Here is a 121,896-nt window from a genome sequence, read left to right as displayed (position 1 = left end):
CTCTGCAAGTCTCTCTTGGCATATTTCCAGATACAGACTGATAACCGTTTGAACATTGCTGGACAACAGTTTCAGAGAATTGTTTCAGGCAGAGGACTCTTAACTTCCTCTACAGTGACCTATCATGTCTTTTGTTTCCATCAAGAAAAGCAGTGCATATAAAGTAGATGGGATCATGTTAATTAGTAAGGACTTGATACCTCAGCTGCTGCCCAAGGCTCAACAATAGGGTTATTCAGATGTGTGAGGGCTCTAGGAGCAAGTCCAAAAATAATTTTAAATGTACCTAAATTATAAGGAACAGGATAATGGAGGACTGTAGGTTCTGGCCCAACTTTAGCTACAGGAAAAAAACCCTCGTCCGGTCCCTAAACAGATCTTTGAATACCCTATCTTGAACTCAGTGATGGAAAGTATTCATAGCTTTTAAACTGTAGTTTTCATGTAACACATAGCAAGATGAGATACTGGATTAAAGACTACCTGTGAGTGACCATTAATAGGCAATACTGTTTTTTCTTATATTTTTGATGGAATGGGTGGTGAAAGATCCAAGTAGATGGCTCTGGGGTTTTGTGGGTTTTTTGGAGTTCTGTTTGTTTGCTTTTGTAATTCTGTAATTTTGCTAATTATTCTATAAAATCACTTAGAAGCAGATATGTCAGGATAGCAAATATGAATACATTTAAACCTCAGGCTTCTAAAAGTGAGAAAGAGATCTGACAGATTTGTATTTGTTTTGTCAGTGACTGAATCAGAGATCTGGACCAATGCAGACTGCAGGTGGCAGCATCCAGTAACCCAGCTGCAGGGTGAGCTGAGCCCAGATCAAAGTCAGTATAAGGTTTGTTGGGTTTGAATCCATGTCCTATACTGCAAGTGCTTTGGTATCTGTACAATTTCAGTCTGACTTTTCCATTTTAATACAATATCGATTCTACTAATTAATGTATCATTAATCTGTATTTTAATTTTTGACCTTTTTGACTTTGCTTTCTACATATTATTGTCACATTCTCATATAACTGTAGTTGCATACTTCACAGGTAACTTGCATAAATTACTCTTTGACCAATGTCATCTTCATCAACACAGCAGCCACAGAGAAAACCTGTTTTGTCCTTCCTGCCAAGTACAGAGGTACAGGGAATGCTGTTCTCCCTAAGTGGAACCTCTTTTCTGGCAGATTTTTGTTAAATGCTCCGGAAGCTCAATCAAGTGAAAGGCTAAAAAAAGATGCAATCATCTACTGTAAAAAAGGAATATATGTTCTCTTATACAATGTCATTCTCTACTTACGGAGCCGTTGAAGTAATCTTCCAAGAAAACCTCAGCATAGGAATTTCAAGAATGCTTAGCATTTCCACCAGTTAATGGATCGGGATTTGTATCTTTGATTATGTTAGTAGTTCAGCCATAAACCAACCACAGTTAATAGCTGTGCTGAGCTCTCTCCATCTTTTCTCTTTTAGATATGATGCTCTAACATAACACTTCTTTCAAGTGAAGAAATTGAAGGAAGAGCCAGGAGTTCAAGATTTAAAGTTATATTATTCTCTTGGAAAGAAAAAAAAAAAAATCAGTTTCAGATCATTTTGTTCGCTTCCAGAAGCTGAAACCATTAGTATTATAAAATATCTCAAGTTGGAAGGGACCCATAAGGATCATCGAATCCAAATCCCTGCTCCTCACAGGACTACCTAAAACTAAACTTATGAAACACGAGTCTAAAAAAAAAACAAAACAAAACACCACCAAAAAAACCCAGATCCACACATGGTCAAAATTAACAAAAGGATGCATTAGTCAGTGCAGCGCCCCACACTGGGACTAAGGTTAATTACTGTCCCAGTTAATTAGGGGACTCAGTCTCTGGGAGCCTCCTCCAGGCAGGCACTGGACCCTGCAAGCACCTCCTTTACCCTCGGACTCCCCCTGGCTGCAGGGACCTGAAGGCCCTCTTCATGAGAGGCAGCAGGCAATGGGATTCTGCGTCTTTGTGCCTTTCACGTCCTTTTCCTTTGTGGTACCAGATCGGTGCACACTGACCTTTTTGTGTATGGCAGGGTCCGCTGGGGGGGTAGCAACCTCTAAAATATTATGATTGCATCCACAACTAGTCTTTGCAAAGCCTGTGCAAAGTCAGCATAGCCTTTGCAAAAGAACAGATATTTTTGGCCTATTTAAACTACATTAAATCTCCTTTCCACATTGTCCACTTTTATAATTAAAACAAAGTGGAATTCTAAGGACAACTGAAAATCTGAGATACTTACTCTCCTGACTGCACCAAAGTTCATAATTAGACAGTAATTCTGTCATCTGACCACATAGTCTTTCTTACATCAGAAACCTCCCTGGCTTGCAAGCCAGCCCTAGCAATCAGCTCTTCCCAGCATCTCAGCCCTTACCATTGAAGTTAATTACTTGGCTGTGGATAACGAACTTTCCAAAATGACCCTGAGGTCTAATGGTCCAGTCCTCTTCCTTCTGAGGCCAGTATGATGATCTATAAGGTGGTTTTGTCATATGCATCACATAGATGGATATCCTGTTGATTCCCATTGTCTAGAAAAGTCAGAAAGCCCATTAATTCAAGCAGAAAATTTTACAACTCTTGGACATGCCAAACACAGCCCAACTGTATAATCACCAGTGTCAGTACCATGGTCATGGCAGCAGAATGGGCTTTGTCCTCTCTGCATGAAATTTCTCAGTTCTGTATTTTTTCCAGTCTACTCCTTCGTGGTTCTGGCTCTAGCAGTTGTTAAGGTGTGATAATAACCAGTAGATGCAATTTCATTCTTATAGCAAGATTTCTCTGTTGTAGTGTTTCATGCTGTGGTCCATTACTTCAAGGCATGAAGGACTCAGTAGTAATCTCGCAGCTCCCAGCTGACTTCCTGGAGCCTTGCCTGCCTTCTCCAAGCCAAACTGTGTTGTGCCAGGTTGGAAGTACAAATATTACTGTTGGTAGCAGGGATGTATTAGCATGAAAGTAGAATTTGTTGTGAATGTGAGGACTTGGCTTCTCAGCTAACAAAACAGAGTATCCCCTTGAAAACCATTAACAGCCAAGCTGGTCAAAAGGAGCAAAAATTAACAACATATTTTAAATAACTTCTCCATCAACGTTAAAATGTTCTCACTGACTTGTTCCATGTACTGTTTCAAAAATATGATTTTCAACTACTAAGTAAGGATTGTGGATATTTTTCAACATCCAACATAAAAAAGGAAACAATAAAACATTTTTCATAAAGGTATTCCTTGCAAACCAAGACAAATGTTTGCTAATTTTCCTTTGATTCAATTATTAACTTTGAATTAAACTGTTAAGCTGTTTCTGCCTCACATCATCAATAAGTAAGACTATGTGAATGCTACAACCATCTTTCTGACACCAGGCTCAGAGCTTTTAGAACTGTTATATTAAAAGGACCAAAAAAAAAAAAAAAAAAAAAGAAAGGAAAATTATTACTTCTGTGCTACTAACAAAACTAAGTAATGGTCCCCACTGTGGGTAGGCACACAATCCAGCTATAGCAGGCTGGGGTTTCAAATCAGATTAGTCGCAGAGTGTACAATGATTTTTCAGATTCCTGCATGGCATGTGGCTGGTTCTCTTTTCTACATCTTATTTCAATAGGCAAATTACTAAAAAAAGCCTATGTATAAGTTTTCATATTGGAGATTATTTTTCATTTGGAAACCCCTGCATATAAGTGGTTTCTGCTTTGTTTTGAGCTATGTGCCACGTGTCACCCAAATATTTACTTTGCATATTAAAGTAACACATCTCTAGATCTTATCTGGAAAGAATGATGTTTCATGCTTGAGTCACTCTTATCCTTCTTGTGTAATCAGTGTTCTAAGAAATACGTTGCATTCAGATACCGAACAGGACAGGCAAGTTCTCAGTCAATAGGATATACGCTTAGCTATACTAAATTGGCATTTTAATTGGGAGAGGCTTTTTTTTTCTACCTGTGCTATATTTATGGTAGACAATAGCAGGGATATTCACAGACATTGGGATTTCTTGAATTACAAAACACTTCCAGCTCCAGATACCATTGACTACAAACAAATACCTGCTGGTGTAAGCAGAAGAGGAATTGTGTGTACAAGGTCTCTGCTTTTTATAACTGGAAAGATGGTTCAGATTTTTCTCCAAGCTTTATTAGGAAAGAACCTTTATTCATTGTTAGTTTTCCAATAGCAGAGAAACTATATCAAAACATGGGTTATCTGTAATAAGACCTCAATTCAACTTTGGTTTTGTCATGCTTTAAAAAGGTTTCAGTCAGCTGGGCTAGACCCTGAACACAAAACAGCAAGAAAGAGACAATCGTGCTTCAAAGAACATATGAACTATTTAAAAGGGAGCAAAGGGAGGAACACATCTCACAATTTCATCCACCTACAAGTTAGGAGCACAGTGTGAGCCAATTGGCTGAGGCCCCCCCTAAAGTCAATGGAGAGATACAGAAAACTCCACTTTGCTCCATTCTACCCTCATACGTGGCGTGAACAAGGCCTGGCCAAGGAGGAGAGCTGCCCTGCCCTAGTAGGGGCTCGCTGTGTTGCTGTGTGCTCTGTCCTGTGTGCATCCTCGGGATGCTCTCAGTCCTGGGCCAGACTCCTCCCAGAGATTTCACTGGGGCAGCTTCCCCATGATGCTGCCTTACATATGGGCCTGTGTAGGGCTCAATATCCAGAGGTGCTCTGGCTCCACCAGCAGCTATGCAGGAACCCCCAGGTTAGGTTTTACAGCCTTTATCATACACAATGATCCTTCTGATCTTAACTCCATGGTTACAACATCCACAGGCAGAACTAGGGCTATCAACTACACACGGGGGGGGGGGGGGGGGGGAATCTTGAATCCAGTTGTTCCATCATATGAGAGACTGTAGGCAAAAAATATGAGAGAAGCCCCAAATAATTGTCAATGTAGCTCCTACGTGCAACAAGAGGCTATCTTTTGTGACAATAGGAAAAGCAATCAGCTCTTGATTGACTCATTTATAATGATTATTACACCCTTGTTTGTCTCTGATAGCATACATCATATTTGGGGGACTGATATAATGACTCAAGGGGACTGATATAATCTTTCTCTTTGCTAAGTATCACACTGTTTCTCTTAGAGCAAACAGCGTAATTAAGATTGCAAAAGAAAGCCAGTGATACACATGGAAGCAGAAGTTTAAAATCACTCACTTCCCCCACAGGCTGAAGAATCACGATGAGGTTGGTGAGTGGCCACAGCAGGGAAAAAAGCATGTATGGCAGGAGACGAGAGGATCTTTGCGTCCTCTCATCTCACTTATAATAAACGCTAAGAATGTGAGAACGTGTGCATGCCCAGTGCCACATGGAACAGGTGAAACAGAGCTGGGTCTCAAGTGAGTGCCTGCCTCCTGTACGCCTGTAAACAGCCCTAACAGCTTCAACGACTTCAGGTTCTTTCATGAGTGTCAACTTGGCAGTGTGTTAAGCATACTAAAGCTGTTCTAAATATTTAAGTACTTAAACCACCCTACACCACAGTAAGAATTTCTTGTGCATGAGCACTTTTGGATGCACTCATGGTTTCATCGCTTCTTTTCCTCTACTCTTTAGAGGAAAAAAAAGACATGAGCCTCCCCAAAGAAATGGGCCCTTTCTCCCACAGATTCATTTCCTGCTTAATGGTAGTGTCTCTGCAATGTTACAGTCACTGAAAAGCAAGGAGTGAAAGATTTCAGGACTAGTGATTACCATCTTCACAACATAAACACTAAGAATACAGGTAATTACTAAATTAACATTTTTATATGTCAACATGGAAGAGGGGAACTGTGGCCTATGGCTGAGTCTAAACTGTGTGCCCTGCAGAAGACCCAGTATACGTTCAGAAAAAAAAAGATTCATAGAAAAATATACAGTCTCACAATATCCTGCCACAAAGAAAAATTAATTTGATGTGCAACCACAGCCACCCTAAAATCTATCTTTAACCTACCTTATCAAATGTTTCCATAAACAAAAGAAAATCCAGTCTGTGCCAAGTATCTACCTGCTTCCCCACAGAGCTGGGCAGGAGCAGGAAGGCGAAAGAGGCAATCCTGCGTAGACAGCCCCCATGGCACACATCTTGGCAGCCATTCCTCTTCCCCAGTCTCACATGCTGTGGACACTTGAAAACAGAGAGAAACACATGCACTTTTTGGTATCCATGGCTTTTTTTCCCCATAGACATATACGTGCTCACAAACCTATTGCTGAGGTTCAGATCACAGGGGACCATCTCACAAGCATCATTTAACAGATATTTAGCTTTTATATATATATATATAAAAATAATAGAAATATAAAGGGACTATCCTTGACTCCATTTTGTTCTACAGATTGTTACTGTTTTGACACTTCTCTCTTTTCTTTCTTCAATACAGAACGTTTTCAGTAGACCCTAAAACACCTCTCTGAAGAATGGTATGTTGCAGTATGTACACGCGGTGACTAAACCTGATCCAGCCTCTGTCTATACTGACAGGTAAGTTCTAGTATGGAACACCTAAAAAGTTAAGAGCACATTATGTGCTTCTCTAGCGCCAGCAGAACATTCACCAGCACAGATAAGAATACCCAGAGATGTATTCTGCCATATGTTCTCTATATCCTCTTACGTTCTGTGGTTTCGTCTGAGTTCTGGGTTCATTCACAATATGTCAGTCTCAGAAGGCTCACTACCCTTTCCATTTTCATTCATTTTATTATTCTGTTCATCAATATCATTCCTTCATTCTTGATTTTCACCAGTGCAAAGCATGTCATGAACATGAATAAGATATTTCTAAGAAAAACTTACAAACGTCTCTAATGTGCTAGTAGAGGGTCAGATTTTTACAGATGGGTTTGTTGTTGAAGAATTTGAGGCAACTGTTGACTGAAAAACTTATGATGATGTTTGTATCTCACAGGAACCATGAGTTGTTAATGACTGCATCTGCAAGGAACAGAATGAGTAAAGACACACATAGAGTGAGAGTTTGTGGTGGGTTAACCTTTGCTAAAAGCCAACTGCCCACCCAGCCACTTTCTCGCTGCATGACAGGGAGAGAAAATAGGAATAACAGGAATGAGAAAGCTCATGGCTCAAGATAACAACAGGGGGATCACTTACCAGTTACCATCATGGGCAAAACAGACTTAACATGGGGAAAATTAACTTAATTTATTGCCAGTTAAAATAAATAATTTCAGGTAGTGGGAAACAAAAAGACAAACATTAACACAACACCTTTCCTCCCCCTCTCCCAGGCTCTGATTCACTCCTTCACTCCTGACTCCTCCACCTACCCTGAGCGGTGCAGGGGGAACTGGGGGCTGTGGTCAGTCCATAGCAGCTCCTGTCTGCCGTTCCTTCCTCCTCACACTCTCCAATACAGTCTCATTCCTTTTATTTATCCCATATTTCAGTCTCTTCAACACCCTCTTACTACCTGTTGTATTTATACATTATAGGTATACCTCCTGACATCAAACATTCTCAATACCTTACCGTATTTAGCCATACACGCAGAAGTAATCATCTTTTTCCACCAGAAATGACCACTGAACCCTGAGAAATAAAACCTTTCCTGAGAAAGTGTTGTCAAAATAACGTATCTCCCCAAAGCATTTCAGTTTCAATAAAGCAGCATTTTAACATCTCTATTAAAATTAAGTTGTGTAATAATATTATGATCAGTCTATTATCCCCTTTACAAGGAGAGAATGCAGAGGAGTGAATAACTTGCCCAATATCATACAGGAAACCTGTGAAAGAGCAAAGATTTGAAATGCAAAAATAGGATTAGCCTTGGTTACTGTCAGCCATCTTTTCATATTTTTAGTTTAGCCTGGAGATGTGGCTCTTGTCAGGGGAGTCTACAACTACTGTGATGGTAGCTGAATGTAAATCTTAGCACGTGTGTAGTGTACAAAGTGCTGAGCATCCATTCTTGCCAGTGAGGCAAATCTGAGCAAGTGCTCTGTACTTGGTCCTTCAAGTCCAGATGAGAGGCAGGTGATGTGCTTTCACCATTAACACCATTCATTAACAACAAAAATCTCTGTTTCAAAGACTTTCCAAGTTTTGGTGACAAAAGGGGTATGAAAACTCAGCTGTTCACTCTCTTCTTCCTTTACCCACTGGCATTGTCTCAGCTGTACCTTAATATTTTGCTAATTATTTTGCAATTCTGACCTCTCAAGGTCAGGGGCTTCCTGCACTGCTGCAGCCCTTTCTTGAGTAAGACTTTGTTTGCCCAGGAGCCGACTGAACAGCATGTTTTGGACCACAAGGTGGGTACCCCAGGCAAACCCAATGCATCATGCTCTCTCCTTGTCGGGAGCGCTGCAGACGGGCTCCTATTGTGGAGAACAGTCTTTGCACAAAACAGTTTTGCAGTGGGTTTGGATGAAGTAGGAACAATCCTTACTAAGAAGTTCATGTGGCCACCATTATACTTGGAGATGCCAAATCTATGGCATCTGGAGGAGCGTTTTAGGTTTTGTCTTTGTTTCTCCCCATCCAAATATATTTTAATTGGTAATAAATTAATTTTCCCCAAGTCGAGTCTGTTTTGCCTGTGATAGTAATTGGTAAGTGACCTCTCTGTCTCTACCTCAACCAAAGAACACTTCCATCTTATTTTCATCCCCTGTACGGCTGAGGAGGAGAGTGAGAATGTCTGGGTGGGTGTCTGGCAGCTGGCCAAGGTCAACCCACCACAGAGACAAAGCATCTATTTAAATAAAAGTCCAGTTCAGCTACAAACCTAGTTACCAAGGATATCCCAGTTATAATGTCAATGGTTACCAACCCACGCAGGTATCTTTCCTGATCTAAGCACAAATGCTTAATTGGTCAGGAAGCTGAAGTGATCATTGACTTTGATAGCAAAATATCAGAGACCCATACAGAACTGTATCTAGTTTTTTCATCTGTGATGGTTTGTATAGAAGCATAATAGGTTAAGATATATGCTTTTCTCTCCATTGTCCTCACGTTATTCCCATGCTTCTTCTAATTGTCTTCATCTAGCTTTCAGGTTTGCATGAAGTAAAATTTCTGGGATATTAGAAAACTATCCATGAAAAAACTCTGGTGTAAGCCTGTCACACAACATTCCTTTTGCTGCAGAGCAGGTGTGAGCGGTAGGCTGGGACAGCTGGTGAACTGAGGTAATTATACACTGTATACCAACCCAACTCGTTCACATCTTCAACTGGATACGCTACTGAGGCATGACGGCTGGTCATGTCACTGATCATGTGTGCTGCTTTATTTCCTAGACACAGCCGCATTGCAAACACATGGATGAAGTGATCAACTTTTGAAGTGTTTTTGCTCCCCATATTTGCCAGATCTACCAAAAGGTAAGAGCTTTCAAATTACTTGGGATCAATACTATGTTTACTCCTTAGGAAGTAAAGAAAGGGAGGTGGCAAGGACTAAAAAAAGACAGTGAGCTCAAGGAGCATGACAGGTCTGGCTCACTGTTGTAAATGTTAACTCTATGATTAAATTGTCGAGCTTTCAAAATCTGCAAACTCTCTCTCATGTTCCTAAAATCTGGAGGCAAAGATTTTTCTCAGGATATTTTAACTTTCGCCTAGAACAGATCAGAGATGGAAAAGAGGAAAACGAGCTTTCTGAGAGGGTGAAGATGAGAACAGTAATAAGAATGGAAAGTCAAACTAATGCACCAGAGGAAAGGGCTTAGCTCACACAAAAGCAGGGCACACACCTGCTTTCTTCAAATGAATGTTTATTCATAATAACCTTGTAAGAGCTGCTAAACCAGGTCCAGATGCTATGTGACACATTACTTGAGCTGTTCTATCAGTTTTCAATTGAAGGACAAGTTATGGACATTATTTTTACATAGGTATAAATGAAATGCTGGCTACCCATGATTCAATGCTGTCAGTAAGGGAATGTTAATCCATAGAAGAATTAAATCAAAAGATGGCAAACATTAAACTTTAAGGTAATGATGAAGTGCTGGAAACAACTGTGTAAAGCTGCCCTCAATTCCAACAGCCAGAAGGGAATGTGAAAGACAAAATTGTGTCAATGGAGGACAAAGGCTGAATCTAAACTCAGTATTTCCTATCTTCTGTTGTTTGCTCAAGTTTTAAGACGAGCCATAGCCAAATGCGGACCATGTCACTGCAGTATGGTCACAGTGTCTCCCCAATACAGTGTTTCCGTATACAACAGAGCTAAGCAAAACCAAGACTAATTCATTTGCTCATCGTCCCTGTTGCAGAACAGGAACTGAGCCCATCTTTTTTTCCACCCCCAGTCCAGGTTAATGCACAAACCACTGGACAATACTTCCTTTTAGTGGTTAGTACTCTATTTTTGGAACGGTAATTAGGGATGGACAAGTTCTAATGCAATCCCAGGGCCCAGTTGTGCTCATCCTTCAGAATAAGGGCCCTTGAAATGTGAGTGAAGTTGGTCATCTGAAGGAAGCAAGGGATTATACCTTGAACAGTAAATTAAGGAACAAGATTTAAGAGATAGATCTGGTTTGCATCAAAGGTTAACACAGAAACCAGTGATGGATCTTATTCAGTATTTTAATTAATAATCTTGACAGAAATATAGGAGTGGCTAATAAAATGTATGAATGAAGAAACAAATTATGGAAGCAGAAAATCTATTACACAGAATGAGAAAACATAGAGAACTGCTGTGACAGAATTCATATGTATTATAATGCTACAAAGCAGTGCATTTAGAAAATTACATCAGGAATTTCAGCTACAAGCTGGGAGTTCATTAGTACAAAATGACACTGGAGGAGAAAGACCTACTGCTGGTTAATGACAGCATAAATACAAACCATTAGCACGATGTGGCTGTGGAAAAGTGCTACTGGATTATTCTAAAGACAGCATTTCCATTAAATACAAGATGACATCCATACCATTGTATAGGCTGAGGACAGAGCTCATTGGCCACTCATGGCCAAGAAGGATGAATTCACTGTACCGAATCAAGAAGGACTCAAAAGCTTGCTTAGCCCTATGAACGAAAGGCTGCAGAGAGACAGGAGCATTCTCTCTGTCTCGAGAGAAAAAGGTTTTTCTATAAAAGCATGCTGCTACCACAATAACAAACAGGAATAAACTACCATGAATAATTCTAGGCTACAAGGTTTGTGAAAGTTTACAGTATTTTGAACAGCTTTAGAGGTGAGAGCAACAGGAGCAGTAAATGTACTAAATTATAGACTGGAGCTCCCTTCATTAAGGAATAACCTAACATGAACGTCTGACCTGGGACAGGACTGGAAAATCCAGTGAGACCCTGCCTATCCAGCAGCCTTGTGAGTCCACATAGGCAGAGCCAGGCTGTTGATCTGCATGCACAAGTGCTGCAGCTGCCTGCACAAGCCCAGTAACCAGGCGACCAGCCCTCCAGGCACACATCACAGCAAATGAACACTGGGTTGCACTTTTGAAACAAAACAAAACAAACCCCCCAAACCTTCCAAATCTCTTTTCATTTGTGTCACCATTTACAGTACCATGAAGGAGAAAAGTTTTTTTCCAAAATGGAAAAAGCAAAGAGGTCTTTCTTTCTCAGTGGAGCCCACTTCACCAACATTTTACTCTTCAGTATATGCTTCCTCCTGATTTTGTGAACAATGGTTATGCTCATTTTACTCTAAACTTCCATGTAAGCCATGGGGACTTGGATTACACATAAATATCTCCCTTTCCACATGAGAGGAGAAGCGGTATCTACACAGCGACTTTCTGGGTTCTGCCTAGCTTCCTGGCTCAATGACAAAAACATCCAGATTACTTCAACAGATGAACAACCAACTTCTTCCACTGACCACTTCAAGCAGTGACCTTACATATTGGCTAGTGAGTCAACGCAGTCAACAGACAAGTCAAGGGAACCAGGTGGAGAGTTGGCAACAAGAAATACAGTTCATATTCAATTGAATCCCCCATAGCTACATCCTCTCCATTTGGGAAGGGAAGCTGGTAGCCTGATACAGGCTTAAAAACCAGAATAACTGTAGGATTAAAAATGAAATTCAGGAGTAAAGAACAGGGAATTGGCAGAGCATCCTTCATGTCACTGAAAAGGTTGTCTATTTCAGACATCCTGAATACTTCCTAATGTCCAACTTCTAATTTGCTGCCAGCAGTCATCTCTTTTAGCTTCTATTTTAAGAATCAGAATAAACAAATACCTGAATGCTGCTCCCCAACTCTTTGTTTATCTGTAATAGAGCTGGAACTATTCCTTCCTGAACATCTGAAAAGCCTCAGCACATTGTGAATCTTACCATAAACAATGAACTCAGGGCTTAAGGGAAAAAAGATCTCTCCACTGAGGAATTCAGTATTTCATTGCTAGCTGAAAACTAGAATTAACTGCTTCAATAAAGTAAAACAGAGGCACTCGATATTGTTCAAGCTACAGATGCAATTGCACGCCAGCAATGGCATTTTATGGTCACTCTTTAAAATAGCAGAAATTGAAACTGTCTCATAAACACAGCTGGAAGGGCTAAATGCCCAAGAAAACATTAAACTAGCGATGACAGGAGAGTAAGAATGCATTACAGCAAAATGAAAGCCTTTGGACTAGTATCCTACAAGCCAACAGATCACTGGTGAAAACTGCTATACCTCCATGTGTCCATGAAATCTGAAGATCACTTACTATAACGTTTTAACATTAATCTTGCAAAATACAAAACTTCTGAATGCATTACCTTATCTTCTTCGAATATCTTAATCACTTAATGTTTTCTCCCAAATTCCATGTTCCATTTTTTCTGTCTCGGAACCCATTCTTGCTGAAGTCAATGGCAAATCCCACACTGACATCAGCTGGAGCTGGAATGGAGATTAAACACTTTTCTTACAAAGTCACTGCTTCCTCTCCTGCCTAAGATTCTGGATGCCATCCTGGTACATGATGTGATAGTCAAATATGATAACCTCCTGCCAAATGACATGATATTGATCCAGCCGTTATTGCCAGCTGTAGTACAGACAGGGCACAGAGACAGCCCTTTGCAACTTTAGTCCCTCTTTCACATATCCAAGCTGTCCCTACATCTTCTCCACTCCCAGAACTGCTAGGTATTTTGTGCTGTTACATCCATGTCTGGGTCCTGGGAGCAGCTCCACTGCTTCAACTGGAATAGAGATAGGCCAGTGCCAAGCACTTTTGAAAACTTTTTATAAACTTCACTTGGAGTCTGCAGTACGAGACCAACAATTAATGTTCTTGCTAAAACGAGCTTCAGTTAAATAAAAAAACCCAAACAAACACGTAAACCTTCATCAGCTTTCACAGAAGTACCACATCATTTTTTTAACTAGCTCAATCTACTTCTTAGGAAGAACCACAACAGAACAGAATACTGAGGTAAGGGAAATGTTACCTGGACTCTGATACACATGTCCCTGCCAAATCCCATCTGCCTCCTCTCCTTTTCAGACTATAATTTTTGAATTTGAATGGAGAAGAATTAGTACTGTGGTGAACTTCAATTTTCAAATGAAATCGTAAATACTTCATTGGCACAGGCTCATAAGACTAAAACAAAGATGCATCAGCACTCAGGTAATGAGATTTCTGAAATGTCTGTCAAGTAGTTCCCAGTTTGTGTTCTGCTGAGCTATATGTAGGTCAAACCAGACACAAATCCCACAGAATTCTCCAGGCTCATGAATGCTTCCATTTCAAATACCATAACATCACCTTTGAAGAAGTGTTTGTGGGAAAAGCATATCTCCAATGAACTTGAAATCAGCCTGGAAAAAGTATTTCTGAAAGGTGAAAAATGATTTGCATAGACGGGACTGTCTCTCTGCCCATCACTGCAAACATGCAGCACCCAAAAGGAGGAAAGTCATCCTTCTCTTTGCAACTATTTGAAACATACATGGGAGGCCAAATGACAACTCTGTCAAGACTCCTGAAAAGATTGTCCTCCATGTGTCTCAGTTTCCCCTTTACAAAGCACAAATGACAGTGGCTGTGCCTCTTTGCAGGTACACGTTGAACTAGTCTCATCTGTGGGATTATTTAGCTGTCAGGGACATTCAGGAGGGAACGTGCAGAGGTGCGGGTGAGAGCCAGAAAGCAGGGCCCTGCCGTGGAATTTTCCAGTTCAGCAGCTTTGCTTGGCTGCATGATGACTGCTCTTCACACCAGAACACAAGTGCCTGGAGAAAATCCAGAGGAAGATGATGGAAACTGCCATTGCCCATTCTCCCCTAGGATATGTCCTTCCTGGAACATAAAGGCTTTGTCATTTCCACCTTCCTTTCCCTGAATTGGCTCTTTGTGTGTATGCCTCAGGGTGTGATTAGCTTTTTTTTTTTTTTTTTAAATACTAATTTCCACAGGACTTGAAGTGAACTTTATTTTCCAGTGCAAACTGATTATACCCATATGTAGAAGAGACTGCGACTTCAGAGGAGGGAAGGCGCAGACTTGTTTCAGTGTCCCCAGGACTATACATTTCTGCCTGCAAATCAAGCAGTTTGCAGTTGCTTCAGTCATTCTTGAGTGCTTCAGATAAACCAAGCCCCCACTTCAGGAGTGCACAAGGGTCTGCCCTGCCCTTGCAGAGAACTCTGCTCAGTGTGACTGCAAAGAAGACAACTTACGTCACCTCCCTATCTATTAAGCGTGGGCCTCCTAAATGTTACTGGTTTCTGGAGGGAAGTTTATAGGACATTTTCCCATTCTTCAGGAACTGCTGCCTGATATTTCTCCTTACGACTTTTTCCTGTAGGGCTACTAACACTGTCTGTTCTCTCCCATACCTTCCTCTCCAGCAGATGATCACATCTGAGAGAGGAGAGGAAAGTCTCCAGCAGATGATCGCATCTGAGAGAGGAGAGGAAAGTCTCTAGCTCTAATCTATGGCAATAACACTTTGCAGGTTTGGGGGTCACAGCCCCAAATAGCTCTCAGGCATCACAGGCATGGTTGCAACCAAGAACTGAGAGTAACCACTTATGCCAAATGAAAGGGTCTACTGCATTGCAAAAAACACCCTAGAGAATGCCTTTCCTGGACTTCTGGACTTGCAGCATTCAGGCACAGGTGTCTAACCCCCCCAGTACTTTCTCCTAGATAGGCTGAAGAAGCTTGTGCAGAAGCTGAGGCCCAGCTGCCCACCCAGTTCTCCCAGCTCATCTGCTCTGGGACAGGTCCTCCATCAGAACACACAGAGCTACTAGCAGCACCATTAGAAGTGCATAACGACACTGAAAATGAGCAAATTCAGGGCACCAATTTTATCAACAGCCTATGGCCCACAGCTTCTTTGCTTGACAGCTCTAGGAGATCAAACACAAACCTGTCATCCAGTGGGACTTCCGCACTATTCCTGGTTCTGCTACTGATTCACTTCTCCATCTCTTGTCCTATACGTTTAACTGGTGATATTATACTAATACCTCGCTGGGTGGAGCAAGCATTAGTCAGTGTTTGCTTGCATTCAGCTGTTAACTTGCAACGCTCTCACTATGTCAACCATTATTATTCCCTCCTACTCTGTGCCTCATGACAGGCCTTTTCCCTAGGCCTATAGTCACTGGATGAAATTCAAAAGCCCTTTCCTCTTTTTCCTATTTAACAGTGAGAGAGATGAATTCAGCAGAAACGTCACCCCAACTGACACCACCCAGTATTTAATGTATGGTGTTTAAGCACCAAGATAGTAATAAGTCAAAAACTTGAAGAGACTCCCTATAATTTTGCTCACTTATCCTTGTCCCAAGGAAACAGCCCTTGGTCAGCACTGGCTAATGCACTATCGTCTATCATCACACTCCTGAACCCACAGTTACTATTGACACGCTGTCTTCACTGTAGATCATTACTCTCCCTTGGCTCTCATAGCTTCATCTTACCCAAGTCCTCTTGATCCTCAGCTATTCTTTTTTCTTCTCAGTGGGATCTTCACAAAGTTTCAACAATGGCCTATTAATACCTCTGACATTCCTAATCACCTGTTTTAGCTTCTTTATAACAAGCATACTGAGATGCACCTTTCCCTATCCCTCCTCTCCAATCCATATATTAGCAATTTTCTCCAGCATCTTTGGCCTTAACATGTATTTCTGATTTTTTCTCCACACCATCCTACCTATTCCTTTTATTATTCATTCTGCTACCACTTTCTGTATCACTTCCCATTCATCCAGATTTGTGAAAATTACATCACTTCTTCCCTAGTGATATTTTCAAATTCCTCCTTTTCTTCCTCCCTAAAAGGACTGATGCTTTATCTCAGCACTACTAATCCCCCCTTTTTTGGCCTCCCCCATACATATTGCCATCCAACACACCTTGAAAACAGACCTGTTGAGACCATCTTGCCTTGTTCAGCAATTTCTATCCTACTCCAGTTTGACTTCACATACTCAGGCAGCTTGTGCCGACTTGCCAAATGTTACATTTCTCAGTCTCTATTAGCTTATCCAAGTGTCTCTTAACAATAAAACCCCTCACTTTTGCATCACCAGTGAGCAGGTGAGACGGGCACAGTCCTGATGCAAACCAGGGAAGCGTCTGCACAGCAACACAGGACATTTAGCTGGACTGCAAGGAGCTATGTGGAGTTACATGAGCAGCCAGTAAACCTGCATCAGACTCATGCAGCAGCTTCCCACAAACATCTTTGCTCCTTTTTCCCCCCAGAACTGCCCTTTCTTGCTGACCTGCGCAAAAGGCTGTAACTTACTTCTGCAAAAGACTCCTACAGTTAACATTAGTAGGAAATCAACCAGTTAATACTGGTTCAAGAGACAGCTAGGAATAATTAACACCATTCCATTTACAGTAATACAAACACACGTCTCCAGCTGTGTCCTCTTCCTCCCACTCTCCATTATTGCAAGGACCAGTTCCTGCTAACACCTGCAAAACACGCGTATTTTGTGGTCTGATCTTGTTCAGAGCCTGAGGCAGCGCAGTCATACTTAATAATAATGATCTTGTCCAACAAAAGCCTGTCACACTAGTAATGAGACAATAGTTTCACAGTACAAAACCGGTCACAGTAATGAAGATGATAAGGTTGCACAACAACCCGACGAAAGACAGATCCAAATTGCCACTGGTTGCACTGTTGCAGGCTCTGACTTAATGACACATGAAGGTTTTTCACAGGTGCTCCAAAGTGTGCTCTTCTCCTCCTTGATTATTTTGACAATCCATAGAAAAAAATTAGGTTAGCTTTTCTGCAAAGGTGACACTCTCAGTCACGAGTTTACACACTTCAAATAGTGTGTTTTCTGGGGGAACATTTTTAGCTTTCCACCACAAAGAAATATGTAAAGATGGTATTTTCTGCTCTTCCTTCCCATCTTCCTCATCACAAAGTGTAACAGGAACTGATTGCACTTCAGTCTATTAAAAAAACCAGAATATGAGAACTGCTAATTTTCCTTTAAGTAAAATCTGAGTGTGAGAACTAGGAATTACAGAATCAGGCATTGACAAATACAGGGCACTGAAAGTCACTTACAGCAGATTTTATTTTGCACTACTTTTGGCAGGTGAACTGCAGAGATGCCTAGTGAGAAGGCACATGTGGAAATTCCTATGATTATGTACGAACCGCACCATGAACCCTACGCGCAAGAACCCTCTGCACCAACGTACTGCAGCCAAGAAGGTAAGCAGGCTTCACCAGGAGGGTTTTAGAAAGAGCACCCTCTTGGTGGTTGTGTGGCAAACATTGATAGTTGGTTTCCAGAGTGTAACTGAGCCAGCTCATAAGGGGCGCAGCTTTGCCAAGACCTGATGGGTTTAGAAAGCGCCTGTGCCAGGGCTTATAAAACCCAGGGTTGTGATAGGCAAGCTGGTAGGATATCCTAACAGAAACATCACTTAAAATGACAAAAAATATTTTTGTTGGTTTAGTTAATAATTTTTCAAACAACACATGCTTTTATTGGAAAAGGAATTGCAGTTGTATCTCTACTATAATTTCATATTCCTAACAAGAAAACATTCAGCCAGCAAACTTTGTACATGGACGGGCTATGTCTTGCTTAAATTGTAATGTAGTTTTCCAGAGGATTTGCCTTATCCCAAACGCTCCTGCTGTCCAGAGCTGCCCTCCCTAGATGAACCAGTTCTGCAGCCAGGTTCTATAGGGACGAAAGACCTCTCCCCATTGCTGTCTCATGGGGAAACATCATGACTGAAGTGCTGACAATTCAGCTCAATGACTAGAAGCCGGCACCGACAGCTGCTGCTCTGCTGGGTTAGCTTTTCCCTCTGAAACTAGGCATTGCTTTCACACCTACATGAGTATCTCACAACACTCCTTTGTCTTCTGCCTGTTCAAGCCCACGCTCATTGAAAGACAAACCGAGGTATCAGTGATTTTACCTTTGTTACCTTCCTGCTATTGAGGAAATTGCCATTCAACAGACAGGACTGGAGCAAAAAATCAGACTGGGAGGTCAGAAGGTGACCAATAAGGCTTGATGTGTCAGTACTGGGCCTCTAAACTTGACTCATTTTTAGAGCATTTTACTCTGATCAGCTATCTCTAAATATTTTTGTCTTCAAAGCCCTCTCTGGCCTCTTTCTAAACTCAGAAGAGCTTGCAAGAGGTTGGGGAGAAAAAGTCTCACTTGTGAGCTACTCAACCAAGGGATAGACACTCAACACATCTAACACCTAGTTGCAGTGTCTTGTCCTTGCGCACGAAGCGGGTCCTTCACAAAAACACATCGAGTGATAACTCATGCATAGTAAGCACATTCCTCTTCTAGATTGGAAGGAAATTCTTTACATTTTAATTTTTTACAAATTTGTTTTTCCACTAATAACACCCCCTCCAAAAAAAAAAACCAAAGCCAAAACCTAAACACCCCATGACCACCATTAAACCCAAATGCCATTGCAAATCTCTACCACTTCTGGCAAGCCATTCTAGGAAACATTGCTAACATTTTTTCAACTTTGCTATTGTATTTTGTCTCACTCTGGAATATTCCAGTTTTGTATCCCATTCTGTATCCCTGTGGGCTTATTCCCTGGTTGGACTTACATTGTTTCTGAAAGGTTCAACGGTGCAAGCTGGACTCCTATGTCAGGGCTGCTCTGCTTGGGGGTGAGGGCTTCTCTGACACTGTGCAGGCTTGACTTCTCGTAGGGACTGTCCTCCTGCTGCAGACCAGTCTCGTAGTTTGATACCACATCCATGCTAGCTGGCTGTAAAGTTTTATACATGAATTTATTTTGAATGTATTCATGAATGTATTTTTTTATACATTCATTTATTTCATGCTCAGGTAGGCTGATTACATTCTTAATTTGTAAGATTAGTAAAAGAACTAAAAAAGCATGAGGTGTCTTAGTCACCAGCTTCCCTTCTCCACAACAAAAGGGAAAAGATCTTTAACTTTTTTCTAGAACAAAGGGGATGATGAAATTACTTGGCTGGAAGCTGAGGACAGATAAAATTCAAACTAGAAAAAAGGCTCTACATACTAATAGTAAGGGTAGTAATCACTAGTTCGAGATACTGTGGATTCTTTATCAATATAGTCCTTAAATTAAGACCAAGTATTATTCCAATGTTATGCTGGAATAGCTGCAGTTACTGCCTTTGTGTTGAAAAAACAATTTGGTTTCTCGGTTTATGTTATATAGAAAGCGAGACTAGCTAGTCACTGTGGGCTCTTTTGGCATTAAAAATGCAGCAATCAATTCAGTAGCGTTTTTCACCTGTCCTTTACTTCATTGAGCCATGTCAGGCCTCCCCTGCAAGGCGCCTCCCCTGCAAGGCACCTCCCCATGCAGCTTCTTGTCAGACTCCAAACAGGGCTTCCAGGAGGCATAAGCTGTATGCATTTTTATGTTTTGCCCTGTTTTCTTTGCATAGGGGGTTATGAGTATCCTTCTCCCCCACCTTATTCCTGTCGAGAAACAGCCACCCTTGAGCAACCAGGTAAGTGCCAGGGGACTGTGTTTCTGACAATGTTTGTGGTTCTACATGCTAACAAAAGTGAAATGTTTTCAGTTTTAAAATCAACAGAGAAGACAGAGTTTTGTCACCCAATAGCAATCTAAGACGCTGGAAAATTTCCCTAGAAATGCTGGAAGATAAACAAAGATGAGAGACTCAGACTTGTTTTTACAGCATTAGCCGATCTACAGAAGCACCCATTTTTTTTTAAAACCAGCTAGGAGCTAGGACTTTCAGAACAAATCATTTTAAGTCCAGTTTATTTCGTTGCTCCTGTTCTAGTCACCTTTATGGAAGCAGAGAGCTCAAAGGAGACACTGAGGAAAGGCTTCAAAGAACAGTCAGATAACAACTCTTACAGGAGTGGAGACACACATTTTTAAAAATCCCTAAGACCAGCAGGCAATTAAACTCAGATATGCTATATCCTATCTATCTAACAGACAATACCTTCCTATTCCTGAAGTTTTGCTTCAGGCTACAGTGTGAATGTACCCTAAACCTATTCTAGGGTGCTTAAAATTGTATTTTTCACTGAAAACACTTCTGAAAAACTACCCTTCATGTACCTACGAGGGGCGTGCCCCGCAAGGAGTATGACAGAGTCAGGTCCAGACTGAAAAAAACACAAGGGAAGCTACAGACTTACTAATTGGGGACAGCACCAGCATCTGACTGATGACATTTGTATGTTAGAATGACTATTTTGATTAATTTCTTGTAACTACTGAAAAGTTGATCCAGAAAGCTCCTCTATATCCTTCAAATATCTTCTTCAGCAAGAACATGCATTTTCATATTATTTTAAATATCAGAAGTTAAATTCTCAATATCAGAGTACATCTGCTAGCAGGTAGTAGAGACTGCCTGACTATGGGGGGATTATCCCATAGGCAATTCCCTGTATATGTGCTTATCCGAGTAAATACTGGCTGCTGGTAGAAGCAACATATTGGGATACACAGAACAAGCAGTACAGTGGTTCTTATAAATATATTTGAAATAAATAATAGTAACATAGGCACCTCTAGATCAGCCACATTAAGAACCCACATTCTCCAATTAGGACTTTACAACTTGTAAAATATTTCCTGTGCTTCTAATTTTGCTGCTTCTCATTTCCTCTTGAACTCAGTTTACTTGGTGTCTCAGCCTCCAATCATCGTAGCAGGAATCTTCTCAAGCAAACCAACATCCACAATATGCCCTTCCTGCCGCCAGCACATCACCACACAGGTCACCTACAGACTGGGCAAACTGTCTTACCTTCTGTGCACCAGCTTGTGTATGGTTGGGTAAGCTTTCATGTATACTTTGAAGATTCTTCATAGCAGAAGGTTAAAAAAGAATCATTAAAAAATAAAAAGTTCTAGCTAGTGCTTATATAGACAGTTTGCCCTTCTTTACTTGATAAGAAGTCATTCCGTCCATTCTAGATGCAGTCATCATGGCTACAGGAGACGCAAACATGCTAAATTTAACCAAGTATGTTATTACTTTTCATAAGACAAACAAAAATTAGTACAAGATTGTCCAATTCCCTCCTGTAATTCAGAATCAGGCTCAGAATCAGACTAATGCATAAGATGTTAGCAGTGAAGACGATTAATTTTTTGGAAGATACTTTAAACATTAAGAGACTTGGGAAAGAAGTGGATTGATGCAGTGAAAAGGCAGACAGAATAAGGCAGAGAAAAAGCACAGATGTAGCCAGCAGAAAGAAAAGTCAGTAAACCATTCCATGTGTGTCCATCTCTGGCTGTAGGTGCTGTTTTGGATGCTGCTTCATACCTTTCTTCGTGAGGATCTTCAAGGACGCAGACCATTACTGCCCATGCTGCCAATTTCATATTTATAGATACAAAAGACTATAGAGACAAAGTTTACGCAACCAGATGATGTCAAATCTCTGTTTCCTAATAGCTTAAAATTCTACACATAAAACTACTGCTAAGAAACATATATGAGTAGGCTTAGGTTCTGCAGCTCCCTTGCTAGTGAATCCATCTGGAGTTTACCATCATGTGGTTGGACTGACTTTAATACAAAAAGCCTTGAAGACTAATTTACAGTGTCACTTGAATTTATGCTCTATTTGAATCATCATTCTGAGCTGTGAAGTGACCAGCTAGTGAGTACTTCAGCGCTACTCCTCCTCCTCTCAAATCTCCAACCCAGCTGGGACACAGACTCTTCTGGAATTTTCAACCCACCAGTAACAGAGACGTTTGGACATGGACATTTTAGAGAAGCACTTACCTTCTATGCACTGGAACTGACTGGTCGGGATTTCATTTCTCTCTGTTCTTCTTCCTATGGGACCCACCCCTGCAGGGCTGTGGGCGGTACAGTGTAGCTGATTATTTATACGAAACACTAAGTTATGAGACTATCTTTACTGTGTTATATGTGAGGTTAAAAAAATAAACCTGTTATTGTTAATACTGGCAAAACATCTCCTGTCTGCACTGTTTCCTTCCCACTACAGTGTGTCATCTACCAGACAAGGACTTACTAGGCTTTATGCTTTACAGAGAACTTTCACAGTTCTCATCCAAAATCACTTATCTGGTAAAATCAGATCTCTGTAATTATCTCCCCAGGAGGTGCGAAGACCCTGCTCAACACTGACAGCAGCAGCGACCGCTGCTGGTTTTGGTGGCTGGAACAATAAAGAGAAGAAAATGCTGTATTTCAGTGTTTTAAGATCACACATGTTTTCACGTTAGTACCACAATTACCGTAGGCAACTCAGGCTGCTCCCCTACCACTGCATTTCGTTATGACTGAGGGATCCTGCCCACACTCTGAAGCTTCTGTAAATACCAGGTCGTTAAAAGAACTTTAAAACTTCCCACTTAGCCTGGCATTAAGTTTGCTCTAGCTCTGTGTTTTAGCTATTTGGTCAATTTAAGCCATGAAAAGAAGAGCGCCCCCCTGAACAGCTATTTCCCAATAGCGACTCCGGACTCCTGGAGATCCTCCCAGGCCAGGCCTATTTGCCGCGGGAGAGGTTTGCCGGTTCCCCGTACCCCGCGGCGGCTGCCGCACAAGGACCTTCCTCACCGGGCACTACGGGAAGAGGCCAGAGGACCGGGCGGGCTCTCCCGGTTGCGCAGCCGGCTGGGGACCGCCCGCGCTGCTCTCGGAAGGGCCCCGGAGAGGAAAGGTCCGACCGCGGGGAGCGGCAGGCAGCCCAGAGCCCTGACTACTTCATCTTCTGAAGCGCCACGCCACTCCCGGGTACCCTTTCCTGCAGTTTTTAGACAAAAGTCACGGCCGATCGCGATTTCCCGCAGCGAAACGGACCGAGCCCCTCCCGGCGGCGGCGGCACCTTCCCCTCAGGGCGGCTGAGGGACGGAGCGCGCGGGGAGGGGGGGGGAGCGCGTGCCGCCCTTCCCTTCCCGCCCCTTGGCGGGGCACAGGGCGCGCTCCCGCCCCGCCCGCGCTGGGTCTCGCGGCGGCGGCGGGCGCGTCCCGCCGCGGGAGGGCAGCGCTGCGAACGCGGCTCCGCGGAGGGAGGGAGGGAGGGAGGGAGGCGGGCGGCGTTGTACCGCGTTCCGGGGATGGCGTTCCCCACTGACCGGTCATCTTACAGCACCCGGGGCGCGCCTGTGTCACGGACACGTTTTAACTGCGATGACAAAGCACGTTTCGCCACTAACGCACGCTAGGACGCGTGCGTGGTCTTTTGCTTCAAGAAGTACAAGAACTGCGGTCTTTGGACTGCAAGACACGTGGGAAAAAGTAAAAGCCGTTAAGCAACCGTTTTCCAGGCAAATCAAAGCAATGCACAGAGCCAGCTCGCATTCGTGCCGGAGCGGAGGCTGACCTTCCAGCCTGGTGGACACCACAAACTGAAAAAGACACGCTGCCCGACTGAGGAAGATGAGAACAGCAAAACCAAGTGATACTGTTGGAGAAAACTGTTGCCAGTAGCCAAGCAGAAACCGTTTTTAGAGCAAGCGCAGTGGGATTTAGCATTCCACATGTCTTCAGCTGTAAGGGCCAAATTGATGCTGATCAGCATCACCGAGCCCGAAACGAGACTTTGTGCCAGAAGGATCCCAGGCAGCAAACCCTTCCGCGGGCTTTTTCCTCAGGGCTTTGGCACAGGAGGTAGCCAAAGCAAGCCGCTTGGAGACAAACTGCCCGTCATCTGTGTTTGAATTATTTTTAAATTCTATACATTTAGAATCTCACAACCTCTAAGAGGAGTACAGGCTTGGCAGTGCAATTTCTCAGGTGAGGTATTTCTATAAAGGAGCTTTTACCATGACTCCACGGCCCTGCATGAAGCCCGGAGCCAACACCTCCCAGCCTTCTCAGCCCAGGGAGCGGTGCAACGACTGCAGTTCCAAGAGCGACTGCCCCAGCTTTCACTTGGGACTAAGGCCAGTAACTCCCCAACCGACTCTGACCTAATGGGAAATAATACCACAACGATTAAATCCACAAGCAGCCATGCAGATGTCACCCCAACAGGTTTTGTACCCTTTCACACGTTTTTTTTAAAGTGTTAAGATTTTTCTTCATTTTAAAATCTGGCTGTGAAACAGCAAACTTTGCTGTTAAGTAGTGGCAAGTAACACATCAAGCCGGTAACATTTAGGAGGAAAGGTGCAAAAACCAGAAACACATGAATATATACATAGCCAAGAAATTATATATATGATTTACCGTATGCAGGAGACATTTAACAGAGGTAGTCAGAACATTTTTACACCAGTGTTTGAAGGCACAATAGTTTAAACCAGTATTTCATAGAAAAAAGGGGCTTCCAGCTACAGCCTGGTGGTTGCCAAATTTAACTTCTGCCATGTTTGGTACACTGCTAACTTCAACATCACCTGGGACAGAAATTAAGTTGAGCACAGATTTGAAGGCAGATTCGGGTATATCACACGTGAACATATTTTCCCCTTTTCCTGGCCCTAAAGACCAGGCTGGTTTAAAAACCAACGATAAATGACACCACATCGCTCTCACACCGAACACCGACACTCTTCACCTCAATATCCAAATGCTTGTTTAGTTCCCCTGAGAAAAAACAAGAGTTCAAAGCCTGGGAATTGCCACCGAAGTCACCATTTACCTTCTGGCCAGCTCTCCCTACACTATGAATGTCATTCTTGACACACAGTTTGGCTGAATTTTCCAAAATTTATCTCTTTGATCTAAGCAAAACCACCCTAACGTCTGAGCAGCCTATTAACTTCTACTCCCAATCTTTTCTAAAATGAACAGACAAGACTCCAATCCAGTGTTTATCCTAGTCTATTTTATTTACAATATATACAGTTCCTACAGAAAACGATTTCTCACAAAGTTTATTAAATAGCAAAACCACAGCGTAGCTCAGCTCTGGGCACTGATGCCTGCAGCCAAGCCCAGAGCCCGCAGGACAGGCTGGTCCAAGCTCCAGTGAGATGCCAGGGCGGGATGCTGGCGTGCCAGCTCCGGAGGGGCAGCAGCTGAGGTAGATCCAGTACGCAGGAGGCACTGCACGCTCCGCGCGTCCTGCGGTACGACATCGGCCCGATCCCTCCGATGCGTCTTGTGGCAGCACAGATTTGTCCTGGTGTCGCTAAGCAAGCCTTCTGGTATAAAGGGTGGTTTTGTTGGCTGTCACTCTCTAGTCGGCAACTATGTCACTGGTGTGATTTGCTTAGATTTCACAGAATGCTTTGGACTCCTTTAGGATAAAAGGCACTATGTAAATCTACAGGAACAATGCTTGCTGTTTTCGTAGGGAGAATTCAAATGGGCCATTAACATCACGTTGCTCTGATGCTGTGTACCATGAAATGACATCCTTATTGCTTAACGCTTATATTATCAATTAACTTAATTTAATGCATTCACTGTCTATTATCCTGGTAATTCCAAAATATGAATAAGAAATGGAAAGCATGGTAATTTTGAAGGCTGCTCTTGTAAATTTTTCAGAATGAAGTAAACTAACATACTGCACCTGAGAAAACCTCCTGTCTTCCTCTTCTCTTCATAGGTGTGTGTTTCCACATTTGAGTAACAAGTTACTTGTGCTCCAAAACAAAATTTAATTAAAAAAACTTCAGTTATTGAAAACTGCATACAGAATACCTTAATATATCGTCTTTTCAAAACCAGTGTGGGAACAGCACAAATACTGAAGCACGTAAAAACTAGTCATCTAAAAATCAAAAGGCACCCAAAATTTACTTTGTTAGCAATATTTTCTTCTGAAATGTTGAAGTATTTTGATTTCTTAAGATATTCCCTAAAAGCTGCCAACATCCCATAAATTAATCTGAAAACTTAGTGACATTCAGATACAAGGTCAATTTTGTACCAGTCTACCATAACATTAAATTCACAAAATATTACTTAGTGCTTACTACTGCTGACCAGAGTCTCTGATTTTACAGAAATATTTTGAATACAAATCCTGACAGTTACTGAAAGCCTGGAGAGACGATCCCAAGTACTAGTAAAAACACCACTTGGATGGTGGTGTAATTCTCACCAGTTCAATGCAAATACAAGTCAAAGGAAAACTTTATCCACTTAAGGCATGCCATTTAAGCACTTCCCTCTACCTGTAACCTATGCACTCGGATAACAAAAAAAAGTAAACTAGTTTGCCTTGACGAAATAAGAGACTGTTAAAAGCACTGCAAGTTATAAATGAAAAAGAAATCCAAACATACCTAAAACTTGAGCAATTAATTCACTTTAAAGCTAAAAGAATGAAATAGATCTTAATATTTTATTTAAAAATACTTGCTGGTGTTTTCAGTAATCACCAGAATCCATCTCAGAAGAAAGTATAAAGGCCATCACATGTACACAACCCCTACTACATGTTTATTGATAGGTCTGAGAAAGGGAAGCTTCTAAGCACTTTCTGTTTTGGTTATGAATACAGGGAACACATTACGGTGGGAATCTATTACTCTTATTAAGAGAGCTTACCTTTAGAGACTCCAGATTTCACTTTACACCATTTATAATATTAGACTTGAGAATCTGGACCACAAAATTTTGTACAGGCAGGCAGAGTCAAGTCTACCACAAAGACTCTACTACAAGCTTTACAAACAAACTAGTAAAATAATTTTTCCATTTGTCTTATTTGTACATGGCTCCTTCCTGGAAAATCTTTTATTTGTTAAGGTCAAATGTGACTAGTTAGGAGGTAAAAAAAAACCCAAAACAAAAAAAACCCCTCCAAAACTCAAAACAATTAAACACAAAACCCCACAAATTTTCCCCAAAACAACCAATATGAGGGTTATACAATTGTCAACACTTAAGAAAAAACCCCACACCTTTAGCAAAACCTCACAAATGAAAACACTTCCCAAAACTCTATTTCCAAGGAGAGGAGAAATCTTCTTCAATGTCCATGTCATCACTCACCGAAAAAAATTTTATAGAAAATTTTATTCAACATACAACATTTTCCAGCAAAAAAAGGCAATATACAGGAAGAGTTGTTGTACACTGCGGCTACAGAAACAAAATAAAATACTGGAAAAAAATGTAAAATTAAGTGTGAATTGCTGATTCTATCTTTACTGCACTCAAAACTAGACACGCAGCTGGCATTAGCTCCAAAATAAAAGGAAGCAGTCTGGGGACTGAAATAAAACTACACACAATGAATATCAACATCAGTGAAATTCACTTGCAGACTCACCCAACAAAATTAACCTCCAAGTGTTAAATTGTACATGTTCATTCATTAAATATACAATTTCATTTTTTCTTTTTTTTTCTTTTTTCTTTTTTTTTTCCTCCTTTTTTATACAAAGTCAACAGCTTACTAAACACTAGTGAGCATGCCCTCTGTGCTAAAAGGCTATTTCTTCGTGTTTTCCCCATCTCTTCCCATGTTAACTAAATTAATGATATTTATAAACTTTTCACTTGCTTTTGCCAACTTTTGAATGTCATTCTATTTGCCAGAAGATGGCATAATAAATCACAATGGTATTTATCAATGGTTGAAAATTTAATAAAAAGACCCAAATATCTCTTTTTAGGACTTGGGGCATCCACTTGGCAAAACGGGATGCAAAGTAGTGACTAAATTAAACGAAAACTAGTTTATTAAAAAAGATTCTATGCAGCTGGAGGAGACAAAAATCCCGAATAAGTGCCAACAATGTACACAATGAAGTAGAGATTGCTATTTATTGATGATGTGAGTTTTTTGCATTTACAAATGCACAAAAATGTCATTTAAAGTATAACTGAAGGAAATAAATCTGATGTGAGTCTAAACATAAGACTTACTAGCTGCAGTGATGGTTAACACCATACCAGGAAGGGCAGCCAGCCAGCTTATGCCATCTATGAACGTACTACAGACAAATATTTTGCCAATGTCAACTGTTCTACTAAACTCTTCCCTCATTATGCTGACAATTGCCTTGCATTACGTTTACCATAAAATAACTCTCATTGGCATCCAAGCTTTATAAAAACACCTTCATTTTGCTCAAAAAGGGCAGTCAATAGATACAGAGAAGCCAAACTGAACAGCCTCAACAAAATAAAATTAACATCAGCAGCAAATCCTCTTGCTGAAGACTTCAGATATAGTGCACGTGTACCAAAGTTCTACAGTTGTTAAAAAGGTGCACACACACACTTATTTTTGTCCCTTGCCTTGACAATCTGGTTAAGTAAGTCAGTTATGGATTTTAATAGCTTTTTCAAGGTAAGTGTAGCGACTTCTCTTTGGGGCTTTATTGAAATGGTCAAGCCCTAGCCATGGCCTTGGATGAGACATGTTGCCTAGAAAAGAAAAGAGAAAAAAAATAATGAAGTTTTAAGACTAAATTGGAAAGTTTCCTTTAGAAAACTACTCCTGTGTGCCCTGTTCACAGTTTGCTAGGAATCACAGGGTACAGAAGAGGACTGCAGAACAGTCCTACAGTCGACAGCCAACAGGGCAGCTTTCCTGACCACTGCTTTCCTTCCAATAACACATTTTACAGCTGTTTCTGGATCAGGTAGCTGGTTTTCTTCCTCTTCAGTCACTTACAGGAGTTTACAGCAGTGAAGTATGTGCTAAAGCAAGAAAACTACTGTTACAATTTCTGGCCACAGGCACATCAAAGTACCAGCTTTCACCAAGCTGCTGAGCCTGTTTGAAACAGGAAGGCATCATCATATAAGTATGATAACCTATAGTATTTGATATATTGTAAGTTATCTCTGCTGTATTAAGTTATTCTTATCACCTGGTTTAAGTGGGAATATTTGTTAAATTCATGTAAAATGCAAATAATCAGTTAATTCAGAAATCATGTAACTGACCTCCTCTTATTTTCTGAGAAAAAAAATTTAGTCATATTTAGATTGTAAGGAAAACATACAGACTTTTTCACTTGTTCAACCCAATATGGTTTTATCTACCAGTAGTTTTCATGAAAAACCACAATCCACATACATCTTGCAAATGGGAGAAATTCTCTTTTAAGATGTCCTCAATGCAGAGCATCAAATGTTCTTTGAAGTGAATGATAGAGGCAGAAACTAAATAACCCCCAAGCAAGAAAAGCACACTCCTACATTCAAAGCCATCAACTTCAACCACTAAAGCATAAAACACTTGACCTTTTTGGTTGCCTGCATCTGCATTTTTGGATATATTTTCTTCAATCAAAATTATTTGTCTTTTTGTTTGACATAATGATCAATGTCAAATATAAGAGAGAAATGCCAATCTTGCTGAGATCACTTGAATGTCTTTTAAAGAAAGAAATTAAGTTCTACACCGTTAGCACCAGCACAATCATTGCTAGAGTGCATCTTTTGTAAAAGCAGAGGGAACACTATTGACATCAGCTACATCACTCAAATTAAAGAATGCCAAACCATTGGTTCAATCAGTCCAGCATGTGTTAAAATTTGGTCCTTGTAGAAAAGCATGAGCCCCACACCTTGAAATACTACTTATCTAAGAAGGCATTTAGAGTGTCATATTATCAGCCCATAGTAGAATTTCGGGGGTGGCAGGGAAATGAATTCTATCAAAGTGTATTATATCAAAGTGGTAATTTCCTGTAAACTCAAATTAAAACCCTTTAATCTCACATTCCCTACAACTCCTACAAATAGTTCAAGTTCTCCCTTTTCCAATTTCTGCCCTGTTCTGTACTTTTGACCTAGTTACCTGGCTAGTCTTTCACGTTGTTTTGGCAATACTGGCTCTGCTTTGCTCAAAGTCCGACAGTTTGTTTCAGACTACTGCCTTCCCCTTCCCACCCCCAGAAAGATGACTCGCAGAATAAAATCAGGACTCTGCCTGTTCTGAGCACACAAGAGAGAGTTTATCTGTCCATGGAGAGATGTCCACCACTGAGTTCATCACCCAGAGACCCCTCACAACTAGTGCAGAAAAAGAGGTCCCTCCAGTGACACACTTCTCTGCTCATGGATGACTTGTGCAGATGCAGGCATTCAAAGTTTTGGCAAGTCCCCTCATATTCACAGCCATGAGCCATAAACCTGGCTGTGTAACATACCAATGAGAGGAATTTTTGCTAGGTTCTTGCCAAGTACTGAAAAATAGTACTGTGGGTTTTGAAATAAATGGACAGTTACAGGATTTCTTTACAACTGTTACATAAATCCAGAACACAGCTTGAAAAAAACAGAGAAAGTTTGGCCCTAGCACAACCTGCCAACAAATACCAGAGGTCATAATTGTCAGAAAAATAGAACTGCAGAGAGCAGGTTGTCCTCAATCTCATTTCTACCAGACAGAGCAGCTCACAAAAAGGAACACTCAGCTAAGCTAGGAGAAAAAAATCCCGATGAATTCAAGGCTTTCAACACAGCCCTGACTGCAGATTCAAAGGTGCCACTCCCAACTGGAACTCTCAAAAGGTGACTGTGGTGGAACTCCTGAAGGATTAACCTGGTTTCTCCTATGTGTAAATTCCTCAGAGAACAGAGCTTTATATATTAGTCAAGTAAACAAGATTGTAGACCATCTACAGACAAATTCAGAACAGAGCTGCATTGGTAGCTTGATGAATTATCTCTTAGGAAAAGAAAATCTAAACAGCATCCTATTCAAATATGTAATATTCTTGTTAGATTCTTTAGATTCATTGAAGATGCCAAGAACAAACAAGAATTATCTTCAATGAACATGAGAATTCAAATACCTTGTTGCAGCACACTTAAAATAAGAATCTTATGAGAATGTACCTTAGTATTTTTTAGGAATAACACAAGCACATACTCCAATAACAATGTGAGAATCAAGCGTACAATGGAGCAGATGGACGATATAGATAAGGTGCAACTGACATTGTAACTCTCTTCTGTAAAGTATATTAAACTTATATTTGACCCATTTGGTCACTCAAATGCAAACTTTTAACTCACAAGGAAACAGATTATCAAGTTATTTATATGCCTATAAAATACATATTCTCAGACTAACATATACACTTAACACTGTTACGTGTGCACACAAGTGTATATAAATATTTGTTTAGTTACTACATACAATGTATTTCATGTTCGAAGAACAAACTCTTTCAGCATCCTCAGTTAAGGATAATGACATTATAACTACTAGAAGAGCAACTTCAGCAGGTCAAAAGAATAGTCAGGTTGTCTAACAACTCACCAGGTTGGGGCTCAAAATCTTTCAAGTTCACTTCATACTCATCTTCATTGAGATATTGGTGTCGGCCCATCATTACAATTGCAAATTTAAACTATGAAAAGGGAAAAACAAAAACAAAACCAAAACAAAACACAACTGGTAAGATACCACATTAAAATAAAGCCTTCAAGTCTAATTTCATAGTCTAACTTGCAGCTGGTTATAAGCAGTATTCTTCAGGGACTGATAAAGGCCAATCCTGTTTAAAATCTTCATCAACAACCTGGATAATGGAATAAAATGAATGCTCAGGAAATCATGAACCTGCATCTGGAGTACTGTGTCCAGCTTCAGGCCCTCCAGGGAAAAAGAGATGGCAACAACAAACAGCAGCAAGTGCAGCAATGAGACAGTTAGGGGGCTGGAGCCCATGGCATACAAGAAGCTAAGGGAAATGGGTTTGTTTAGCCCAGACAAGAAAAGGCTAACAAGGGGCATCTAGTATTCCACCAACTGAAGGGTGTTACACAGAAGCAGACTCTTCTCAAAGTGCTGCACAGCAAAAGGACAAGAGGTAAACTACCACAAGCTGCAAAATGAGAAAGTCTGATTACATGCAAGGGGGGTGGGGGGAAGTCTTCACAATGATAGTGGTAATGCTCTAAAATACAGTGTCCAGAATGTGGCAGAATTCCCATCCTTGGGAGTTTTCAAATTGCAGCTAGGTAAAACCCTGAGCAACCTGACTTAATTTTAAACTAGTTCTGCTCTGAGCAGGAACCTGAAGTGGGTGGCCTCTAGAGGTCCTGCACCATGTAAACTTTTCTAGGTTACTTTAAAGTTTTGCCAAATATCTCTTTTGAAGGAGGACAGAAATACTACTCTTACACACCCTACCTCATTATTCTCAGAAAAAGCACTATTTAAGTCAAGCAACTATTCTACTGATTAAAATCTACACTTATCCCAAATCTGTGGTGTTCCAGCTTCTTAAAATAAACTCATTTAGGGTCCACAATCAGCAATAAAAACTCTCCCAACTTGACATTACCTTTTCAAATTCTTTTTCTTGTATGTCCAGCATTGTCTGAATCCGCTTCATAACCTCTCTAAAGTGTTCACCCTAATAATTACAACAAGATTTTTAATGTCAAAAAAATCTAGGAAAAAAAAGGATGCTGTTAGTATTTCCTGCTTCAAGCTTCATTGAAATATGTTGCCTTAATCTCTCAGTTATTTACAGAATTACACAAGTATCAACATCATTCACTACCATACGGAATAACAACATACAACAGTTGCTATAAATTCAGCAACTTTAAGTCTTACTGATTCATCATTATGCAAACTGTCCCATAAATTGACCAAGAACTGCTAATGACATGTGCAAGTCAGGTTAAAGTTAAGAAACACAGTTAGAAGATTAGCAGCAAAATGGGCATTTGGAAAAAAAATTTTACATATCCTTTCTAAGCATATTACTTTTTAAAACCTCTACACCTGTGATGCTCCCCCTCAATTAGTAACGTTTTATAGTATGTTTCTGCATGCTGTGTATGTAAACTGCCCCCAAAAGTGATGGATACCATCAACTTAAAGATCAATAATATGTATCAACTGTCATAGACAGGGAAATGCAGTCAGTGCAAATGGTTTCCACCAGAAATCAACACACAGGTTTTACTCTACATTGGTCAAAAATATGGAAATATAGTAAAGTTCTATGGGATGCAGAGATGCAGATGTATTTCTCATTCCAAAACTTTTAGAAAAGTAGGTAGTTTTCATACAAACTAACATACATGAACCAGAAAAAGTTTAGAAGCAAATTACTAATTGCCCCCAGAAATATACTTTGATATTAAAAGAATCAGTGTGACATTCAGCTGGAGCAGCACCACATAAAAACTTAAGAATTTTAATTAAGCTTTCAAAATTAGCTTTCACTTTTGTATTAAATTCCAGCCCTAGAAGATAAAGCACATCAAATTATAGACATTATAAAATGCAAAGTTATCTTAGAAAATGTTGAAGAAAGCTAACTTGTTTTTTGTAATCATGTGTCTCAGTCAGAAGCCAAGCAACCATGGCCTAGCCACTTTTGCCAACAAGTCTGCATCGCAATTACTTAAGTGGTATTAGAAACAGGATTCTAGTTGGTTGGTTTTTTGCAGGGGTGGGCATCTGCAGGGGTTTGGGGAAGGAGGTAGTATTGCTTTGATAGCATTTCAAGTCCTTGGCTGATGCTGAATGCATACTTTCTAGATGTTGCACAGGCTCACCGAAACACTAAATGTGTATATGCAAAAGATAACTGAAACGCTAAATGATTTAACCGTAAAAAGGCATATATGGGGCAGAACCCTTTATACACAAGCAGTATTTTCCTATATACTTTTTATATTAATTTCTTTGACAGTGCTTTAAGAAAACATCATCAATATAATCCCATGGGGAGAAAAAGAGGCATACTGTACCTGGTGTATCCTCAGCAAGAATGGAATTCCAAATGTCCCAAAAACCTCTTTGTGGAAATGTGCCACTGTGATTAGCATCTCGTTTTCTTTATCTATATCTACCTGGTCCAGAGGAATTTCCTAGATCCAGACATAAAATTATGACTGCAATCAGCTAAAACTTCCCCAAAAAGCAACTTATTAAGTAACTAAAAGCATAATTGATGTACTGTTACTGATGTAAAACAGATCTATTTAAAAACAATTAAAACAACCATGCTGTTTGACAGAGTCTTTTTACAAGAGTCGCTCATCGCCGGCATGACAGCATTTCAGCTTTCCCGATTCAGTAAACACTCTCCCAGCTTCCTCAAATGGCTTTTTGGACATGAAATTTTCTATCAGCTGTAGTAGTAGCTGATAGCAGTATCACAGACCTCTTGTCATCTCCTTATTATAGTTTACACTGGAAACTTTCTTTTTTTTAAATTTCTGATCTTTGAGGCAAGTTACCAGATTTGAATGATGAAATGTTTAGGAAAAAAAAATCACCTAAGTATCAAAATTTGGATCAAGAAGCTCAAACTTAACAGGAAAAGAAAGAAAGTCTTCTAGAATACTGAAGTTTAGAGTATGAAAGTGGATTCAAAGAATAAACATTTATATCACAAGTCCTCAAACCAACCTTGGAATTATTGCTAAGGCAGCAAATGTCCTACGGACAGGCCCTTGCCAAGTCTTCCTGTATTGTTACAATAAACATACATAAAAAATTAAGGAATGACATCATTATAGGTAAGCAGGTGGAACAGAGGAAAAATTTTAGAAGTATTATCTTTAAAAGTACATATATATAATCATGTAATCTTGCTTGCTGCAAAGATCAGAGTATTCGAAAATCGGAATCCAGAAAATGAGAATTACCACTGGAGAGTTTCTTTTCTCAAAGTCAAGTTTTAAAGTTTCTTTAAGAAAGTAATATTTACCTCTATTCGAAACGTTCGACTTGTTGCAGGTGACAAACACTCTAACAGCTCATCTTCCTGATGGACACCAATTATTTTGTAACTTACAATTTCTAGCAGCCTTAAAAATAAACAAACAGGAAAAAGCATAAAAAAACTTAAACAAAAAAAAATTTAAGAAATCAATGCAGCATTTCTTTCTCTAACTTTGAGAAGAATTAGTGTAGTCAGGATGTAAACAGATGCTACTACTGTATTTGTAAAACTTTAAATTCAGTCTTTAATAAAAATTAAGCTGTAAAGTTACAAGAGGTTAAACCACTTCTGGCTCATGGCAAAAAAAGCCATTATGCGCAATTACAAGATGAAGGTTTTTAATTTAGATTGTTTCTTAAACTCTCTTTAGATGACCTCACTTTTCTTAACTCCTGAGAAGTGAACAGCATGAAATGCTTAAATTTGAAACAATTATTAAATTGTGAGTTAACAACTGCAATTCATGAAACTTACGCATCTCAAGGATGTAGCTTTATGAAATACAAAACAAATAATTTTATATAATTTATATTCATAGTTAATAAGAACTCTCTTAACAATGTGACTCTGGAAGCTTTTTACTTCTAACATAGTCTCAGACTACATTTGATAATAATGGTTTCCACAGTATTTTAAATTCTATGGATGCTTTTCTGCATAAAATTCACATGGTCACATAAAAGAAATCAAAATCTTCCAGCTTTACCTTAATTTCCCTGAACCTTTTTCAGAGAGTTCTACAACTTTTTTACATTCTTCTAACAGGTCTCGCACACAACCATGCTTATCTGGATATACTGTTATTTCCTATGGAATTTGAAACAGAAAAATTGTTAGAAAACCTGAAAATGTAAACAACCATATTAAAGCACAGAATACATGGGATTCTTCTCTTCATCAAAATTTCATTTTTAAAAGATAACAATTACCAAAGTGAACACCTATGTTATCTTCAAAATTTTTGTAAGAACTGAAACAATTCTTTTAATTTTTTGGTGGTTTGGGCTTTATTGTTGTTGTTGATTGGTTGGGTTTTTACATAAGACACAACTTTGTTCTAATTTTGTGTTATTGAGGGACAACAGTGTGAACCATCATCACAGCCATACCAGCTTTGACACAGAAATGATAGCAAGTGTGTAACAGCCAGCTTCACTCACCTCTTCCCTAAACTGGCTATTTAGCCATATGCATTTAAAACTTCTTCTGTTTTCAAAATCAGTTATTTTCATTTTGAGCTTAAGGAAGAAAAGAAAAACACTTTAGGCATACTTTGTATGGGGCCGAATTATTTTTTTAAAATTTGCACCAATAAAAACAAAAGACTCTTACCTGTTGATAGTAAAGTTTTTTAGGTTGCCTAGGCTTGAAGAACTGCAGAAGATCTCTTAAAGTACCTTCATAATTATGTCTAAGAGGATTACCAGGGCCATCCCTATAACTACAGAAGGAAAAAGAAAAACATAAGTATCTCTTTACAATCCATCACTGCTCAGTAAATCGAAGTACCAAGTACATTTTTATTCCTGGCTTCCAGTTTTACATAATTGCTAGCACAGCCTAAGCAGCATTATATTCAGTGCATTAGTGATTTTTAAAGACAGGTGAGTGTATGGGACAGAAATACCATTCACTGTGCATGTTCACTCTCTTGGATGTTTACAGGCTCACCTTTAATGCTGCAGGGTGGCAGACCTATATTCCTCTGAAACTACTAGTATAGCAGCACATGCTTTGGATTGTGAAAGGTTAATTTGTGGAGCCATATGACACAGCAAATTCCAGAATCACCACAGCACTGTAAACTATAAAGAGCTACTCAAATTACGACAGTCTCATTGATGATGGAGATACCTACAGGTTAATAAAGAGCAACCTACATTTACATGAATACAAAAAGATGGTGTAATTTGTGTGTGTGCATTATTTCTACATATAACTAATATGCTGTTTTCTGCTATAGTTTTATACAGATTCAAATCCAGTTTTACACAACTGTGCCTGAAAACAGCACTTCAACCAGAAATGTCCCTTTTAGCAGCTGTGAATTTGTTAGATCATCATCATCTTCATTAAACCTTATTTGCAGACTTTGGGGGAGGTGGGGGAAAATCAGTGAATCAACTCCTGCATTTAAACCTGTAAAAATCAGCAAAAATCCTGCTTTTATGCGCACTTGTTTCTGCTCTCCTCCATTCCAGAACTCTGCATTCACTTTAACAGCACTTGCATTAGCTTAATAATTTGTCCCATACAGTAAGGCTTTGAATTAATGATTTTGGAAATTTAAACAATGATCCTTTAAAAATGCAGCTTTTTTCAATGACACTTACTAGAACTCTTCTAAAATGTGCAATTCGTTGAGGCTTTAGAGCCAGCTGTTGCAATACTTAAAACTGTCTATGCAACTTGCTGTGCATGCCAGAATGCTAACATTTTACCGGTAAAGAATTAGTTAACAACCTGGAAAAAGCCACCAAGTAACTACTACCTATCTATACTTAGGCTAAGTATTTGGGCTAAGTATTTTAAAGAATAGTTTAGACACAGAACACTAAGGATATTCATCTTACCCTTGGGACTTGAAAAACTGTAATAGCATTGGATCCGTATTAAGTCTTTGCGCAACTGTCTTTGCAACCTGCAAATAAATTTTTTTTGTAAGTTCTGAATTATTTCAGACAATTATGACATTGCTCTACAACCATACAGTCATTCATTACACATCAAGAACATTATGCTACTGAAATTCTGAGAAACGCACTATGTCTACTTCTAAGGCAAAATAAACTAGCATCTTTAGCTTCTGAACAGTTGACAAAGAATAAGCTATGTGAGGGGAAAAAAAAAAAAAAAAGAGAGGAGACTGTCTGTTTTATTACAATAAATCACTGTCACCAAAAGGCCACAAAATCCACAATAGCTCTACTCCTTTTTTGGTTTGGTTTGGTTTTGGGGTGGGATTTTTTTGTTTGCCTTTTTGTTTGTTTTTGTTTGGGTTTTTTTGTTTGTTTTGTTTTTCATTATAGTATTAGTGGAGAAATAAGTAAGACTTGCTCTTTGAAAATTACCACTGTTCTTTAATTTACTCCAAGGAAGTTAGTTTGCTGGGTAATATCACCACATTATTCCCATCAGTATATTTCATGTCACTGCCTCACTAAAAGCATGGGGATTCCCTGTCTATTTTTCCCTCATCAAAAAAAAGAAGCCCCTATAAAAACTTACATTACAAGTAAAAATGAAATGAAAGAAAGTGAGTTGCTGAAAAACAGACAATGAGAACAGGATAGCAAAAGTCATCCATGACTTCCCCTGTGTATGCAGGTGCTCAAAGTTCCTGCCTTTGGTGACAGAAAATAAACTGTCTGGGTTTTCTGACAAAAGCAACTGCAGGAGAACTGTAGGGAGCCAAAACTACTCAGGCTCTTAATAGATCACACCAACCTTATTTTATTTTATTTTTTTTTTTAAAGTTTCACTGTCCAGTTTTCCTCTTCTAGACACCCCCAGCCACCCTTTATGAACACAACAGGTTTGATCTGTTAGGGCCACTGAGCATTAAACAGCATTGTTTGAAGAAGGCAATGAAGTTTGGTCTACAAAATGAATATAGTTGGTGATATTACAAGCAGAAAATAGGTATCACTAGATTCCCAAGGTATTTTCCTTTTAACAGCTAAATAAGTTGAGCAAGTTTTACATGTCACTTAGAAAGCAAATGTATAATTTCATTAGAATATCATTTCCCTGACTGAGCAGAATGGCATATCAAGAATCCTATTGTCAAATAACTCATTATTAATAAAACTGGGGTTTTTTAGAGTATTTTCTTCTCACAAGCATTAGTGGCTTCCTTAAATTTTTCATTACCACAATGCAAGAAGTGTGCAAGAACAGATCTACTCTTTTCTAAAAGTACGTATAACGCACTTGTGAACTAGCACAGCAGTTACTTTCAGAACAAGGAAACAAAAGCAGAGAAACAAACGGGACACACACCTGAAAGTAATTCATCCTATTGGATAAAGTAACAACAAAGCCTGGGTCATTGGGGATGGTTTTATCACAGAAAATGACATCCACACGATGATAGAGGTCTCGGAAGTATTCTTTAGCTGTTGGTAGCTCACTGTTATCATTTTCTGGGTCATCCCTACAAGAGCAAACAAATGATAATACCATTACATATCACATTGTTACATATACAAGCAGTTAGGTCTTTTGAAAACATGTTCTACAGTAAGTCAGCAACAGTTGAGAGATACAGAAATAAAGTTTAGAAACCTTTTAAAGATCCACCACTCGTACACAGTAGAACTAATACAGTCAGTAGTGACCCACACCTCAGAGTATTTCTGTGCAGTGCAAGGGCAAACACACTCGCACACTGTGCTCACTCATTTGGCAATCCGGCAATACTCTGAATCCAGTCGTTTCACAGCAGCATTCTACCAGTAGTCGTCCGTCCCTCCCTCCCACCCTGGCACATTATTGTGCGTCTGTACTAACGCTGCCACAGCTTTCCATATAGTCCTGTATTAACGGCTTTGCACAGAGGCCAGATGTAGAATAGCAATCCTTGAACCACAGAAGCAAAACAGTCAGCAGAGACGCTGGTTTGGGTCACTACTGACTGGTACCCCTATCTTCTCAGCGGAGAAATAGCACCAGGGTACAAGCTGTGCACTTACCCAGGAGTCAGCAGCCAGCCAAAGGTGCATAACACCAACTGGGTCAACAGGGAATGCGAGTTCCAAGGCATGACATGAGAAATACATTCATCTCACATAATCTGGGGTAAGAGTGCTGAAGATAGACTAGCTGGCTTCCACCCACTGTCAGCCCATGGAGAGAAACAGAGCAACACAGTTGGGTGTGACCATCAGGAGTGAGAGCATAGAAATGCTGATTTATAGCCCTGACAAGCTTAAGAAAGATCCCTTTAATGGATACAAGATGCAGGAGTTCTCCTGCCTTGGAGAAAACTCCAGTTGAAGCGCCAGTACACCTGTAAGTCGCATATGCTCAGGCAAATTGGGAGCACCTCATCACCGTAGACCAATAAGGAACTTACTGTGAGCATGAGTAAAAGGAAAAAAAGGGAAAGCAGTTTAGTTTAGTTCTAGGCTGAAAGGAGCTCCAAGCCAAGAGCCTTGTACAGTGGTAATGGTACTGAGCCCAAGATCTGAAATGTTGGTAGGCTCTTCAGTGTCTAAGTTACAGTGGCTCCAAGTAAAAAGCTGCAGAACTCACGTGCATTGCTGAACCACACTCTTTGGTAATATTAAGACCTATTTGAGGTTATTAGTTTGCTAAACTAGGATGAAACCTTCTTTTCCTTAAATAATGTGGCATGTGATAATTAAAATACTACCAATATTTTTTCATTTCCCCTTTGAATATACAAATGAGAACATGTCTACTGTTGGAAAATTGTACTTTGCTCTTGTTAGAAATGCTAAATTAAGGGAAGTTCTATTTGCAAAGTGAACCAGGTGATTTAATTGCAATGATAAGCTGGCCCCTTAAGATACATACTTCTGAAACACTATGATGTCACCATCCATGAGTTCATCAAGAGCTTTATCAAGAGATACATCATAGTCTTGAATCCTTTCTGTTAAATTGGGTTTAACTTCCTGCAATAAAGAACAAAAATTGTTGATCACAGAATCAGCAAAAGACAAAAATAAAGGTCACAATAGTGAAGACATAATCAGATAAGGTAACCTGAATATTCTTTCAACTGAAACTAGTGGATCGAGACATATATATGCAAATTAAATGTAATTTTAGCTAAGGTCCAGATACATCTAATTGCTATTGATAAAGCTGCCTGCTCATTTTTACCTTTGCAGTCTCACTCAAGTTACCTTAATTTTCAAAAGTATTTTACCATTCAGCATTATCTTGTTCGCACTGAAAATGTTCCAAAATTCAGAGATTAATTTTCTACTGATGCAGCTTCCAGGAAGCTTGAAGAACACTGATTATGCTCACTTATTTTAAAAGTGCAGAACTTTTGTAGAGCAATTAATTTGTCTTTAAAAAAAAAAACAAACCAACAAACATATTAAAAATGCATATATTATAAAATATCTATATCCGTGTTACGTATTTATTACCTGTAGAGGTAAGAGGTTGACCTCTTGGGATAAAAAGACCTGTCTAAATAAACCGGAATCAAACTGCAACCCTGACTTGCACAGATTAGGGGTACCTGACAGTTCTGCTTTTTAGGATGGAAGTGTGCATACTCCCCTAGAACCACCAGAGAGAGCAGCACAACTACTAACAAAAATTGCAATTAAAAAAAAAAAAAAATTAAAAAAAAAATCGTCGTTGTTACTACAGCAAGGACTTTGCCTTGGCAAGATCTACATCTTCATCACTCAATAAACACAGCAGTTATAAAGATTTACTATTTCTGTATTTGGGCAGAAACATGTTAGCAGACTGGAGTATTTTGTTTGCTGACTTCTAACTTGGGGAAGGAAGGAACAAGATGCAACATTTTCTCAATTCGCTGTCTAAGGGGGGCACTGAAGGTACAATGACCACTCATGTTAGCAGCATTAGCTCCTCTAACACGGCGACTCAGAGGATATGCACAGATTTAGCACAGTAACGCTGCTTATGTAGGACTTCATATAGAGATTTTTTATTTTTAAAGCCTCACACCTTTAGCTCTTTAATTTTAAATCTGTTTTGAAGTTAAATGTCTGCTGCTACTCTCTTGCAGCACTGTAGACTTCAAAGCTACAGGTCACAGGGTGCTTATGATTTAGAAATTACAATTGTTATGAGCAACCTTTTCTTAACTGAATAAAGATTCTTTTTCTCTAGTTACAGCATGTAAAAGACAAAAATGTTAAAAAATTCTATCAATCCAAACCTCATAGAGGATAAGGTTAGTTTCTTGTGGAAATCCTGCTCTCTCACACATAACTGGAAGCAAGTCACCTATTGGAAAAGGAAAGGAATGTGAAATGCGTTGCACTTTAACTGCTAGTGAGACCTCCTGCAAAAAGGAAATAACCTATTTTTCTACCCTGGATAAATAGTTTTTAAATGCCTAAGAAAGAGAGCCTTCCAGATTAAAGCTTCCCTTACTGACATTCAACCCAGTGACAGACTTTAAGGTTTCCTTCCACTTCATCTGAACAACAACAAAACTATGTGCAAGGCCACCCAAGATCAGAGGATGAAGTAATACTGTTCTTTCCCCAGAGAAAAATTTTAATCTCTTTAAAAGAAAAAAAAAGAAATTAAGACAGCTAAAATACAGAATTAGAAAGCATGTACGTAAGTCAACAAATTGAGACATTCAAAATGACAAATTGAAATATTTTTACTCAGTGGACATTTGCTGAATTCTTTAAATGGGCCCATGTGAAAACCAAGGCCTATGCCCAATTCAGTCTGAGCAGCTGCTCTTATGCTACCATAGTGAAAAGTTATAGTAGAGTTATTTTAAAAGCTATTGCAGAAATACATTTCACAAAAAAACCCTTGAAATAGAAGGAAAAAACCAAACTGGAGAGCAGTATCAAATCACAAAGCTTTACAGCAAGTCTGAAACAGCTGTTTATGTACAGCAACACCTGGCAAATACAGCAAACCTGTAACAAAAAATTAACTGACAGCCAACAGTGTATTAAGGCAACACTCTCAGCGTTGCAGAAAGTTTCACTGACACAACATGGGGAAGAAAACTATCAGGTGCTGGGAGAAATCAGAATTTCTTTCTGTGGCCTGCCTTTTATTTCAGTGATAAAACTAATATTAAAAGAAAAAGATATACAATCTATTGTCTTTTAAAAGTTTCAATTATAACAATGAAATTGAATTTCAGAACTCACGTATTTTACAGGATATAGGTGTGTAGATATGTCCACAATAATTCAAACTTCGAGTCTTCGGATCATACATCTTCAGAAACAACATTACATCGTCTACAAATTAAGAAACAAGATTTAATTTTAAGTAAGGCTTATTTGAGTATATCGGGGCGGCAGGGGGGAGATCAACTAGATGTTTTTCTTTAAACAGTAACAAAGATGTGTCTTTGGTTTATTAATTTGATTAATGCCCTTAAAATATTCTTAAATGGTGCATTTTTATAGATCAACTATATATATGTATGTATGTATATATATAAATTTGTTCAGTGATTCTAAAAACATGAAAAATGTGAAATGTTTTACACTTGGAGAGAAATGAGGGGAAAAACTGCATGAGAAGAAACTAAATTCAGCACTGTCGTTTAATGGGTACATCAGTGTCATCATTGAAAAAAGGAGCGCACAATGTTTTCTGAAATATACCCAAAATAAAGTATTTTTTATTTACTCAAGTTTTAGCATATATGCTTACGATCTTTATCAAACTTGGGTAATGTTGCTCCAGTAGCAGCCATCTCTGGATCTACTGTTTCCAAAAATATTGTCCATGGATTTTCATTGTCACTGAGCTCAATCATCTATGTAGAAAGATGTGGAAGAAGAAAAAAAGTCTCTGGAGAATATAATATAACCTGATACCTGCATTTTCATCAGATACAAGAACTTTATGACATTCTATGAGTGGGAGAATGACGGTTTTGGGTTTGGGTTTTTTTTAGTTGCATTAATGACAGGAAGTTTATGAAGTTTATTAAGAGAAACAATGACGGATACAAAAACACCAAAAAAGTTTTAATGAAGCACAAATGAGCTTTTATTTAAAATGGACCTACTTCTGTTTCATTTTAAAAATATACCTACAGCTTGCTTTATTATGGCAAGAAAATTACTTCATTTTAGAAGTAACAGGAGAGTGAAACCAGTCACTGTTTTCTGTGGTATTTAGACACAATGTTTTACATTTTAAGCAACACATTTAATTAAATCCAGAGTTTTTGCCCAAATAATGGAGGACTCAAAAAGACATTTCTGTTTGAAATATACCATAAAAATCATGATCATGCTTTTTTTCATGGAAATAAAATCGTGCACCACACTCCTCCCTCCTATCCAAATCAATCCACTAAATCTCAAGTCTTCTCAAGTATCAAACTTTACCAGATACAGGTTAGATTAAAACCTTGAAAAATCTGATGTCCCAAACTTACAGATTCTTAAGGAGAACTAAAAATCATGGGTGATGTACAGAAATAATGTCCTCTATCGAATATTTACCGTTTTATTGCCATCTGCTTCATTATCTAACATTGCAGGTCTTTTTGTTCCATTACTTCTAGCTTGCATTGGCCATAATCTGATTTGATCCTGGGGAAATCCCTACAATAAACAAAAATTGTGACAGGAAACAAAAAAAAGGCTAAGATACTTTTATTAAGCCCAAATAGATCTTCTGTTTTAAAAGGTCTGAATTATGACTGCTGCCATTACCAGGAGAAGATAAAGACTATGAAGCAACTGTAATGTAATACAATAAATACATACAGACATTCAGCTAGAGAAAACTTACCATCGTTTGAGAGAGATTTTGAACAAATTCTGTAAGAGTGGAGTTTTTTAGTACTTTGAAAACAGTGTATTTCACTTTTTCTTCATCATACATATCATTGCCTTGGTGACCACAGAACTGATCCTCTGCCACTATCTGAAAAATCACATTTAAAGGTTACTATTCGTATTAACTCAGCTGCACAACGTAATACCTTTTTATGATGCTTAACTATGCAACAACACTGGCTCTCTGGATAGTGGCACACTGCTAACACTATTTGCATTCTCACGAAGAAAATTCGCATGTATACAGATTATAATGAAATTAAAAAATGGTGATTGATAGTCAAGTCAGTGTAAGTAATTAAAATACACTAATTCTTACAAATCCCAAACAATTAAAAACCAGTTGCACTTAGATCCCAATCTTGGAAACATGTGCTCTAACAATCTTGGCACTTAAAAAAAGGCTACATAATTATTTTAGTGGTGTAATGCAAGGAGGCTGGCCTAAAATGTTTCCTGTGATCTCCCACAGCTCCCATGCATTCTTTGTTAACAAAGACAAACAGTGCAACTCTGCTAGTCCCTCCACTGAAAACAGCTCTAGTGTAAATGCAGTGTAGAATAAGCTAAACTTCACCAACATCTCTACTTATGAACACCAGAAAGAAGATGCAAGGAAACATGGAGGCAAATGGAAAACGGGTTCTATTTTCTTGTGCCAGATGGGCTCTGGAAAGAGCCATAAACAGGGTTCCTTAAGGCAATTCATAACAATCTAGTCCATCTGGCTTTTCCAAAAAGATAATTGCAAATATAAGCACTCTCCCCTTCTGCTTCTACTTGATGAGCTTCATTTGGCAGTAGTCCAGGCTTGCAGCCTATGGCTAGATACATTCTAATTTTAGAAAATAATTCCTGAAGGAGATGAAAGTGCGGTGGCAGGGCAGCCATTCAAAATAACTTGGTCCTTTTCCTTTCACCTGAACTTACTATTTCTACTTGCAAGCATGTAACTTCTAGAGAAAACAGAAATGTCTATAACATACAGAACTGTTTGTTTCTTTATGATTCGTTGCATACGTAAATATACTTACAAGCACTAAAATAATAATTTCACTTCAAACCACTACTTCCAAACACAAATTTTTAAAAAAAAAGAAAATCAAGAGTTGTCTTGGGTGGCTCAACACTCTGAATTTTAATAGTAAGGCAGTTGCAACTTGATCTGTTTCAAAAGCTGACCTGCACTTGCATATAGAGGTGAGCTTCCTGCCTCTCCTTCCTCTTCTGAGCTTCTATCCTTTTCTCTTCTTGTAGCCTTTCTACAAGTTGTTGAGGAATATCATGGTCCGTGACAGGCTGCAAAACTTCACCTACCAAAGCAGATTTTGTGATGTCATTTCAAGATTTACGTCAAACAGGGTTTTCTTTATACACACTTGACTTTCCTCTGATTTGAAGTCAAAACCGGCTTTTTTCATCTTTTAATTAAAAACATGGTTTGATATCATCATGTTCTGGCAAAAGCAGCATTTCTTATCCCAAGCCAAAACACACTACTTCCATGAAATGTGTATCATAGACTTCTGAATTAAATATTCATTTCAGGATTAAAAAAAAAAAAATTGCCAACACTCAAGTCTGGTTTTAGTATACATATACCTATATATTCATAATAAATTGGATTTAGTTTCCATCACTGAAGTTAGTTCACTAATTCTTCCATCCTATAAAACAATCAAGGCTTAAGCACTTTGCAGATACACAGTCTTGCCTTACTGTGCTAGGACAAGACGACACTAGATTAGCACATACTTTACAGAAGTGAGAGAAAGGCTGGTTGATCCCATGGAATCTATAAATTCCAACTATTAACTAACAAAGTCCCTTTGTATAGGAAGACCATCAACAATTCAAAAGTAAAATATAGCCCTAAATCCCTGTATGTAAATCTAACTTGTAACACACGCAGAGTATACATACTTAATTTTGATTCCCTGATGTAAACCAACATGTACGCATTTGTACAGTGCCGTACAGATAAGTCATCGTCATGACCTCCATAGTTGTGTTCAATCGCTTCTTCCTTTGTACATCTTGATACAACATCGTCATCAAATTTACACCACTAGGGAGAAAATTTTATATAAATATAATTTTACACACAAAAACATATTCTTGAATGATAAATTAATCCTATTTCTGGCATGCCTTTCAGCTCTTTGAAGTAACTAAAATTGCTCTTCAAGCAGCATCAGTTTAAAAAAAAAAATCTAGTTCGGTATAATTTGTGCTACCTGCTACTTGCACTCAGCCTAAGGAAGGTCATAAATACCAAACCCTTATTGAAATATTTGAACATTTTACAATGAATATCAGAAGCCCAGTAATTATTCAAAGAACTTTTTCTTAAGACAGTTACTCAAATATCTATTTGATATGAATCAGAAAATTGACCTTATTTGTTGTAAAATAAAATAAAAAGCGGTGATGCACAAGATATCTAGTAATTATTTGTACATTTAAAGTACTTTACAGCAAATTTTAAACTAAAACAATAAAGCCAAGTAAGAATAAAAGACAAATAGCAACAAATTCACAGCAAAATCTGACTTCTAATTTTACTGTGAACAGTCATGTACACAGAAAACCAGTCAACTCCAGGGAAGAGGCACCTGACCTATAAACGTCTGATCCAATCAAGTCACCTAAACCTGTAACAGTGGGACATGCAAAGATATTGAACTTCTGAGTCACGGAAACATTTTAAATGTTTGTATTTGCTTCAGCTTAAAGTCAGCCTAAAAAAAATGCTGGATAAAATCTGATTGCAGTAGAACTTCAACACGTATGCACACACAATTGAAGGGATTCCCTTAGTTCAAAGTCTTTTGCCAAAAGCCAATAGAAAAGATGAAGCTGCTCCTCTTTAGAAGGCAAGTGATTCTTTAATGCCTCCAAATGCAGGCTCCCCCCTAAAGAGCAAAAACTAGATGCGAGGGCTGCTGGTTTTGTTTTTTGTAAATACAAAGTAAGTTTCCCAAATACATTGGAATCGGTGTCAGATGAAAGAATATCAAGCTAAGAACTACATGGAGAAGTCAAATCCTTGTGTGATGAAGTAAGTGTGCCAGCAAGTTCTTCTATTAGGCAAGAAAAATTCCAAAGATTTGCCCATTATGAAAAGTGCAAGTATATATTTGCAAAACACAAATATGTTTAGGTGCTTTGCAATACTCACTTTGCCATCCCCCTTTGGATTTAGGTAAACAACGTAATGTCCACCATGGTTATCTCCACTGTGTACTAGAACTGCATGAAGAATGTAATTCGCAGGATCTTTAGGATCTGTTTTTTGTAAAAATTCATCTAGTGGCAACTGTTCAGGAAACTCAAACCTAGTTTTGAAAAGAATTAAGACAGTTGTATTTGTAATTAAGACAGACACATGCTATTATGCAAGACATCAGTGCTTACTCAAGCAATTTAAAAAAATTCAACAAATTACTGTTACAATGCCATTTCTATCCGGAATATACTGCATACAGTGGCAGATTTTATACTGTTTTAATATGGAATAAAAATAATCTTCATAAGCACCTCTGAGAAAGTATGCACTCAGTAACAAGGGTAAGAACACTTTAACTGAAATAGTGCTGGTTTGGATTCACTGTGTCAAGGGAAAAGCTCAAAACCTGTTATTTTCTAGTACACAAATACAGCTTTTCTAGCACAGGTACCACTGGACTGGAACATTATTTTGAAATGTCTTTCATCTGCTGCAGCCTCACCTTCTTGGTGAGACTGAAATTGTTGCAATACAGGTTTAGTTTACAACCAACAACATATCTCCTTGAGAAATTATCAGCCTCTTCTTACAGTGAATGGGCATGGAAATAGATGGAGGGAAAGCAGAGGACTACTTATTCATCCTACTCACTCCTGTGGCAGACTATGGGAACGTACCAACTTTCCACACATGGCACAAAGAATGTTCCACAAAGTGTTAAAAGATGCATTCACTTGTTTCATATTCAAAACAACAGCTACAAATGACTAAGTATTCAATTTGTCATTCAGAACCTTAACATTCAATCAGTGCACCTTTTGGGGACCTCCAACACTTGTGTGACTGCACAAACCTACCCCTTGGGGTTGAATCAAAAATAGGCTTTTGGCAAACTATTTTTGACAAAATACATTCACAGGTCCAAATTCTACAATGAAAAAAAACCCAACCAACCAAACTTACCTGTCATTTATCTTGATGTTTTGGTCAGTCTGAGGATCATACATAAATCTCATGAGCTGTAGGTGTAATACTGGTGGCAATGTTAGGAACTTCACACCTTTCTCTGCCTCCTAGAAATTTTGAAAAAAATAGAGGGTTGAAATGGCAAGATTTTTAGCAACTCAACATGCTTGTTTGCTGCAGACACTCTTCCTACGGACTTTCATTCTATAGGCTTGACAACACAACGTGCACCAAAGAATGGTTCAAAAATTGAATCGTGGTTAACTTATCTTAACACTGCACCAACTTTCCCATGAGCTACTCCAGTAACACTTACTAGTACTCAGTTCATTTAAATTTAGGCCATTCATACAAGCACATGTAAACACCTCACTGCATTAAGAGCAAGTTACCTGCATAAATAAAATTAAAAGAGAATATAGAAGCAAGAACTCAATTTTGATCAATTTTCATGTTCATTGTATCCAGCCAACAAATATTTGGCTACCATGCTGTACCTTCCTAAAAACAGCTAAAGAATATGTAGAACATTACTGACATTACTGGAGGCTGCAGAAGTAAGCTTTACAAAAACAAAATTTTATATAAATTATTTCAGCTTCCTACAGTGAGTGCCGCTGAAAAGCTCAGAAACACGTGCACACACATAAATGTTTAAAATTCCACAGGTTCATTTGGCGTTCTTGTTGATGATACAAAAATGACCTCTCTAAACTTACTTTTAGAGCTATGCTGCTTTTTTACTAGACACATAGAAGAACAGACTACTGTCAAAGGAAGAACTTCTCAGTCGTGAGATTAGTAGAGAAGTTAAACATTCTAGTCACTAAAACACTTAAAGGTATAAAAGTAAAACTCACTGCTAATTAGATTGTTTTAAAAACCAAGCTCCATTTTAAGAAACGTAACAGCAATTAAGAGCTGTGTAAAAGTTTGTCTAAGGAAAAAAATCGCCCAAATCAGTTGATACAACCTAGAATGGGTTTTGCAATGTTTTCTGGCTACCATAGCTTTGTATGGAAGGACAAGGACATAGAAATAAAATTTAAAACGAGATTCAAAAAAAGAAAAATACCTGCAATCCATGTTCTCCTGCATCGTACTTGTTATCACCATCCAACTGTTCCACTGCAACGTAGTCAATGAAGGACTCAAAAACTAAATGAAAAGAAGATTGGGGAATTGTAGGGAAGGAGGAAAAAAAATGTAAGTTTACTCTAGCCTGGGGGCTTAACATTGTATTAATCAATTAACATATTAAGACATGAGTGTTTCCGTTTGAATATTTCTGTCTGTCTTTAAGAAAAAAAAAAAGTTTTATATTGCTTAAGAATGTCAAGAAATGCACTAAATTGTAGGGGCATACCTAAGAATATCAACAGATTTTGAAATCACATTGTTAGAATTGTCTGCCAAATCTCCTATTCTCACTTTGCAACTATTGAGTATCAAGCTAGATTATTCTGTTTGCTGGACTCTTACATGTCCTTTTTCATGTCTTGTATGCCAAGTACTGGGTAAAGTGATGATAAGGGACCACTGATATGCTGCTCCAATTAGTTCATTCTTTTTATTTGCTTATTACCATGGTCAGGTCTAAATAAGAATCTATTTCCTCCAAGTTCATCTTCATATATAAATTATAATCTACTGTGACAACACTATTGTTATCACCATGGCACAGTATGCACTTTTATGACACCAGGAAAACTCCTAAAATTCACAGTTCTATGAAAAGATATCAGTGAGAGAATTGGGGAGGAAGGAGCAGGGAAGGGAAATTGGTGAAGGAAAAGAAGGTAACATAAGCAAAAACATTTTCTGCAGAAAATGTTTTCAATTAGGTGCCTTAAAGCAAGGATATTTCAAAGTGCTGAGCACCAACAGACCCATTGGAATTCAACAGGCACTAACGATGTCCAACATGCTGAAGTATTTGACTGGGGCATATCACAATGTATCACTTACTATTTTTCTTTCCCTTTATACTTAGCTGGATGTCATAATAATCTTCTATTCGTTCAGATCGATAGTCTACGTGTTTGCATTGGATATAAGACTGTAAACAAAAATCAAAACCACAGAATTTCAATGTATACAAGTAACAGAGTTAATTTAAATTATTTTAAAAAAAAAAATTAAATACATACCACCATCTTCCCTCTGAATAATTTAGGAATAGTTCCTTCTACGCATGTGCCTTTCATTTTGTTTTCCACATTATCAAGCAGCTGAAATAAAAATTAAGTTTTTACATAGGATAAAACTGTAGGGTTTTAATTTATTCATCACACACAGATGACTACTTCACTGATTAAAGTCCAGGTCGCTTGCATCAAAATGAAATGTTAGTCTATTCATACTGGCATGTCCTTTCTAGTCCTTTAAATCCTCCTCTTCCCCTTAAAAACTGCACTTCCCCCCAAAAACTACTCCAGCTACATGCCTTTGAGTCTGGAAAACCTCACAAATGTAACAATGCGTTTGCATCTTCAAAACTGCATTTCTCTCCATGGCTATATAAGGACCACTAGCATATGTTCCATTTATTTTCAACCTTCCCTATCCTTTACAAATTCCTCACCCACAAAAGGTCACAATCAATCCCATTCTTAAAAAGAGAGATAAAACAAGGCAAATACTCTGTGTCTTAGAGACCTAATTTAAATTAATCTGTGCCAGTATAACTAGGATTGTTACTAAATTATATTATATATACACAATATCAAGAGACAACATTATGTGTCACAGATCAGTAAGAAATAGTAAAAACATACCACTCGACATAATTCCTGGACATCATGTTGCATGAAGCTGTCTAAAGTCTCCCACCTTTGTAAGGCAAATTAATACAAATTTACTATACTATGAAGAAAAGTTACAGTTCAAAAGACATTTTTGTGATTTCTTTGCAGATCAAGAATTTAATACATAGCAAGATGTAAAGACTCTGAGATTTAGTACTGGCTGATGCACAGGTGTTTTTTTTTAGTTGTGTAGCATTTACTTGGCAGGAAGAAGGGGCAGTGGACTTGTGGGACATTTTGGCAGCTGTTCTGTGCCCACCTGCCTTCTCTCTCTGTGGATCTGGGGATGGGGACTGGGAAGGCAGCCCAAGCCAGCCAAGGAGGCCAGGGCCAGGCTGTTGCTAGCAGCAGAATTCTTCCAGTCTACAACCTAGTCTCAGTTCACATCAAAAAACTCTTAAGAAAAGGCCTGGGAGCAATTCAATGCTGTCAGAAAAGTTTCCGCGGCACGCTTCTAGCTGCCTCTCTTCTGAGGGCCCTTCAGGTGCAGTCAAGTAGCATTCAGGGATTATTTCAGCACATGAAAGGAAGTAAATGGATTCATAGGAAATACTGGCTCCTTTGTGCTCATCTAAACAGTTAATCCTGGATGCACACTAACTCCAAGGAGGCAACCAGCTTCCTGAACTGTCCATGCGCAAACACACTCATGTGAAAGGAAGGGTGAGAGCAACAGTCTCTAAATGCCTCGTAGCCAACACGGCACACTGCAACAAGGGTATTCAGCACTACTGCCTTAAATAAAAAAGCACAAAGTGGTTTTAGTTTCAGCATGAAATACTTTCTCCTATGAACTCTTTAACTTAAACTCAAGAAGGCTTTTTAAGTCTCTGACAACTCTTTTTGCAACAGTCATCACTCCTAACTGTATGAAATAAGCTATGCTTACTGTAGGCTCCAGCTTCAGCATGAAGTTCAACCCCGGCCCTTGAAGCCACAAGCACAGGGGTGATCAGGAGCACTAGTAACTTTATCTTCCCCTCCCACTCTCTTCTCAGTGACTCACTGTCACACAGCAGCATGCTACTCCCAAAAGTGTGCCAAAACAACTGGGGGTGGGGTGGGGTGGTGTCCACACTTAAACAAGCTGAATGAAGTGACCTATTGGATAATTAAGAATGGAAAATAACCTCCTGACTCCCTAGGCTTTAAACACTAGCCAGCTTAAAGGACAAAATCAAAGAAAAAGGTTACATACTAATATTAGGGTAAAAAAGGGCTCCTTCAGACAATGGTATCACTTTCTATTGAAAGAAGCCAAACTTAGAAACTCACAATACCTGGTAAAAAGTTACACTCTACACAGCATATAAGTAGGTCTCACAAGGTCAGAAACCCCTCTCTGATTTAATGGCCGGGGGAGGACCAAATCTTCAAACACATTCAAAAATTTCTTCCCAAGAATGAAGGCAGGCATGAACGTATTTCTAAAACCTTGCTCTCAGATGCAAACTTAAGCACCTGCAACCCCCTCGGGAAAGGTCTCTTCATGCTACTAGAGATGACACAGTTGGGATCTTAAGTCAAGATGAAATATTTACAGTATCAGTAAGTCTTTCCAGTGTAACAGGACAGCAGGAGCACTGATAAACTAAATATACAGCGTGCTAGTAGGAAGAGGGTATGACCAGACAAACATACAACACTGAGGTTACCCATTTAACTTTAAAATTCCCCCAGAAAGTGAAAAGGAAAGGTTACAAAGATGCAAGGTTACAAAGAGTCTTGTCAGGACAGAGCACTACTACAAGCTTTAGCAGAAGATGCGCGATGGACACTAGTACAGCTATGTGAAAAAGACGATACAAACTTCCTAACCTGTTTTTAAATTAAAAAACGCTTGTCAATATTACTACAAAAGACTAGTCTACAAATACAGTGTGACAAAGTAATGAGAAATACAATCTTTTAGAACAGTTTTTGATAAAAACCTACTCCATGCTTACATGACACGCAAAGAGAAGGCTTGTGAAGGTTATACTAGTCTTAATCCTCTGTCCTAACTTATGCTCAACTGAAACATCAAGCTAGTGTGGACACCCCCCCCCCCCCCCAAAAAAAAACAAACAAACAAAACCCAAACAACCCAACCACCCTCAAAGCAGCTATATTGTATAATTCTATGGCTAGATTTAAAATTACACCCTGTAACACCATCTCACAAGAAATACCACTAGACTGGTAAAAATACCAGACAGTGAACTAGATACTGGGCAAAAATGAAAATAAAAAGCAAGCCTTTTTGTAGATGTTTTATGGAGGAAAAGAGGGTGCTAGAATGTGGAAAATGTAAAGAGTTACTTTGTGTGTGTGCTCTGACACCTTTACTTCATGCAACAGATACTCCTCTTAAGCTTTAAATCATGAAACAGAATACAGCATTAAATGCTTCTAAATTGTGCATAGGCAAAAACACGTGCATCTTTGGTATGTCATAAGAAAATGTTACAACAGTCATCAACACAGAACTAACAATATGGAAATGCAAATTACTGCTATTTCTCTAAATTTAAAACAGATTTAAATTTTAAAAAAGACATTAGCAATACATGAACTGCAATGTTTCAACAACATATTTTGTCCTGAATTTTACTCAAGTCAAATGTATCACACAATTTTAAGATAACAGGTAAATTATAACCCTACTACTAACATCTGTGTCTGACCATGTACCACTGCCCTCCCCACAAAAATGTGACTTTTAGATCAGCTGCCTTTAATACTGACTATAAATAAAAACCTATCCAAGTAAACTGAGAAAAGTTAGCAGTTAACATAATACTATATTAACACTTCTCTGTACCTCTCTAAAAATAGCCTGATTTAAATAAAACCTTTTTAAAGAAAAGCTTTATGAAGCCTGTAATAGCCCAATAAATAGTCCAAATTTCTGAAACTTACCCAAAAGATTTTGTTAACTTTTTAGTTCCAACTGGTTTGTCACTATGTTGTAGCTCATAAAACACTCTTTGCAATGCTAAAGGAACACTTTTGGATGAATCATCTCCTTCTGTGGGCATCATGTACACAGCCTGAAAAAGCATTTAGTTCAATTAGTATCTAAGGAAAAGTTTATTGCTCATATTGTTTAACGCATTCTTTCCTCTTCAGTGACTTCCTTCATATAACTCCATTTAATCATCACTCCAAAAGAGTCTGAAAAAAAATCTCATACCGTAGTGTAAAAACATTCATTGTCTGGAATGACTCTTCTTAGAGTACAGTGGTTAGAAAGATGTGAACAACAGATTCCATTCGTGGTTATTTTACCTAAACAGTTTCTGTATTCCACCCTAGAAAAGTAAATGCACTAAAGCATTTAACACCTTCAAACAACTTATCACGCCTGGTATGTCTACACAATCATCACAGCAGGACCAGATATATTAATCAATACTAGTGGCTTTTGAAAATAACTTCAGTTTTGTGCTGTAGCTTGGCTACCTGTCAATATTGTCACCTATAGTGGAAAAATAACAACCACGACCCCCACAAAAAAAACCCCAACAACAACAAAAAACCCCACCCCACCTCCCAAAAAAACCCCCAAAACAACAACAACAAAAACCAACCACACCCCCCCCCCCCCCCAAAAAACCCAAACCAAAACCAACAAAAAAACAACCACATGAAACCATAAAGGGCAACAAGTGAACAAAACCAGAAACGGTCCACATGGAGAAGTATGTCAAAGGAAGCTTTGAGATTCCCTGATAATTCACTCCTACTTAACATCGCTGTCCAGCAAATAAACAGCTTAACAATTCAATTCACTGATTATACTGATCTGGGAAGGATTGAGAACAAAGAAATCACACAAATAGATCAAACAGGGATTAGAAGAGTTCAATAGGCACTGAAATGAGATTTACTTTTTAAAAAGTGTACACCAATATATCCAGGGAAAAGCAACAGCAAAGAAAAGGTATTTACAGGGAGATGCTCATTTAGAAAGCATGAATGTAAAAAGAAAATATCATAGTCAACTCTGGAAGGAGATTAGGTAGCAACACATGAAAAAATAAAGACTCCAATATTAAGCAGCATATAAGAAAATAACCTGTTAAGAAACAGAAAAATAGCCACCTAAATTTTTGCCTCTGAAACAACAGGGAATGATACATTTCTGTGAGTGAAGTGCTGAACTGGATATGTCAGTAGTTCTCACTCACTTTCTGCACCAGCCTAGATTTCAGAGTTGTCCAGCACCTCTAACATATCCTTCAGTTCCCTATATACAGAGCAAGGTTAGTACTTCCAGTACGTAGCTGAATTGTTGAGGAAACAAATTCATTGTTATATGAAAGCTCAGTGCAGAGGTGATGGGAACCAGATGAGACAGACATTAGATAAAGAAAAAGCTGATACAAAAAAACCACAAGGGAATGACAAAAAAGAAAGGAAGAAAGAAAAAAGGCCAAAAAATGTGTTAAGAAGTTGGCAGGCCAATTTCCTAATCCAATTCTGAGTATCCACAAAATTTTTCAAAAGTACAGCAACATAAATACTCAGAAGAATAACCTAATAAGAAACTATCAGCAGAATAGCTACAGTAATAAGATGAAATAAAAGAAATTATTTTACTGAAATATCAAACAGTTTCATAAAGAAAGCAAATTCCTTATATTCAGACAGAAAAACACTGGTTAATTATGCAACTGTAAAGCAATATGATAGTTCATGTGACTTTATCTTTTAAATTTTAAGTTTAATTTCCAAAACTTAACAGGAAACAGAGATGATCTAAAGGAGAATCATGACTGAACACTAGTAACAGACTCTAAATTTTATGTTTCTACTTAGTTGCAAGCTACACTGTTAATAGTAGTACTTGTGCATATAAAAGGGAAAACATGAATAGAAATTAGCTGAAATTTATCATCAACTTTTTGTTGAAGGACAGCCAACAGAACTCTTACTTCGTTAGGGTAATTTTAAGAACAGCACAGACCCACCCTAATAGCAACAAAGGTCTTCCTTCGCTTTGCTTTAATTTTGAAATTTGCTTAAACTGCTTTTTAAAATTTCATAAATTGAAGAAAACAGCATCTTCAATTTTATTATCAGCAACAAGTTTTAACTGTTGAAACTCAATAATCCTTCATGCCATATTTTTGCTAATCCATCAGGCTAACTACCTGGCTAGCCTGGAAAAATTAAGAGAACCAAAAATAGTATTTTCTCATGTACTTGCACCAGCAACTTTTCTAATGAGCTAAGAACTGCTTTAACAGTTTAAAGTTTATAGTGATACAGTGTGGAAGAGAACTCTGTAGGTTCTGAACTCGTGTTCTTTCTCATGGAGGTGCCAAGTTCAAAGCTGAGTCCAGTTGCTCAGGGTCATATCCAGTTGAGTTCTGAGCATCTCCAGGAATGGAGATCCCATCACCTCTCCACACATCCTGCTGTAAAGCTGGACCACCCTGACTATGAAAATTCCCTCCCTAAGATCAGAACATACAATTTAAAAAAAATCTAATAAGCAAATAAAGAAAATTAATTTCAATTGCTTCTTTATTTTTATTATGCAAACGCAGAGTTACAGTTAACCATGCTGATCTGGGCAAACTCCAATTCAAATATGAATAGCTAAGATTATACCTTTGATTTTACAAGCAAATTTTATTTTTTGCTTTAAAATATGAACTTCAAAAACAAGTAAGCATCTTGCAAAGTTAACCTCTCCCTGCCCCTGGTTTATGAACCCTTTAATGAGCTGGTCTTCACTGGCTAAAAGTAGAAACAGGAAATAGTTGAATGACCAAGTCTCAAATCTTCCAAATCTCTATTATCAGCCCCTATTCATTGTTTTTATCATCTTATAAATGCTTTTTAAAAAACAAATATATAGTAAGTTACTTGCTATGGTTAAAGAAATAGAAATAAGATATGAAAATCAAGTAATGAAAAAATTCAAATATAGCCAGTGCTGATATATGTTCATAAAATAAATATTAAAATGCTAAATAATCCTCATAACAAACCAAGATGATACTGCAGGCAGGCTACAAGTCAATCTAGTGGTTGACTCTTCCATCAAAAAGGTATAAATGGGAATTCAGAATACCTTGATAATTAATCAAAATCAGATCCTTTGCATTTAGTTCCTATTTGGTTTCCTCATATACCATCTGGACAATTAATTCCTTTCCTGTATCTCTCAAGTAATATTAAAATAATCATTTATCATTTATTTATAATTGCTACATTCCAGCTGCCATTGAATAAAATCACCAGTTTTATTTCTTCTGAAATTCTAAATGTGTTACTACAAACTAAACATTTAACACATAGCCTTTCTTTGGTTCTTCATTCTGTTTGTCTATACAAGTAGTATCAAAGCCCATTTCTCAAAGCTTAAGTGTTTCTCCAAGCTAAACCAAACCATTTTTCAAACACAACCCCCTACAAACCTTTATTTTGATGCCTTACGCTCCCAAAGTCTGAAAGCTTGACCTCAAGATCAAGAAGTGAGGCACTTTGATCCATTTGAAAACAGCAGAATCTCTAATTTAACATCTGAGAAGTTCCCTCAGGAAATGAACACAAAAGAGTGACAAGGACATGTATAAGCAATGGCTGTAAGCAATAGACACAGAGATATGAGAAAAATTTTAGATATTTACATGGTAAAAGAATGCTACAGATAAGCATGAACACACTGCTCAAAGTTAAGACAATTACTTGAAGAAGAGAAGAAAACACTGTGTATGAAACTCCAAGGTAAGGCAAAATATATTGGATAACTTGAGGAGAGTCAGATCAGGGAGAAATGTACTGGACCAGTATTTATGATTTTATATAAACATTCTGCAATGTTCTCATGAATTGTAGGGAATTTTTCAAGGGAACCAGCAAAGAGTTTTAAAATGGACTGGATGCAGCCACAAGTACTGACTGGCTGGAGGTGCTAATAACAGACATCGGAAGACTGGTGCAACACGGTCCAAGATCAAACCTGCACCCATTTGATAAGTTACCACTGTCCCTCGCCTAGGTGGACTATATTTAAGCATGTGTTTACCAGTCACAGACAAATAAAGATATGCTCTGAAGAGAAGTTCCTTTGCCTTATTCCCCACTACTGAAGTCACCTTGTTGCTAATAAAGGGAGGTCTCATTTCAAACACCCAAGAACCTCCCATCTGTTGTCTGGAAACAGCAAAGAAGAAAGGACCTCTCCATCAATCCTCACCCACGCTTCCCCAGAGTCTGACTTTTCATAGGTACATGCTTGCCTTTGCTATTTTTCATTGCCTTCCTAGCTCTACTCCTGACAGCAACTTCTCTGTTAACAAAGCTCTAAATAACAGCAATAGAAATCATTATTTCTTCTACGTAAGGAGGATTAACAGAAATAATGGAATTGGTGATAAGCAAACTGAGAATGCTACACATTTTATTTTACTTGGTTTTAAGAGGAACAAGTTTGCTCAAAGTGAAAACAAAAATGTTGTAGAAATTCTTTTTTTTTTTTTCAGACAAGACAACTACCAATTCTTTCTTATCTGCAGTAATGGCAAATGAGTATTAAAACTGTCTAAAACTACCACTGTAGTCTGTTCTGTTTGTAGGAGTGCTGAAAACCTGAAGAATGAGCAAAGAATTGCGCATTTCAGCTGATGTCCAGTAACATTTCTATAAAAGAAGCTGCAGTTACCAGCTAGTAAATCAAGCTTTCTCATACGGACACTATGCAGATATTAACACTCCCTAAAAGCTGATATTTATTTGAGGGCTGGGGGAGAAGTGCAGGGGAATGCCTGAAAAGATTAGTTCAGTTGAAACAAATCTGTATCACAAAAAGAATTTCTTCTTCACAGAACAAGATTACTTCATGGTACATATTGATTTACTGACTACAAGACAGTCTTGAAAGGAACTACTCAATTGGATTAGATGTAGCTATTATAAAAACACATTTTTCTTTCAAGAGCAAAGTGAAGTTGTCCAAAAACATAAAATGCACAAACATTATGAGTGCTGAGCAAAAAGAACAGGCATTATAATGAATGATAAACCAAATGAGTAAATTATACCTCCTGTAAAAAAGAAACAGGTGGATCATGTAAAACAAGTCAAGTATTTATTTCTTGTACATGGCATTGGTAAGATCTCAGTTACAGTCTACTGGAGTTTGATGTGCTATTTTTTGCAACGCTTCAGAGTAAGCAGCACATTGCAAAAGAGAAAAAAGAAATCCCAACTGGGACACTTACAAGGCCACAGTGATATAAATAATGATAAGATGGTGGAAAAACTAAGACAGTGGAAAGTAGGTGCATTAAAAAGGGAAATTTTGGAGAAAAGAAAGCTTAATGGAAATATAACAACTAGTATACACAAGAGAAAGCCTAAGTCAGAACAGTTCATTTTCACTAAGAGAGATACAATAAGCACAGGAATGCTCAAAAGGATGAATTAGGATCAATAGGACACTCCAATAAACTAAATCGTGCCGAGTTACATTTTTTCCCAAGTATATCCCCTCTTCCAGATAGCCACCTCCAATATCAAGTCATCATTTATGTTTTGATCCCATTAAGGCTACTGCACTATTTTAAAATGATACATTATCTAATATGTTTCATCCTGGGTTTGGATGAGATATTTATTAAGCTGATATTTAAAGCAGTTCTTCCTTCCAGCAAAGAAATAGCATCTACAGTGAATAAAAAAACACATGAATGAAGCACATATAAAATTAAGTTGTTTAAAATACTGAAATTATAACATTTTCCATCACTACAAAGATGCTAACCATAATAACAGAAAATTCAGCTGCATAATATAAATTAAAAGACAGAACAAATGAACTACAAAGGTTGTACATGTTTATCTTTTGACATTGTTTATGGGCTGAGAAGTCATAATTGACTTCTCTATTTCAACTATTCCAAGAAAGTGAAATTACTTCCATCTCTCATCTGCAAGATGTAAAGTCATCCCTCTTTCCCCCCACCCTCCCAACAATTCACAGCAACATTAACACATAGTACAGTCTAAGAAACACCCCTTAAGCTCAGGTCTTCACCAGGTACTCTATCTGCTTTCACAAAAAACCAAAAGCTTATGTTCAACATACTATAAAAGGAAGCTTCCTGCACTCAGCCTCAAGTAAGATGTCCATCACCACATAAGTCACGACTTCTCTAAAAGGATGGAGGCAAAAGGAACATACAGCTCTGTTTTGAAGCATTTATAAATATAACATATTGGATATTTCAATTAGCAACCTCATTTTCTTTCACATATTAATTACCTTTCGTAGCTGATTTGTGAAAAATAAAGTCTGTAACAAACTGTTCATGTAACAAGTTGCTCCCTGGTTCTTTAAGCCAACATATCCTGTGTGCTTCTTTGAATCCCACCTAGAAAATAGTTAGTGGATAAAAACAAGATAGTTCTGTATTAACTATAATAAAAAGTATTTGTTCTAAGGTAGCGCTGCTGGTAGATATCAGCCACTCTTCATTGTTACTTAAGGTTCAAATAAACTACACTTCACTATTGCCTGCCAGTAACAACAGTCTTTGTAATTAAGCGCTTCATGATTTTTGTTAAGTTTTCTTTTTAAAGATGTTCTATACGGCAGAAAAAAACATGTATTATGAAAGTGTACTGGAACCCAGAGCTGTACATTTAAGGGCAAATCGGCATTTCAGTACAACCACTTTGTTTACAAGTGACATGAAGTAGAATGACTCAGAAGAGGCAGTTTTAAACCAACTGTAAGCCAAGGCAAGCTAGATAGAGCCACCTGACTGTGTCTGAAACCCTCATCAGCTGTAATACCAGAAATGTTGAGGCTAGATTTGCAGACGTGTTAAATCACAAATCAATTCATACAGAAGTTGAAGTTCCACAACATTATGCTGATTAATGCAAATGGAAATTTAACCTATAGAAAAATCTGTATGTGACTAATGAAAAATATTGCCATGTGAGAATTCATCAATTAAAGGTGACAAAGTGAGAATGTCTAATGAGAGCTACTAATGTTAATAACACACAATACTTGAACAATCTCAAGCAACAAAAATATTAGACTTAAGAATTTTACTTTTAAACAAAGATACTTACGCCACTCCATGTGGAGCATCTGCTTGAACATAGACTTCAAAAGTAACTTTGTCCTCTTCTATAAAGCCTTTTTCAGGATCAGTAACTTCCTGTAAAATAGGAATGACACACAACCATGAGAACTCCAGTTTGCAACATGACTGTAGTAAAGCATCCAGTTAGACATCACTTTCTAATTTCCAAGCCTGAGCTATCAATAACCATAAACTGAAAAAGAAAAACTGAAGGACACCAACAAAGCTGTTTTTCAGCTTAATATTCTTTTTTAATGTCTCAATACAGGAAACTTGTTCCTGGCTTTTAAAATTTTGCAGTACCATTTTAATTTTCTGTGGATAATAAGAGTTGGCAATCAAAGGCTCTGCTTCAGAATGACATTGACTATCACACAGTGAAAGCAAAAAACAAGCATTCAGATATGCAGAAAATATTAATGAGGGAATATTTAAAACACAACATAAGTAATAGCAATCTACAATAATTAAATACAGGAATTTATAAGAAACTGAAAAAGAATCTACAGCAATGAGAGAAAAAAAATAATAGTTTGGGGGAAAAAAACTTTTCTATAGGTATATCAGTATTCAGGAGTGCAAGTTCAACACTGTTCCTTATCTAGTAATACATTAATACATGTTCAATTACTTACACTCCAGGCCATGAAGTTGGAAAAGCCCCAGTCATTTTCCTTATGAAAAAACAAGTGACTAATACGACGACTGAATGATTTTTCATCATCCTTGTAGTTTATTATCTTGAGAACTGCTTGTGCATGACAAGACCATGACCTATAAATACAAAAGAAACATTTTAAACTCATTCAAAACCAAGCTTTTTATAGTCATTAAAACAGGGGTTTTTTTTGTTAGGGATTTTTGGTACATTACTGTCACATATAGGATTTTTTTTTCCTTACTAGATGTTAAGATTTGGTTAATTGTTATTGAGGACACGAATCCCTAGGGCTTTCACATTATTAATGTGAAGTTGGAATGGAGATTTTCTTAGGACAACAGCGTTGTTAAGAAAGTACCGTCAGGCAATTGCAGGTAACAGTGGTTTAAGAAGGTAATCTGATCTACTTCGATGCAGATGGATAGGCCAACTCAAAGTAGTCTTGGTGTTTGCAGAGAGTGATAACTTGGCCTTTGGCTAGCAAAAGGAGGAGGTTCTACCCTCCCTTCCACAGATACACTCCCCAACACTCTAATTTTCTCAGCAGCACTTCTTTATGACCGTTCCTGTTCAAATTCATCCCACTTGTGCAAGACGATCAGACTGAATATCAGTTCAGACAAGGTCTTGTCACTGCCTCATGCAGTGGTATTATTGCTTGCTTAGCTCCACCAGCTGCAACTTGGTTGATACTTTTAAAGATCACATTACCCTTTTTCTGTGACTACTTGCATGTGAACCACTTCTCCTGTGACTAGTTAATACACTTACAACTTCCTTCACCTTCTGCACTGAGCACTCACCTTTTAGATTACAAAAATAACAGAAAAGAACAACCTATTATTGAGTGAACTGCAAGTTGTGTGAGATTTGATGCAAGAATGGAGTTACCCTATTGGAAAGGATACCTATGAGCGATCTACACTCTAACTGGATAAGCTGCAGTAATACCCCAGAAATCTGTATTTATCTTTTCCATTTTCTGTATTATTTACAAAAGTGGTCAAAGATAGCCGATTTTGATTTGCATGCAGGACTCCAAGAACACGTACATGTTTACATCTCAGGTGATAAGTGATGAACTCCATTTAAGGAGATGACTACAGCTCATATACACTGCTCTGCCTCAGTTGCTAGCAGTTACCTGCTCACATGTTTTACAGGGCAGGATTTATAGCTCAGCACGGTTAAAGAAGCTCCAGTACCAATTCCATTTGAAATAAACCCAAAACTTTTCCCATGCCAAGAAAACTGTCAGTCAAAGACTTCTCCCCGGCAATCAAAAAGAAATATATCTAAATTCTACCACAAACTTGCAGCTACACAAGCTACTTTTAGCTCCTCCTAAAGAGAGGATTACTCTTATGCTTTGGAATATAGAAAGGCGGGGGGAAAGGGAGACTCAAACCCTTGCAAGAATTCTTTCCTCTTGCAAAAAGCTAGTTAAAATAATTTTTTTAGATGTTTGTATTTCTTGCAAAACAGATTAACTAGTATCAAATGAGGACTTGTACAATAGTGAAAAGGATCTTACGTGGAATCAGATTCAGCATTGCACTGAAGGAAGAATCCTACGCTTTTTTGGTGTGGTCTGTCCGGGTAGAGTCGTGGCATAACCATGATCTTCCATGGCAAATTCCGTACAAAGCAGGGAGGACTGAGAACTGACTCGCTCAATCTGTTGAAGCGTTCGACTGTGAACTGAAATGTTGCTTCTGATCGCCAACTTGTGTCTGTAACACACACACACGTACACACAAAATTATTTGAAAAACCTGATGTTCTTCACTCCAAAATGTCATTTTTCAAAAATCATGCAACATGAGCATGTTTTATGTAGTGGCACATTCGAAGCAACCAAAAAAACCCCCAGACCCTGAGAGGCACTGAACTCCTCAGCAACTGAAGTTTCAATATTTTCATTTTGAGAAACACTACAACAACATTCAGGAAAACAGAGCACTGGAAGATGCGTTCTGTTTGTACGCTGTCTTCCTAAATAATTCTTTAGCACTAGAATTTGCTACCACTCAAGTTTCTTCTAAAACAGTGGGTACAGCAAGACAGAGACATCAAATGCTTTACAACATAAATCACAGCCCACTCTAACTCATCTGGTTGTGTAGTGTCTTCACAGCCCAGTTTAAGTTAGCTCCTTGCACGAACCAAGATGTGCAAAGGATTTTCACAATCTGTTCAACTGCCCTATTGATACCAAGCCACCATTTAGTTGTTTTCTGCTTGCAACAGCATCTTTTCAAAACAGATGAATCTCATTGGTTGGTTTTGGGGTTTTTTTAAAATATCATACCAGTTTGCTGAAGAATAGCTCAAGAGTAGGCTCCTGTATTCTTTATGGTATGTGAAGATTTTAGAGATTTTTTAGTGGTCTAAAACAAAGCCAAATGAGACACTTATTTTATAGCTTATTTTGACACACACAATTAAACTAATTTTGCCTTCTTCCTACATCCCCAGCTCTTCATATACCACAATCTGTTCTGCTTCTGTTGTACACAGCTATAACAGGGTTCTGTAGACAGCGACAGCTTCAGGAAGGCACAAGGCTGGGCTCTCTTTATTGTGACATGCCTCATATTGCATGCAGGGAGGAAAAACCTGCAACTTATCCCAACAATTTTACAGGGCAGGGATGAATTACAGAGTATGCACAAGACGCTCCCCTCCTTTTCTGCGGTTCCAACTTAACACCTGTGTAACATGGAAGGATTTGCTACTGGGTGTAAGGAGGTTTGAGTAGCATAGAGGGCAGCAGACAGCACCCATGGTCAGACAGCTATTCTCACACCACCCGCGGGTGATGCAGAACTGAAGCAAGTATGTCACACGTGCACATGTGCAGTGACACCCGAAACCAAAAGCACTGAGGTACAACGACACTAAGCCAGAAATTGATCATGAAATTATGTGACAAGGCACACAGTATACAAAATGTATTATTTCTGTACATGCAAAGCAGTCATTCACTCAGAAAGCTTTGCATGGCACCAGAGTTGAATGATTTTTTTAAAAAAACACATGAGCCATGGTTGCTACCTTACTTAAAAAATGAAACTCTCTTGATTACAACATGAGACAGTACAAAGATTATACACTTCAATACAGAAAATTAACAAGTTTTGTCCATGACTGCTGGTGAGCTTTAACAGATTTCACTCTTCTCCCTTGCAAAACAGTTTTCTTTTCAAGCAGTTGTCTTACTTCTGGTCTTGATCTTGGCAACACAGTTGATCTTATTTGTGTATGGACTGACAGCCCTAAGCATTCCCAATTATCTCTTGAAACTAACAGTACTACAGCAGAAACCTGCTTCCTCTCTCCTCTACACCTGTAATGACCTTTGTGTTACCCTGTGCTGACAGCTTCCTCAGTAACGGAAGAGTTCAAAGGATTATTTTCTCCTCTTCTTCCCTACATGTAAGTGTAGCTAACCAGTAGTCTGTCACCTACTTAAAAACTGTTCCCTACCCATTTTACCTACTCACTGTCTGTTGACAGACTAGAGAGCTGGTCTTCTATGACCAAAAGCCAGACAGGCTGCAGCCAAGGAGCTGTACGCTCTCAAACTTGATTCGCAGGCAGAATCAAAAAAATCTGTAGCACAGTTCACAATTTAAAAATCAGTCTTGCATCATGTGTATCTCAAACCAGCTCGAGAATGCCTCCCTATTCATGATCAAGATCAGTATTTCTGGGCTTAGCCTAAGCTTACAAAAAATGAGCCGACCAAGTTTGCTTTCTGCCTCCTTTGATGCAGCTTTCAGAGCGCTTTTCAGTACAAGGATGCAGCAGTGCTGCTATGGTGTCAGCTAAAAAAAGCAGCCCACGCAGCATCTGCAGATGCTTCAGAGTAAAGTTTGCCTGTATTTCTTGATTTCTTTTCAGGAAAACCTACGCATGATAGCTCACCAGGGAAAGGTACTCTTCTCAGTAAAATACTTGAGCAATCACTAGCAACTACTCCACAAAAATGCAGCCTCATAACATAGTTCGACCCTAAAATAGAAGTTTCTTTAAAAATACAAACCACAACCCCCCGAAATAACAACCTTCCCTTCCTTCCAGAAAGTCCATACTTTTAGCAAGTGCAATCAATTAAAACATGCATTATATTAAAAAATGAAGTTTAAATAGTAAGTACGATAAGTATTCTGAGCACATAAATAAATAAAACCTTTCTTCACCATCACAAACATGTCCACCAGTTTCCAATAAAAGACTGCAATTGGCAGCAGAATAATTTAGTAGTGACTGGCAAGTAAGACTTCTATAAATCCCTGAACTACAAATACAACACATGATCCTGAACACAGGGTAAAAAGAACAGGCCCAGCTGACAATGCCTGGTGAAATTATGTGCAATAGATTATATTTGCTATGTGGAAAAAAAAATTTTCACTGATGAGATGAATGTCACGTTTAGCACCTTGATAGGACAGAGATCCTTCAAATCAGAGATCCAAATACAGAACATGATCCATTTTAAGACTGAAGTACATATTTAGGTGTTTATTCCTCTGAGAAAAGCAGATTTCTTTATTCTCTTAGTAAATGTTGCTACCTTTAAGGTACATTGAGGTTATTAAAATATTCTGAACCTGAATTATTAATGGAGAAACTGGCTGAATATTCTATGAATATTTTAATAATGATCCAAATACAGCATGCAATACTAGCATATGGCTAAGACTGATGCTTCTGAAAGCCTCCTAGCCTCTGCAATTCTTCACAGAAATGAGACTTCAGTAGGTAATTGCAAAGCTGTGAGTTAATGTTTAGCTAGGGACCTTCTGTTTGAACTTTAACTTCTAAGAGAATTTTTTCTGTGTGCTGTTTCAAATACTGATGCACTTGCAAACAAAATTTGATCAGAACCTTGTTTTTATTATTTTTTACTTTACTTGCAGAAGCTGCTATTCCAGCTCACAAAGCCGGTTCATTAAGTCATTCTCTGTACAAAGCATAGCACATTCCTTCAGCTGGTTCTTTTTAATTGCTAAGACATCATACATAGCAACAACAGGTTCTAGTCAAACCGCCTGGGAAAACACAGCCTTATCTGAAAGTCCTTTTGGTGGTCCACTGCCGCCCCCATTACAGTGTTCTTCACAATGCCTGTGGTTAGTTGCCTAGCAAAGGGGATGAGAGCTGTGCTTTTTTTCCCCATCTTATCAGTCATTTCTTTTTGAGCTAAGCAAGAACAAAATCACCTCAAAAGTTTCTTGAACTCAGAAATTCACCAGAAAGCTGGTCTCTATGATCCAGCTGGAAGCATCGACCTTTTATCCCACTATTCACCTCTTTCTCAGGAACCATTAAACTCATTAAGATTTTCACTGAAGAGGTATCTAAATTCTCTTCATGCATTCTTTATCAGCTCAGATTGATCCCACTTGCTATGAATAACAGCAATGGAAAACACAGCATGTTTATCAAAGAGGCCAATGTCTCCCTCCATTTTTTCCTATCTTGTGAATCTCCAAGCTGTCCTTTATACACGTACATCATGCTGCAAACTGGGATAGCAAGAGAACAAACAGCAAGAGAGCAATTGCACTGATGTGTAAATAATGCAACAGCAAGCAACTAATTTGATTTACAAGACTTGGAAAAGAGACATCATCCACTTATGTGATGCAAGTCTTCAGGAATGTTTTTGCAATTATAACATTTTGCAATAACACTGTTTTCTATCTGTCTCAATGCAGAGCTATAACAGCACCAAGATATAGCCAGACACTCCTTATTAAAATATGGTAATGAGGAACTATTAAGAGTATTGCTTAAAATGTGATTCTTAACCCTGAAAGATGTCCCACGGCAGAGTGGACCAAGGCTCCTGACCATACTTAAAGTCCACAAAGACATGAGTACCACCATAAACACAGAAGCTTTCACAAGCCTTTTGCCAAATACCTTCAGATACTACTTCTCTCTACTGTGACACTTTCATATCCAGTGGTCTGAAAGAAGTATTTGGTAAATGACAGAAGCTGTTTTACAGTAGCTTTTTGGTTAAAAGTCAATGTTATTCTGAATGGAGAGGTGTACATCTGATTACTTGCCAGCCACAACATGGCCCGGGTTTCATCAGCTGCTTCTGCAGTTTAAGCGTTTTTTGCTTAATTTGTGCACATATATACAGACCAACTTCTGGACAAATTTTTGTACTAGTTGACCAATGTGTTATCTACTGGCTGTATTGACAGAAAACACCATCAGGCTTTCTAGCTATAAACATCGCTACTGAGAACAGAAGTTCAACAGAGCTGTCCTTGCCAGCCAGTGTCAACCCACATGATCTTCTCTTGCCACCCTCCAAATACCATGGCCCAACAAAGACATTTAACACCTTTTATAACAGGTAACTTGATTTTGATAAAAACAGAAATCCCTATTTCAGTCTCAGCTAGTTACTCTGAGTCAGAAATCAAAGCCCTCTGAATGAGATCAGGCAATCAGACAAAAAAAATTCATAGGCTAAGCAGACCTCATTTTTACTTTATTGCGAGAATCTGATGATAGGAAACTTCCTCTTTGCCAATTACACAGCAGCAATCCAACCATGCGAAGCTTTTGTCCTGAATTTAAACCATATTCTCTTCATGTAACATCACTATTTTGTATCAGTATTCTATTGTATGTTCCTTGAATACATGAAAGTAAGCACTTTTTTGACCTTTAACCTCAAACTCTGACTTTTCTCAAACAAAAATCACTCAACATTTTGCACAAATCTAAATAAATGTTTAAGCCTAGTCCTGAATGTACTCTCACAAGACAGCATGAAATAAAGAATCAGAAGGGAACAAATCCCACTCATATTTTGTGTCCCTTCTCCCAATTCAATTTTATTTAGTTATTCAAAAATAAGAGCAGTCGCCCCTCACATCCTCTCCTAAAGGGGGGGGGGAATCATCGTACATTTTCCTCACTAAACATAACAACAGACTTGAGTGAATTACAAACTTATCATCTTTCTTTAAATAAGCCCAGATACATCTACTTAAAAATTATCTGATCTTCTGTAATAGAAAAAACTATACACCCTTATTTTCATTTAATAGATTAACAAAAAGATTTCAAAAAGACATGTCCCCTTTTATTAACAGGACAACAATACATAATTCTTCCTTTGCATCTGCAAGTAAAAGGGCATTGGGGGGTGGGGGGGAGGGAGGAGAATGTTCCTCAACAGAATAGTTACCACTGACTTACCATACAAAGACAAAAACTGATCACAGCTGCCACCTGACGAGAGCAGGACAGATAAGGATTCTAAATGTCCTGAAGGAATTGCATAACTGACAAAATTACTATTCAGCAAAGCACCAGCTGCAGTATGTTTAAAGAGACATATCACAGAATGTAACAATGGACAGTATCACTTTCAGCAATTTTTAAATGAGTACCTAGAGAGAGTAAGAGGAAAAAAAATCCCAAGCCCTCAGATGCCTAATCCTATTGTACAGCTATGTTAAAAGGATGCCTATACAGAAAACCAGCAGTCATAACTACAGAGGGTTTCATTTTTTTAATAAGCTGCAGTTCAGAGGACACAGGTAAGACATGGACCATTTGTCCTCAAAAAACATAAAAATAAAGAAGCCAACAAACCACATGTTTTTATCAAATATTTACTTACCATCTTCCATGTCTTCTTCAGTGTTGTTATGTCCATCAGCCATTGCTACATTCCCATTAATGACAGGATTTTGAGTAATTCTTGGAGGATCATCTGTATCTCCAGCTAACACCAAAAAAAAAAAAAAAATTAATCAGCTATATTAACATTTCTGTCTCAGGTAGCGTTTATGAGACACACAAGTGGCACACTTTCATGCAAAACAGTATCTACTTAAACTATAGCACAACAATTGTACTGGTATGTGCCGAACTAAAATTCCTCAAATAGATGAATACTTACGGATGAAGCAAAAAGTCCACATTAGCGCAGAATACAAATACAAAGAACATAAATTGATTCTGAAGTTTCCAAATGGCCTTACAGTCAGTATCTCATAATCAAGTCTCATTAAATAAAAACAAGCTTTCGAATTACTTTTTCTGGCATTCCACATTTTTATACAGATACAAGTTTCTAATAGCTGACTTTCTAAATTAACAATTTACTTTAAGACTTCTTCAGTGTTACTGCTTTTAAAAAAAACCCTAAACGTTTAATCAAATGTAACGGTAAGATTTAAATCTTACTTGGGAAAAATTAGAAAGGAAATCCTTTACCATCTCAGGAACATTTTAGAGGTAACATTTTCCAGTTTCTAGCCAACACGGCTATTAAGTTTTGCTACAGTAACTGTTCAAACACCACTAAAACAAGAGATATGAAACAACTCCATGTACTAAACCGCCACTATTTTAAAGATGCATTGCTTTGATTGAACAAGCATCCCCCTGATTTATTCAACAGCTGAACAATGCCTCCTTCCATTGCTTGCGCACCAAAAGCTGATGGATCATTTCAGCGTGATACCAGGGAAGCGGGTATATTCCTGAATAAACTGGTTTTTATCATCAAACTGTAAAACCTATAACCCCTTGCAACCATCTCAAGGACAAGCACTACTTAAAAGACACTCTTTAAAGCGTCTGGTAAGCTTCTCTTTGCTGTACCAGTCCTGCTCTTAATTTGTATATTCTACTACACCACAAAACCCTCGACGTCACCGGTTTCGGTAACTAGGAGCAGTTTTACACCCGAAAGCTACACACAAGTCACCGGCTGCGTGGGCAGCCAGGGATGCAGGTAACCTGTCCTACAGAAAGGAAAGGGCTCCCCAGGGGAACACCGCCAGCTCCGCCACCACGCTCCCCGGCAGCGCCCGCGCCCTCGCCCCGTCAGCACCCTGGACAGAGCCGCCCTCGCCTCCGGCCGCGGCGGGGGCCGAGCCCAGCTCCCACCCGCACGCGTGGGGGGGCTTGCGGAGAGGGACGCCGGGCTGTGGGCCCGATCGGCCGAGACGAGCGGAACCAGCCAGCCTAGGCGCTCGCCTCCACTCTGAACGCAGCTGAACTCCTCCCGTACAAAACGGACAAACGCGCACGACGGGAAGCGGAACGAGCTATGGCAGTCGCTGCAGGATAGTCTTAAAAGCCACGGAAGGAAGGAAGGAAGGCCAAAGCCACGGCAAGCCAGGTGAGAAGCGAAGTAGGATCAGTCACCAGTTGCTTCACAGTCCTCCCTCTCCTCAGAGCCACGCTGAGGCGTGTTCAACACGCTTTTGCAGCCTCATTCCAATTCACAGTACGCAAGAAAAGATAACTTTCACAACCGGCATTCCTACTCTGATTATTTACTCTTGTAGTAAATCCACAGAACTAATAACTTCCGCCCTGAGCATGAACAGAAACAGATCAGGTTAGAGACTTACTTCTGGATTAGAGCTACAAAGGATCATAAACTTAATGCTCAAACACGGCTTGCGGAAGCTTACTAGGATGCAGCAAATCTCACTGAGGCATGAGTGAAATGTATATGCTGAAACATACAGTATGCAGCACCCACAATAAAGCGCGCACCTTTCTCATTGTTAGTACATCATACTTGATTTCGCTTTTGTAAAGTTTTGCTTTTATTAGAAAAAGGTTTGCAGAAGATTGGCTCCTGAGCCATACAGCTGCAGGAGCCTCCTCCAGTAGCTTTCAGCACTGGCAACCCTGTAGCATGGTAGAACAGCAAGTTAAAATAAACATAACTTAATTATAACAGAATTAAGCGGGAGGACAAGTTTAAACTGCTGCAACTCAAGAACAGGAAAAGGGCCAGAGTAAGAAGGAAGGATCACTAAGTTTATTTCCACAGCTTGCTTTTGTTTGTTTGGTGTTCTTTTAAATTCTTTTTAATCTTTTAACAACAGTATGGTGAGAGTCTAACAAGGAAGCTGTCCTCTGGGTCACTTCTATCTGGAAGCATACAGCATGCCTGCAGCAATGCAACAATTGCTTACACTAAATTAATACTAGGATTTTTTAATTATTAAGTTATCAAGGCAACTTAGTATCTAGAAACAAACTGAAGCAAACACCTGAGGAATAGTCAGTTCTTCACTAAAAGCTCATCTAAAATATTCCTTTCACAAAGGATTTAAATGTTGATACCATATTTTATCAGGAAAGACCTGTCCTTAACTAAGAAAATAAAGAGCTTTCTGTGAGATACTACTCTATGTTCCCCAAAAGCACGAACTGTTAGCAGAGAGGAGAGAGAAAATGCAGAAGAGATCATAGCTAAAGCAATCAACTTAAAAGACAAACAGAGGCAGCTTCTGAGAGATACTATTTAGTGATAAGATAAACTGAGTCATGATGTATGCCACTGCTGCTTTTTCTGACATATATTGACACTTATTTTGTAACACAGCTTTCAGATATGGAACCCAGATAACATTAGTGAATGTTTTTGGCTTCTGTGAATAAAGCAAATTTTTAACTTGTAATAAAATCCAACTATTACAGTAAATACTTTGCACAAACAAAACACAGTCCTTGTTCAACAGATCTACTAGCAAGCAGTATGACAACATTTATTTTCAACTATAGCATTGAAAACCGGTAATTTACATTTTACTCTGTTGTCCTTAAGAGCTCATAGGAAAGAATTGTCAAATCATACCATGATTTAATTAAGAAACATGTTTTCCTTCGCCTCAAGCAGAACTATGCCAAAGACTTATTCAATTATGCAATACAGGATTAAGAAACAGAAAAAAATACCTGTCCACACTGGCCAGGAAAACCTTCCTACCAAACACACTACTTAATACACTGCTGTCTTTAATGCAGCTTAAACCACAGTGTGTCAACATTACCCCAGTCATGTCATCTATCAGTTCCTAGACCAAATACCCAGTTTTAATCATATCCTTGGAATAAACATGCAGTTTACTAATCAACCAAAAGCTAACATAAGCCCCATAAATGAAGATGGTATTACAACAAAGCACAAAGTGACCTTATGAATAAGGAATGTTTTTAACTCTTGAAATACAGTACTGCAAAATATTAAATAAATACAGCTTTCAACACCAGAAATTAGACACTGTCAGACTGTTTGGTGAAGAGCACTTAAGTTGTTTTCTACCTCCCCAAAATGCAACACATACAACTTTGTAGCTATTCCTTCATTACCAAAAAGAATACAAGGCAACATGAAGAACAGTGACGACAATTTCTTCTGAAACATTTAACATTTAAGGTTATATACAGTTTTCTATCTACCCATGCCACTGCATTACAAACAAACAATACAGCTTGAAGTGTTTAAAGGGGGTCTCTGCAGTTTAGAGGTTAAGACTCCTAAAAAGAGGCATCTCAGATATTGGTGAGTTTGAGCAAAACAAGAGCATTCACTTATTTACTCAAAGATGATGAATGTTGAAATGAAATCAAGTCTAAAAATTGACGTACGCAACTGGAAAGAAACTGGAGCATGACAATATAGTTTGGGAAGTTAGTAAAGAAGTGTCCATCACCTTATACAGGCAAATTACTGGATCATATATAAATGACTCCACAGGTGCACACTTCTCATTGCTCATTAACAAAGTCTGTCACTGAAGTGTTGAGATGAAAGCCTGAAAGCAAAATGGTTATTGCAATTGATGCTAAGGGAAAAGAAAAAAAAAAAAAATACAAAAAAAAAGACAAAATTCTCTGAAACTACAATCTTGCCATGGGATGCCAGACCTTACAGAAAGTATTTAAAAAAAAAAAAATCTTATTATGGACTATAAGCTCAACATTATCATACTCAAATACTCGCACTCTTAAGTAATCAGAGCAAAAATAGCACCAATGATTAAAAAAGACTGTACTCAAAAAAAGCTGTTCAGATGGATTCAGCTGGTTTAATAAGATGAACTCAATGTTACTGAAAGATACTGCTCTATTGTTCTACTGTTCACAGTAATTCAAATCTACAGGGAAGGAATCTCAAAATTTGCTATATTTTCTTCCTATTAATGAGAAAGCAGAAAAGATTTTTTTGTCAAGATCATGTTGCTTTTGGCACAACGTAAGTCCTGTTACGAGACAGGAGTACCGCAGAATTTCACCTCTCTCCAAGACGTACGATACGTTGCTCAGCAGTAAACACGTGCTTGCAGTCACATGTGGACAAAAGCTACAGAATTACTCCACTATCGCAGCCATTAAGTTACAGCAGAATATTGCTACTACTTCAACAATGATGACAGTGAACTACTAATTTCATAGGTTTCAGTCATGACTCATATCACACCAAACACTCAAATTTTGAAAGATTATCTATAGTGTTTGTCATTAGCTTGTGGATCTGGCAGCCACAGAGGAGAAACGGAAGCAGCCTTCCCCGCAGGTTATGAAAAATTTCTGTTTCCTTTTGAGATTAAAGAGACCACAGTGAAGGAGCAACAGCAATACTAAAAACTTGCTTACAATTTATCATGCACAACTGCCTCACGATGGAAATCACTAGTAACAAGTACTTTTACATGTCACTACAGGCAGTTTGCATAGGCCTCCATGCAGAACTTCCATGGCTATCCCAGAAACAAGGGAGTTGCACTATCAGTGGGGTTAGCAGGCTGAAGAGAAGTCAGTCATTCACTGCTGGCAGCAGCTTGAAGACTTTGACACTCCAAACTTCATATCCAGGGTTGTGCCTTGGACGGGATGGGGTATAAGCTGAAAACACAAGACTTTCTCCCCTACTGCTGGACTAAATGCACATTCCAGAATAAAAGCCTTCTAAAAGTTTTTTAAAGGGCTTTTAATACTTTTTAAAAAAGAAATAGAATTGTATGTACACCTATGATAAATTTGGGGCGGGGGGTGAATTCCAATGGATGAGTGAAGCTGCAGTAAACACTGAGAAAAGTGACTTACTGAGCAAAAAATATAAGGTGGTAGGAGAAAAGAATAAAGTCAGGCTATGTAAATCTCACTGAAAAATGAGCAAAGTCAGTCTTGCAGCAATCAAATTACATCAGCATCAAAGGATATCAATTGCATGCTAAACACACAATCCAGGTCCAGCTTTACACCTCAGTGTCAGAACTCACTGGACTGCTTGAAAGAGGAGGAACCTGTAACAACCCCCTGGGGCAGCCCTGCTGAGCTGCTGGTCCTCAGTGCTCACTGCGTAACTTCTCTTCAATTGTGGAACATACTATAATATAATCTCTTTAAAAAGTTTTAAAAAGAAGTATTTTTAAATACATTAAATAAACCTCTAAAAGTTTACTTCTTCAGTTCATAATTCAGAATGCCAGTCTCACATGGATAATAGCACACAAGTAAAAAAAAAATTTTTTTTCAAAAAAATCACCATTGCTAGGAATTACAATGAAAAAACATACAGTGATTTCAAGTGCTATATTAAATATCACCTCCTTTTACCACCAAATTAACCTTTGCTGTTGTAACTACTGGGCAGCATATCAAAATACATAATCGAAAAATTCCTAAAGCAAGCAGTAAATGCAGTGCTTTCTGAAGCAGTTACTGAACTGTGGTGGTAGCAAAGAGGACACCGATGAGACTGACTCAGAAAACCTTAAAGCAAGAATATTAATTCTTGAAAGCAAACAGGAAACTTAGAATAATGTGAAGATGAAAAATAAATACCTGCCTTTAACTGGAAAAAATGATGCAAACGAGTTACTTCACAACTCTCTGTAGCAAAGACTCCCCAAACCATGCCTGTAAGTGGTCTGCGGACAGTCTCTTGAACCAGTGGAACTGTTTTTTATGTCACTATACTAACAGCTCGGAAGAAAACTTGTGCGTTCCAGCGACTTGCTTCTCCAAAAGTCTGGAAACCATTGCTACAAAAACCAGATTAACAGGCATTAATCCCAGGAGGCAGGGTTTTTAAAAAACAAACAAACAAAAAAAACCCTCGCCAAAAAAACCACAACCAAACAAAAACCCAAACCAAAACAAAAACCAACCAAAGAACAGAACAACCACACACACCAAAATTTGCCAAACAAGTTCCCAACTCTATGATCTGAATGAAATTAACTTACAATAGTCAATCTTTAAACAACTAGAAGTGTTCAAAGCAAAAATTTCCCCTCACTTGCTCTGGAAGAACTCAGCCTTTCAAAAGTAAGAGAAACTATTTGGCCTCTAATCCCTACCTGCAGTTAGAATACAAACACCACTTACTGCACAAAGGGACTCAGGACAAAAGGAATTAAATGAAGTGTTCTATGCAGTTTCATTTTTTCCAAGACTGTCCTAGGTTGCTGTAATGAAAATCTAAAGAGTTATCAACCAATTTCTGTAGCGTGGCTGCCTTTCAAAAGGCATCCAAAAATAAAGCAATTCACCTAAAACATTTTAAGGATAAAACAGTAACAGAGTCAGAGATTAATTTGGCCAGTAGAACGGGAGGAGGGGAAAGGAAAGAACATAAACCCCCAAGACGCTACAGGCTGATATCAAGGGGTAGATAACTGCTGCCACAGATGTTTCCATGAGTTGTAAAACACATGTAATATGCCTTTACAGCTAAAAGTTAATTCTCACATTAGCAAAATGGTGGGCAATTTGCTTTTTTTCATTTATTATTTTTCTTCCTTCATGTTTAATTACTTTTTCATTACTTGATCCGGTGTCAAAAGGTGTATCTAGTGATGTAAACCTCTAAACAAGAAAGCTATGAAGGACAATGACTGAGTCTTAAGGGGAAAAGGCTTCTAGAGAAGTATCAGGAGGCGAGAGGCAAACTAACAGATTAAGGGAGAAAGGTGTTATGACCGTAAGAAGTGAGATGAATTGTAGCTAGAGAGACAAGGTTTAAAGGTCTTCAATGCTTTCAAAATTTGCCTTAGCAAATTCAGAAAGGAAAGAAAGAAAGAAAGTAGAAAGGTTATTTATTTACTAAAGAGCAAGTAGCCAACGTTAGATCTTAAAAAAAATAGAAACAGTATTATGCGGAAGTCTCTTGCCCTCTAATTGTCATCTGAAACAAATAATTATTGCATTATTGACTGTGAACTGCAAATCCCTCACAGAAGGAGATGATGCTACACAAGACAGTAAATGAAGATGAAAACATTACTGTGATGGGACAACTTCCTGGAAGCAGACTCATCATCTCTGCCATGCCTACAAAATATTTAGCAATGACTAGACAGACAGTAATGCTGCAGCCACCACTTATTACACTGATCAATCATTATATTGCTGTTGCCTTGTAATCCCATCATTATGTCTGCCTGTCCAAAGAGAACATTTTGACAAAACATAGGATGGCAAGACTGGTTTTAAATTGCACCAATGTACCTAATGAATTTTAAAAAAAAGAATCGTATTAATAGGTTACATGACTATTCTTACATAAAACAAAGAAGTTATTATTCTAAGAAGCTCCTGAACACTAAACAACATGCACGAAGCATACCAGTCTCTAAGGTAAATAATATCTGAAACTTCATCCTACTGAGAAATTTATCTTTATTTGAAAATATAAGGGAGGTACAATGTAACTTTGTGGACAGAAAAATAGCTGAGAACAAATAGACTACACAGAACCTGCTCTATAAACCAGGCAATTTGCTGCAGCAACTCATTTATCTGCTTATCTTTGAAGAGAGAAGCAGTCTGATGGCACTTTACAAAACAAAATTTTAAAAATGTGATTAACTTCTTATAGAAATGTATAAAGGATTTCGGGTATTATCACTGCAATTACTCAGTGGACCAAAAGCTGCCATTTAAGAAGTCACCCCGAAAAATTTACTAAAACAAACAGTGACTAAATTACTGCCTGCTTTCAGCAGTTTAACTCATTGCTTTATGAATAATTCAGTGTTAAATGAAAGACTGCATGAACCAGAGTTCAGTCTGAACACTAACATGCCTGTAATTATCCAACATATTTACAACTTTATACTCTTGCTGAAGGAGTTTGTATAGACAGCCTTCTCATTTTAAGAAATTTTTCATATGCTTTTTAAGCTCCAGGTGTTTAATAACTTGGGGTAGACAGCAGCACCAGCATGAGTTTTTCTTCAGTACAGTGATGTTATTTGTAAGAAAGACACCAACCTGCCTGTCTCACTAACCTGGCTTTAACCAATCTACAGTGCCACAATCCCTTGGCAGTCATCACAGCAAGAGAAGATCTGCTGAAAAATCTTTCATAGTTCCTTTTCTTAGTCTGATGAGCTTTGCTAGCTTAGGTTACACTTCTAGAAAACTATCAGATCAGGAAGAAAGGAAGGAAGACTGCTTCTGGCTCCCATGTAATATTCAAAAACCAGTAACTAGAAGAGTTGACAAGACAAATTATTTTCTTCCACGATAAGGAAAGGCTGAACCATCAGAAGTGTCATGACCTATTATACCAACAGCTACTGGACTTGCACTACCTTCTCTTTGCTGTATCTAGAGCAGCAAGGCTATAGAAGCAACTACCTTAACTCGTCACGTCTTGTCTCTGCACATTCCAGAGATGGTAATATGATTACATCTTTGCTGAAGACAAGGCACTCAGTCCAAACCTACTGAACACACCCTAAACAATATGTTTTTCCAGTATCACACCCCTTTATGTTTTACTGCTTTACTGAGTAATGGACTTAGCTCTTGCAACCACAAACACTAACCTCTTCGGCAATCATCACCAGAAAGGCTGAAAAACTACTCAAAGAAAAATGAACTTCTGAAACGGGGAAGAAACAGATACACTGTCAACTGGAGCCAGGGCAGTCCAAGCATCACAGAGCATTTATATTTATACATGACACTATACTCAGCATGCTATAGCGCTGTGATCACATTCTTGGTGTTTTAAAAAAGACAATTAAAGAGCAATTAAAATGAGTTTATTTGGGTAACAATATGAGCACGTTACGGGATTGGTAATTATGCTCCCACTGGCAACTCCCTCTTTTCTTGTGAAAGTACAGAAAAGCATACACCTTCATCACCTGGACCAACATAATTTTTAGTAGTCAGTCAGCTACATACATTTTCAGATCTCACTTCTGTATCATGTTGGATGAGTACAGTCCGCAGTTTCACAAAGTTTTGAGGTACATCTATTAAACTAAATACTATGACCAAATGCCTGCTATATACTTAAGCAGCAAAAAGGTTTTGCACGTTTACCAGTAATATAAAACGTTGCCTTACATGGGTTAGTATGATTACATATACCACTTGCCCAAACTAACTCTGGAGGTAGACTGATTCTGTGTAGTTACTTTGTTACAAAGTCAAAAATATTATTCGACATTATTTCAGATTCTGAAATTGTTTGACAATGGATTCATACTTACAGCAAATGCTAATTGCACTGCTCACTCCTGGACTCAATCTTGAAATATGGTGAGCTTTGCTCAAACTAGTAGTAGCATGGAAAGGTAGCATGTATATATTAAATCTTCTTTATTTCCTAATGCTGACATGATTTTTTGAATGCTTGAAACAGCTGATCTGTCCATGTTAGAGTTGAAATGCAAAAATAATTTCTTAGCAAAGAACAACAATGGATAATAATATGGATTTTGCACTGCAACTAATTTTACAGACACTAGGAGGGGAAAAAAATTAACTTCTAGCTTCATACCTTAATTTACCTTTAAACAGCACAGATCACTCTGAGCTAGAGAAACTGTGCAACGTACATATTAGAGACCTCATACCTAGGATCTAACATCTTCTGCATTTCTTCATGTTATTTTCAGTAATGCTTTTAAAGGTCTTCCTTTATCATTGGAGATTTGCTAACACTGATCTTGTTTTACCTCTTCTTCCTTATGCTTTCTGCTGTGCAGAGAAATGGATAGATATGTAAAGTAGGTTCACGGGAATCTGGCAATGTTTACAGGTAGCTAGTAGTTGTGGGACTAGGCTTTTGTGAGAAGAGGGAAAGGCACACAAATCACATTCAGGAGAATAATTTTTAAAACTGTTCTACAGTTGTGAAAAGGCAAGCAAGCAGAGTTAATGGTATTTCCTTCTCATCTAACAACACAAGCTTAAATCCAGGCTTCGTTGCCGAATAGTAAAGGAGTCTAGATCAAATGTGCTCACAAGAAATTACTCCTTTTAGGCTAACCATGAAACGACCAAACCTTTTAAAAAGTGGCTATTATAGCAAAGCAGCATGAAATCACAAGCCAAATAATCTACAAACTTGGTCTGTTAGTCCTATGGCAAATCTAGAAAAATGCAAAACCGTCCGTGGGTACACAGTGGTCAACTATGCCATGCCACATGATGCATATGCTGCTCAATTGGGATGCACAGCTGGACGATCTTGGGACTCCCTAAGTGCAGTATCTCACTATAATGTTCTTGAAGCAGTTCTTCTATAAAGAAGAACTACTATGGGCTCTAATTAGCACAGTGCACTGAATACAACAATCTGAATTATAATATGGAAGCAGAAAGATACTGTTTATAAAGCAGAACTGTAAATAAAGCCTGCCGTGTGTGCTGGTTTGACTTCTTCATCTAACACATTAACAGGTTAAGAATGAGGACAGAGAAAACAGACTAGGCATATTCACTTCAGAGAAAAGGTGACTGAAGGGGGCTACAGGATGCGCCAGACAAATATCCTGAATAGCATGGAGGAGGGGAAAAAAAAAAACCACCAAACACCCACACAAAAAAAACCACCAGAGAACAAGTATTTTCTACTACTTACAATACAAGGGGCTTTACATGAAATTACCAGAATGTGAGTTTAAAGGAAAGAAAATCCTTTTTCATGCTGCACGTGAAACTTCTGAAAGCTATGAAAGATTTTGTCAGAAGATGCTGTGGAGGCTCAGACACCTTTTTCCAGCTCCCTCTGGCTCAAAGGCAGTGGCACTAGTGCAACACAGGAGATTCACAAAGCACAGTATGGTTTGACACTGGCCAACAACAGAAGCCATGGCAGGCTGAAGGGAACAGGAATGGGGCGGGGCACTGCTGTAGGGCACCCTCCCAGGCCCCCATCTCATGGCTCTGGGATTTCCTGATCTGTAGATGGTGTCTCTCCATTTCAAAATGCCCTATGAGTGTGTATCCCCACTTTTCAAACCCTTAGACGTTACTAGTATCTACAACATCCCATGCAAGGAGTGCCTCAGTTTAACTATGTTATACAAAATAACTCTTTTTATTTTCAACCTGCCTTCTGATGCTACATTTGATGTTCTCAGGGGTCTTACATTGCTTCTGTTTAACCTTCTCTTGCCACTTGCGCTTTCCAGACTTCTAGCACACCTCTCCTCAGTTATCCACAACACTAGGGCCAGACAGCGCTTGCTAGTCTACTTGGACATTACTGCTACTGTGGCCATTTGATACCTTTTATGATCTTTACTTTCCTTGTCATAACTTCTTTACTTCTCCTATACCTTTTTAAGATGGAGGAGGAAAGCAAGGCTGTTAACCAGGCTGCACTCAGTGTTCAAGACGCGGAAGCACAGTGAACTTATACAAAGCACAGTGAACTTATACAAAGCACGTATTATTCCCCATTCACTTCCAAAGGCAAAGCAATGAATGGAAGAAGATTCCATCAGGAGCAGTGAAAAGGCACGGAGGCAGCCTGGCCAGGCTCAGACACCCTCGGGGTGAGCACAGCAGGGAAGGGAACTCACCATTCCTCCCCTGCCCTAATGCTTAACATAAGCATCTGCTACTGACAGACCTCAAGACACCAGGTTAAACAATTTTTGTTCAATCCAGGGTGGCTAATCTTACGCAAATATGCACGGTTTCCATAAGAAGCTTTTGAACATTCATACCGAAAAACCTGTTACCAACCTGAAGTTTAAAAATAAAAATAAAATCCAAGATTCCTGACTCAGAAGGCAGTTCTGCACTGTCTATATAAACTCCTATAGAAAAAAAACGCCTATCACACAGAAGCGTTTGGCACTTTGCATTCAAAACAAGAGCACACCCAAGTCACGCTTCTCTTCCACTTCAAGAAAAACAATCCCAATTGCCCAGAAGCTTCCACGCGGCGTGGGGCAGGGAGCAGGCTCAGCCGCGGGCTCCCCACCCAGCCCGACACCCAGCGGGGACAGCTTCGCCTCCCAGCCCAGCGTCGGCGCTTCTGACGGCTTCCTCCTCGTTTGAGCACGCCGCACCAGGAACTGCACCGCGGATTAGCAGCCGGAGTAGTAAAGCACAGGGCTGAACCAATTAGCGTGGGGCTGCCCAGTACTGATAAATCCTAACCTCACGTCAGGGTCACTTTTACAAGTCTAGATTAACTGTGGAGAAAAACGACAACAACAATTAAACCATTCAAGGTTTGGGGTTCGTTTGTTTTTTTTTTGTTAAGTCCTTTATGTGAACCGATAGACATGCACACATGCACGTCCTGGTAACAGAGGAACGTTTACTGTTTCCTCCCAGTGATATAAGGAGCACTGCTGCCAAAATCATTATTTTCCATTGAAATTCGGCTTTTGCTATGCTTATTAACATATATGTTTCAAGCATAATAGTAAACTATGATTTTAAGAGATTCCTACTACCAAGAAAAAATAATCTGTACTTTGGGTTAATTTTACCATTTGTTTTCACTGTAATTAACAAGAAGTAATTATGCTCTCATCTAAAATTAACAACTGTGGAATGAGCAAAACAAAAAACATTCCTTTTTCAAATGGGATGCTTTACAATAAGCTGGACAAGAAGCTGCTTTTTTGTTCTCTAAGACACAGATTTCAGAGTTTTCTATTCTCCAACAGTTTCCCAAATTCCTGAAAGACACGGTTCCCAGGAGTTTTTCTGAGGTTGTTACTTAATAAGCTCAATTTTCCAACCTCATCTGTTAGCATTGTTCCATGTTCTACAAAAACTTTCCTGAGCCAAAGAGGGCAAGCGGAGAATGAGAATGACTGTATGTGGGAGGACTGTCTAGCTGGGACAGTGGACTTGGTGATGCCCCCGGCTTTGAACAGGCAGAAGGCTCAGGACTGATGCCCCAGGGAGCAGGGAGTGTGGGGTGGTTTACCCCATCCCGCTCCCATTTGGCACAGAAATTCCCTTCCCTACATCAGAAGTGTTCCCATTTTGACCAGTCTCCACAAAGATTTTGGTGTCTGGACACTCCCAAGAAACCATAGCCATCACATTTCTGGCCAGCCTTAATTTACTGAATCATCTGCCAGGTGGCTTCTCCACCTTCTCCTACTTTATAGCATGAACACTAGCAATTATTAAAATAATTTTAAAAGCCTTAACAGAGGACTGAACCAAGAGTCTTCCTCAGTGTTTACAACAGAACCATTACGTCCCAAAGCAGTTCAGGCTTTCTTCAGCATTCACTTTTAAATAAGATTTAACCTTCATTTTTCCTTTCCATTCTGACAGCAACCTTTCTACCCCCAAGTGTTAATGCAGGGAAATAATTATGTAGGCTCTGAGAAACAGCTGATCATTGTTGTAAAATGTTCTGAAGATCAGCTTCTCTTCACTGCTTTGAAGATATAAGTTACTGTACTGAAAACATCCAAATGTTAGCAGATGCCAAAATTAGCACTAAACTGTGTTAGTTATTTAATATTGTCTATGTGAAGAACAACTTTCTTCAAACAACACAGCTGAAAAACTGTTTTACATAGAAAACATATGGAATCTCGGGTGTTAGCTTCTATTATTTACCAAGGAATTCTTAAAAGAATGCAGAACGGGAATTTTATAATCCTCAGTTAAGCACTCCACTGACAATTTTAGCACTTTTTTGTCAGCAATTTTAAGTCACTTTTTTTTTTTTAATGAAAACAAAAGAAAACATTTAAAAAGTGACAAAAAAAGCTTTTCCTGTTTAACAATTCAGTGTTAAATAGCCAACCAGTTGTTCTGGTGGCAAAAAAGGCTGCCATGGGACCGTGTAGCCAAGTCTGCTTACTAGTTAAGCAAGCACAATCAGAAATGAACTTATACTTTGTATTCTAGAGAAAACAATACACATACAAAAGAAGGCACAATGATACATGCATTTTGAGGCTAACTTTCTTTTTCAAATCCTAATACAAATGCACCAAAATCAATGAGGCAAAAGAAGTACTGTCTACTCCTCCATACCCACATTAGCTGAGAAGAGCTAAATTCAGATCTCCAAATCAAGCTACTTGGAATACAAACAAGAATAAAGAAGAAAAAAATCTACTGATAAACACCGGAGCACCTGTAAGGCAGCAATCATTTTTAAAACTCTTCTTTATCACAGACAGAGCTTCTTCAACCATGTACATCATACAGTAACATCTGCAGCTGCAAACTTCAAAACTACATGGTTTATGCAAATCATGCAAACAACTGTTTTAGAAACAGAAATTTGAGAGACACATTCAAGAAGTGAGACCTTGCACCTATGCAATTTAGATTTCATCTTGCAGTGCAACCAAGTGGATGAAGGGTGGAGGGATGATGCTTCGGATGGAGTTTATTTTATATGCTGGGGCTGTTGCATATTTCAACACTGTCATTAATACCCTGATGTGTCACCACCCCAAATAACCATCCAAATTAGTTTTTTCCTGAAAAGGGAGACAAAACAAGTTGGTCAAAATTCTTCTCTGTCTTTGGAAAGCCAGTTACCTCACACGTGGCAGCAGTTATAACCAGAACATTTTTGAGCTAAAATACATTCTGAGGGGAAAGTTGTACTTCACTGCTCACACGTTTGTTGTGTATTTACTTTCTTATTTATTACATACTACATTTTATTTTTTGTTTCGTAAGCCAAATCCTCAGACAGTATTTCAATAGCTTTCTGGTCAACTATTCTTAGAGCATAAAGGCAACAAGACAGACTTGAAAATGTGTTTTAGAACAGCTGACTACTGCGTGTCACCCAGTGAATTACATCTTTCTTATGCTCTGCAAAACACCCTAAATCCACAAATACACTCCCAATTTCAATACTCTATTCTTTCTGGCAAATCTTCCCAACTACTTCTATTTTTGCTCCATTGCTAGCGCCACTCATCTGAAGCAAATTTTGAGGACTTCCAAAATTAATTACCGCCTTCCTGCTTTGCCTCTGGCTAGAAGCTGGTATAAACATCACCACCGAATTAAGCTGTATCTCAAATTCCTTATTCTATTGACGATGAATGATTCTTCCTTTGTCTCAGGAAAACTGTAAGTCCCTTAAGTTTTCTCCCCACCCTTTATTTTTCTCTCTAATAATGCAGCATTTGTGGCCTGTGTCATCATCAGCCACTACAAACTCACACACAGCTGGGACAGAAACTCTTACTACTCACACTTCCTTTGCTCTAGCTAGTCCACTCACATTTCCTGCTATAACTTTTATCCCACAAATGCTCTCAGTGTTTTGAGAACACCCCTGAAGCATGCAAAAGCAGGTTTTTTTGTCAGTCGTCCCTACTACTGGATCCTCATTTCCTCTCTTTTTCCTGGACTACTTTTCCATAGCTTTAAAAACGCTAACAGTTTTCCTTGGATGGGGGTGAGCATGGGACAGTGCATGGCAGTGGATCACAGGGGAAGAGAGAGAAATAAATCCAAACATTGAGGTATACCACAAGCTGTCTAGTATGTAATTCCTGCCACTTCCTCAGCTCCAGACCTTTTTCACAAAAATAAATAAATAAATAGTTTAAGAATCCATAAGGATGTTTCTCCTTTCAGAAGCAGAGAGGACACCATTTAAGAGATCTTCCTTATGAAATAAAAGTACATACAAAAAAAAGTATCTGCAACTAGTGTGCATTATTTGAAGGTTTCTTATCTAAAAGTTACCTTTTTTTTTTTAATACCTCAAACTGACAGAATCAAAGCAGAGAGCTCCAGTTTAAATGTCATTACAGTCAGATCTGACCCAAACCTGAAATGAGCATCAGATGTTACTGGTCAAAGTCAGAACAAGACCAAGATTTAAAAACTACTAGAGACAGTAATAATTCAACTGCAACGGTCACCCATGCAGGAATACCTTTCCCTTTCTGAAAGGGGAAAACTTTCTTTCAGAAAAAAAGGAAGAGACATGCCATGCCATGTCTTTGCAATAACAATAAGAAGAGATATGAGAGACAACAAAAAGACAAAACAGACTGGGACTGAAAAAAGAATGGTTATTTTGCTGGAGGTTATCAGGGAGGAGAAGCTGCACTCCAGGACACTGCATTCAGACCAGCAAAAGAACCAAACCAACGCTTTGATACAATATTCAGTTATTTCACCTACAAAAATCAGGTGCCTACAACTAAGTGGCAATGTGTTGTGTTTATCAGGGTGGTAACACAACACTGGCATACTTTTAACAGCTAAGCTACACAAAACGAAATTAATCTGTGCACATGTAACAGGAGAGTCTTTACCTGTTTAAGCTTGCTCACAAACCCCATCAGACACAATTAATTGTCTAGATATTTACCTAGCAGATACACTTTTTTCACCCCTATTACATCCTTTGACCATAAAAATGCTAAAATAAAGAAATAAACATACACATGTTTTGATTTGCTCTAAATCATATGGCCAAATTCAGGTATTTCAATGTCCCTGTGGATGTTTTACTATGGAAGCATTCTCAGCACACTTTTTAAGATCAAAGAAACCCCACAAGACCAAAAAGAGAGAGACACAGACAAGCAATAGGGTGAGTAGATGTCTGTCTCACTTTGGCTTGCACAGTCGGGGTAAACAAGAGACTTCACTAAACAACCAGATGATAATCTGTGGGATGCTAGAGATCTCTGGGATTTTACTAGAGAACTTCTATCAAGCTGTAGGATCTCCCCATACTCCTCAAGGTAAGGCCCTGGAACTTGGCCCATGCACAGCTGTACGGCAAGAGAGAGGACGTCCATCGCAAGGACCAGACTGCATGCAGAGGAGAAAAAACACCCACTACTGCTGGGCTGCACAATCCAAGACAAAAAAAAGTGTTCCCTCATTGTACAAACCACTGCAAATACCACCCTCTCTTCTTTGAAAATTAAAATTACTTGCTTCAAAGTGTTGACACAGAATAAATTACTGTAGAACAAAGAGAAACACCTTTCAATATATCTTACAGGCACCTGGTTTTAGCTTTTACAATTGCTTCTGCCATCATACCTGCCTAATAGATGCAGTGTTCACAGCCAAATTTGTTTTTAAGGGGTGGGGAGAGAATATTTTTTCATTATTTTCTGCAAATGCTATTAGCAACCAACTCCATGAATTTCACAAGCAAACAGAAAGGCTGTAAGTGTAAGAATTTCCATGCTAACAGTGCTTATTCCTATTCCCTATCACAATCCAGCATTCTTGAAGTCCAAGCACACTTCAAATCCCTGCAACCTTCCTTCTCAGGGACAGAGCTTCTGAACTTGCCCTGCTGAGCTGTACAGGGAACATCCACTTGAATGCTGAGCTCCAGCTACTGGGGGAAAAGGAAAGGTTATTCCAGATCCACCACTAAAGGCACCCACCATCCATTTGCACACATGCAAACTAGAACTCAAGACACCGATGTCCAAAGCACTCCAGCAGAATCACGGCATTCCTCTACAGCTGGAAGTTAAGAACCTGCATTCAGTGACAAACTCCCGTTATGTGACAGCATTGCCTGTGCTGCATTAATTGCATGTTACATCTACTGTTCTAGGGATAGGTTTATTCCTTATATTCCCCATTTAATTTTTTTAATGTACACATATGAAATATTTTTTAGAGGAATGGCATTTTAAGCATAAAAAAGCCTCCTGGACATGCACAGTTTCCATGTGATTTCTACTATCAATTTTAACGTGTATGCAAACAGGCAAAAGATTAGATCACACAAGATATAGCCGTCTCACTTTCTGTTCTGCAAGTGAGGAATAAAATCAGAAACAGCACTGGTATTACTTACAGTATTTAGTGTTATTTTACTATTATTGATACTACTATTGTAATAGTCAATTTACATGAATACTTTATCTGGAATCAAAGAAAAGACCCCTACACTTTAATTCATATACTAGTGTACTTGGTTTGGCCAGCTCTCAGACCGAGATCTACCTAGCAGCAATCAAAGTGCCAGCAATACAGTTTCTCAACACCCAACAATCAGAATCTCTGCTTATGCAGGTTCATAACCCACGTGATGCTTTATCTTAAGGTGGATAAGGTGGATTTTTCTGTTTTCTGGAAACAGAAAAGAAAAACAGTAGACAAAAATCATTAGTTCTAGGTCATTAAGGATTTTCAAGACTAGATTGCATTTTGAGTTTTGTTTAGAAATACAGAGAGGATCAGTGGAAACCCTGGCACGTACACATTATACACACAAGAGCTGTTATTGCCAGTGGTTTGTACTAGCTATCTGCACTGGTGCTTTTTAAACTTTTTACAATAGTAACATGCATTTCAATACAGCTCCAACAACTTAACTCTAATCCTTATATTTGATTATCGTTGCTTGAAAAATACATCTGAAAGAACTGGTAGAGCTCTGTAGAAAAGAGAAGGTATTTCTCACCACTACAAGTGGCACAGCTACAGCAATTTGTATTTTCCTCTAAATCTTAGATCACAGCAAGTCGTTAAAACAATCTGGGTAGGCCATAAACCAAATTATTCAGGTATGTCCAGGTACTGAAGTACCATTAAAATATTATCTTAAAATAGCTTTTACTGCTGCTGAATATCACAGAGACAGTCCAAATTTCTCTGCAGATCCAGGAGGCAGCTGCATACGTTCAACCACAACACATGACAGTTACAGATCTCAGTGAGTGAATTTACACAGGAGGGAAATATGATAGGTTGAGGAAAGCATCCCAGCTCCCAGAAAATCCATGCCCACCTCAATATAATCAAGTGTACAGCTATCTTTTGAATATAAGCTGACTTCTGAAGTTAACACATACCACTAGAAATTCTGTGTTATCCATCTGAGTGCTGGTGCCACTCCTTGCCTGGCAGGCAGTTAACATACCTTCTTCTCTGTGGCGGCAGGGGAAAAGGAGCAGATACCCATCCAGCCTCTCCTCTGCTCAAGTCCAAACAGCATCTAGACAAGGCTGCAACCAAGAACAAGGTACCCTTCTCAGCTGCCCACTTTTCCAGGTGCTCTTCTGAACTGAACCAGTAGGTAGAGCAAAATCATTCTTTTGGAAGTACTGACCTATTTTCAAAGCTTGTTCTCCCAATACACCCCTTCCTCTACCTTTGGTGCACCCTCACCTAGGAAACACAGGGGCATAAAGTAGGCTTCTGCCATCCTCACAACAAGTCACCCAGCTGGGAGTCTGCTCCCAAGCAAAGAGTGCTGCCAGTAACAGGATGGTAGCCAGATTAACTGGCCTGGCGCAGCACGTGGCTATGGGGGCGAGATGCGTCCCCACTGGAGAAACAAGTTACCAGATTAACAACCCCTCCCCAGATTTCTGAGCATGATGTAGAAATCAAAAGTGCAATACTTCCACCAAGAATGGGTTTATAACACCAAGAGTTTAACTAGCTTTTCATAGCATGCAACTGTCCATATTTAGGGTAGAAATCACCCATAAATTACTCAACAATTCCACTTAAAAAAATTTCTTACTTCAGAAAACACAAATATCTATTTACAAAGTTGTATCCTGCCAAAATTTCAAATACGTTTACTGTACACCTATCCTTTGATTTAATAAAGCATGCATCTGAGGTGGTTAATGTGCATTTCAAGGTATATTAAATATCAGAGATCAAAAATTAACATTAGCCCAGTTAATCTCTGCCAATATTTTGCTCCAGCTACACTAACTCGACCCTGCCTAGTATTAAGCCAGTCAGTACTAAGCCAGTTTTATACTCTTACATCTAACCTGTGAACATGATGCTAATAGCAATAGGTACACTTTTATTTAAATTTAAAATTACTGAAATTTCACATATCATCTCCTGTAAACTTTCCAGATTAGGAAGCAGGTTACCTCTGAAATTTCTTTTAACAGACCTGCTAAAGACTTGTGTGATCCAACCACATTCCAGAAAACAGCGGCTCCTGTTCAAATGAGGGCCATTACACTGGCCAGAGAGCTTAGCTGATAGAACAGCTGCAGTAAGCACCAACTCCAGGTCTGAATGGGACCTGGAAATTTTCATCACTGTGCTGAAAATATCAGAAGAAAAGCTGGTTTGGACAGGAGGTTAAAACCCCCACAAATACATTTAGATTATGATTTGAGGTAACTTTGACATTTTAATAGGTACTTAAACCAGTTAGTATAGGTGAGAAAGGTGAAGATCTTTCAGATGTATCTTCAAGTTGGAAAATGCAAGAGACTATTTTTAGCCACAAGGAATACCCCTGTGTAAAAAAAAAAAAAAAAAAAAGTAGTGAAGACATTCAGAAGCAGACTTGCAATGGGAACAATTTCATCCCCAGAAGTGGTTTGCATCTGATCAACATTGAATTTTTATGATGGTAAAACCATGTGTCTGCACCAAGAGCTCTGTAAGCTTGGATTTGATATTCACCCTTGGAACTTTGCTACAGCCCTGTCCCCACTGCATTTTTGGGGGGAGACAGGCCCAGGTGTCAAATAAAGGGTCTTGGGAAAGTTTAAAAAAAAAGATATAAGTTATTAATGGCTTAAGAGCTTTCTCTCCCTCCTGCCTCCTCAGTCAAGCTGACCCACTTGTTTGTAGGGCCAAACGATAAAGCAGACCAATGAACTGAGCTAGGTCAAAAATAAACCCCAAATAAGGAAGTTATTTTAAATTCAGATCTCTTCATTCATCTCATTTACCATGTGCTCCCACACAGTTGTGTCAGTGCAAGTGAGGAGGCAAAAAAAGTAGGCAGAGGTCAAAAAAAACCTGCTCTAGAAGGCACGTCTTCTCTGTAGCAGTGTTAAGAGTGAACTAGACACAAACTCTTCTCTTGGCTCCCAGTAGCATATAAAAGTCATCTGATATAATGAAGTCTGGTGCCCAGACCAAAATCCAGGACCTTCCCTGCAGCTTGTGCTCAATTTTGGATTAAACTGCTCTTTCTTGCAGGCACTGTTCTCAGCTGAACTGCTGCACAACACAGCCAGCTGACACCATACCAGTTAAGAGACACTCCTTGGATGTGGGAGATGTTTGATGCCTCCGACTCCACAGCAGCCTAGCACACACACCTGCTAACTGCCAGTGGGCTTCCACTATACTAATTTAAGCAAAAGCTACGTAACAATAATAGTCTTGAAAAAAACAGCCTTGAAGATGTACTCTGTTGAATTCAGTGCTACTAGTATAACTTTACTAGCAAAAGCATGTGTTTACACATTTGGACACATGAGGCATTAGGAAGGCTCCCATGGCTCATGTTCAGACCTTGACCATGCTGTGCTTCAAGCAACCAAGTACTTTTCTTAGATTTGACTTTTGTTCTTCAAAGGTGCCATAAAGTATCTAAATTTTGATTCATCTTCATTATTAGTTTGCAATATGGATTTATACAAACACTTCTGGGGCATGCATAATTTGTAAGACAACCAACAGATAAACATACAGAAGAGAACCGCTTGAGGCACGGTCTCTCACTGCATTAAAGTTAACACCTCTCAGTTCATTATATTGAAGGCTGCTGAAAGGTCTTAAAGAATTAGTCAGAATGTTTTCTTAATCCAGCAAGAGAGGTCACTGACCAATAAAGCTGAAGTGTTTTTATCCCAAGTTTAAAAGTCTGAAGACAGATGCTGCGGTTCCACACACATTTCTTCAGTGGCAATGCCAACACACCCAGTCCCCACACTCATTCACACCTCTACAACCTGCTCCTCGCCAAAGCCAGCTCAGCTCTTTGTTCAGCTGCAGGGACTGGAGAACCCACTGGCTTCGCTACGTATCTCCAGCAAAGCAGAAGGGACAGAACAAAGTCACAGCTGAATGGGGCTGCTTATGAACAGGCAACTGACATAGGTAAAACGAGATCCATTTCTGTGCAACTTTCTATTATTTTTTGCCTTAATCTGTGCTACTATCAAGATCAAGAGAGGCTTTCCCCAGCAGAGATCCACTGGTAAGCAAAGGAGCTGCACAGCTGCACAGAAGGAAACCCCAAGAATCCTTTCCTGTAAGGACCCTATCCCTCCCACACCAGCCCTCTCCCACTTTGGATGATACACTTCAGGGCACAGGTTGTAAGCCAAAGCATATGAGTTCAATGAACAAAACAGGTTAAAAAACCAAGACAATCTGCTGAGAACAAGAAAATATCTTAAAATCAATATGGAACTGAAGCAATACAGTTGAAGAAACAAACAATTATTACCAAATCCTGTGGTTAAACTTCTAGAATAAACTACTTTAAAAAAAATTATTAGTAAGTTTCAATTTCTGGCAGACTTTGGTTTGATTTTACTGCTGCTTATTTTTAACTCGTCAACTGTAAGGACACTTCTAGAAAGCGGGGGGGCGGGGGGGGGGGGGGGGGGGGAGAAAAAACCCCAAAACTTACAGTTATGGTTACTACCTTCGTGGCATGATGGAAATATTGCAAAGCATTATACTAGTTTACAAGGGGACTGTTTTTCTGGCACAGGGTTGAAGTCCAACAAGTATCTGAAACAGTCAGACTGAAACAGAGGAGAAAAACCACACAGGAATAACGAGAAGAGGGAAAGGAAAGCAGAAGAAAATTGTGAAACACCACTACTGTAATTGCTACTAGCAAGGAGGGTTTTGCATGTGGCTTGTGACCCACTGTTTAATTCATATACTTTACAGACATGTTTGAGTTATCTCTGTGTTCAAACTTCTAATTAGTATCTACTCTTCCCCAGAAATTAGGTTCACCCCTTGATATTGTTAAGCAACTAACACTTAACCAGGTGAAAAATTCTTTACAAGAGGTCAGTTCCTTGCTACTCCCAACAAAGAAGGAAATCTAACTACCTTTAGCTTGATTTAATGAACAATAAAAAGAGGGTTCATGCAGCCTCTGCTTAAGCAGATTTCCTTTAAAAAAAAAATTACTTCTCACTGTCTTAGGACTTGCAGCCTGTAAACCCCTGCAACAGCCCCTGAGCGTCTAGTCAGCTCCAACATCTGTAACAGAAGCAAACCAACCATTTATTTAAATGGAATAGTTATGACATGCTGTGAAGGCAAACTTGTGTCCAAAAATTGTTACCTGATTATGGCTACCAGAAATATTCTGGTGATACCAAACTGAAACGTATTTCATGACTATTGAACAATAAGAGTGAAAAGTCGGCTGCATCAGGAAGAGTTCTGGCTTTACAAGCAGGAAGGGAGAATCTAAGTTCTTCCCCACCTCCGAATAAAGTGATCTCTGTTCTTGAAAAAAAAACAAAGGTGATGCAAAAACCACCATGCCCCAGTACTAGGATTGCCAGCTCTGCCTTGACTGCCTAAAACAAAATGTATTTTTAGATGGGGGGAAGGAAAAAAGAAAAAGAAAAAAAAAAAAGATTGCTCCCCAAACACTTTTTAATCTCTTCATTTTTTCCAGTAATTAGAGACTATCAAGACAAAAAAATGCAACAGCTTCCTGTCCAAAAACTGTGTAGTGCTAATTAAATGCAATTCAACACAGACACTCCTCTGGTCATACAGGGCCTGGGACAGCCTAGTAGGACCAGATCAGTAAGGGTCCCTATCACAGCTGATGGGTAAAATAGTGATGCATGAAAATACAAATCCCAGACACAGGGTAGCCAACCTTTCCGATCTTAAGACCCACAAACCAGAATGTTTGTATCACTACAAGGCACAACCCCCCACCGCTGCCACCACCATGTCCAGCACAGCAGAACTGCAGAACATGTGCAAGTTTAAAACACCTACCCAAAAGTCCTCACCCTCTCCCAGGAGATAAGGACTAAACTGCACATGTGAGCAACAAGAGGGGGTGGCACGCCCATCACAGTACCCGTGCAGGGTGGCTTCCTCCTCAGCTGGGGGGGTGTCAGACTTTCCCCTAGCCTGCAGAGCATCCTTGAGCCGCTGCTAGGTCCTGAGGGACCGCAGGCAGGGGCAACCGCACACGAGATGCTCAAGAGTGCAGACAGACCACCACATGGCCTAGACTTGGAACTGTAGACCAAAATTTATCCAGTACTTTCACGGTTCAGAATTAAGTTTTACACCAAAAATTTCCTATCTAATCACAGACTAATATGCTGGTCTTATACTGGGAAGTCTGTTTCTTTTCTTAAAGATATAATTTCCCTTCTCTTAAATAATGTTTATATATATCAACTCATTTATTAACTTATTTACTACAGATGTAAAGTCTGTACACTTTTAATTCAAAAATTAGCCATTTTATGAAACAAATTTACACCACCGCTCCCTGATTTATTTAACAGTAACAGTAAGAATATCAACCCACTAAGATGGATTTGGAATTTAAAACCTTTGCCAAGTTTTAATAAGTGTTTGCACCCTCATACTTTTACGAAAATCTCCATCAAAGTTCTGCTGGACAATATCAGTGATGTTAGAAAATAACTCACCGAAACATGGGAAGGAAAATCTCTGTTGTGGAAACACACAACCATTCCTTTTTTTAAACACAGCTCAACAGAAATTCATCCAATGGTTGTATTAGTATAACATCACATTTAGAGCCCTAAACCAAAATTGTCCTTAGATCTTTACAAAAACAGACATGCTGGAGATGCCATATTTTTTAAGAACAGCCTTACAGTTGCACCTTGTGAAATCACCAGATGATCAAGCTGAGAGCTACGGTGAACACCAATGATACTCCTACACATCCTTTCCTATTTACACTAGGAAAAGGGAAATTATGAAAAATGACCTTAAGAATTTTCACAGATTTCTGCATTTAAAGCAAATTCTACTGGAGTGCACTCGATCCTTTAACGTACAAAATACAAAGCTCCAAGTTCTGTTTTCCAGCACTTTTTTGATATTTCCCATCAAAGAGGTGCGACTGTATTAAAAAAAACATCATCACCTCTCCTAGGCTGCAAAACACTGCAGTACTGCTGAAAAAAAAAAAAACAACAACAAAAAACCCCAAACAAACAAACAAACAAACAATTTTGAACTTTCTTCCATAGGACATTCCAGCTCACTATCCACATCATCTTCCTCTGGCTTGCAATATGCTTTGGCGTACAAGTCAACATGCTGGTTTCGATGCAGAAAAGCCCAAGATGTTCAGGACACCTGGAAGACTGTCTATCTCCACATACCACCATATACGCAAGAATAAGCTGAGGTACCAGTGTTTTCTCTTCCTCAATTTAAATAGGATGCTCCTGGCACGTCTTCTCTGAGTGGCATCACTCTGGAGCTTGCATTACAGCTGCAGTCAGGGAGAACTCCACGTTTGCAGACACTGAACGTCCTGCTCTCCTAAGATGTTTGATGCTACAAAACATGATGATTTTGTTTAAATCTTCACTATTAAATGGCTCAGGAATGACATATTTCAGTAATGTGTAAAACACCTGCCAAACAGCAATTAAAAACACAAACTGAGATATGCTATAGCGATTACATCATGGAATTTTAGTTTTATCAAAATTTACCATTTACTTTTAATCTCCATATTTTTAAGAGATTTTGCTTAACAACTATGTACATGTTATGCCGAACAATCAAGCTGTGTTATTCTAGATGCATATTAAGTCCAATATAAAACAGTCTTCAAATGTGTTTTTATATTCTGAAGAGAATCCCAAAGATTCCCAGGCACTATGTTAAAAGACGAACACTGTCTTCCCCAAACTGCAAATATTCAGTACAGTTTCAGTATTTTCAAAATCCATCTACTAATTTCCAAAAGCTTAATTATTTGTAGTTGACAAAATCTCAGCCTTCTAGGGAAACTAGGCAAATAGAAGTCACAATAAACCTTATCTCCAAGCTGACCATTCTTCATTTTGCTGGCAAGTCATTCAAACTCCATTCAAAGTTTCTGAACTTACAGAGCTTGTTTTACTGCAATCAGAAAGCCAAGCTGAAAAAAATGGTTTAGCAGAAATATTAAAATGTGTTAAGTCTAAGCCTGCAACAATATGCACAGATACATTATGCTACAGCTGTTGCCACTGATTAGGTGCACTTTTACTCTTTTTTGCTAGTGTATCAAATTAAAACACTAACACCAGGGGAGCAAAATACTTTATCTTAAATGACCAATAGAAAAAAGTTTCAGAAAACAACACTGCATATTTAATAACTTGACAAATAAGATAGCCAGTCTCCAGACCCCATTCCACTTGCCAAGACACTTTATAATAACTGTTAATGCTGTTGCTGGTAATGTCAAACTAGCACATAGCAGGTTTTGTATGTATTAATGTACATACGTACTTGAGGGGAAAAAAGCACACTTTCTATGGATTACTAATGCCTTGTATTACAAGCAACCCAATATTTTACTCCTTCACAATCAACGTTCTACAGCCACAAGATACAAAGTTAAATTAAAACAACCAATCCAAGATACCTCAAAGCACAAACTAAAGTGAACAATGCCCTATTTTAAATTTATTATAATTTAAGAAAAATTGGATGCTTCACAAGCTCTAAACCAGTTCATTTTCACCCTTACCCCAAATATCAAATGATGTCATGCAAGATGTACTGGCTAAACTGGTTTAACTGCAACAAGCTGGATCCACTGTGTAGATTTTCTTGTGATAAATTATTCTGCAACAATGAAAACGATTCAGTTAGTCTCAAACAACTATCTCCATCTGCTTTTTTAAAGTTTGGGCTTATATTACTTTTACACACACAACTTGCTACTTTACTTAGTATAGCTACCTAGTAAAGACAGGGAGCAGATTTTACTTCTCTTCCGAGTTCAGTCAATAGCACAGAACCACTGGAGCGGAGTAAGGAAGCCTGATATATATATAGTTCATCCTGAAGAGCGTGCTACCTACACTTCTGTCTGAATTTTACACACATTTTCCCCTGTTCCACTATTTCCACTTCTCCTTCACAGAAAGTTTACTAAAGCTGACCAGCTATTGAGCACCCGGTTCATGAAGAATGCACAGAAGAAACTCTAGACATAGTTAGCACTCTTCAAAAGTCGCCAATGCTGCTTTCTCCATTGGCATGAAGTGGCTATCTGAGAATGATGCAATGTACATCTTTTCCCAAGGCCAAGCATGCTGTTTCCTGAGGTATTAAACATTACCATTACTGGGAATAAGAGGCCAGGCCCGGTTCTTCACTCTAGTTATAACCTCGGAATTAACTTAATTTTACTTGTTGACTGCTGCATCAGTGTTTCTATCTCCCCTCACCTGAGTATCATCTATTTCATGGAAAAACGTCAAGGCTGGAGAGTGGAAGCGGCAGGAAGAACACATAAACAAGCAGATACGGACAGCTGTATGATGAATTTAGTCTGCAGATACTCCCCTCAAACATACAGCCTCACTTTATCATCACTTGGCTAGAAGCAACACAGAAGACAGTGAAGGAGCTCAGGGAAATACAGGGATACAGGCCTTCAGGAGAAAGGCATGGAAGCGAGCAAAAAGAGAAACGAACACTGTGTTATGTATGCAAATTATATTAAATTGCCAGGAATTGAGAATACTTATGAAGACAAAATATGAGAGGGAAGTAAGCATTCAGAAGACAGGCAAAAAAATAAGTTACATACTTGAGACCATTATCACACAGTGGGTCAGGAATCTAGTAAATTCTATCAGTCATAAGCAAAACAGGAATGAAACAGCAAGCAACACAAACTTTCAGTTGCATGGAAACTGCAGGAAAGTGCCATTTTAAACTTTTCACATACATACATACACACACACAGACACGTCACTGGTTTTTTTTCTTGTTCTTTTTAAATACCTTGCATCATTTCACCTGTAATTCAAATTTAGACTAGGGAAAAACTTGGAAGACGACATTGCCTGAGAGGCTGCAGAGCTGACACAAGGAGAAGACAAGCGTGCAACCTAAACTACCAGTCACTGCGTGTTCACGCACTGTCACACTGTCTTGGTAAGCTTGTGCTGGCTACTTCGGAAAAGAAACTTCCATAATGCGAAACACACGCACATACATAATTATGGGCAGAGGGTGCACCTACAAAAAAGCAGATTCAAACCATAAACAAGGGAAAAACTTACAGTTATTAAGCTGCAAAAGAGACTTTCCATGAAAGCACTTTATGAAATATGTAACTGTAGACTTGTATTAAGCCAAGCTCTTTGAAGTTCAGACACATTTGCGAAAAGACGTCACAGAGCAAGCATATATAAAGTATCGGGACTTGGATTCAATTACACTTTACAGAGTAACTCACTAGCAACTAAACAGCCATAATTCTTTGCATGATAAAGCAACCTACATACCCTACTTAAGAGTAGAGAAAAACTATTATTTATTTTTTCCACTAAATTTATTTAGCATACAAATAAACTCTTCAGAATTTCTACAAGATAATTTACTAATCACCACCCCAAACTGTTAATGTATCTAAAACTCAGGCACCAACGGCTCATCTGTGCACTCCCACTCTGTTTTGGCCCAAAGGCAGTCACGGCAGCCAGAATAACATGCTTTTATGTGGCAGTGGATGAGGGATGCACACAACATCCATGACTAGTGACACAATTTGGCCAGATAATTTCCAGCATCCATGCCACCGCAAGCAGCCCTTCTTGTTCCTTCCCACCCCAATACCAAGCTTTCATCACGTTCCCACAACACTAAATGGGGCTGCAGGGTGAACCAAATTAAAATCCTACGCTACATTTTAAAACCCCATTTTTTGTTTTTAATTTTGATCACTTCATAGTCACGGGGAGGTGCACTAACCCAAACACTGGCGTAGCGCACAAGATGAAAACAAGCAGCACAAACGTTGTGTTTGTCCAACTGCGTACCCTCAGCCAGGGAAGCAGCTGCCTTCAGCCGAGGGGATGCAACCTCTTCTGACAGTTCTCGTAAATTTGAAGTTTCTCTGTCCACGTATCGCTACTGCCAAGCCTCACTAAGGTTAAAGCTGATTACAAACAACATCCACAGGTAACAGAAGACTAAATACACAAAAAGGTGACTTGTCACATCACAGCATTCTAGCTAAGTATTGCAAGTAGGTGAGCCTGCATCACACCTGGTCCCACTGAGCAGGTACCTGCCCCTTATCAAGACTGCCATTGTTTCTTTCCTTCATGATGCAGAGAGTAATTTTTCCTTGTAAAGGGAATGACTTCCTCCCTCCTGAAGTCCAACAGCCCTGCCTAGTACTACTTTTATTTACACAGTGTCCATAAGGTCATCAAGGAAGAGTACATTAGTCATAAGGGAAAGGGAAGGGAGAAAAACAGGGACATGAGAGAAGACATTCAAAATGCCTTATCTGATTTAATCCTAAAGAGTTTAATTCCACACTTCTATCACTACATCTGAAATGGTTATTTCATTCATCAAAAATTGTTCATCTAGTATAGCTGTACACAGAGTAAGCGAACCTTCACATAATTCAGAATCAAGATGTGCAATTTTCCACTGTGCATTCTTCACATACCTCCTAAATCTAACGTGATCACTCACTGAAGAATGGCATCCGACACTGTTCTATGCATGTTAAAATTAAGCTAACTACATGTTATTAAGTATTTTCTGCACTGCTTGAAAACATCTCTCAAGAAAGCACGAACACCCATACATTAAGATGATGAACATTGTTTTACACACTAAATTAATGTATACCCATGACATCAACTTTTATTAAAAGTTAGCAAAAATCTGATCTCTGCAATCTTGTAAACTTGACACATTTCTCAAGAAAAATCAAGTATTGCAAAAAACCTCCAAAGGCTAAACTTTTTTGGTTTTGTTTTTGCATAAATGGAGAGTTCTATAAACTCTCACAAATTAGCGAGCTCGTAATATCACTCGGAATCAGCTGTGTGAGGCCTAATAGATCTCAAATAGATTTCTGAGATAACGCTGTATTGTCAGTGCCACTATGTTGATATACACAAGAGACTCTTTCCTCACCCCTCCAGTGGAGGTGGCCACCAGCGTAAGACTTCCGCAACCACCAAAGGGACTTCTGCACATATTTTGGACTCCTGTACCCCCAGGGACAGAGGGGGTGCAATCCAGAGAAGTTCAGAACACCTTTAAACTGCATAAAAACGTTCAGCATTTCACAGTGTGCCCAGCATGGTAGAGCATAAAGCCCAGAAAAATGAAAATAAAACCATTAAATATAGTCAATATTCTAAAGGACTTGAAAAGGATTTTGAGAAAAAGCAGACTGCTAAAGGCTATCAAACAATCTGCTGGAAAAGGTAACCTACAAGATGTTAATATTTGTATGCATACAAACAAATATGAGGTATATTTTAAATCACCCCCTTTTATGTATTTGTCACACAGTATATAAACACCAGTTTGGAGATTTTTCTAAAACAAAACCAAAAACAGTAGCTCTGACAGTAAATAAGCTTTAGCTACTATTTTATGAAATAAGAGATTCGTGTTTAAGAAAGAAAGGTTTTATGTTATGACCTTCTAATCTTGAAATGTAATCTCACAGTCGCTGTGACAAACTTCCACTAAACACCTTTGCTGCTCCTGATTTCAGTGGCTATTATTTAGCAGAAAGGTACATTTGCTAAGTCGATTGTCACGTTTTCAAGCAAAATATCTTGTGTTGGTGAACATTTATGCCACTGTTAATTAAAACGGTCGTAACAGAAGTGGCATCTTCACAGCCAGGCATTCTAAACGATATTTAGGTAGTTGGTGTTGTTGACCTCCACATCAAATACCATCGGTACGAGCAGCGTACCGTGGCTGCCCATCCTTAGGGAACAAAATCCTGCCGAACGTTCGCCCCAAATAATTTTACATCGTCAGATTCAGACGGAAGGCGGTGTTCGAAGGGGGTGGCTGTGTAAAAATAACAACACAATGCAAAAAAAAAAAAAAGCCACGGTAAAGGCACCACTGGAGACTACACCGGGACGGGAGTAGAGAACCAGCCTGAAAACGTAGTGCCTCCTTTATGAGCCCAGCGCAACTGCATGACGGTGCAGGATCCGGGCCGAGGGCTGTGCAGGCGCTACACATGGCCAGCGCTGCCCGCCGACCCCGCGCTAGGCCCGGCCGGCAGCCGTTCCTGTAAATAACCCTCAGAGGAGGGTTAATTAAAAATGGCGAGCAGCGTGGCTGCCTGCATACAATGAGCGGCCGGGCCGAGCCGCCGCGCCGCCCCGCACGGCCCCGGGCAGGGCAGGGCTGAAACCCACCGCCCACCCCGACGGCGGGAGCGGGGGACGCCGGCGGCGGGCCGGGCTAGGCCCCGCTGCCCACCGTCCGCCGCCCGGCTGCCGCGGGGGCCGGGCAGCCCTCGGGACAGCCGCGTCCCCTTCGCCCGCGGAAGGCAAAAGCCTCCCCCGAGATCGCAACTACTCGGAGACGGACCCCCACGTCCGGGTCCGCGTCCATTCCCTCCCTCCCCAGGCCGGAGGGGCCCTCCTCGGGGCGCGGCTGCGCGCCCCCGCCGCCCCCCGCCAGGCCGAAGGTCCGGGCTCCGGCCGCACGCCTCGCCCCGGGGGAGCGGGTCTCCTTTTGTAGCAGCACTTCCCCCGTACCCTCCCCCTCCCGCGATGCAAATTCCTGCAGAGCCCCCTCCGCCCACCCCCCCCCGGCCTCGCACCGCTCCTCACGGCCGCAACTTTCCCCGCCGTCGTTCCCCCCCCACCTCCCCCCCGCCCCCGCTCCCTCCGAAGCGCCGCCGGGCAGAGCTGCCCGCGCCTCGGGAGGGGGGGAGAGAAGCCCCGCGGCCGGGACTTGGCCGCGGCCGGGCACGGGACGGCGAGCGGCGGCCGCCCTTGCTCGCAGGGGAGGCGAGGGCCGGGCGCGTGTTTACCGCGGCGGGAGGAGGGGAGCTCCCCGAGGGGGACGCGGCGGCCGAGGGGGAGCCCCGGGAGCCGGCAGCGAAGCAGAGGGGCGGGGGGGGGGGAGGAAACTCTCCTCAGAGTTGAGGGCGCGGGGCCCTGCGCGGCCCCGGCTTTACCTTCCATCTCCATGTCCTCGGGCTCGCTCAGCTGCTGCTCCCCGGGCTTCTGGTGCTGCTGCTGCTGCTGATGGTGGTTCATGTCGGGCTGGGGCTGGGGCTCGGGCTCGGCGGCGGCCTGGGCCTTTCCCGCTGGGGGCTGCGGGCCTGCGTCGGCAGGGGAAGGGGCGGAGGAGCGGCGGGGCCTCGGCAGAGGCCGGGACTGGGCACCCGCCTCGGGGGGCTGCGGCTGGGCTCCGGCGGGCAGGGAGCGGGCAGCCGGCGGAGGCAGCGAGACGCGCACGTATTTGCTCGCTATTCGCCCAATCTCGGCGGCGGCACCCGGTCGGGGGAAAGGGGTGGGGAGGAGGGACCGGCCGGGGGTGGCGGCTTCCCCGGGGGCCGGAGGGGAGGGGACCGGGAGGAGGGGAAGGGGAAGGGGGGGGGGGACGGGAGACCAGGAGTCAGGGCCCGGCGGCTGCGCCCGGCGCTTCCCCCTCCCCCGGCGAGGTGTCCCCGGCGCTGCGAAGTCGGGGAGGCGCCGCGGGGCCCCTCCTCTGCCCTCCCGCCCCCCCCAGCGCCCCGGCACAGCCGCTGGCCGACGCCCGGCTCGCTGCTCCCGGCCCGCGGGCCGCCCCCGTTGCCTGTGCCCCGGCGCGCTGGTACCGCTCCGCCGCCGCCAGCGCTCTCTGTCTCAAAATGGCGGCTGCGGTAAACGCCGTGAAATGTCACATCCGCATGAGGGGCAGCCCAGCGAGCCGGGGAGGGGGAGGCAGCGCCGCGGCCGCCCCGGGAACAGCAGCCGCCGCCACCGCCACAGGAGGCCGGAGGGGCGGGGCCACAGGGGCCGGGCCCGGGCGCCGGCGCCGCCGCCGTGGCCTCCCCTCAGGCCGCCGCCGCCACCTGCGCGCAGCCCGGGCAGCGCCGCCGCGGCCGCCGAGGGTCCTCGCTGCCCGCCGGCCGCCGCGGGGGGAGACCCGCTCCTCCCGGAGGCCCGGGACCGCGCCCTACGCCCGCGCCTTGTGGGAGCCCGGGCCCGCCCGCGCCTCCGCGGGGGAGCCTCTGGCCGCGCAGCCCGCCGCCGCCCAACGGGCCCCGCCGCCGCTACGCGCCCTCTCGCGGCCGAGGGCGGCGGCCCCCGCGGCGGGGCCCGGCCGGGACCGGGGGGGGGGGGGGGGCTGCGGGCCGCCCCCGGGCAGCTCAGGCCCCCGCGGAGGCTCGGTGGAGGCGCCGGGCTCCGTCTGGGCCCCGGGGGCTTCCGTGCCCGCTGCGGGCACGCCTCGCCCCTTGCGCGCAGGCCCGCGTGTGTGTGGCTGGGTGCGGGGCTCATGGCGGGCTCGGGGCCTGGCAGGCCCTTCCCGGCGCTGCGCTCCGGCCTTGGAGCCGGGGCGCGGCCAGGCGGGAGGCGGTTGCTGGCGGTGGCCGTGGCTGAGGTGGGTCCTACTCGGTGCTCGCCCCGTCCCCTGGCGGGGCACCCCGCTGCCCTATGTCCCTGGGCTGCCGCGCTTGTAGGGCACGAGCTGGCAGATACAGGACATATTTGCGTGATGTGTGGAAGGAGAGAAATCTTCTGTAAACAAGGCTGCTCCTCGCCTGGATGCCGCTATTTTTCATGAGCCTTGTATGGAGGACGTGGTCCCTTCCAGGGAAGGGACCCATTCGTTTTCCTGTGGTGGAAGGAGAAGGCAGGGGTGCGGCTGAATAAGTAACACCTGGCTGATCCAGTCTGGGGCTAGAGCAACGAAGGAAGCAACTTGACTTAGGGATGGAAGAGTAGCTGTGGAGAGACACGTTAAACAGTCCAGTATTTAACCTCACGTTCCTGGGAAAGAGGACAGGCAGGCAGCAGGATAGTCTCCAACAGGAAAGGCTCAGGACATGCAAAATTGGGCCTCCTGAAGGGACTGAAAACGTACCCAAGCAGACAGTGCTGGTCTGACTGCAAGTGGATAAGTGAACTAAAAGTTTATTTATTTTTCTAGTTTATAAAATGAGCAAATCAAAACCAGTCTGGGGGACCAGTCCTGCCTGTCTGGGCTCCAGCTGGCCCCTTCTCAGCAACACCGGAGTCTGCAGGGCTGGGCAGGAGAGGAAAATAATTTCCAAGTCTGAAGTCCTGCCTTACATAGTAAAACTCCAGGGCTAGAAAGAGGAAAAATAAGGGGAGTTGAGGATATTAGTGGGAAGTTCAGGATATTAGTGGGAAGTTCAGGTTTTAAACCAGTTAATTTTATAGTTTGCCTTCCAGAAAGCACATTCTGATCTTTCCCTGTTGTTCTTCTCAATTTTCAAAAGCTGTCTGAAGAAAAATGATTTACAAACCTGGAAATGATTAGTTGCTATTGACCCAGGCAAAAATATGACAAATCTGCTACACCCGAGTTTACAATATCTCAGCAAAAGAGGGGGATTAGGACAGAGGTTCAGACAGAGATTGATGCACATATCTTTAGTTTCTTAATGTCCTAAGCTTTGAATTCCCCACTGCCAGCGTTTCCCTATAATTGCATCCCAGAACAATTGCTCTTTCCTAATGAGTTCCATTCCAAACTCCTAAATCATACACAGGTTTAAACTCATCCCTCCATCCTCCTTCCACAAGTAATTCCCCATTACAGGATGAACCAGTATGTCACAACAAGGAGGTGGCTACGGGTTATTACCTGATTCTTCAGCCATGGACACTGGGTTTGTGGGCAAGGAACAACTGAGGAAAATGATTTCACTACTGCAAAGAACCAGTCCCAAAAGTTAACCATAAGCTGATGTTATCATAAGTGTTGAAAACATTCTTTTATATACAAAAACTTCTTTGAGCTTCACTTCATTTTAAGGCAGCTCATTTTCCAAAATTCTTGAATTCTCCTACTGTTTTAGAGGAGCAGAAGTCGTGTCAAAGGCATCTGTACAAACCCTTTGCAGTGGAAAGGGCAGTGTGGAAGAGAGAGGCAGGAATTTGCCTGTCAGTAACTGGACGCAGGAACGATGTATCATCAGTTTGTGAAGATGGCACATCACAATCAAGCACTTGATTGTGTATTCCTAATTTAAGTGAACTTTATCTTTTCAGAGTCCAGCTACAATATGGACTAAAGTACCTTATAATGTTTTGAAAAGATATGTGAAAATCCGTCATTTATATTGTGTGAAAATAGCTGAGTAAAAGCAAATCTATTGAGAATTGATTCAGGTACTTCTATTTAAGAGGGAATAGATTTTAAGTATGTGTCTATAATAATCTCACATGCATTTCTGAAATAATTAAATAGTAGGCATTTTATACCATCAGCCAGTGACTGTAGCACTGTGATTTGATTGTTTCTAGGCAGGAAATAGAAATCTTATTAATTGCCAAGCCTAAGGTGAAGTCCAGATCTCAACATATGGTAACATTTTATCCCCAACTACATGAAGGATACTTCTGCTGAGTATTTCTGGCCCATTGCCTCTTCCTCCTGAAACTTTCTGCTGTTCACCTTTCTCCAGTATGAGACACAAAAGCTCTGTCCTTTGAAGGAAAGGACAGTCACCTTTTGTATAACCACCTGGCCATATCAATGCTGCCGGCATTTCACCCAGCCTCTACGCCAGCGCTGATATCCAGTCACTTTTTTATCCAGCTGTTCCATAAATGCCTTCTATTTTCTAAATAAATATCTTTCTGCACTGCACACCCCATCCTTGACAACCACATCCCTTTGCAAGTGATCCCTGTCGACTGTAGTTCTGATGGCTAATTCCTTCTGCAGAAATGCTGGGCAAATCCCTGGCAGGGGTTACTGATATTGAAAAAAAAAAAAAAAAAAAGATCATGAGCGGAGACATGATGAATACAGTTTATGTATCCATTCCTATTCCTTTTATTCTTGTCCTTACTTTTCCACTCTTTCATTTCCTACACCCACTTACTGAATCTTGTCTAAATTTAGGCCTCTATCCTGTCAACTAATCCAGTCCCTCTTGGCCCTTGTGCCCACACACAAAGCACTGGGGAATCTGGTGAGGCTGCACCTGAGCAAAGGATTTCATCCTCCAGGTTGCGGTCGTAGATTAGTAGGCAAAGGAGATCCCTTATTGTGTGCTCTGAGGGTCAATAGGGCTGTTGGACCGACTGCCTGCAGCCTCCCGGCATTCCCTCCACATTAGTCATCGTAATGAGAGATGACGTTAAGGAGGTGCCATCATCTTTAAAATGCCATTGAAGAAATGAGCTTCGTTTTGTGAGCTGCTGACCTGCTCCCAAGCCTCCCTGAAATTTAAAAATAAATCCAACTCGGGCTGTTTATTTTTAAAACACTCGCAAGCCAGTGTTGGTCTGCCTGTGTGCCAGGCTGAGCCGTCAGGAGCCAGAGCGAGCCCTGTGTCTCCGCTGTGTTTCTCCCCTCCAGGTGAGAGATCCTGCCCTCCAGGTGAGAGATCTGACCACGGTGGAGCCAGGGAGGCTCCCCCTGCCCTAGTGCTGCCCCGCAGTGGGATACCCCCCGTCTTCAGCAGGGCCTGATGGCCACCGCAGAGAAACTGTAGGAGGGAACCACACCAAAGTGGGCTGAAGGAAAGGAGGAGGATGCTTAGGCCATCCTCTGCCCCATGGCAGAATCAGTTAGACTGGGGGTGTTTCTGCCAGTCCCTGCTGCTCAGCTGCTTCAGGAAATCTTGCTTCTCACTTGGCTCTGTTTGCTGCCCTGCCTTCAGCTTCAGTGATGTCCTCTCCTGGCCAGTCTCTACACTTACTTCCAGCACCACTCATGGTGCTCCATAGTGCGTGCAGGTGTCCATGTCTATAATTAAGAAAATTTATAGCCATTTAATGACAGAAGGGCAATTACATCAGCACACACCCTTAATATGGATGCACTAAACCAGCAAAACTGGGGTTGCTGCTTGTGCAGCTTACTCTACTATGTTTCTGGATGAATATACATTAATGCAAATGTGCCTCTGTGCCAGCACGATGCTTCCTCAAGACATTAAGTTTGCGCTTGTGGGACTGTACCCACAGTTACACCAGGCTGCCTTCCCCACTTAGGCAGCCTCTTCTGGTCTCTTACAGTTTTTCTCCTTCGTCCCACATCCATGATCAGAGACGCTTTGCATTACAGTGATAAAAGTAGTTAAAGTATTCTCATTGTTGCTGGAAGCTCTGTGTTCCCCTGTTCATGGCCCTTCTAATGCTAGTGCTGCCTGGCTTGCTTTGTGCCTAAAGAGTGTGAGGTGGAACCCAGGAGACCTTATTTAGGGAGCCAAAGAAATCCATTGTCCTGGGTGCTCTAGATTAATGCCATCGCAAATCAGAGACCTTCCAGCTGAACCAGGCGATCTGTGGCTCTTGTGAACACCTTCAAGCTGAGTGTGGGGAGGAAAATAATCATAAGCCCCCTGCAGCACGAGACAGGAAGGCAACAGGCAAAAGGCAGAAAATGTTGTTAAAGTCCCAAAATTAGGTGGAAAAACTAGATAATTTGTTTGGCTGCAATGTATGTATTTAGCTATAACAACTTGTTGCACAAGTAGTGGGATCGATGGAGTTTCACATCCTGTAAATGTGTTTCCCACATTTTCTAACCCTCTAACATCCTGCAATAACCCCAGCCTTTCATGGCTTTTCTTTCCACGAAGTGACAAATAGCTCCAAACAACCCCAGTCTTTCTCTGAGCAGGCGCTGGACCCAATGACCTCTGAAAGTCCTCCCAGCTGAAATAATTCTGTGGTTCTTTAATGAGCCAGCAATTTCCACAAAGTTTGCAGGTATTTATTAGTTCAGTCTTCTACCCCTTTATCATTCTTTGTTGAGAGTGACAGGCAGGCAGACAGTGCAATAACCTAAGCTCTGTTTCCTCCGAAAACTAGGGTAAAATACATAAGTACAAAATTTTCAGGGATGTTTTCAGTTCAGAGATCTTTGGTTTGATGATTTCTCTTTAACTGAACAAACATTATCTTTTAAGGAGAGATATAAATCACTATTCCTTAATAATAAAAGGTGGTAAATCCATTACAAATGAATGCATCCCATAGTTCAAAGCTTTACATGATTTGAAGTATATTTTTGAGCAGTTTTCCAAAGTCATATTTTTCATATGACTTTCACAGGGAGTCAAGACATCTAATTTCACAGCCATTAAAAAAAAAAAAAAAAAATGATAAAGTTTAATTTTCACAATAAAACTAAGCCTGTTTTGCTAAAAAGTTGTATGTTTACATTTAAGCTGCTAGGTGGTGACTCGGTCTCTGTTTACCATCTTTGAAAAGTCCAATGATTCCTTTTTCTCATCAAATTTTGTTGGACACAGTAAACTATGAAGTCAAGTGTTACAGTGATATACATCCAAAGTAAAAAGGGAATGGAAGGTACTTTACTGGTCCATCTTTTTCTGTACAACTGTAATTAATCAACTAAGGGTACTGTAAAAGTGGTGTCTCACTCTGAGTAGAAGGCAGAAGGTGAAGCTAAAAAGTATCTATGCAGTTAGGTATAGTTGCAACAGCCCTTTTAAAAATAAATGTATTATTAGCGGAAGACAAGGATTGCCAGGAAGAAAACTGATACCTCCTGTGCAGCATGCGTTGTTCTGCCAAAGCACTTCCACCTGCAGAGGTTCTCAAAATGCTTGTAATGTGGTCTTTGAATAATCTGTACATCTCCTCCTCTGTAAGGGAGGTGAGGTGTTTAAGATCACCGTATTTACAAACGGGCAGCGAAAGATGAAGTGACTTGTCGTGCACCACAGGTCATACAGCAGCTAACTCACTGTCAGCGCCAGAATGTGAGCTGTGTATATATTAAAGAGCTGAGTTATGTGGTCTCTTTTAGAAAAACTGATGGTTTGTGTGTTCTGGTCATCCCTGTATCACACATCCAAGGAAAGGTGGCACAGAGTAGTGGGATGAAAATCAGGTGAATTCTTCAAGCATGGCATAGCAATTGATCACCCTGTTGCAAATTTTCTATTGTTTAAGTCTCTTGTCTTTTGACATCAAAAGCAAGTATCACCTGAAATGGTATTTGGCCACTTGTCTATCCAACTGTGGAGAATACCAAAAGATTTCTGTGCCCTTTGCCCGGAGAGTTCTTGAAGACAACAAGAATAGAAACTTTCCAGTTACGGTACCAGGCTGAGACTTAGGAGATGGGACTTCAGTCCTTGGCTTTGTCACAGACCTCCTCTGTGACACCTCCTCTGCAAAGCACCAGATGGCTGATCCAGAAGACTGTGGCACGCATTTAAGGGGTCTTGCTGACTAGAGGAGTTAGTTGTGTATCCACAAATGTAGTTCTCTGCTTGTCTGGTCACAGGAAAGGGTCACAGAGATGGGCAGGTACTATCTCTGCTAAATAAAATGTTTCCTGATGTTGACCAGGTCTGCCAGGTGTTAGTGCTGCTAAGCAAACTATTATGCAAAATATTATGTTCAAGTGAGAATAAATACAGAATATAATATGAAAGATCTGGGTACTTCAAAATTTGAGCTATTCCTCCTCCCTGAGATCATCTTCTATTGCCTGGCCACACATCAAATCCCTACCCAGGTGCTGAGTTTCGCTTTTGTGTACCAGGAAGGTGACGGCAACCCAGGCATCAGCCTGAGACCTACAGTGCTGTCTAAACACTGCAATTGCCTTATCTCCTTCCCCTACCTTCTTCCTCAGAAGAAAAACCTGGCTCCACAAATCCTTTCCTTCTTTCAAGTGTCCACATTAATGATTACCTCCTCCCTGCCACTGGTTCTTCTTCACCCTGGTCTTCACTTTATCCTGACGGTTTAACAAAATGTGAAAACAGGGCAGGGGCAGCATAAGCATAGGAGATCCTATGGCTGCATTGAATCTTTATCTATCATATTTGAATGATCTGTCATATATTAAGGGTAGATTTGATGTCTTTTCAAAGTGTTATTTACAATCTGGCAGAGTTCAGTACAAATGAAGGAACTGATCCTGCAATTTGATCAACCCAGGTAAACCCAGTGAAGTCAGTGGAGTCTGCACGGATGGATCAGATTCCGGTATTGGAGATTATTCTTGTAAATTGTTTAACATGCAAACGTCACAAAATCTGTAACCCCCAAATGATCAAATAAAACAAGGCAACTGAGATCCGCAGTTGGCATTTTTACTTCAAATGAATGTTACAGCATTGGCTAAATTAATCCATTTGTTTTAAGTGGCAGAGGAAAGATCCTAGAGAGGGAATAAATTAAAAGAAGTGAAACTATTAACAGAAAGAAACTTTTTAAAGATAAGCTTGGGAAGATACACCTTTTGCTTTGAAGTGAAGGTCCTAGAAGACATGACTCTTTTCTATCACTTTCAAATGAAAGCCCTGATCCTGCAGGGTGCTCTGTGCAGGCAGATCCAAGAACCAATGCAGTGTCCTTCAGTGTCTTGAGTTTTGCTTTCAGGTCAGAATTTCCCAGTAAAATAAACAAAAGTATTTTTCCTTTTTTTTTTTGGGGGGGGGGAGGGATGTGTGTGTGTGTGTGTGTGTGAAAGGAGTATCAGAATTATGAAGCTTCATTCTTCCCACAATAAACTGCTGAAGTGAAAGCCCTTTGGCTTTTGATAAAGATGTGACTGCTGAATTTTTCCCAGAGTAAGTTGTCTCCTAAGTATTATTAGGAATTTGAGTTCAGTAGGAGGAAGAAGCAGTTTGATTAGAAACCCCTGCCCTCAGATTGTTCAGGTATCAGCCCAATTGTCACTGTCATCCTCCTGGTTTTCCTATGCTATCTGCCAGCTAGCAAAGCTAGAGAGGTCAAAGTGCAAGCAAGCCAAAAACCCAGGACAGAATAAAAAAAGGTATCTCCAGCCTTTTGTCATAAAAGCCGTAAGAAACAAATGAGGTGCCTTTTTTTTTTCCCCTCCTCTTTAAGATACTTTTCAGACGCATATGTCAACAGGAATGATTGCTACAGATATTTGAATTCTCACAGACTGAGAATTAATTGCTAGAAAACTGCTCCTGTATGTGGGGTCTCACCACAGCAATGCCAGAATTGTGTAGAATGTTGCAGAGAGGAGGAAGATACCAATTAGAGTAATACAAAGAGCAGGGCTGGGAGTAGAGAGATAAACATCTGGAAGGCTCCCTGGGGCAATTGCATTTGAAGACTTAAAAATAGGAAGGACTAATTTAACTGGGATCCTGAAATGGAACTGAAACTGGTAGAGTTGTATGCCAGTGGAATCACATAATTGCACTTCTTCCTATTATCAGCGGTAGTTTACATTCAGAGGAGTTTAGGAAGCTGGACTTTTAAAGAACATAGAAGAACTGACACTAGAGTGTGGGAGGCAAGATGAGAGCATGAATTAACATTTCCACAGCGGTGAAGTCAAAGCCAAATATGGCATCTGACTACCTTTATATGTTCTCAATATTTAGCAATGAATATTAATTATATTTAATACAAGCTGGTTTGTTATTTGAATTCGAAACTTACTTAAACATTCAATTGGTGCTAAAGCAGGCTGTCAGTCTTTCAGCATGCCTTGCTTTCTAGGCAATGCCTTCTATGTCCATTGTAGTGGAAGTGAAGTGGCCTTTCAGTCAGGGTACATTTTGGCTGAGCTTGGTTTTTAGCAAGAATAAACCATTTAATTCTTTTGAGAAAATTGGGGGGAAAAAAGATCTTTCAGGCAGTTTTAGATATATTGTATTTTAAATATTTCTGATGCATGGTGCCGTCAGCAGTAGTAGGGCATGGGGAGGAAAGAATTATCAGTTTAATTTTTCAGATATGCTATGCTTGGAAAACCCTTGAATGGATCATTTTTAAAGATACCCTCTGGTCAGAATTCACTTATTTGTCTGGGATCCTAAGGGTAAGATAACTTTCAATAAGTTTTGGGTTTGATCCTTGATGTCTGCAGCTGCTGCATTAAGCAAAAAGCAGGATTCCTATGGTCATCTTTTACCCTTTCCACCAAGCATATGTATATGTATACTTAATATCCCCCATCATTTCTTCCTGACTGTACCTGGCAAAGGAAGTCCTTGCAGAATCATCACTGCTTTGCCAAAGTTGAAGGCTGTTGCCCGGAGTGATATGATGCATGTAGGAACCTGCTTTGACACTTCATTTCCCTGGCTTCTCTGGAGGCTACTTCAGTGTTTTGGCAGGCTGCTGTTGTTGGTACTCATTATACTTCTTGCCTCAATGCTCAAGGTGCATTGATACTTTCAAGAAGTTTTTCTTTAATAGCTTAACGTGCAGTATCTTCTACAAAAGCGTTAATTTGGTGCTTCTACATGCTCAGTGGGGTGGCTTTTTCATATTTCTATCCACAGACCCAATAAACTGTCACCATCAAGCCGGAGAATTCTGCCAAGGGTTAGCTCATGGACTCATCTGAATGCTTTGGTCATGGCAGGGGAGAGGGATTCCTCTTTATTAATAGGATTTCATGCTTCTGAGTAGCTTCAAGTAAATCAGTCCCAGAGGTCCTTTACAGCAGAAGCTGAAGGAGCAAAAGCCATCTTTCAACACAGACCAAGCCCCAAGAGGCTGGAATATTTAAAGATCTTATCAGGAGCTGTCTAACAAAGGCAAATCTTTTACCTCTGGCCTCAGTTCAGAACAAGCAGAAGATTTTGAGTGATGTTCAGCTGGGTTTCAAATCTGGGCAGACCTACAGCTGCAAGTAAAGAAGAACAGACGCTTTTGTTTGATGATTCTTTGGAGATTTAGTCCATCAGAACCCAAAGCTTAAAGCACTGACCTTCCCCAATACACACGGGAAGAAGCAGTACATCCAAGTAGTCAGGCTCCTTGATGTAAAAATGCCAGCAAGTTTTACCTAGACTGAATTGCTCCAAGGTAGACTCTTCAGACTTTGTTACAAGTTCATATGGCAATGGGTATTTTTGAAATCTCCTACAAAAAGCTCTGTTCTAGGGTCTTTATGGGGCTGCCATTGCTGACTTTCTTGGAACCACTTGTTGTCTGGTTTCTTAAATACTTTCTTGGTGACAGCAAGTGATTTTCATGCATCAGTCACTTCTCTTAGATTTTACATGGTAGAGAGCTGCAGAGAACTCACCTGAGAATCACTGCAAAGAAGGGACTTGAGCTACTTTGCCATTTCCACCCTGCATCTTATAATGAATCCCTGTTCTGAATTTTTTACAGAAACCAGTTGTAAAGTGTTACCTGAGCAAATGAATTCCCTTTGAATGTCTGTCTAACTTATTGTCTCACTTGGTATCAACACAATGGGCAACTCTGTTACCGATACCTTGCCTAACGGCTAAGCTACTCCAGTACATTTTGGTTTTATAACCCATCTGTCCTGAAGTTATAAATTATGTCAAACTGCATTTGATCTGAACAAAGCAGCCTCCACTATTTGTCTCAGGGATATTTCCTTCAAAGGCAACCGCAAGCTAGCTGTGTGGACTTTCTCCACTATGATTTAGATTTGGTCTGCAGCACAAAATCCTATTTTAGTCATCCTGTGCTGTGGAAATTGTTTCCAATATTATAGGAATCAAGCTGTTCAGCCCAGCAGAAACTTCATCTGTTGCAGGATAACATTACTTAGCTCTGAGTTTCCTTGGCTGTAGTCTCGCATGTATCTTTCAGAGTAAGCAATGCTATGCTGGAGATTGCTCTGAGTTGCCTTACCTTTTGTTTTTAATAGGACTTGGCTTCTGTATCCATCCCTTTCTCCTATCAATTCCATCCTTACATAGCTTTTGTCATTGTTGTTGCTTCTTTTTTGTCGCCTCCTGATACTCCAGGGCTAAGAATCCAGTCAGACCTCTGGAGAGGGCCAGCCGCTCGCTAGAACTGACTTCCCTGAAGAGACGGTTCTCCTCTGTCCTACTGTTGGGGAGTCTCTGATAAGATGCTGATTTTGTAACTTCTGTATCGTCCTGTCAGACTTTCTTCCCATTCCCATCCTCTTTTATTTTTTGCCCTCCTCGGCTGATTTATTTCTCTGGTAAAATGTTAACTCCTGCTCAAAGTGGGAGCTGCACAGAGCAGCTGATCCAGTTGTGGAGACCACCGGTTTCTGTTTGGCACTAGTACCAAGCCACCACTGTATGGACCCAAACCTCTCAGGGTAATAAAGGCTGGCATTTATCTCATTTAGAGTAGTCAAGATGTAGGACTGAGAAGCTTCACTGAAATGAGAATCTAAATGTTCTCTTCAAATGCAAAAATTATAGGTCAGTAACTTTCTTTTTTTAGGCAGTTGATATTTCACAATCAATACTGTTTGGGATGTTGCTAGTATAGTATAAGCTCTTGTTAGGCATTCACAGCATTAAAGCTTAACCAAAACTAGAGAACAAACTAACAACTAGGCAAAACGATCTGTACATTAATGCAGAAATGGATTATTCTGTGAAATATTTCAGATTTACACATGTACAAAGAAAAAAAAGCCAATATTTGTTTGGGAAATTTGAGTAAGGGTAAGGGAGGAGAGAGAATATTTTTCAAAAACTTCAGGCTGAGTATGTGAAAAATGTCTTATTAGTGCTACTTACGAAGTCACGGACATATCTTTCAAGGAAAAAGGTGGAAGCCTGTCCCTTAAGTGGTTTAAATAGTAGGAAGCAATCCTGCATTAGCAGATAGGATGGACTGAAGTACTGGTTACACAGACACTTAGGACTTAAGGAAGGCAATAATTGCCTTAGCCAGTACAGCTACAGCTGGAAGAGGATGAGTTGTGAAAGCCTCAGGCTCACACAGAGCTTTTCAGTTGGGATATTCCTATGCATAACTTTATACATACACATTTTCAGACCTGCAAATCTAATACAATTGATTTCTTCCTCTCTGTATCCTATAATTTGAGAGTGGAAACTTATTTGTAGTAGAGTGTTGTTTAAGCATGAGGGTAGCTTGATGTTTAAATAGGTTGTTTTTTAAAGGTACTTCCAACTTGTTACTGATCACCTCTCAGTACAACAGCTAGGCACTAGTTTCAAGGAAGTAGGAAACTTTTTCCAGTCCAATGTCCTCATTTCCTATGTTCCCGAACAATAATTTATAGCAATGTCACACAGTCCCAGAAATACTATGTTGCAAATGCCAGTATGCTTAAAGTTGTCACTACTGTTAGTCACCTCTCCCACCCTCTTGCCGGGTGTCACTGTCCTCAAAAGCAAGGACAACTTTTTTGTGAATTAGCACTGGGACTGCTGCAGTTCTGTATAAAGGCCAGCCCAGGCCGGAGTTATTTTCCTTCAGTATATTGGGCTGACAGTAGCAATCTAGGACCTGATTCCCCAGAGGATTAGATGTCTGCCTTGGAGAGGAGTAAGGCTGAAGGCATGTAACCTCAGACTGCTGATTTTAATCTGCTGTCCCAAGTGTGATGGAGTTTGGTTAAGCATCAGATAGTGGCAGTGATGGAGAGGTTCTGGGCTACGTGACAGGTACTAGAGGCCATGTAGATTGTTGGTCTGATTTTGCTGGCTGTGGAGAGCTTGGACATACTGATAAGCTATTTTTGAATCCTGCCAGGCAAAAGCTTGTGGACCAGCTGTCTAGAAATTCATGGGACATCCTCAATCCTCTTCTGCCCCAATGGAGGAGACAGAAAAGTGAAGTAGTTCTCTTATACACACAGCAGCAGGACAGCAGGGAAACCTGTGGCAGAGGCACAGCTGGAAGGACCCTAGCTGACTTTTAAGTGGTTGCAAGAACAGCCCCTGATTTGGGGAACTGGTGGCTGAGTGGATGGAGCCACAGCTGAGTGTGGTGGTGGGAGGAGGCAGGAGTGGAAGCCCAGGCTTATCCACTGCCTGAAGGGAAAAGGGCAATTCCAAGGGTATGCAGAAGTCCCGGCAGGGAGGGGTGGAGTAGTACAGGCAGGGGCTCCTGAGAGCAGGGAAGCCCAGGCGTGTTCCCAGATCCTGTGACACGGTGCAGCTCTGAAGACGGATACAGTCGTTTGATGTGTACATCACTTTGCAGTACAACAGCGCGTACCTGCTCATGGTTTTCTGCCTGATAGTGCAGTCTGAAGCACTGCAAGGAAACTGCTGTTTCAAAGGGAGACGTGCAAGCACGTGCTCCCTGTGCAATGCTTACGCTCCCACGCTCGCCCTCTCTTCTGTCTCTGTCACATACAACTCAGGTTCATTACTTTTCCTTCCCTGTTATTTTGGAAAAAAAATCACTGCTTTGGAAAAAAAAAAGCCATTTTATAATCATCAGGGAGGCCAGACCTTTTCAAAGCTTCAGAGCATTTTGAAAATTCTCACCAGAAAACATCTTGTGAGGAAACTGGAAGGAGCCAAGGCTGGTTCAGGAGTCATTTCTGGGAATGTGAGACTTCAAGGAAGACAAAATAGCATGAAGGAGAAAGGCCTATTGGTCCTCATGTTGTTGTTCTTCCTGTTCTTCTGGCTCCATCAGTTCTCTGCCAGTCCTGCCCAGAGGAGCTTCCTCATTCTTTCCCTGTTATTTTTGAATCCACCTCTTTCCATTTCCAAAAGACAGAACGTGAAGCCAATCCATAAATGAAACAACAAATCTCGTGTTTCCTAATGCCTAGCAAATACTCCCAGAGCCCGTCTGACAATCGCCAGGATGGAGGATGGCGCTGGGAACACCAGCCTGCACCGGGGGAGCAGGAGATGGCCAGACCCCGCAGCAGCAAGGCTGACAGAGCACACTCTCTCTTTTCTTGAGGCTAAGAGAATTAAGTCTTTTTACAAATCTTTATGTAGAAAATCTTATTTTTGTTTATTTTCCTAGATTGATGGTTGTGATTCTTCCTGCTTTATTTATGGAGACATTATTTGGCCACATGATTAACTAACACAACAACCAATTACAGGCATATTGTAGTAATTGGGAGTTTGTGTACAGAAAAATTACCATAGAAATTATATGAAATAAGCTCATCTCAGTGAAAAAGAGGAAGACAGAGGAAGACTGGCTATTAGAGCAGGGAGAGTGTAGACCATGCCTTGCCGTATAGATCTGTAATCTTGCTTTGCATTAGCAGACAGAGGTTCTTTTTCAAAAAACACATTTGGTGACATTTTAAAAAAATCTGCAGTTTACTAGAAGCTCACGTGTGGCATTTATTGTATCAAACAATAAAATGAATAAACTCCTTGTGGCCTATATTTGTTGCTAAATGCTTTTACTATGCAAAAGACACTTGAATAGGGATGTTACAAACGGAAGGTGCATTTGTGTGGTGTTTTGCAGCCAGTGGCCTGGTGTTGCCTCTGCTGCTTGGGACAGTTCCTGAACCCTTACACTGAAAAAAAAAGGGGTTTAGCTATTGCAGACATCCTGTAGGAACTGCTTCCAAGGAATAAGAGGCTTCAAATATCAATGGCTTCCCTGTTAGGAAATTTGAATTTTTCCTTGAAGGACTGGATAGCCTTAATGGTTGAATCCAGGAAGCAGAAAAATAGGTTAAGTGAAAGAAGCACAAAAGGATAAAAGCAACCTGTAGGCAATCTCCGTTTGTCCCAGAGGAATTTTGTAACAGAAAGGCAAAATGGTTCTGCAATATATCTGAAATTAAAAATTCACAAATTCAGACTACCTGTTCCCACTCCCAAAATAATTTGCTGTATGGTTTATCACCATCTTAGCACATTGATGATAAACTGGAAGAAATGCCAGCTAATTCAAGAACAGAGGGCACTGGGCAGCAAGGTAAAGAAAATGAAGAGTTCTGTGATTTGTATCCCACTCTAATAAAAAAGGTCAGCACCAAAAAAACAGTTCTAAGTCTAATTTTTCTTTATGGATTTAAAATCATTGTTGTATAGCAACAAGGACAATACATCTGTATAGCTACACTATTACTGTCAACAATGTTAAAAGAGAGGAGGAAAGGCAGTCGTTACAGTCACCAAACGTATAAATATAAAATTAAGGTTAAAGGAAGATACCGAAAACTGATAAAGGGAACCAAAAAAATTACTTGAGCATATCCTCTGAATATCCTGGTCTTTCACAGAGAGCACGGCCTGGAGCAGCTCCCTAAAGAGGAGCACACGTCAGCTGCTTCGCCAACAGCAGCTCATCCTGCGGGGAGAACACAGCACAGCAATGGGTGAAGGCAGTCCCCCTCCCAGGGAGCTACAGGGTAGTCTGATAACAAAATTACAAAGATAACATAGTTAACATGCTATAGGCTGTGCAAGCTAAGTTCTCACTGCTGTAAAGCTGAACAGTTCAATGCAGTCAATGCACATATGTCAGTTCGGTCCACTGGAGGATTCGGGGCTGTTGCGCACCCCCGAGTATGCATCTTGCAAATCTCAGGTGACACCACGTTCCTGGAGAAGCACAATAAAGGGGAAAACAATGTGCCATAAACCAGGGTCGTCTTAAGCCGCCACCGTCAGGTGACTTCCCACACAGCCTTTACGACAGCCATAAACCAGGCCTGCATCGTCCGCCCGTGCCGTGCGCTCAGGAGAGCAGACATCTTTATTGCCAAGCAAGCCCCGGCCACCCGTATTTTCATTATATTTTACATACTCGCAAATGATCTGTTCACTGAGAGCTTTAAAAGGCCAAGTTACGCTAGGGCTGACGGAGACCCAGCTGGCAGGGTTGTTGTTTCGGCCATCTGAGGACAGGAGCTCCCCATGTGCGCGGCGCTTGGGAGGAACCAGGAGTGCGGGGAATTGCTCTCTGCCTTCTCCTGCCACCGCACACGCTCTGCACGGCTGGAGAAGGACCATGGGAAGTCCATTAGGAAAAAGTTTGCCATTTAGCTTGTCAAAGCAAAGACGATCCCCAAGTTAGACACATGGTGTTATTTGTGATTGCCTGGGACAAAGCTCAGGCGTGCCAACCTGCTTTTAACGGCGAGGAGGTGCCCTCTGCATTAGTCCCCAGCATGTCTGTGTCGGGGTCAGGCTATGCCCTGCGCATTTTTCATTTTTCACAAAAGAAGCAAGGAGATTAGCTCCCAAATGAATAAATCCAGAGCATTCCACGTGTCACTCTATTAGAGTGCTGCACAGGGGAGAAAGCCACCACGTCTCCCCAAGTACAGAAGCTTCAAGAAGAGCACAACTGTGCTATCAGACATCAGAGAATCTGCATGGGAGAATGTGCAGGAACTGAGTCTCGTCGTTTCTGCTGTTTGTAGAGCATTGTTTATAAGCAACATTTCTTCCTTTTGTAGGGTCCTTAGCCCTAATTGACTATATTTTAACAAGATTCTTGTCTGTCTTCCCTTATTTCTCAATGGGTTGCCATGCTGAGAGAGCAAAGGAAGCAGCCTCCTCCGTTCCCTTCCCTCCTTATCCCATGGGGATCTCTCCCTCCCCAAATTGCAGGCAGATTGAGACCTCCGGCATTCAGAGAAGTGGGAAAACAACTCTCTCACAGTCCCAATTCCATTTTTTGCCTCCTCTTTGAGACTAGCCTGGCTGAGCGCGCTGGCTGCTGGTACGCAGGCACTGAGCTGTTGCACTGCTGAGCTCGGATGTCCAGGGCCGTCACTCCAGCATGCCACAGGGAATTTTGTCCCTGTGCTGGTATGAAGGGACACATGCTTTTACACTCTCATTCGGGCCCATGCGAGGGAGATTAGACTGCTGAAAAACTGTCTGCCTTAACTTTGTTACAGATAATTTTTTATTTCCTATTCTACAGGCTGCAACGTAGTAAATTAAACTTCTAGAGAAAAAGGCTGCCGATGTTTTTTGCAGCTTTCAATGGTTCAGATCAGGTGAGCAAGGGGCAGGGCAGACGCATGCCTTTTCATTGCCCGCTATAAACAATCAAACTCAGACTTTGCACCATGTAGAAGGCTGCATTATAAACAAGTGCGGCTGCTATCATATTACCATCCTGAGGCTGATTTATAAAAACTGCCTTCTGAGCTCTGATTAGGCTCAAAAAACCATGTGCCATATAGGCAGACCAGATTGCTGGAACAAAATTTTTAATAACACTTCTAATTATTCAGGTGCCTGCTAGTGGGAAATTTCTGGTTCAGGGAAGTTGCACGCAGTTTCTTAAGTATGTTAGGAGGAAGGTAGTTAAGCAAATGAAGGTGGACTGCTTTTTGTCTTTGAAGAGGTTGTATCTATTCTATACATGCTGTATATTCAGGAGCAGTAACTTCAGTTTGGTAAATTGCTGGCGGGACAAATAAATGTAGTGTAATGTTAAGGTAACATGCAAGCAACTGCATCAGGTCTTTTTAATTTATTCTATGGAAGGAATATGCACAGCTAGTGAAATCCAAAGAGTTTTCAGGAATATGTTCAGAGGTCATGATCAGGGCTACTGTAAGTGAACCTGCATGGCTCATACTTAACTATAAAAAGACTTTCTATCAAGGTGTATCATAAAAAGAGCACTACTTCTTCCACTCAACAATTCAGAAATCACACAAGCCCTTGATTATAGACTTGTGTCCTGCTCCCATGATACAAACCCCTCCTCCTCCAGAGATTTTTTGAGGCAAAGACTCCCTCCGTATTTATGTGAAGAGCCAGACGTACCTATGGCTGAGAATATATTAACTCATGCCTGTTCAAATGGCAGTGCAGTGAGGCTGGGGACACAAGAATTAAACACTGTAGTGAAGGCTTAGCTGCTTAGAAAAATGCTGCACGTGATTAGGAAACAACTGCCCCAAAATAAACTCCCAAAGGTGCAATTTAGTGCCGCCGTTCGAGCCCTACGTTACTAGAAAAGTAGTACAAATGCGCTAACCTTTATCAGTCAGAAGTCCCTGCTGTCCTGGATTCCCATGCAATTGAAAGCAGAGTCATCTGCAACAATGGGAGCTTTATTTATCCTGCACAATTGCTGCCAAAGCAGTCCTGGGACTTCCATGAGACTGCTATGAATATGTTTGGAGCGGGATGAATCTGGCAGAGCGCTGCAAAACTGCTGTATCACCAGTCTCAGGTCTGCCGGCTGGCTGCACTGACTGGCAATTTTTGTGCAGGGTTGCTAAGGAAATTTTAAAGCTTTTAGGAGCCTGAAATGGCACTGTTCAACCTGCCCACCCTGTTAGAGACTCATGATTGCTCTACCCTCTAGAGGCAGTGGAGAGGATATAATTGCTGCTGTTGTGACAGCTGATGGAGATTCAGAGTAGGGACTGCAGGCAGTGTCCAGCCCTGCATCCTGCACCTACCCACGGGTCCCACTCTGCCGGTGGGAATTTCGAGGAGTAATGGATAAAGAGGTGAGTCAAGAGTAAAACGGGAATCATTTTGCATCGTCTTTCCGATGCCTCCCCAGACCCCGTTATGAGATTGTCCATTCTTTTCTTTATTCAGCGTAGAAGCAGGTGCGTACCTGAGGAACAAGAATTTAAGTCTTTCCTTTGTCAGGGACATTCAGCACTTTCGGATGTGCTGCATGGTGCTTGTCAGCTGCAGCGGGGCAGAAAACTGTGTCCTACTGAACTGGTCATAATCCTGTTAGTCTCCCTAATACGACCTACTTCTTCCCAGGACTAAGAGTCATCCTGCTCTCATAGGAGACAATAATGAAACTAAATCTGCTTTCCAGCATGTAGGACTCCTGAAAGAAGAGTCATTTGCTGACAAGTCTGGACCTGAGACTAGAGAG

The 121,896-nt window shown here is 40.2% G+C and overlaps 2 protein-coding genes and 1 long non-coding RNA gene across 5 annotated transcripts; 1 reads left to right on the top strand and 2 right to left on the bottom strand.

Annotated features, from left to right (window-relative positions):
- Nucleotides 1–6,016: 6,016 nt before the first annotated feature.
- Nucleotides 6,017–23,153, bottom strand: LOC142045273 (uncharacterized). 2 transcript variants are annotated; one of them, XR_012654553.1, is made up of 5 exons: nucleotides 23,097–23,153; nucleotides 22,290–22,366; nucleotides 19,110–19,273; nucleotides 6,857–6,994; nucleotides 6,017–6,184 (listed from the first exon to the last, which is right to left on the bottom strand). It is a non-coding gene; the product is annotated as an uncharacterized LOC142045273 (long non-coding RNA). The 2 variants fall into 2 exon arrangements; XR_012654554.1 differs by lacking the exon at nucleotides 19,110–19,273.
- On the top strand, nucleotides 9,219–23,088 carry LITAFD (LITAF domain containing). The gene is made up of 5 exons (XM_075058576.1): nucleotides 9,219–9,411; nucleotides 17,602–17,720; nucleotides 19,947–20,012; nucleotides 21,166–21,325; nucleotides 21,796–23,088. Exons 2-5 carry the CDS (start codon nucleotides 17,615–17,617, stop codon nucleotides 21,902–21,904), a joined length of 441 nt encoding a protein of 146 aa, XP_074914677.1. The 5' UTR covers nucleotides 9,219–9,411; nucleotides 17,602–17,614; the 3' UTR covers nucleotides 21,905–23,088.
- A 4,286-nt stretch (nucleotides 23,154–27,439) lies between the features above and the next one.
- Nucleotides 27,440–103,034, bottom strand: USP7 (ubiquitin specific peptidase 7). Of its 2 annotated transcripts, XM_075058730.1 has the most exons (33): nucleotides 96,915–97,010; nucleotides 96,213–96,317; nucleotides 95,578–95,725; nucleotides 70,056–70,160; nucleotides 63,924–64,122; nucleotides 62,364–62,502; nucleotides 61,715–61,803; nucleotides 60,894–61,002; nucleotides 54,533–54,663; nucleotides 51,602–51,656; nucleotides 50,975–51,055; nucleotides 50,793–50,883; nucleotides 49,900–49,982; nucleotides 48,822–48,931; nucleotides 47,811–47,967; nucleotides 46,553–46,697; nucleotides 45,812–45,942; nucleotides 44,583–44,717; nucleotides 44,291–44,392; nucleotides 43,488–43,593; nucleotides 42,974–43,066; nucleotides 42,007–42,074; nucleotides 40,650–40,750; nucleotides 39,111–39,264; nucleotides 37,682–37,749; nucleotides 36,441–36,549; nucleotides 36,269–36,346; nucleotides 35,815–35,915; nucleotides 35,094–35,193; nucleotides 34,129–34,248; nucleotides 32,703–32,774; nucleotides 31,673–31,763; nucleotides 27,440–28,818 (listed from the first exon to the last, which is right to left on the bottom strand). In XM_075058730.1, exons 4-33 carry the CDS (start codon nucleotides 70,096–70,098, stop codon nucleotides 28,712–28,714), a joined length of 3,168 nt encoding a protein of 1,055 aa, XP_074914831.1. In that variant the 5' UTR covers nucleotides 70,099–70,160; nucleotides 95,578–95,725; nucleotides 96,213–96,317; nucleotides 96,915–97,010; the 3' UTR covers nucleotides 27,440–28,711. The 2 variants fall into 2 exon arrangements, with proteins under 2 accessions (XP_074914831.1, XP_074914830.1); XM_075058729.1 differs by lacking the exons at nucleotides 95,578–95,725; nucleotides 96,213–96,317; nucleotides 96,915–97,010 and adding an exon at nucleotides 102,372–103,034.
- Nucleotides 103,035–121,896: the final 18,862 nt, after the last annotated feature.

Source organism: Buteo buteo, chromosome 27 (assembly GCF_964188355.1).
Source record: "Buteo buteo chromosome 27, bButBut1.hap1.1, whole genome shotgun sequence".
NCBI lineage: Eukaryota > Metazoa > Chordata > Aves > Accipitriformes > Accipitridae > Buteo > Buteo buteo.
Note: the sequence above shows the minus strand (reverse complement) of the source record. Positions and strands in the feature narration are given on the sequence as shown.

Coding starts and splice junctions, on each gene's coding strand:
- LITAFD (XM_075058576.1), top strand. CDS start 17,615: ATGCCTAGTGAGAAGGCACATGTGGAAATTCCTATGATTATGTACGAA. Junction 17,721..19,946: donor AACGTACTGCAGCCAAGAAG/GTAAGCAGGCTT, acceptor TTCTTTGCATAG/GGGGTTATGAGTATCCTTCT. Junction 20,013..21,165: donor AGCCACCCTTGAGCAACCAG/GTAAGTGCCAGG, acceptor TCTTGAACTCAG/TTTACTTGGTGTCTCAGCCT.
- USP7 (XM_075058729.1), bottom strand. CDS start 102,453: ATGAACCACCATCAGCAGCAGCAGCAGCACCAGAAGCCCGGGGAGCAG. Junction 50,884..50,974: donor TATTCAGAGGGAAGATGGTG/GTATGTATTTAA, acceptor TTTTGTTTACAG/TCTTATATCCAATGCAAACA. Junction 36,347..36,440: donor AAAAACTTTACTATCAACAG/GTAAGAGTCTTT, acceptor TTCTTCCTTAAG/CTCAAAATGAAAATAACTGA.